At 32.3% G+C, this 144,179-nt stretch overlaps 1 protein-coding gene, 1 long non-coding RNA gene and 1 pseudogene across 2 annotated transcripts; all 3 read right to left on the reverse strand.

Annotated features, from left to right (window-relative positions):
* Positions 1-31,666: 31,666 nt before the first annotated feature.
* Positions 31,667-36,067, reverse strand: LOC127712021 (ankyrin repeat domain-containing protein 17-like; annotated as a pseudogene).
* An 18,227-nt stretch (positions 36,068-54,294) lies between these two features.
* On the reverse strand, positions 54,295-110,196 carry LOC127712328 (uncharacterized). The gene is made up of 4 exons (XR_007987040.1): positions 110,106-110,196; positions 105,026-105,061; positions 58,581-58,628; positions 54,295-55,467 (listed from the first exon to the last, which is right to left on the reverse strand). It is a non-coding gene; the product is annotated as an uncharacterized LOC127712328 (long non-coding RNA).
* Positions 110,197-116,376: 6,180 nt separating this feature from the next.
* Positions 116,377-123,774, reverse strand: LOC127712022 (uncharacterized). Its single transcript, XM_052218179.1, has 4 exons — positions 123,424-123,774; positions 122,480-122,876; positions 121,730-121,864; positions 116,377-117,098 (listed from the first exon to the last, which is right to left on the reverse strand). The coding sequence occupies exons 2-4, from the start codon at positions 122,772-122,774 to the stop codon at positions 116,377-116,379; spliced, it is 1,152 nt and encodes a 383-aa protein (XP_052074139.1). The 5' UTR covers positions 122,775-122,876; positions 123,424-123,774.
* Positions 123,775-144,179: the final 20,405 nt, after the last annotated feature.

Consider the following 144,179-nt stretch of genomic DNA (forward strand, 5'->3'; position numbering starts at 1 on the left):
TCAGGTTTTCACAAGATAGTTACTTTCTTCCACTTCATTTGGTTCTAGTGGTCAGTCGTCTCAATGGTTATTATACTACATTTCCGGTCGTATTTTCGTTTGATGCGTTTGCGTTTCTGATTTTGTAATTTGATAAAGGACTTTCCGTTTTGAATTTCCTTTGAGTTCGGTATTTTTGTTATTTTACTTTTTAACACAATTCATCAAATGTTGCCACAGAGTATTTATGAGATATAAGTACTAGTACTATATATACCACATGACCAATTTGAAATATCATACTTATTATACTTATAGTTCAATTTGAGTTGAAATCAAAAGTAAGAATTGTTAACCAAAACGTATTTTTTTTTCAAAAAAATATAATTTTTCAAATTAATATTCATTCCAACCTATACTTTTAGGTTTTGTTTGGCATTAATTTTACAAAAGTGTTTCTCAATCTGTTCGAATTACATAAGAAAAGTGGGTTTTTTTTAAAAAAAATATAATTAGCATATCTACATTATATGCATACCAATTGTGCAAATTTGCATTGGCCTATCAATATTTTTGGAGTTTTCGCATTGACAACTAATGTAAATGGACAGATGGACGTCAAAATGAAAAATTGTAGAGCCTTAAAATACATTTTGCGCACACCAATTTGTTCAGAGGGATCAGCCTCAAACACATCTGTGGGCATGGTCATTAGTCAATCAGATTCAATATCTCCGATTAAAAATGTTATATTTGACACATTTTTAGAATAATGTAAATACAAATGTATTATTCTCTATTCGATTTACAATACTCTCAGCGGGGTTTAATTAATGATCAAAAACGTTACACAGATAGATTAACGTTTTTCGAGATCAGTTTTGAGGACGTAAAGTAAGATAAAAATAGATAAGTTCGATTTTCTGAAAACTAATAGATGTTTAAACAAACACGATTGAAATCAAAACGGGGACAATGATTCGCAACCTAACTAAACAGATAAATCATAATGTAATAATGAACGGCAAGAGAGAAAATATGAGAAGGGAAAAGAAAAACAAACATTTCAAAATAGCAATGATGAACATAAATACGAATAAACTCATTGATGAAAGTCGCACGGTGACCTACAGTTGTTAACCTCTATGTCAGTGTGGTCTCTGGTTAAGAGTTGGCTCATTGGCAATTATACCACATTTTCTTATTTTTATATGAACAAACCTTGAGTGAGACTTATCATAGAAAAGTCAATATGCACGAATATTAACCCCCTTACCCTTCACCTAAAAAAGGAACACATGGTCGCAATCATACATTTTCATATTAGACCTATAATTGAAAAATTGTACACTTGTAAGATGTCTTACAATTAAACAATTCTCAAATCGACAAAAAATATCTAGAAATGTCTCTAAATATTGTCTTCATTTTTCGGATTTTTTTGTCGTAACTACAATCCCGTCACCTTTTCACGAATGTGACCTACCGAATGACCAAATTAGACTTATTACCGGGTTTTGCTAACATGAGTTACACGACGGGTGCCACATGTGGAGCAGGATCGGCTTACCTTTCCGGAGCACCTATGACCCCCCCCCCCCCCCCCCCAGTTTTTGATGGGGTTCGTGTTGCTCAGTCTTTAGTTTTTTATGTTATGTTTTGTGTACTTTTGTTTGTCTATTTGTTTGTCGGTCTTTTTCGTTTTTAGCCATTGCGATGTCAGTTTATTTTCGACTTATGAGTTTGAATGTCCATCTGGTTTTTTTCGCCTCTTTCTTGTCAGAAATAAACAATATTAAGCGATTTTTTCAAGAAGATTTATTTCTCTAACTCAATACTGTTAATCTCTTTTTTAATGTTTTTAATGATTTTCTCACTATCCCTACATTAATTTTCTGCAAACGTTAAAACAAATTCAGCTTAAAATTGATGGACTGTTATTGACAACTGTGTGTCAAATCTGACTTTCAATTGTGTTTGCTACGCTCGATAGCTCTCTTTGAGATTTTAGTTAAAATGTTTTATGTCATCTTTTGTCACCTTACTTACTTAGTTTTGACTGGGATATTCTGTTTACTGTTATTTAAGTTTTTATAAAACAAGGTAGCTTCGGAATGAATAAAGAGGTTACATGTTTTGTTCTTTCTTTCGTTTGTAACAAAAAGAACAATTAGAATAATTAACTTACCATTTCTGGAGTTCTGTACTTTTTGTAAAATTTTAAGGTCCCATTAAATCAGTTATCATATGACATAGAAGGATATGAACTTCATGTGTTTAATTTTATAAATGTAAAGGGCGTAAAATGGCGTTCAATCTTATAACAGGGGATATATCGAGGATTTATATGTTACTGCGTTAAGTATGCAACATTGTACGATACACATCCTTCTTTATCACTAGAATTTAAAGGACAATTTAATTTGACATGAATGCAACAATAATTTTTCCAAATAATTCATCTCTTTCAGTTTTTTTTTTTAAAGTAGTATATACCCTTAAGGAGACCCTGATAAAGTTGAAGTGTATGATCCAGTTTATAATTAACAAATATTTTAAATGTTAAATCATTCATTCGTGAATGTAATGTAAAGAATTCTGTACGATTTGATATTGTAGACTATTCAAAAATATTGAATAGGGTAAATACAAGTTACCAAGTGACGTACTTTGTTGGTATTTAAAAATCTTTCTATAGCAATCTTTTGTTATACATGAATTTTTCTATCGGTGAATTCCCTAACCTATCAATTATTTTATATCTATTTTTTAAACTGTTCGTCTTGAATTACCTACCAGCTGCATGTATGCAAGTAACACACTTTAATTACCTCATTTACTGTTTACTGCGTAATGTGTGAAGCTTAGTCATATCTTAACCAATTGTAAACATAACAATTTAACGTTAAACAAATATTACAATTTTACGTGAATTGAATTTAGGTGTTTTCTACATTTATGCATTAAATAAACGTCATTTATGAGTGGAGTCAGCCACGAATATAAAAGACGACTATAACCGATAACAAGAAATAAATAAATATTTATTTTATTTTGTTCTTGCTCTTTAAATGGCAATTAGTTTTGATTAACAGGAAAAGTGTCATTATGTCAATTTTCCAGATGAACTATCACTTTCAGAAGATGTTTAATAGTAATAATGGATATGGAACGAACTTTTCATTGCGTTTATTTTTCAGTCGTCAAATTGACACCTTATCATTGCGTTTTGTAGCAAAATCAATGATATTTTTTCTTGTCTTTTTTGTCAAAACCTGGATTGTTTGGCTGATAAAAGATTACACTTCTATATGAATAGAATTACATTATATGCATGTTTCATACACATCCGTATTTTGAATGGGTGAAAGCAATCGATAGGCGTTTCAATATGAAATTTAATTTTTCAATTAAATTCATCATTTAAGACTGCACGCGCTTCGCATCATAATGTTCAATAATGCAATGAGAAAAAAAAAAATTTGTATTTCTCGCAATTTCATTGATGTCGAATATTATGCAATTATAAGAAGAAAATGCTTCTTTTTGTAACGTAATAGGGTTGTAATTAGTTATCAAATGTACCAGGCTTCTAATTTAATACGCTAGACGCGCGTTTCGTCTACATAAGACTCATCAGTGACGCTCAGATCAAAATAGTTATAAAGCCAAACAAGTACAAAGTTGAAGAGCATTGATGACCAAAATTCCAAAAAGTTGTGCCAAATACGGCTAAGGTAATCTATGCCTGGGATAAGAAAATCCTTTAGTTTTTTGAATAATTCATACTTTTGCAAACAGTAAATTTATAAAAATGACCATATAAATGACATTCATGTCAACACCAAAGTTCTGACTACTGGGCTGGTGATACCCTCGGGGACGAAACGTCCACCAGCAGTGGCATCGACCCAGTGGTGTAAATAGTTATCAAAGGTACCAGGCTTATAATTCAATACGCCAGACGCGCGTTTCGTCTACATAAGACTCTTCAGTGACGCTCAGATCAAAATAGTTATAAAGCCAAACAAGTACAAAGTTGAAGAACATGGAGGACCCAAAATTCCAAAAAGTTGTGCCAAATACGGCTAAGGTTATCTTTGCCTTGGATAAGAAAATCCTTAGTATTTCCAATAATTCATACTTTTGCAAACAATAAATTTATAAAAATGACCATATAAAATGTAAAAGCGTTAGACATTCTGCGCCTCATACAAATTGTGCTTCGGTCAACAGTTTTACACCACAATTTAATGACAAAAAAGAACCATTCAATTTTTAAATATTAGTATGAATGACATCTATTAAACAAAAGAATACGTCATTTTTTCTTGATTTTCATATTTTAATCATTCACAAATGTATATACCCTTATTGTTCATGCATTTCCATCCGTAACGTGAACAGCTCATCGTTTCATGTCAGGTGACAATTATAAATGACAGGTGAACGTAGGGGCCATCCTTGAATCAAATGGTCATAATCATGGTAATATCAAGTACAAAATGTATACTGCCCTCTAAATGTCATTTAGGAGTTAAGTGTGTTAAAGTAGATGAAACATTAATATTGACGTACACCCAACGATATTTCCTTTCGAGTGTGTTAAAGTATGATGACTTTTTAACCAACGGAAGTTTGAATATATTCTGCTTTTTTTTTTATCTCATTATTTTACATTTAGTTGACATCATAAACGTTATTAATTTAATTCAAATCTTTAATAAATTCAAAATATGATGGAGCAATGTGTTGAAAAAAAAAAATTTCTATTTTAAAAAAGGTTTACTTTTATTCTCTACAAACAGGTAATAACTTATTAAAAAATAACATAATAATGAAGAAAAAACACCTTTAGGTAGTTGTGCTTTGGCGACACTTTATCGATTATATTGCGGACCTAACCTATTGACGCCATATACAATTAATTTCAAATTAAGGCAAAATATTTAATCTCTCAACACAACAAATTTATACGTTGGTTATTTATTTCCGTTTACATGGTTAAGTATTAGCTACCATTGAGACCAATGGTCCGAATTTAATATGTTTTTGCTAAGCAAATCTTATTGCAATTTTCTATTGACTTTTCATCCATTGTTTTAATTTTGATGACCAAATGACCCAAAGATAGCACAAATTTGTTATTTGACCAAGAATTTTTTCCTCAAAAATAAAACAAGTTAGCTCAGTTTCCCTCAATCTTGTGGACTTTATTGTTTACCTTAATTTTCGACCACATATTTCATCTGAATACATGTCAATTCTCAAAATAGGTCACATTCTAAATTTTCTTAGTTTTCTGTTTCAAAACAACTCCTTTCATTTTCGCTAATAAACTGAAGTGTTTTGCTGTAGATTTATTTCAATCATATGAAGTTTGAGTAAGATGTTTCATCCCAAATAAAATATCAGTTTTTAATGCATCTCTTTTTTAGTCTTTGAACACAAAGTCAGACGAAACAACTTTTGGTAGACTTTAAGCTATCTAGAGACAGATATTCCAGAGTTTAAAACTTCCTGTTGGATATAGTGGTTACTCTTGGCATTTTGTGTTAATTCGTTAGTGTGTGTGATATGTAATATTTTATTCTGATATGTGAGTATTCGTATTCGTAGCAACATTGCTCATTACAGTAGGTGCAATACTTTATTGTGGTTGTATTCTTTCCTTCTAGATAGCACAATTTCATTCATACCATTTTACCATTCCAATACTGTCACTTTATCAACGAGTATCGACGTCGAGACACATAGCACAATTAGTTACCTCTTACGGAGTATTCAATTGATAGTGGGATGGCTTTTAAGTTCATTAAGTATGGTAATGACTCACTGTACAGTGGTAATTATGGAAGTTATTTCATGTTTAGTTTAAAATGGGACCCTATGTGAAATACATACAAATGTTTTTTTTTTAGACAAACACTAAATGGAATGAATTAAAAGATGGCATGAATGTTCCTTATTAGGTGCTGACCAAGTGTTGTAACTTTGTAGCTAAACATTCATCCAAGATGGCCGCCAGCAGGGGGACTTCGTTTAACATAGGACCCGATGGACAATACATACAAATGTGTCTTCTTTTACAGAACCACTGGATGGAATGAAATCAAACATGGCATGAATGTTCCTTATGAGGTGCTAACCAATTGTTGTTACTTTGAAGCCGATCCATCCTCCAAGATGGCCACCAGAGAGGGACTTAGTTTAACTTAGGACCCAATAGAAAATACATATAGAGAACCACTAAATGGAATGAAATAAAACATGGCATGAAAGTTTCTTATGAGATGCTGACCAAGTGTTGTAACTTTGTAGGTGATCCATCATCCAAGATGGCCGCAAGTGGGGGACTTTGTTTAACATAGGACCCTAGGGACAATACATACAAATGTCTGCTTTTAGAGAACCACTAAATGGAACCAATTTAAACATGGCATGAATGTTCCTTACGAGATGCTGACCAAGTGTTGTTACTTTAAAGCCGATCCATCATCCAAGATGTCCGCCAGGGAGGGACTTAGTTTAACATAGGACACTATGGGAAATACATACAAATGTCTTCTTTTACAGAATCACTGGATGGAATGAAATCAAACATGGCATGAATGTTCCTTATGAGGTGCTAACCAAGTGTTGTTATTTTGAAGCCGATCCATCATCCAAGATGGCCACCAGAGAGGGACTTAGTTTAACTTAGGACCCAATAGAAAATACATATAGAGAACCACTAAATGGAATGAAATAAAACATGGCATAAAAGTTTCTTATGAGATGCTGACCAAGTGTTTTAACTTTGTAGGTGATCCATCATCCAAGATGGCCGCAAGTGGGGGACTTTGTTTAACATAGGACAGTAGGGACAATACATACAAATGTCTGCTTTTAGAGAACAACAAAATGGAACCAATTTAAACATGGCATGAATGTTCCTTACGAGATGCTGACCAAGTGTTGTTACTTTAAAGCCGATCCATCATCCAAGATGTCCGCCAGAGAGGGACTTAGTTTAACATAGGACACTATGGGAAATACATACAAATGTCTTCTTTTAGAGAACCACTAAATGGAATGAAATCAAACATGGCATGAATGTTCCTTATGGGGTGCTGACCAAGTGTTGTAACTTTGTAGGCGATCAATCATTCAAGATGGCCGCCAGCTTGAGACTTAGTTTAACACAGGACCTTATGGGAAATACATACAAATGTTTTCTTTTAGAGAACCACGGAATGGAATGAAACCAAACATGGCATGAATGTTCCTAATGAGATGCTGGCCATGTGTTGTTACTTTGTAGCCATTCAATTATCCAAGATGGCTGCTAGCGGGGAACTTAGTTTAACAAAGGACCCTATGTGAAACACATTTTCATACAAAAGTCTTCTTCTGAAGAACCACTAAGTGGAATGAAACCACAATATTAAATTTATTAGATTTCAACCGCTCGGAACTATCCAGAAACAACTAGGGCAATCGCATAAACAATTTGAAGATTCCCGTAAAATTATCGAACTGTCTTGGATTAAACGACTTCAAACAGCTTATCCCCTTGGTCTAAATGACAATATACTATGACAAGGGAACATATCTACAACTTCTCCTATTGATATCATGGATATTATGGATAAAAAACAACGAAATAATAGGTCTCATGGCAAACTTGTCAATCGAAATCAACGAATTAAACATCGTATAAATTATACACTTGGTAATCTCCTATCTATATTTAAAAACAATGGTAGGTATCAATTATTATGTAAACTGGGTCAAATACAAATTAGTAAATTACATGATATTTTGAAGGAGTGTGACACCATCTCTTTCTTCAGCCCGCTGTATGAATATTCGCGTATAATTACAGCTTTTTGCCACCATAGGCTGTTCCCGCGTATCGACAAACCTGAAGATCATAAACGTCATTGTCTAAAAATTAAATATATTAGCAGAGGTATTGCTTTTATCAACTTATCTAGTACATTTAATGACTCTACCGTTCAAAACTTCATACCTCCCTATTTTGATAGCACATAACCGCCTATTATTTCATACACATACAAAAAACCCAGCAAAAGTTTAATTTTTAATTATACGCCGGTAAGATCAGACGTCAATGTAGAAAATAATACTCCTTTAACTTGAAATTGTGAATCGTCGAAGTTTAGATATGTTCCCTATGGCCATGTTATTACGGGGGACCTCAACATCGTCCAGGACAGAGGGGTTAAAAACTTTTTGAAAAAAGGACCAAAATATCGTCCTCCATCTAAAATAGATTGGAAACAGTGTCGTCAGGTCACCAAAGATGCTTTTTTCTCGTTTTGTAAAAGTTGGTGTAAACGGGAAAAATCTGATAAAAAATCTCTTGATTCTTATCTTAATAAATGTATGAATGTGGTAGTTAATAGAATATCACATTTTGAAAATAATTTAGAAGTAAATAATAGAGTACATAATACGCCTATTTCCAGAATAAGAAATAAACTTCAAGAACTTTCAAAGCGGTTTGTGTTTGTACCGGCCGATAAAGCAACCAACAATGTGGTGGTGGTATGCCGTAAATACTACAAGGACGTTCTTAAGAATGAAATTTTAAATTCATCTACATTCAAGTCCATGCGCCCCACAGAGAGTCATATAGTTAACAAACATATCATAACCACATCACAGCTTAAGGCTTCTTCTGAACATTTGAAGGTCCCTACAATGTATTGGTTACCTAAACTACAAAAAAAAAAAAACAGTAAAATATCGTTTCATCTCGGCCTCTAGTAAGTGTTCTACAACTAATATTTCAGTGCTTTTAACAAGTTCCTTAAATACTACCTAAGAGCTTATCATAAACTATCGTAATAAAATATATGAAAATAGTTGAATTAACTATTTTTGAATTGACGAAATTACTGCAGAAGGATCACTTACTAGTGTAGTTCATAAAGTGATAACCATTAGACTTGTAACTGTGTTTGTATAATTTTCCAGGGCGTCAGAAAAGACCAAGGTACAATGGTATTTTAGCCATTTGCGCGTAACGTTAAAATTGTTTTCATTAACGTTCTAGTAACTTTGGATGTTTTAGATAAATTACGTGCTTTTGATGGTTCTTTTGATTCTGTTGACGGTTTTGACTTTTCTACTCTTTACACTACACTTCCACACAATCTTATCAAACAAAAATTTGACTATTTAATTAAATGGTCGTTTGGTAAATCTGAATGCAAATATATTTGTTGCAACTCATTTAAAGACTTCTTCTCCAATGAGAAAGGTAAATATGCTAGATATACTTACTGGAGGTGTAATGAGATGATTGATGCTGTTAATTTTCTCCTTGATAATATTTATGTACGTTTCGGCAGCAAAGTTTATCGACAGGTTGTAGGTATTCCTATGGGCACTAATTGCGCCCCTTTAATAGCAGACTTGTTTTTGTACTGTTATGAATCACAGTTTATGACCAAACTCAGTAAAGATCCGTCTAAATTGCATTTAATTGATAAATTCAACAACACTTACCGTTATCTTGATGATATTTTTTCGTTAGATAATCAAGAATTTTCTCAATATACTGCCGAAATTTACCCAAAGGAACTTACTTCAAATAAATCAAATTCAACGGTAACAACTGTCCTTTCCTAGATTTAGATATTTCGGTTTTACACGGGAAACTCCACACTAAAATTTACGACAAAAGGGACGATTTTTCGTTCCCTATTGTTAATTTTCCCTTTTTGGATAGCGATGTTCTTTTGGCACCATCTTACGGTGTTTATATTTCACAACTCGTTCGCTATTCTCGTGTCTGTTGTGACGTTTTTGATTTTAACGAACGTAATCTATGTATTACTGTTAAATTATTAAGCCAGGGATTTCGTTACCACAAATTACTTAAAACCTTTACTAAATTCTTCCACAGATATAAAGATTTGGTTTTGAAGTTTGGTTGTACCTGTAGAAAACTTATTTCAAACGGGATTGCACATCCTCTTTTTTACGGCAATATTGTTTACCGTGCCCGGAAATTTAGAAACGATCCTGGTAAACTTATCGATCCTTTAAATAAACTTATTCTAAAAGGTTATACATTCAACGCTGTCATTAGATCATTAAATATTGTTTTTATTGGTACTAATATTGATTTTGTTATTATTAAATTAAAAGCAGACTAATATTATTGTTATATACATATACACATTCATGGATCTACAATCTGACGATACCTGTATCTTGTCATTGCATAAGGTCATGTTTTTCTCTGACTGTTTATGACGTCTTTACACTAAATCCATTGGATGTTGGATGTGTACGGATTGATAATTTAGTCTTAGATGCATGATTTGTTTTATTAGATGTTAGTGGATTGAACTAGCTGTCAGTAACTGCGAGTACTCTCAGATCTGTACTTAGTGTCTTTTTGTTGTTTGGATGTACAAGTACCCGGCCACGTCCACTTGTATTTGTAGTATTTGTATTTTTGTCCATCTGATGAGGTAAGCCTCTTTCAACTGATTTTTATAGTTCGTTCTTATGTTGTACTGTTACACCACTGTCCCAGGTTAGGGGGAGGGTTGGGATCCCGCTAACATGTTTAACCCCTCCACATTCTGTATGTATGTGCCTGTCCCAAGTCAGGAGCCTGTAATTCAGTGGTTGTCGTTTGTTTATGTGTTACATATTTGTTTTTCGTACATTTTTTGTACATAAATTAGGCCGTTAGTTTTCTCGTTTGAATTGTTTTACATTGTTATTTCAGGGCCTTATATAGCTGACTGTGCGGTATGGGCTATGCTCATTGTTGAAGGCCGTACGGTGACCTATAGTTGGTAATTTCTGTGTCATTTGGTCTCTTGTGGAAAGTTGTCTCATTGGCAATCATACCACATCTTCTTTTTTATATGGCATGAATGTTCCTTATGATGTGCTGACCAAGTGTTGTTACTTTGTAGCAAATCCATCAACTAAGATGGCTGCCAACGGAGGAAATATTGTATTAATAACACATAACTGAGAGGGGGATAAAGCAGATTGTTACCCCGAGAAAACATTGTCAACCGAGGGGTTACAATCTGTTCTATCCCCTTCTCAGTTATGTGTTATTTAATTTATTATACTGAATGTTCTACTAATTAATTTCAAATTCAAAGTAATAAACAATGACATCTTGAACATTACAAACATCCGTATCTAATAAAGCGCACAATTACTCAAGGGTAATAGAGTATTTACCATGGAATATAGTAAATTATTTACCTCGTATTAACCAATCACAATCTGGCATTTTGACATAAAATATAATCAATACAAATGTCCTCTTCTAGAAAACCGCTTAATGAATTGAAACCAAACATGGTTAAAATGTTTCTTTTGAGGTGCTGACCAAGAGTTGTTACTTTGTAGCTGATTTGGCATTATACTTATAAAGTCTTTTCCTACAATTTCAATGAATTTATTGGTAATTTCTGTAAACTTTGCAAAAGTCTTGTGCTTTTGATTAAATTACGGGGCCAATATTAAACCAAATTTGGCCTCAATCATTATTAGGACATCTGTTATGATTTTAATCTATTTTTACACGATTTCCAAAACCAAAGTAGAATCAGGTGAGCAACACATGGTTTTGGGAGCCTTTAGTTTTGTTTTAAAAGCTTCAAGACGGGTATAAACAAACTAAGTGTACATGAACTGCTTAACAGTTCGATAAACCTGAGTCCATCTCGAACTCATCCCTTGTTTTGTTTTTATTAATAGCTTCAAGACGTGTGTAAGTAAAATAAGCATACACGAACTGCTTATCATTTCGATAAAACTTAGTCCATCTCAAACTCATATCTTGTTTTGTTTTAAAAGCTTCACGACGGGTGTAACCAAACTAAATGTACATGAACTGCTTAACAGTTTGATAAACCTGAGTTCATCTCGAACTCATCTTTTGTTTTGTTTTAAAAGCTTCACGACGGGTGTACCCAAACTATAAAGTTTACATGAGCTGCTTAGAATTCCAATAAACCTGAGTCAATCCCTAACTCACCTCTTGTTTTGTTTTAAAATGTTTCGGATTGTGATATGTAGCTGTATATAGACTGTTTTGTAAACAGATGTTTATGATTTTTTTTCGTATGGTCATTGTTTTCTCATCTTGATTCGAATAATGGAACAATTCGGCAACAGTTTAAATAGGGGGGATACAAACAATACTGACGTTGATAGATGCATTTCAGTCTAAACAAATGGCATACATTATACGCATTTGCATGTTATGCATGAAACGAGAACAACTTAGTACAATGCTTTCCATATGAGATCTATTGATTGGCTTGAGCATCTTTGTAAAAACTGTATTGTCGAAATGCGCATCAACTTTGACATGGATAGTGTGCATCATCATATGTGTCCATGGATACTGAAGATGCAATCAAAGATAAAATTAAAGATATTTTATTGGTTTAAAATTCAAAATTACAGAATTGTAACATTATTTGACTAAAAACATTTAGCGAAACATAACATACAAAAACATATCTATCAACAGTTATAAACAATGTTTATATAAATAATATTTCCCCTCCATTAGTATTGCTAGTATCAAAAAGAAATATTGTAACTTTGATATATATATATATACATATAAGTGAAATTGTATCTCTGCTTTACTCAATAAAGACATTCTAGATTTGTACATGTCACTAATACATTTTACAATAACTACAGTTATATCATTTTCACCAAAAGCATACACATATTTAATTTATGCTACATTAGTCTAAAGAGGTAACTAGATCACTAATGTAAGAAAATAAAAATTCTCTACATGTATTTAGTTTTGTACATTTTATAGTGACATGAAATTCGCCTTCTTCTCATTACAATTGCAAATTACAATTTACAATGTGGGATAGGTCAACATTCAGCTAGAGTAGAACCTTCAGTTTTTGATTAGTTCAATATACTAAATTTGAAAAAAAGGGAAAAAACCTCGAATACTTTGAAATTGGAACATCTCTGCTGTCAAGGTTATCCTTTTTCATTTTCGGTCATCTTGATGAAAAGATAAACGTAATATCTGTCGAGGAGGTCGCGCTTGAAAAAAAAGAATCTTGACAGCGCAAGAATTCAATGGACTGGACAAATTAGTGCAGAATTTTTACTTTTAATGTCCGTCAGTGATTTTGATTTAATACAAAAAGACAATTTTCTTTGACACAAAAAGGCAAACACACATAAAAATAAACATATAAAATCAAGTTTGTTTTTTTCATAACAACATTAAACTGGAAAACATTATAAATAATAGCAAAAATATAGTAAATTGAAATAGAAAATTAATGACTGCAACTGCATGAACGCATGCGTTTACTAAACATTTTTTTTTTCAATAAATTCCTTTCTACTTAAGTTTACAAATATACTTTAAATTTAAGGCAAATTCTACTACAAGTTTGTCAGAAATTACTGAATTACTTAGATCTGAAAATTAATTACCATTAAAGTAAATTTAAAATACAATATATTTCAAGTTTAGCAGAATTTATCATTGTGTTTATTGAATGTTTTACAGTTGGAATTTAATAACGAATAACGCAAATCTTAAATATCTTCTACTTCTAATTTAAGAGAATTTATTCTGTTATGTTTATTTACAATTAAAGTCTAGTTAGATCATATTTAACCCCATCTTTAATGAGATCTATTTTTTTATAATATACATATAGTTAGGAGTAGTTTAAAAATTAGTTTCAGATAATACTTAATTTCATATAAAACCGGTTTCTAATTACGTTTGAAAAAATGTATATATTTGAGAAAGTATAATATTTCTACCCAAATTCAAAAAAAATATAGCATTAATTTTGTACTCCAGTTATTCTAATCTTTTTTTTCATTGTTCACTGAATTATCCGATTACGAGGAAAGTTACTATGACATGACTTTTTGTATGATGTTTAATAGATCTTTGAGTAGTATGATCTGAGACTACAGTGTTGAACAGTATATTAGTCTCAGGTTTGATTTATCGGCTAATGAATCGTTTATTAAAGAAAACAATTTTTTTTGGTAAGATTTCAAGAAGTTGATCATAAGTCTTTACTCCCTTATCCATCCTTATATAACTTCTTTTACATTCAAATTCCTATTTTCCTCGTACATAATTTAACACTCTCGAGGGTTATCAAGAAATTAGGCTTTTAGTTTTCTCAATTGAATTGTTTCATAGTTTTCAGGTCGGGGCCTTTTGTAGCCATCTATACGATATTGGTTTTTCTCATTGTTGAAGGCCGTACCGTTGCCTTTAATTGCTTAAATCCACTTCATTTGAACGTTGGTGGATAGTTGTTCATCGCCAAATATACCACATCTCCTTATTTTTATATACATCAAATATGCTGTATTATGCTATTAAACTGTTTAATCAGGTATTAATCATTCGTACATTCGTTATTATTTGTATTGTTTATATTCATTTGCATTATCTATATAGTTAGGGTTTTTACTTTTTGCAATAAAGTTATTATATATTGTAAATATTAAGCATACATCTACAACTAGACATTATACTGAGTTTGCGCATTATGGATCCTAAATTGTATCTTTATGTTCATACAGTTTACCTCCCTTTGATTGCAAGGGATGTGTTCAGGGGAAACTAGCTGCGCTGCATTTACAGCAACTTTTTAGTTGGTTATTCTTAAATATTAACTATTACCTAATTGGTTTATTTCCCGTTTCCATCTTTCTGTTTACGAGCACAACAACGCCAGCACATACAAGATTTTGTTATATGATCAAGGTTAAAAAAATTAAAAAGATGTATAATACCTAAAAAATGTTAAGGGAAAAGGCTATTTTCTAAACAAATTATATATTTATTTATTTATGTAAATAATACAATTGGAACAGTCTGGCCAATCCTTGTTATCAGAAGCAGAAGAAAATTGAAAATATGAAGCAAAAACTACGAGATGAAGAAATGCGTTCTTTTTTATTTTCGATATCATATTTTATTTATGTCGTATCTGCTAATACATTTACTGTAATTTCAAACAGATTTCCTTATGCAAGTTCGTGTGACAATCTTTCCATGATCTCGATACACATATGACCATGATTCTAGGGAAATCTCAGTGTAATGGTTATGTTGACATGATGATATGTTAAAAATAATATTGCCTTCTATAGATTTTTATTATCTCACAATTAAAAATAAAAAACCGATTTGTACAAGAATTAGGATGAGACCTAAATCAACCAGAGAACAACATACATGGGTTCACCGCATGACCGTCACTAATGAGCAAAACTCATACATTGTATATAAATAAGTAAATAAATAAATAAATAAATAATCTTTATTTCAAGACGATAATTCCATTAATTAAAACTAATCTTCCTGAGAGTCCTCAAAAAAATATTTATAAAGTTTTAATAATGACAATATTATAATGATATATACACAATATACCTTTGATGACTATTAACTCCACTGGGTTGATGCCAATGTTGGTGGACGTTTCTTCCCCGAGGGAATCACCAGCCCAGTAGTCAGCACTTCGGTGTTGACATGAATAACAATTATATGGTCATTTTTATAAATTTCCTGTTTACAAAAGTATGAATTTTTCGAAATACTAAGGATGTTCTTATCCCAGGCATAGATTACCTTAGCCGTATTTGGCACAACCTTTTGGAATTTTGGGTCCTCAATGCTCTTCAACTTTGTACTTGTTTGGCTTTATAACTATTTTGATCTGAGCGTCACTGATGAGTCTTATGTAGATGAAACGCGCGTCTGGCGTATTAAATTATAAGCCTGGTACCTTTGATAACTATTGCAAATAGATATTAAAGAGAAAGCATATTATTAATTTGCACAGTTTATGAAAAATTTGTAACATTTTGTTTTAAAAGATACAAGTGTATTACTCATCTTTATTTCTTGTGGTAAACTGTTCCATATCTGAGAACCAGAATATGTAAATGTTTTCTTCAAAAACTTAGTTTTTGGCTTCGGAAGAATTAATAGTTTTTCATCAGCTGAACGTAAATTATAATTTTGATTATCAGTAAAATGAAAGTTTTCTTGTAAATAGTTAGGAACCATATCCTTCAATGATTTAAATACAAGTATTGCCTTTTGATATTGAATTCGTTTTTCCACATTTAACCAGTTTAAACTATTAAACAATAAACTGGAGGATGTCATTATGTCAGCTTCTACTATAACCCTAGCAGATTTCTTTAATAACTTATTAAGTTTATTTATTCCACTTTCATAACAACTACCCCATATGCTGCAACAATAATCAAACAATGGCAGAATATAAGCATTGCAATAAATAGTACTGTAATAATATATCGTATAGTAAGCCATCAATTAAAAGCAATTAAAACAATATAAAACAATTAAAAATTAAGCGAAATCAAAACTGTACGGCCAGTATATGCGTAAACAATAAACAAAGAGCAGACAAGAAAGAAAAACCGACGACAACTACTGATTAACGGGCTCTTGACTTTGGACAGGAACATATAAAATGAGGCGCTTTAAATATGTCTGTTAGCGCAAAACAATCCGCTTAACTAACTTGGACGGTGGTGTAACAATCGCCGATATCGGATTTAGGACAATGACTGCTCAAAACTTCACTGATATAAAACATACATGTGCTTGTTTCTGATTGTTCTTACTATGAATAATATCTTAATCAATTTTTATGATGATTAATGATTGCAATCATACTTGTAACATAAAACGTGTTTACGTTAGAATATTTGGACTGTCCATAAAAAGTAGATATGTTAGATAGAAGTTTCTTCTTACAACATGCCTCACTCCGACCACTCACAGAATTTTTCCAGAAGAGTTCTGAAGCGCGAAAAAGCGTTTAACTCTATTTAGAAGAAGAATCAGATTAATTTCACCTTCTGACTTCATCATGCTTTACGTGGTTGCATATTTACACATTTCGCACGGTATTTCCGGGCATCGCCTAGACATGCGTAATAAACACAAAAGCAGGCTAGGTTCATCCTAGTCTTACCTATCCGTATATGCAAACTATACTACTGAAATGTTAACCGCTTCGACAGGATACCCTATTGGGTTTTTAAATATTTAGAACTAAATCTTATAGTCTATCTGCATTATTGTACTTAAATCTTTGTAGCATGCTCTCTGCAAATGTGAAAGGTCGTGTATTCAATCCCCGACAGTATCAAACAAAAGACTTGAAAATAGTGTGGCAGTCGAATCACAAAGCATGGTACATACTTGTATTGTGTATACTGATCAGAATATGAATTTACTGTATATTTGACACTGGAATTTAAAAAGCCGTCGATCCTTCCTGAACGTATAAAAGATGTTAATCTAAAAACAAATATATATAGACTGCTTACTTCTTTTATAAAGCCTAGAAAAAAAAATCAAGAAAAAAAAATCGCCCCCCCCCTTAAATTTTACAGTAGATGACTGAAGAACAACATATCAGATTGATGTGGTCTTACTGTTGCTGTTTAATCTTTTTCAAGCTTCAATCTTTGACACGGGCATCGTACCCATCTTTACGCACCTAGTTTAGATTGTTATCAAAACGAAGATTACGTGGGAAATTAAAAAAGTATAGTCCTTTAAAAAACTTTTAAAACCTTGATCCGTTGGGATTTCCTTGCTTAAATCAACAAAAAAGTTAAAGTGTTGTCGAATATGCTAGATGTGTATCTATTTTACCCATCAACGAATCTTTGAATCCTGCATGACTGTGCATGTTTGTGTCATGTAAGATTAAGTGTGTGTGAAATGTGTTTCAGGAATAACTATTGACTTGAGCATGCGAAGCATCCGCTTCTATTTGAATATCATATGAGAAAGGCGAGCTGTAAATGTTATTGTAATATCGTTTTTTGTTTGGTAAATGAAAACTAGACAAGCTTGCACAAATATTTGAAAATTTAAGTAGTCAGTTTATAACAATTTTAACCGATGACGAAAACACAATTCCCCTCCCAATAAGTTACATTTTGACGTTTAGCACTTCTCCGTATATTCTCTACAGACAGGTTGTCAAATACCACAGAATTTAATAATCTGGCTAAAATTAGTTCAAGATGTTATTGTATGAAAAATTTCTAACCTTCAAACCTAAAATCTATTTTTTTTATTTAATGTCACACGGACACAAAGGTAGAAACCGAGAACTTTTTTTAGAGTACCAATATCATGAACAATTAAGATTGACATAGAAATTACACAAACTTCTTTAAAATCAAGTCACAAAGGTTAAGTCAAAGGACTTTATTTGGACAGGTAACTTCAATACGAATAATGCGACATTGACACTTTGACATTGAGATCAAAATTAAAGGTAATATACATTTTGTACGAGTAATGATGACAAGCCCCACATTATCGTATGTACATAGGTCTTCTTCAAAAGAAAAGAGTTTTTTTACAAGAGTACTTCCACACAGGAAGAATGGCACACATAATATGCCAACAACGCATTCTATTTGAAAAAGAGAAGTTCTATTTTATTCTCTCTTTTCAATGTTTTCTATTTGTGTGAACAAAATATTCCAACAAACATTTAACTGCCATGATTGTAACACATATATTTGATGATGGTATCAAATATCACTACATAACAAAACTTGGAGAACAATCTCAAGAAATGAACACGTTTTACTTCACATGTACAAGAAACGTAAAAATTATTTGTTAACAAGTATTGGGGAAATTTCCCCATAAAGTTGATAACCAATCAGATATCAATGATTTGGGAAATTTCCCCAAAAAGATGATGACCAACAAGAAATCAATAGAATGGGGAAATTTCCCTAAAAAGATGTTACCGAAAATGAAATCAATAGAATGATGAAATCTCTCCAAAATGATGAAACTAAAAAAAATCGATAGAATGGGGAAATTTCCCCAAAACGACGATAACCAACAAGAAATCAATAAAATGGGGAAATCTCCTCAAAAAGATGACAACAAACAAGAAGTCAATAGAATAGGGAAATTTCCCCAAAATGATGATGACTAAAACGAAATCACTAAAATGGGGAAATTTCCCCACAAAGTTGATATCCAAAAAGAAATAAAAAAAACTGGGGAAATTTCCCCAAAAAGATGATAACAAAAACGAAATCACTAAAATTTGATAACAAAAAATAAATCAGTAGACTGGGGAAATTCCTAAAAAAGATGGCAATGATAACGAAATCAATAGACATGATAGAATGGGGAAATTTCCCAACACAGTTATAACCAAAAATAAATATTTAGACTGGGGACATTTCTTCACAAAGATTATAACCAAATAGTTATCTGTAGACTGGGGAATTATTCCCACAGAGATGATAACCAAAATAAGTTCACAGGAAAATACTCATGCATTGCACAATGATTGCACATTCCGTTGTATACAATTGCGAGAAATATGTCGTCTAACAGAAACATTTTCAGCTGCAGATAACACAATTGAAAGGAATCATTGGCTGGAGAAATATTCACACCGATGAATTAAACAACAAACATCACAGATAGAGATGATACAGTATACGAAATGGACTAATTTCCTCACAAACTCTTGTTTAACTATAATCATGTATATTGGGGCCTTTTATAGCCGACTATACAGTATGGTTTTTCTCATGTTGATGGCGGTAAGGTTGCCTATAATTGCTGAAAACTACTTTGAATGATCTTTGAGGAATAGTTGTCTCATTGACAATCATACCCGATCCCCTTATTCATGTATAGCTATAAATTAACTCATATGTTTTAATCTGTCGGGGCCTCGGTGGCCGAGTGCTCTAAGTAGTCCAACTACTGTATCACTAGCCAGTCAACGCTGAGATTGGGAATTCGAATTCCGCTCGTGCAAGATGCACTCGACTTTAATCTTAATTGACTAGGCCCATGATTGTCAGTTTTCCTATCGAAGGTTCGTTGTTTTCTTCGGGCAATCCGGCTTCCTCCATCAATAAAAACTGACCGCCACGAAATAGCACAATAATGTTGAAAGTGGCGTTAAACATTTTGTTATTATAAAACACCCATGCAACCACGCATCCCATATTGCATGATAGGACCCGACACTACTTTAGTGTTTCGGCAGTTAAGCTTGGGATGATTATTTTAAGATGCATTATTTCAATATAATCAAATTATTCATGTATATATTGATATATTTATATTTTAATTCTTCTTCAATAGATCTAGTTATTATGACAGATCTGCCATCATCAGGGGTCAAACTGTCAATACTATGTTGAAGTTTTTAACTTTGATCTACTAAGCATATCTCCAACACTTTTATGTTTGCTATATGCAATTATTGGTGCTGTATTGAATAATTGTGCACAATCCTCGTCAAACTGTAATAAATGCCAGTGTTTCATGATACGTTTCTTTATCTTACGTAGATATGGGTTATATTTAGTTATTAAAACTAACGGAATATTTTGTTTTTCTTTTGATTTGGTTTGTTGTAATAATTCAGTACGGTCAATTGATAAAACATCAGTAATACTATCATCTATTTCGACGTTATCATAACCCCTATCTAATAATCTTACTTTGAAATTAGTTAGATTGTTTATTAATTTGTTATGGTCACTTGTGTTTCTAATTTGCCGTATTGCTTCACCTTTAATAAATTCTCGGAATACATGCTGTGAGTGACAGCTATTTCTGTGCAGAAAGATATGAGAATTAGTTTCTTTAAAACGTATTTCCAGGTCAAGAATGCCATGTGTTGTAAATTTTTGACCTTTAATTGCATAAACATCTAAGAACGACATTTTATCGTTTGAGATTTCATAGGTGAACTTTAATAAAGGGTTATAATTATTTGCTAGACGATACAAATCTTTTATTTCATCTGATGTTCCATCATATATTATAAATCCATCGTCTCTATATCTGCCGTGATAGAATATTTTGTCTTTCTGTTGAAATGCAGAAATAATTTGATTCATTATTTCGAGCATAAGTATGTCACAGGTTTCCGGTGAAGGAACTGCACCAATTGCCGTACCTATTATTTGTTTATAAATTTTTCCATCAAATTCAAATACATTGTTTTCTAAAATGAGTCTTAATAAATGTATTAATACATTGACTGGCGGAGCATTGACTTTGAAGTATGATTTGTCAAAACTGTCATAAGTTGAATGTCTGAAAGTACCTAACAGCCACGTTTGCCTATTCTCCAGGACCCAACGCATCATGTTTCTGCAGTACAGAATAGGACAAACTCTACAATATTCCGTGGCTCATATGAAGGGTGGGTGCTTCATCAGGGGTCCTGACCCAATCCTTCATATTGTACTAAGCACCAGCATGTATACAAACATGGAGTTCAATGAACTCATTCAATCTGTTGGACGGGCTTATAGCAGTGCAGTAAAAGAAGATTATCCGATAAAATTACCTAGCTGTGAAACAATTAAGTCGTTAGTAGCCACAGTGTTGAAAAACAATTATCTTGAATTTAATGACCGATACTTTGAACAGAAAATAGGGGCTAGTATGGGAAGTAAATGCAGCCCAGAAATTTGTGATATTAGAGCATTCGTTTGATTTTAATGTAAACAGAAGATTTCCGACGGTCAACACCGAGTCCAATGAAGTAAAATTTCGAATACGACAGTGACAAGATTAGGATGTGGGGTGGGGGTAATGGGGGGGGGGGGAAGGACCGTCCCCCTTATTGAATTACATATTTGATAAATGTATTGACTTTTTAGAAGTATCAGTCCAAACGTTGGCTAACTAGCCCCCCCCCCCCCCCCCCCCTTTTTCAAAGTGGTTTATCATTTTCAGACAAAATGGGTGACGGATCAGTGAGATGTCGGAATATATGGGCAATCGCACCTCACTCCAATCTATAGAAAGAGAAAATTCTTAACAGAAGGTCTTCAAGTAATCAGTTCTATCTGTTATGGTTTTTCTATGTATGTACATGTATATTTTCTCTTTTAGTATCATAAAAGGGAAGATGCAAATGTGGTTCAATGGAATCTTTTGTGTAATCATTACAGCTATGTTTGTTTACCAATCACAGTTTCTATTATATAGACAGATGTGGCATATAAAATTTGGTATACATTGGCCGTATGTATTAAAGCAGAGTTCAAGATTAAGATAAAGCAAAAGTTAAAGGATATGAAATTTTACAAAGGTACGGCAAATTTCCCCTGTATTTGTTGCACTAACGTGTCCAAATTTTTAAATTGCAAAAATCCTAAATATTTATTGGATAAAGCACATTATGATATATAATAATATAACAAGGCGCAATCCAAGTGTACAACATATACAACATGATAGATAATTATATAAAACATTTTACTACAAGTGAAAATTAAGTAATAATATGCTTTAACCACAAGTCTATTTTATTGGAAGGTAAAATATAATCAATAATCTTCAGCAATGTACTTAATGATAGCCTAACGAATGGACACCAACAATATTTTTCAAATTCAAACTCTGAACCTTTTCAAATGCAGTGTCTAGGTATCTATTAAAATCTGAGATCCAAATTTCCAAAAGTTTCCAAAATTGAACAGTCTATATATATATATATATATATATATATATATATATATATATATATATATATATATATATTAAAGGTCGTTACTTAAGTGTATCAATTATTATTCAATAAGGAGTTTAAAACTCTCCTACAATTTAAATTGCTAAGGGGTAATCACTAAAAATTTTCAAATATCTGTCAAAAATACAGTCTTATGCTATCTGAAGGCATTTTAATAGTTTAAAGCTCACCTACATGTACGATTTAAATTGCTTAGGGATATCCAACAGATCATTTTTTTAATAAATACTAAAAATTTGCAAATATCTGTCAAAATTGCAGTCTTGTGCTACCTTAAGGAATTTTAATAATACATGTATTAGAAGGTCACATGTCCGAAAATACTTGATATCTTTCAATTCTTATATTAACATATTTCAGTCATCACGAAATCAAATAGATGCGAACAGAAAGAGAAAAAATACATCTTCATGTCGGATGTCAGCATACCGTCTTCAACAACAACAAGCGGTTCGTAGGAGAACGTTTTTGATAAAAAAAAAAGTAAAGAAAAGTGCTTCTTGAAACAACAGTATTGTCGTAATGGGCAAAACTATCTAAAAATAACACGAACAATGCACATTTCATTGGCAAAGTAAAATATAAAATTTTTTTTGATTTGAAACCTAGCATCACGGAAAATAAATGTAAAAAATTATTTTTTTATAGAATCTTCATTTTTAGATGGACAATCTTGTTGCTTTTTTAAATATGAAAGTGATACCGAGAAAATAAGCAGTGTATTATTTGCACATAGTAGTAAAAAAAAGAAGACAAAATGGTAATTCTTCGAAATAGTAAGAAACTCGGTATATTTTAAATTTCAATGTTTTAAATATTTCTTTTGTGCGTAATTATACAATATAAACAAGAAAAAGCTAGATAGCAGTAAATTTTATCTGGTATCCTAATGTAAGCAATCATACAATGCATGTATACAACAGTTGGTTTTACATTTAAAATCCTTGTTTTAGTGGTGAAGCTCTTCATTGTGTATTTTTTACATTGATGTCCATGCAAGCATAATCAAATATATATTTTGAAATTAATTGCACTGATAAAACATATAGACATGTAACTGGGATCTTATATGTGAATCTTTTTTTTTCTTCAATTGATTATAAACAATAAGCAATGAAAGGGAAACAACTCTTGTTAAAATAAGAATATTTTTCGTATCTTTAAAAATTGAAGAAATTTTATATGTTTAATATGAAGGGAAAAAAATGACATAAAGGTACGGGTCCGGGATTTTCTCGCTGCATTGAAGACCGAATGGTGGCCTTCGGCTGTTGTCTGCTCTTTGGTCGGGTTGTTGTCTCTTTGACATATTCCCCATTTCCATTCTCAATTTTATGTTCAAATTGCAGAGATAGATAAACAAAATTTTACTTAAATTCAAACCTTATTACAAAAATAATATAAACGAATGTATTAGAATTATTACAAGCTATGTTAGTTGAAAAGAGATTAGATGGATTTTTTGAATAAAAAATGATAAAGAGAGAAAAATGAGCAATTACAAAAAACAAAAAAACAAAGAAAAGAATAAACAACAAATCGAGACTTTTTTCACTATGGAATAACGGGCGGTATAATGAACAAAACAAATAACTTTGGCACAGCAGCAGGATATTTAGATGGTTTTATTTTTAGCTTAAAGGTTTACACGTTTATAACTATTAATATTCTTATGAATAATAAGTATTAAGATCTTGATTTTTTTATTTTAATAAGAAGGGGGTTGTATATAATTGTTAAACCCTCCAAATTACGTTGGATTTCATTATTCAGCTCGAATCTTTGTATTCAAAGTGAAATAACTCTTTCTATTAAAACAGTTGTTAGTTGTAATTAGGTAAGACAATCAAAACAACCACAACAAAAAGGATTCTGGAAATATGTCACTGCTTATTATATTTAAATGCTCAGTCCTTTTACATCATGAAGTTGATCAAATTAAATGTTACGTGTTATGTATGTTTTTGTTCATTAAAAAACAGCTTTAGCAAAAACAAACGAAAAATGCACAAAATTAGAGTTTTATAATTTGTTATGTATGTAGATGGTTTTTTTTTAATAATTATTGAATGGAATGTTAGTACTTTAATTTGTCATGTATTTGTAAATTGAAAATAATGAATAAATTTAGCTAAGACTCTAGATAATCATGATAATTGTTTTTTTATTCAGGATTTCGCCATAGTTAAGCTAGATCTCCATTACGGGCAGCTTTTTTTTTATGAATTTCCAGTTGCTCCCCTCACTGTAATATCTTATATTTTGAGGCAATCATGAGTGTTTATTTCGAATTATGGGTTGTTTTAAAAAAGAAGATGTGGTATGATTGCCAATGAGACAACTCTCCACAAGAGACCAAATGACAAAAAAATTAACAACTATAGGTCACCGTACGGCCTTCAACAATGAGAAAAGCCTATACCGCACAGTCAGCTATAAAAGGCCCCGGAATGACAATGTAAACAATTCAATCGAGAAAACTAACGGCCTAATTTATGTACAAAAAATGAACGAAAAACAAATATGTAACACATAAACAAACGACAACCACTGAATTACAGGCTCCTGACTTGGGACAGGCACATACGTACAGAATGTGGAGGGGTTAAACATGTTAGCGGGATCCCCCCCCCCCCCCTAACCCGGGACAGTGGTGTAACAGTACAACATAAGAACGAACTATAAAAATCAGTTGAAAGAGGCTTAACCTATCAGATGGATAAAAATACAAATACTACAAATACAAGTGGACGTGGCCGAGTACTTGTACATCCAAACAACAAAAAGACACTAAATAGATATAAGAAGATGTGGTATGAGTGCCAATGAGACAACTCTCCATCTTAGTCAAAATTTATAAAAGTAAACCATTATAGGTCACAGTACGGTCTTCAACACGGAGCATTGGCTCACACCGAACAGTAAGCTATAAAGGGCCCCAAAAATTACTAATGTAAAACCATTCAAACGGGAAAACCAACGGTCTTATCTATATAAAAACACTTATGAACCACATCAACAAACGACAACTACTGAACATCAGATTCCTGACTTAGGACAGGTGCAAACAAATGCAGCGGGTTTAAACGTTTTAATGGTACCAAACCTTCACCCTTTTTCTGAAACAATAGTGTAACATCACAACATAGAAAGACACACTTTAAAATATCAACTGAAATAGCTTAACTCAATCAAAGGACATATTAACACCAGTGAACATACACTGAACAAATAAATTTGACCTATGATACTAAGTACAGATATGATACTAAGTACAGATCTGAGAGTACTCTCAGTTACTGACAGCTAGTTCAAAGCCACTAACAACTAATAAAAATCATGCATCTTAGACTAAATTATCAATCCGTACACATCCAACATCCAATGGATTTAGTGTAAAGACGTCATAAACAGCCAGAGAAAAACATGACCTTGTGCAATGCCAAGATACAGGTATCAACAGATTGTAGATCCATGAATGTGTATATGTATCTAACAATAATATTTAGTTTGCTTTTAATTTACTGATAACAAAATCAATATTAGTACCAATAAAAACAATATTTAATGACCTAATTACAGTGTTGAATTGGTAACTTTTTAGAATAAGTTTATTTAAAGGATCGATAAGTTTACCAGGATCGTTTGTAAATTTTCGGGCACGGTAAACAATATTGCCGTTAAAATGAGGATATGCAATCCCGTTTGAAATAAGTTTTCTACTGGTACAACCAAACTTCAAAACATATCTGTGGAAGAATTTAGTAAAGGTTTTAAGTAATTTGTGGTAACGAAATCCCTGGCTTAATAATTTACCAGTAATACATAGGGTACGTTCGTTAAAATAAAAAACGTCACAACAGATCTAGACACGGGCATAGCGAACGAGTTGTTAAATATCAACACTGTAAGATGGTGCCAAAGGAACATCACCATCCAAAAAGGGAAAATTAACAATAGGGAACGAAAAATCGTCCCTTTTGTCGTAAATTTTAGTGTGGAGTTTCCCGTGTAAAACCGAAATATCTAAATCTAGGAAAGGACAGTTGTTACCGTTTAAATTTGATTTATTTAAAGTAAGTTCCTTTGGGTAAATTTCAGTAGTATATTGAGAAAATTCTTGATTATTTAACGAAAAAATATCATCAAGATAACGGTAAGTGTTGTTGAATTTATCAATTAAATGCAATTTAGACGGATCTTTACTGAGTTTGGTCATAAACTGTGATTCATAACAGTACAAAAACAAGTCTGCTATTAAAAAGGCGCAATTAGTGCCCATAGGAACACCTACAACCTGTCGATAAACTTTGCTGCCGAAACGTACATAAATATTATCAAGGAGAAAATTAACAGCTTCAATCATCTCATCACACCTCCAGTAAGTATATCTAGCATATTTACCTTTCTCATTAGAGAAGAAGGCTTTAAATGAGTTGCAGCAAATATATTTGCATTTAGATTTACCAAACGACCATTTAATTAAATAGTCAATTTTTTGTTTGATAAGATTGTGTGGAAGTGTAGTGTAAAGAGTAGAAAAGTCAAAACTGTCAACAGAATCAAAAAGACCATCAAAAGCACGTAATTTATCTAAAACATCCAAAGAATTTTTTACTCTCCAAAAATAGTTAATTCCACTATTTTCATATATTTCATTACAATAGTTTATGATAAGCTATTTGATAGTAGTTAAGGAACTTGTTAAAAGCACTAAAAGATTAGCTGTAGAACACTTACTAGAGGCCGAGATGAAACGATATTTTACTGTTTTTTTGTGTAGTTTAGGTAACCAATACATAGTAGGGACCTTCAAATGTTCAGAAGAAGCCTTAAGCTGTAATGTTGTTATGATATGTTTGTTAACTATATGACTCTCTGTGGGGCGCATGGACTTGAATGTAGATGAATTTGAAATTTCATTCTTAAGAACGTCCGTGTAGTATTTACGGCATACCACCACCACATTGTTGGCTGCTTTGTCGGCCGGTACAAACACAAACCGCTTTGAAAGTTCTTGAAGTTTATTTCTTATTCTGGAAATAGGCGTATTATGTACTCTATTATTTACTTCTGATTTATTTTCAAAATGTGATATTCTATTATCTACCACATTCATACATTTATCTAAATAAGAATCAAGAGATTTCTCATCAGATCTTTTCCGTTTACACCAATTTTTACAAAACGAGGAAAGAGCATCTTTGGTGACCTGATGACACTGTTTCCAATCTGTTTTAGATGGAGGACGATATTTTGGTCCTTTTTTCAAAAAGTTTTTAACCTCTCTGTCCTGGACGATATTGAGGTCCCCCGTAATAACATGGCCATAGAGAACATATCTAAACTTCGACGATTCACAGTTTCAAGTTAAAGGAGTATTATTTTCTACATTGACGTCTGATGTTACTGGCGTAAAATTAAAAATTAAACTTCTGCTGGGTTTTTTGTATGTTTATGAAATAATAGGTGGTTCTGTGTTATCAAAATAGGGAGGTATGAAGTTTCGAACGGTAGAGTCATTAAATATTCTAGCTAAGTTGATAAAATCAATACCTCTGCTAATATATTTAATTTTTAGAAAATGACGTTTATGATCTTCAGGTTTGTCGATACGCGGGAACAGCCCAAAGTGGCAAAAAGCTGTAATTATACGCAAATATTAATACAGTGGGCTAAAGTAAGAGATGGTGTCACACTCCTTGAAAATATCATGTAATTTTCTTATTGGTATTTGACATAATAATTGATGCCTACCAGTTTTTTTAAATGTAGATGGGAGATTACCAAGTGTATAATTTATACGATGTTTAATTCGTTGATTTCGATTGATACGTTTGCCATGAGACCTATTATTTAGGGCAACTTAGGGTGTACAATTATGGCTTTGTTTGTTATACTGAAGTATTTTTGTATAAACACATATATCCTGCATTATAATAGGGTTCGATTGTAAGAGCTGTTACTGGTCATATGTGGATGAAAACTGCAAACATATACTATTTTCTGTGGTGAATTTGCAGGTCAATTGGCATATATTTGGTGCAACAAACACGGAGATTACAAAAGATTTTCGATAGTAAATGGAGTCAAAAGGAGTTTAAATTTGAAGTAAATCAAGTTATTTCACACATTAAATCTTTAAACTTGAAGTTGAATTTGATTTTAATTTGCATTGAATGAAAGTTTTTTTTTGTATTAAATTTGTAACTCGAGGTTAAATCAGATTTAAAACCACAGTAAACAGCTTACTGTTTGGAATGTTATTGACTTTAATTGGTAGTAAATCATGTTTTACAGATTTTCTCTACATTTAATTTGATGTATGTATATTAAATTTGAAAAATACTGGACAGTAAATCAGGTGTCGATTCATGAATTTACTGCGTCCAGTAAACTATTTGTAAACTACTATTAAACATTGCGTTTACTTGAACTATAATCTACCAGAAAAATAATAAACTCTGAAATTACGACTGATTTTCAAGTAGTTTATTGATACCTTAAATTAATACTTTCATGCAGTGTGCGAGCGGAGTTATCAAGTTCCGTTTTAAAATTGCAGTTTTATTATGTTAATCATTATTATCTGCTCTACAGAACTTTTATCAGGAATAACTATAAGGATGTTTAAGAAGTTCATTACACTACCAATATAAGTTATAAATGTGTACTTATATGGACAGGAATATTTATATGAAGATATTTTTTTAACAACATGAACATATGGAATTGCATGATTTTATAGATTAGAGGCCAATGAAAATGTAAGCTAAAATAATGAAAGATGGTTATTCCAAAATTATATTCTCTTGAAGACAATGAAAGCATATGAATTCAAATACACATTTTAAAATAGGTGGCCATGAATGACATAATTACAATAATATAGTATATTCGGGAAATCCAATCTTTTATAAAATGTTACAATACGAATTTCTTTCGACAGGGTAGACATTAAAGTAGACGTATGTATATATAATTTAAGATATATTCTAGCCGTGTGTTATTTTGGCCGATTAAACTCAACATGTAGACGTCAATGTTCCTATTTTTCCCCGCACTGTACCTCTTTTCAATAGAATTAGGTAGAACTTATAGTTAGCTTCATGTTTTTAATAAGTCATTTCAGCAGAAGAGATACCATATAAACACTGCTACTTGTGTAAGATAAGACTGTGCTTGTATAAGCTTGAACGAGTTATGTATACAACAGGAAAAAAGTATAACAAAAATGTCGAACTCCAAAACAAATTAAAAAAGGGGAATTCTAAAATCTGACAAAACCAAACGTTATCAATCAACAGAACAAGTGATAAACTGAGTCCATAATAAAAATGTTGACAAAGCATTATACGCAATAACACAACATTCTTAGAATAATACAGGTTGCTTGTAAAGCCAGTTTTTTTATCTGGATAAAAAGTAAATCATCATAATAAAGGTTTTAATAAGAAAAAGAAGTATTGTGTTTTGATACATTATATAAACCCCATCATTTTTTAAAAGCAAATAAATAGCAATTTTGTTGCAGGTCTTCATATCAAGTCACAGTAATTAAGGCTTACAAATTTGCCATATTTGATAAATATTTGGTTACAAATTAAAAAGATATAATTGTACGAAATGATACGAATAGTAAATACATATCATAAAGAATCAAAAACATATACTAATACTTGTATATTCAAAATAACAAGCAATCTATTAACATTTCATTCAGTATGGCTATTGCTGTGAGTATATAACATATATCGAAGTTTTGGACACTACTAATAAATATTAATTGTATTAAAACTTCATAAACGCACGTGAATACACGCAAATATTACACGAAAAATACCCAATCAACACAACTAAAACCACAACAAAAATCCTCAGGAAAATTAAATCTTAATATCATTTTCTTTTTCTTTCAAGATATCTATATATAATACACTCAAACAGTGTGTGTTTGTTTTACTCAGAAAAGAAATGACAGTAAATATGCATACATATAGGTTATCTATTATTTCTATTATTATTATGTATTGAAACTATCTTCACCATACACTAGCAATTATAAACGGTTTTTAAGTTATACCAACATTTTTTAACTACTTTAAAAGATATCAATGTGTTACGCATATTTTCAAAAGTGAAAAGAAAACAACACAAGTTAAATATGTCAGTATCATCACAAGCACTATTTAGGTTGCATTTCTGTAAATATCGACAATGCAATTTCCCATAAGAACTCCTTTTACGGCTAAAACCGTACCACTTTTACTCTTAAGTTTTGAAAACAATTATATCCTAGAATGGAAAGTTCATATGACCTACAACTTTTTCAAAGGTCACAATATGGGGCTGTACGGCATATTTTCTACGTTTATATGCCCCGAACTAATATGAGTTTAAACTCAAACTAAAATTCTGCACTACCCTACTTTGACTTAAGGTTTACCACAGATTACAATTTGACCGCTATGCATATGTATATTTACTGGTAACATTTTCAATTTATGTCTCTACGAGATACGGTAAAAAATACTCTAGTAGAACAATATGACATGGGAAAAATCACAAAGATAACACGGCATTGTCTGATTAGTATAATGAACATACCATATCATATAAACAAAATGATACTTGTAAAAGAGGAAAAGTGTTTCTCAAATATAAACATTGAATAACACTATTTATTCTAAAATGATAGAGTTAAAAAGGTACCTGTTCTAGTAATGGTACACAAATATGAACAAGACATCTTTAAACAGTCAGGAGGAAGCAATCGAAAATGTTTATCATTCTTTATCCTTACTTGTAGAAAACATGATACATGATTTCATATTAATTTTTCATCTTTCTGATGTCAGCAGCTCTCAGGGATGTATATATATATATATTTCAAATCATGTCTTATATGAGCTCCTTTATTTATATATGTTAACTGTGTTATTCTTTTAAATCTAACTTAACGAAAAGTGTCAAAAAAATGATAACTAATCTCGTCAACACTCTATCATTTTTCTTAAAGTCAATTTACTATCATATCATTCCGTAGTAAACGAGTAATGTCAAGGTGTCTGTTCTATACCATCTGCATAATTTACCTTTTTGTCTTTGTCTAAAAGTAACTTTAAAATTTTCTTATTTTCTCCACTACCAGATGCTATCAGAGGTGTCTGTTTCATAACATCGACCTGGATAACCTCATTTTCTTTGTCTTTTAGTAACTGTACTATATTCTCATTTCCTCCACTACGTGTAGCTGTTAGAGGAGTCTGTTTCATACCATCAATATTATTAACCTCACTTCCTTTGTCTATAAGTAATTGTACTATCTTATCATGTCCTTCAGTACAGGCAGCTGTCAGAGGTATCAGCCCTATATAAATCGACCTTATTAACCGCACTTCCTTTGTCTATAAGTCATTGTACAATCTTCTCATTCCCTTCACTACAGGCAGTTGTCAGAGGTATCTGCCCCATACCATCATCCTGGTTAACATCACTCCCTTTATTTATAAGTAATTGTACTATCTTCTCATTACCTTTCCTACAAGCAATTGTCAGAGGTGTCATTCCAATACCATCAACTGGTTAATCTCAATTCCTTTGTCTATAAGTAACTGTACAATCGTTTCATTTCCTCTCTAACAAGCAGCTGTCAGAGGTGTTTGCCTTATACCACTAACCTGGTTAACCTCACTTCCTTTGTCTATAAGTAAATTTACTATCTTCTCATTTCCTTGCCTACAAGCAGCTGCCAAAGGTGTCTGTCCCATACCATCAACCTGGTTAACATCATTTATTTTATCTATAAGTAACTGAACTATCTTTTCGTTTTCTCTTCTGCAAGCAATTGTCAGAGGTGTCTGTTCCATACCATCAAACTGATTAACCTAACTTTCTTTGTTTATAAGTAACTGTACTATCTTCTCAATTCCTCCCCTACAAGCAGCTGTCGGAGGTATTTGCCTTTTACCATCAACTTGGTTAACCTTACTTCCTTTGTCTACAAGTAGCTGTACCATTTTTCATTTCCTCCACTACAAGCAGCTATCAGAGGTGTTTTCGCCTCGCCATCAACTTGGTTAATATCACATCCTTTGTCTATAAGTAAGTGTATTATGTTCTCATTTCGATTACTACAAGCAATTGTCAGAGGTGTTTATTCTGTACCAACAACCTGGTTAACCTCACTTCCGTTATCTATAAGTAACTTTACTATCTTCTAATTTCTTTCCACTACAAGAAGTTGTAAGAGATGTTTTCGACATGCCATCTACCTGGTTAACATCACATTCTTTGTCTATAAGTAATTGTACTATCTTCTCATTTCCCCCACTACACACAATTGGCATAGGTGTTTGCGCATGTCCATCAACCTGGTTAACTCTCATAAAAACAAAACGTCGAATCTCAAGTAATTTGTTTATAAGTAAATCTAATTTATTCTTATTTTCGCAACTACAAACAGCTGTCAAAGGTGTCTGCCCCATGCCATCAACCAGGTTAACATCACATCCATTGTCTATAAGTAATTGAACTATCTTCTCATTTCCTCCCTAACAAGCAATTGTCAGCAGTGTTTGCGCACGTCCATCCCCTGGTTAACCTCACTTCCTTTTTCTATAAGTAACTGTATTATCTTCTCATATCCTTCCTCACAGGCAGCAGTCAGAGGTGTTTGCCTTTTACCATCAACCTGGTTAACCTCAATTCCTTTGTTTTTTAGTAACTGTACTATCTTTTCATTTCCTCTAGTACAAGCAGCTGTCAAAGGTGTCATTCCTATACCATCAACCTGGTTAATCTCACTTCCTTTGCCTATAAGTAACTGTACTTTGTTTTCATTTCCGACCATACAAGTAATTGTCAGAGGTGTTATTTCCATATCACAAACCTGATTAACCTCACATCCTTTGTCTATAAGTACCTGTACTATCTTCTAATTTCCTCTAATACAAGCAGATGTAAGAGGTGTCCGTTTCACACAATCAACCTGGTTCACATCACTTCCTTTGTCTATAAGTAACTGTACTATCTTTTCATTTCCTCCCGTACATGCAGCCGTCAGAGGTGTCCGTTTCACACTATCAACCTGGTTCACATCACTTCCTTTTTCTATAAGTAACTTTACTATCTTCTCATTTCCTCCCTCACAGGCAGCAATCAGAGGTGTATATATCGAATCACAATTCTTAATTTCAACACTTTTTGAAATAAAGTATTGACATATATCATAATATCCCCACCAACATGATTGTATGAAAGGTCCTTCTGTCAAATAATAATCATCATCATCATCATCATCATCATCATCATCATCATCATCATCATCATCATCATCATCATCATCATCATCATCATCATCATCATCATCATCATCATCATCATCTTCATCATCATCATCATCACCATCGTCATTATCATCATCCTCATCATCATCATCATCATCATCTGAATCATCTGAATCAACATCTGAACAATGTTTAAATTCCTTTGATTTGTTGGAATCTGCATGTGAGAGGTTTTTTCTCTTATACATTTGTGGAATAAGTAACTTGTCTTCTATTGACTTTAAAATGATGAGGAAAGAAGTTCTATACTCTTCATACTTCATTTGTGCATTATGGAAACATTCTGTCATCTTTCTAAGTTGTAAATCACTTTTAATTCTCGCAAAACATTCCTTTCCATACTTCTCTGATATCATTATAGTAAATTTTGTATGTTGTTCATTGACAGATTTTAGCTGTGTCCGCTGATTGAAAACTCGAATGTCTGAATAATGCAATATACTTCTGACCATTGTATCCTTGTTACCGAAATAACAGCATATAAAATCAAACATTTCGTCATGTATCACTCTATACTCGTTTTTTGTTTTCCTTACGTAAGTTCCAATCATGCTGTCCAAAAGTGTTTTGATTCTACTTCTAGGTGTACCTCTATTGATTTCGCAGGTTTCAAAAATGTTTTTCAAGACCAATTTGTTTTTCGTATTTTTGTCATTATATGTATCAAAAAACGATTCCTTCATGATGCCATTATAAATAACAAATAAAAAAAGTGAACAATATTTGTATGGATCAATTGCTTTTAACTTGTCCCATTCCTTTTGGTATGTTTCAAACGGACATTCTAAAAAATCAGTCAGATTGAAAGTTTTGTTTTTTGAATAAAGATAACACATCAGAGGTGTGAAATCTACATTTTGATCTTTTAACACCTGAATATAAGTTTCAGATAGATAGCGTTTTCATATTGTTAATTTGTCTTCCCTTTTATATTCTACAGACAAATTACAGATATTGCATTCGAAAACAGTGCATGAATCTTTGAATTGTTGGTCATTGTAAATATCTAATCGACACGTTACTGCTATTTTTGTCTTCCCCTTTTTCAGAATTCTTTGTATTGTGTCTTCATTTTTCTTTCAATATTCAATATCAGACAAAATAACCGTGAATCGTCCACAAATGTCATCCAGAACAAACATCTGTCTTTTGTTCTGTTGATGATGTTTCAGTATATCACAAATACTAGTACACGGAATTATATTATAATCAAACTTCTTCTGTAGTTTAAAAGCAACATAATGCAACAACATGCTCTTTCCAATTCCAGGTTCACCTACTATTAAGACACAATGTTGTGATTCAAGGACGTTTGAAATAACGTTAAGCACAGGCGTATCAACAAAACCAACGTCTTGTTTTTTCCAAAATTCAATCTCGCCTTTCTGATAATCTATGAAAGAAATAACAAACTTGAATTTTTACTAATATATATATAAAATAAATCCGGATCGCGTTTATAAACAGGATTTTCATACTAAACTTTTTTTCATTTACAACTTAAACCATCGAAATTGATACCGGGGATTTACTTTTTTTATTCCCGTCTCAAAATATGCTCTGTTTTCATACTAGTAGTGACGGTCTTATCATAATGTGTTGTATCATAATACAAAATGTATCATAAATGCACTGCTTTGATATCGGTACAATAGTGTTAACCGTCTATGTGTTTTCAACAACAGAGGGCAAATCAGAAAAAAAGTCTGAATAAGATCCTACAATTCATAAGAAGAGGGGCGAAAGATACAAGAGTGACATTCAAACTCATAGATCGAAAACAAACCGCCTACGCCATGGCTAAAAAAGAAAAAGACAAACAGACAAATTATAGTACACAAGACACAACATAGAAAACCAAAGACTAAGCAACTCGAACCCCATCAAAAACTGGGTTTGATCCCAGGTGCTTCAGAAGGGTAAGCATATCCTGCTCCAAAATGACAAAACAGACGGTATAACCTTATCATTACTTTATTGGATATGAATTCATGTATAATAAATGATTCAAGCTTTACTTTGCGCTCTCTGTAATGTTTTATTTCAACATTGCTTTCTGATCAACTGGAAAATTTCAAATGTTTAGTCAGAGTTACCCCGTTCATTACTCATTGTATCGTTTTTAATGTATTTAACCTTTTTTTATTTTGTAAGATTAATTTGACAGCTAAACAGTGACTGCAATCTGATCATGATTTTACTGAATTAGATTAATTGCCGGTTGATGACTTTGTAATTGTTCACGTTACGTAGTTTGTTCAAAGTTGAGGCAATTGTTTTGAACATAGAATGTGATATCATATGTTTTACTGCTACTTCAATTTCCAGTTCTAGTTAATTATATGTCCCAGAGAATAAAGTCCATCCAATAGTCATTACTTCCATAATGATTTCATTGAAATAATACTTTTTTATTTAAATTTCAAGATCATAAATTTATATTATTCAGATCATGAAGAGGCTATAACTCCTTTAGGTAAAGTTGGCAAAAAATAGTTTCATATCTCCTTTTGCAATTATGCGATTAAACGTTATGCATAAAGTTTATTGTTTTCTGTTTGGTAATAAATTAATAATAAGATCTATTTTGTTACATCTTGTGATCCGTTTTTTTGGCAATCGCCAATGGCAGTCAGCAGGGTTTAAGGACATCAGTTGTTCGACCTGTTAGTCAAATGCATTTTCTTAAAATATACTTTTTCACTCATTTAGTCTTTTGGAAAATGTTGTCTGTGCTGTATTTCGACCCCTCTACCAAGAAATTTGTTTTGGATGCACACGTATAAAAACTGCGGTTTATATCTAACGCAATCATAGGTTTGAACGCTGTTTTCAATTTAGACTTGTTTATATATATTTTTGTTTGGGCTTGTATTATATTTGCCTTCGGGTTTATATGATCCGTTCATCCTATTTTGACTCTTTCAAAATTCAAGAGTCTATCCTAAATTGAGGTAAATTATATGGCCTTCCAAATACCGTTTCGATTCCTTACATCACTGAAGAGACATTAATTGTCGAAATCCGGATATGGTGTACAAATTTTTGCACCTGATGTTTGCGGTATACCATCTTTTCCGCAAGTTTATTGTTTTCTATTTGGTAATAAATTAATAATAAGATCTAATTTGTTACATCTTGTGATCCGTTTATTTGGCAATCGCCAATGGCAGTCAGCAGGGTTTAAGGACATCAGTTGTTCGACCTGTTAGTCAAATGCGTTTTGTCAAAATATACTTTTTCACTCATTTGGTCTTTTGGAAAATGTTGTTTGTGCTGTATTTAGACCCCTCTACCAAGAAATTTGTTTTGCATGCACACGTATAAAAATTGCGGTTTTTATCCAACGCAATCATAGGTTTGAACGTTGTTTTCAATTTAGACTTGTTTATATATATTTTCGTTTAGGCTTGTATTATATTTGCCTTCGGGTTTATATGATCCGTTCATCCTATTTTGACTCTTTCAAAATTCAAGAGTCTATCCTAAATTGATGTAAATTATATGGCCTTCCAAATACCGTTTCGATTCCTAACATCACTGAAGAGACATTAATTGTCGAAATCCGGATATGGTGTACAAATTTTTGCACCTGATATTTGCGGTATACCATCCTTTCCGCAAGTTTACTGTTTTCTGTTTGGTAATAAATTAATAATAAGATCTATTTTGTTACATCTTGTGATCCGTTTTTTTGGCAATCGCCAATGGCAGTCAGCAGGGTTTAAGGACATCAGTTGTTCGACCTGTTAGTCAAATGCATTTTGTTAAAATATACTTTTTCACTCATTTGGTCTTTTGGAAAATGTTGTCTGTGCTGTATTTAGACCCCTCTACCAAGAACTTTTTTTTGCATGCACACGTATAAAAACTGCGGTTTATATCCAACGCAATCATAGGTTTGAATGCTGTTTTCAATTTAGACTTGTTTATATATATTTTCGTTTGGGCTTGTATTATATTTGCCTTCGGGTTTATATGATCCGTTCATCCTATTTTGACTCTTTCAAAATTCAAGAGTCTATCCTAAATTGAGGTAAATTATATGGCCTTCCAAATACCGTTTCGATTCCTAACATCACTGAAGAAACATTAATTGTCGAAATCCGCATATGGTGTACAAATATTTGCACCTGATGTTTGCGGTATACCATCTTTTCCGCAAGTTTATTGTTTTCTGTTTGGTAATAAATTAATAATAAGATCTATTTTGTTACATCTTGTGATCCGTTTATTTGGCAATCGCCAATGGCAGTCAGCAGGGTTTAAGGACATCAGTTGTTCGACCTGTTAGTCAAATGCATTTTGTTAAAATATACTTTTTCACTCATTTGATCTTTTGGAAAATGTTGTCTGTGCTGTATTTAGACCCCTCTACCAAGAAATTTGTTTTGGATGCACACGTATAAAAATTGCGGTTTTTATCCAACGCAATCATAGGTTTGAACGTGTTTTCAATTTAGACTTCTTTATATATATTTTCGTTTGGTCTTGTATTATATTTGCCTTCGGGTTTATATGATCCGTTCATCCTATTTTGACTCTTTCAAAATTCAAGAGTCTATCCTAAATTGAGGTAAATTATATGGCCTTCCAAATACCGTTTCGATTCCTAACATCACTGAAGAGACATTAATTATCGAAATCCGGATATGGTGTACAAATGTTTGCACCTTATGTTTGCGGTATACCATCTTTTCCGCAAGTTTATTGTTTTCTGTTTGGTAATAAATTAATTATAAGATCTCTTTTGTTACATCTTGTGATCCGTTTATTTGGCAATCGCCAATGGCAGTCAGCAGGGTTGAAGGACATCAGTTATTCGACCTGTTAGTCAAATGCGTTTTGTTAAAATATACTTTTTCACTCATTTGGTCTTTTGAAAAATGTTGTTTGTGCTGTATTTAGACCCCTCTACCAAGAAATTGGTTTTGCATGCACACGTATAAAAATTGCGGTTTTTATCCAACGCAATCATAGGTTTGAACGTTGTTTTCAATTTAGACTTCTTTATATATATTTTCGTTTGGGCTTGTATTATATTTGCCTTCGGGTTTATATGATCCGTTCATCCTATTTTGACTCTTTCAAAATTCAAGAGTCTATCCTAAATTGAGTTAAATTATATGGCCTTCCAAATACCGTTTCGATTCCTAACATCACTGAAGAGACATTAATTGTCGAAATCCGGATATGGTGTACAAATTTTTGCACCTGATGTTTGCGGTATACCATCTTTTCCGCAAGTTTATTGTTTTCTGTTTGGTAATAAATTAATAATAAGATCTATTTTGTTACATCTTGTGATCCGTTTTTTTGGCAATCGCCAATGGCAGTCAGCAGGGTTTAAGGACATCAGTTGTTCGACCTGTTAGTCAAATGCATTTTGTTAAAAAATACTTTTTCACTCATTTGGTCTTTTGGAAAATGTTGTCTGTGCTGTATTTAGACCCCTCTACCAAGAAATTTGTTTTCCATGCACACGTATAAAAACTGCGGTTTATTTCCAACGCAATCATAGGTCTGAACGTTGTTTTCAATTTAGACTTGTTTATATATATTTTCGTTTGGGCTTGTATTATATTTGCCTTCGGGTTTATATGATCCGTTCATCCTATTTTGACTCTTTCAAAATTCAAGAGTCTATCCTAAATTGAGGTAAATTATATGGCCTTCCAAATACCGTTTCGATTCCTAACATCACTGAAGAGACATTAATTGTCGAAATCCGCATATGGTGTACAAATTTTTGCACCTGATGTTTGCGGTATACCATCTTTTCCGCAAGTTCATTGTTTTCTGTTTAGTAATAAATTGATAATAAGATCTATTTTGTTACATCTTGTGATCCGTTTATTTGGCAATCGCCAATGGCAGTCAGCAGGGTTTAAGGACATCAGTTGTTCGACCTGTTAGTCAAATGCATTTTGTTAAAATATACTTTTTCACTCATTTGGTCTTTTGGAAAATGTTGTCTGTGCTGTATTTAGACCCCTCTACTAAGAAATTTGTTATTGCATGCACACGTATAAAAACTGCGGTTTATTTCCAACGCAATCATAGATTTGAACGTTGTTTTCAATTTAGACTTGTTTATATATATTTTTGTTTGGGCTTGTATTATATTTGCGTTCGGGTTTATATCATCCGTTCATCCTATTTTGACTTTTTCAAAATTCAACAGTCTATCCTAAATTGAGGTAAATTATATGGCCTTCCAAATACTGTTTCGATTCCTAACATCACTGAAAAGACATTAATTGTCGAAATCCGCATATGGTGTACAAATTTTTGCACCTGATGTTTGCGGTATACCATCTTTTCCGCAAGTTTATTGTTTTCTGTTTGGTAATAATTTAATAATAAGATCTATTTTGTTACATCTTGTGATCCGTTTTTTTGGCAATCGCCAATGGCAGTCAGCAGGGCTTAAGGACATCAGTTGTTCGACCTGTTAGTCAAATGCGTTTTGTTAAAATATACTTTTTCACTCATTTAGTCATTTGGAAAATGTCGTTTGTGCTGTATTTAGACCCCTCTACCAAGAAATTTGTTTTCCATGCGCACGTATAAAAATTGCGGTTTTTATCCAACGCAATCATAGGTTTGAACGTTGTTTTCAATTTAGACTTGTTTATATATATTTTCGTTTGGGCTTGTATTATATTTGCCTTCGGGTTTATATGATCCGTTCATCCTATTTTGACTCTTTCAAAATTCAAGAGTCTATCCTAAATTGAGGTAAATTATATGGCCTTCCAAATACAGTTTCGATTCCTAACATCACTGAAGAGACATTAATTGTCGAAATCGGGATATGGTGTAAACTTTTGCACCTGATGTTTGCGGTATACCATCTTTTCCGCAAGTTTATTGTTTTCTGTTTGGTAATAAATTAATAATAAGATCTATTTTGTTACATCTTGTGATCCGTTTTTTTGGCAATCGCCAATGGCAGTCAGCAGGGTTTAAGGACATCAGTTGTTCGACCTGTTAGTCAAATGCATTTTGTTAAAAATACTTTTTCACTCATTTGGTCTTTTGGAAAATGTTGTCTGTGCTGTATTTAGACCCCTCTACCAAGAAATTTGTTTTGGATGCACACGTATAAAAACTGCGGTTTATATCTAACGCAATCATAGGTTTGAACGCTGTTTTCAATTTAGACTTGTTTATATATATTTTTGTTTGGGCTTGTATTATATTTGCCTTCGGGTTTATATGATCCGTTCATCCTATTTTGACTCTTTCAAAATTCAAGAGTCTATCCTAAATTGAGGTAAATTATATGGCCTTCCAAATACCGTTTCGATTCCTTACATCACTGAAGAGACATTAATTGTCGAAATCCGCATATGGTGTACAAATTTTTGCACCTGATGTTTGCGGTATACCATCTTTTCCGCAAGTTTATTGTATTCTGTTTCGTAATAAATTAATAATAAGATCTATTTTGTTACATCTTGTGATCCGTTTATTTGGCAATCGCCAATGGCAGTCAGCAGGGTTTAAGGACATCAGTTGTTCGACCTGTTAGTCAAATGCATTTTGTTAAAATATACCTTTTCACTCATTTGGTCTTTTGGAAAATGTTGTCTGTGCTGTATTTAGACCCCTCTACCAAGAAATTTGTTTTGCATGCACACGTATAAAAACTGCGGTTTATTTCCAACGCAATCATAGGTTTGAACGTTGTTTTCAATTTAGACTTGTTTATATATATTTTTGTTTGGGCTTGTATTATATTTGCCTTCGGGTTTATATCATCCGTTCATCCTATTTTGACTTTTTCAAAATTCAAAAGTCTATCCTAAATTGAGGTAATATTTAGAGCCTTCCAAATACCGTTTCGATTCCTAACATCGCTGAAGAGACATTAATTGTCGAAATCCGGATATGGTGTACAAATTTTTGCACCTGATGTTTCCGGTATACCATCTTTTCCGCAAGTTTATTGTTTTCTGTTTGGTAATAAATTAATAATAAGATCTATTTTGTAACATCTTGTGATCCGTTTATTTGGCAATCGCCAATGGCAGTCAGCAGGGTTTAAGGACATCAGTTGTTCGACCTGTTAGTCAAATGCGTTTTGTTAAAATATACTTTTTCACTCATTTGGTCAGTTTGAAAATGTTGTTTGTGCTGTATTTAGACCCCTCTACCAAGAAATTTGTTTTGCATGCACGCGTATAAAAATTGCGGTTTTTATCCAACGCAATTATAGGTTTGAACGTTGTTTTCAATTTAGACTTGTTTATATATATTTTCGTTTATGCTTGTATTATATTTGCCTTCGGGTTTATATGATCCGTTCATCCTATTTTGACTCTTTCAAAGTTCAACAGTCTATCCTAAATTGAGGTAAATTATATGGCCTTCCAAATACTGTTTCGATTCCTAACATCACTCAAGAGACATTAATTGTCGAAATCCGGATATGGTGTACAAATTTTTGCACCTGATGTTTGCGGTATACCATCTTTTCCGCAAGATTATTGTTTTCTGTTTGGTAATAAATTAATAAGATCTATTTTGTTACATCTTGTGATCCGTTTATTTGGCAATCGTCAATGGCAGTCAGCAGGGTTTAGGGACATCAGTTGTTCGACCTGTTAGTCAAATGCGTTTTGTTAAAATATACTTTTTCACTCATTTGGTCTTTTGAAAAACGTTGTTTGTGCTGTATTTAGACCCCTCTACCAAGAAATTGGTTTTGCATGCACACGTATAAAAATTGCGGTTTTTATCCAACGCAATCATAGGTTTGAACGTTGTTTTCAATTTAGACTTCTTTATATATATTTTCGTTTGGGCTTGTATTATATTTGCCTTCGGGTTTATATGATCCGTTCATCCTATTTTGACTCTTTCAAAATTCAAGAGTCTATCCTAAATTGAGGTAAATTATATGGCCTTCCAAATACCGTTTCGATTCCTAACATCACTGAAGAGACATTAATTGTCGAAATCCGGATATGGTGTACAAATTTTTGCACCTGATGTTTGCGGTATACCATCTTTTCCGCAAGTTTATTGTTTTCTGTTTGGTAATAAATTAATAATAAGATCTATTTTGTTACATCTTGTGATCCGTTTTTTTGGCAATCGCCAATGGCAGTCAGCAGGGTTTAAGGACATCAGTTGTTCGACCTGTTAGTCAAATGCATTTTGTTAAAAAATACTTTTTCACTCATTTGGTCTTTTGGAAAATGTTGTCTGTGCTGTATTTAGACCCCTCTACCAAGAAATTTGTTTTCCATGCACACGTATAAAAACTGCGGTTTATTTCCAACGCAATCATAGGTCTGAACGTTGTTTTCAATTTAGACTTGTTTATATATATTTTCGTTTGGGCTTGTATTATATTTGCCTTCGGGTTTATATGATCCGTTCATCCTATTTTGACTCTTTCAAAATTCAAGAGTCTATCCTAAATTGAGGTAAATTATATGGCCTTCCAAATACCGTTTCGATTCCTAACATCACTGAAGAGACATTAATTGTCGAAATCCGCATATGGTGTACAAATTTTTGCACCTGATGTTTGCGGTATACTATCTTTTCCGCAAGTTCATTGTTTTCTGTTTAGTAATAAATTGATAATAAGATCTATTTTGTTACATCTTGTGATCCGTTTATTTGGCAATCGCCAATGGCAGTCAGCAGGGTTTAAGGACATCAGTTGTTCGACCTGTTAGTCAAATGCATTTTGTTAAAATATACTTTTTCACTCATTTGGTCTTTTGGAAAATGTTGTCTGTGCTGTATTTAGACCCCTCTACTAAGAAATTTGTTATTGCATGCACACGTATAAAAACTGCGGTTTATTTCCAACGCAATCATAGATTTGAACGTTGTTTTCAATTTAGACTTGTTTATATATATTTTTGTTTGGGCTTGTATTATATTTGCCTTCGGGTTTATATCATCCGTTCATCCTATTTTGACTTTTTCAAAATTCAACAGTCTATCCTAAATTGAGGTAAATTATATGGCCTTCCAAATACTGTTTCGATTCCTAACATCACTGAAAAGACATTAATTGTCGAAATCCGCATATGGTGTACAAATTTTTGCACCTGATGTTTGCGGTATACCATCTTTTCCGCAAGTTTATTGTTTTCTGTTTGGTAATAAATTAATAATAAGATCTATTTTGTTACATCTTGTGATCCGTTTTTTTGGCAATCGCCAATGGCAGTCAGCAGGGCTTAAGGACATCAGTTGTTCGACCTGTTAGTCAAATGCGTTTTGTTAAAATATACTTTTTCACTCATTTAGTCATTTGGAAAATGTCGTTTGTGCTGTATTTAGACCCCTCTACCAAGAAATTTGTTTTCCATGCGCACGTATAAAAATTGCGGTTTTTATCCAACGCAATCATAGGTTTGAACGTTGTTTTCAATTTAGACTTGTTTATATATATTTTCGTTTGGGCTTGTATTATATTTGCCTTCGGGTTTATATGATCCGTTCATCCTATTTTGACTCTTTCAAAATTCAAGAGTCTATCCTAAATTGAGGTAAATTATATGGCCTTCCAAATACAGTTTCGATTCCTAACATCACTGAAGAGACATTAATTGTCGAAATCGGGATATGGTGTACAAACTTTTGCACCTGATGTTTGCGGTATACCATCTTTTCCGCAAGTTTATTGTTTTCTGTTTGGTAATAAATTAATAATAAGATCTATTTTGTTACATCTTGTGATCCGTTTTTTTGGCAATCGCCAATGGCAGTCAGCAGGGTTTAAGGACATCAGTTGTTCGACCTGTTAGTCAAATGCATTTTGTTAAAATATACTTTTTCACTCATTTGGTCTTTTGGAAAATGTTGTCTGTGCTGTATTTAGACCCCTCTACCAAGAAATTTGTTTTGGATGCACACGTATAAAAACTGCGGTTTATATCTAACGCAATCATAGGTTTGAACGCTGTTTTCAATTTAGACTTGTTTATATATATTTTTGTTTGGGCTTGTATTATATTTGCCTTCGGGTTTATATGATCCGTTCATCCTATTTTGACTCTTTCAAAATTCAAGAGTCTATCCTAAATTGAGGTAAATTATATGGCCTTCCAAATACCGTTTCGATTCCTTACATCACTGAAGAGACATTAATTGTCGAAATCCGCATATGGTGTACAAATTTTTGCACCTGATGTTTGCGGTATACCATCTTTTCCGCAAGTTTATTGTATTCTGTTTGGTAATAAATTAATAATAAGATCTATTTTGTTACATCTTGTGATCCGTTTATTTGGCAATCGCCAATGGCAGTCAGCAAGGTTTAAGGACATCAGTTGTTCGACCTGTTAGTCAAATGCATTTTGTTAAAATATACCTTTTCACTCATTTGGTCTTTTGGAAAATGTTGTCTGTGCTGTATTTAGACCCCTCTACCAAGAAATTTGTTTTGCATGCACACGTATAAAAACTGCGGTTTATTTCCAACGCAATCATAGGTTTGAACGTTGTTTTCAATTTAGACTTGTTTATATATATTTTTGTTTGGGCTTGTATTATATTTGCCTTCGGGTTTATATCATCCGTTCATCCTATTTTGACTTTTTCAAAATTCAAAAGTCTATCCTAAATTGAGGTAATATTTAGAGCCTTCCAAATACCGTTTCGATTCCTAACATCGCTGAAGAGACATTAATTGTCGAAATCCGGATATGGTGTACAAATTTTTGCACCTGATGTTTCCGGTATACCATCTTTTCCGCAAGTTTATTGTTTTCTGTTTGGTAATAAATTAATAATAAGATCTATTTTGTAACATCTTGTGATCCGTTTATTAGGCAATCGCCAATGGCAGTCAGCAGGGTTTAAGGACATCAGTTGTTCGACCTGTTAGTCAAATGCGTTTTGTTAAAATATACTTTTTCACTCATTTGGTCAGTTTGAAAATGTTGTTTGTGCTGTATTTAGACCCCTCTACCAAGAAATTTGTTTTGCATGCACGCGTATAAAAATTGCGGTTTTTATCCAACGCAATTATAGGTTTGAACGTTGTTTTCAATTTAGACTTGTTTATATATATTTTCGTTTATGCTTGTATTATATTTGCCTTCGGGTTTATATGATCCGTTCATCCTATTTTGACTCTTTCAAAATTCAACAGTCTATCCTAAATTGAGGTAAATTATATGGCCTTCCAAATACTATTTCGATTCCTAACATCACTCAAGAGACATTAATTGTCGAAATCCGGATATGGTGTACAAATTTTTGCACCTGATGTTTGCGGTATACCATCTTTTCCGCAAGATTATTGTTTTCTGTTTGGTAATAAATTAATAAGATCTATTTTGTTACATCTTGTGATCCGTTTATTTGGCAATCGTCAATGGCAGTCAGCAGGGTTTAGGGACATCAGTTGTTCGACCTGTTAGTCAAATGCGTTTTGTTAAAATATACTTTTTCACTCATTTGGTCTTTTGGAAAATGTTGTTTGTGCTGTATTTAGACCACTCTACCAAGAAATGTATTCCATGCACACGTATAAAAACTGCGGTTTATATCTAACGCATTCATAGGTTTGAACGCTGTTTTCAATTTAGACTTGTTTATATATATTTTCGTTTGGGCTTGTATTTTATTTGCCTTCGGGTTTATATGATCCGTTCATCCTATTTTGACTCTTTCAAAATTCAAGAGTCTATCCTAAATTGAGGTAAATTATATGGCCTTCCAAATACCGTTTCGATTCCTAACATCACTGAAGAGACATTAATTGTCGAAATCCGGATATGGTGTACAAATTTTTGCACCTGATGTTTGCGGTATACCATCTTTTCCGCAAGTTTATTGTTTTCTGTTTGGTATTAAATTAATAATAAGATCTATTTTGTTACATCTTGTGATCCGTTTATTTGGCAATCGCCAATGGCAGTCAGCAGGGTTTAAGGACATCAGTTGTTCGACCTGTTAGTCAAATGCGTTTTGTTAAAATATACTTTTTCACTCATTTGGTCTTTTGGAAAATGTTGTCTGTGCTATATTTAGACCCCTCTACCAAGAAATGTGTTTTGCATGCACACGTATAAAAACTGCGGTTTATATCTAACGCAATCATAGGTTTGAACGCTGTTTTCAATTTAGACTTGTTTATATATTTTTTCGTTTGGGCTTGTATTTTATTTGACTTCGGGTTTATATGATCCGTTCATCCTATTTTGACTCTTTCAAAATTCAAGAGTCTATCCTAAATTGAGGTAAATTATATGGCCTTCCAAATACCGTTTCGATTCCTAACATCACTGAAGAGACATAAATTGTCGTAATCCGGATATGGTGTACAAATTTTTGCACCTGATGTTTGCGGTATACCATCTTTTCCGCAAGTTTATTGTTTTCTGTTTGGTAATAAATTAATAATAAGATCTATTTTGTTACATCTTCTGATCCGTTTATTTGGCAATCGCCAATGGCAGTCAGCAGGGTTTAAGGACATCAGTTGTTCGACCTGTTAGTCAAATGCGTTTTGTTAAAATATACTTTTTCACTCATTTGGTCTTTTTGAAAATGCTGTTTGTTCTGTATTTAGACCCCTCTACCAAGAAATTTGTTTTCCATGCACACGTATAAAAATTGCGGTTTTTATCCAACGCAATCATAGGTTTGAACGTTGTTTTCAATTTAGACTTGTTTATATATATTTTCGTTTGAGCTTGTATTATATTTGCCTTCGGGTTTATATGATTCGTTCATCCTATTTTGACTCTTTCAAAATTCAAGAGTCTATCCTAAATTGAGGTAAATTATATGGCCTTCCAAATACAGTTTCGATTCCTAACATCACTGAAGAGACATTAATTGTCGAAATCCGGATATGGTGTACAAATTTTTGCACCTGATGTTTGCGGTATACCATCTTTTCCGCAAGTTTATTGTTTTCTGTTTGGTATTAAATTAATAATAAGATCTATTTTGTTACATCTTGTGATCCGTTTATTTGGCAATCGCCAATGGCAGTCAGCAGGGTTTAAGGACATCAGTTGTTCGACCTGTTAGTCAAATGCGTTTTGTTAAAAATATACTTTTTCACTCATTTGGTCTTTTGGAAAATGTTGTCTGTGCTGTATTTAGACCCCTCTACCAAGAAATGTGTTTTGCATGCACACGTATAAAAATTGCGGTTTTTATCCAACGCAATCATAGGTTTGAACGTTCTTTTCAATTTAGACTTGTTTATATATATTTTCGTTTGGGCTTGTATTATATTTGCGTTCGGGTTAATATGATCCGTTCATCCTGTTTTGACTCTTTCAAAATTCAAGAGTCTATCCTAAATTGAGGTAAATTTTATGGCCTTCCAAATAACGTTTCGATTCCTAACATCACTGAAGAGACATTAATTGTCGAAATCCGGATATGGTGTACAAATATTTGCACCTGATGTTTGCGGTATACCATCTTTTCCGCAAGTTTATTGTTTTCTGTTTGGTATTAAATTAATAATAAGATCTATTTTGTTACATCTTGTGATCCGTTTGTTTGGCAATCGCCGATGGCAGTCAGCAGGGTTTAAAGACAGTTGTTCGACCTGTTAGTCAAATGCGTTTTGTTAAAATATACTTTTTCACTCATTTGGTCTTTTTGAAAATGTTGTTTGTGCTGTATTTAGACCCCTCTACCAAGAAATTTGTTTTCCATGCACACGTATAAAAATTGCGGTTTTCATCCAACGCAATCATAGGTTTGAACGTTGTTTTCAATTTAGACTTGTTTATATATATTTTTGTTTGGGCTTGTATTATATTTGCCTTCGGGTTTATATGATCCGTTCATCCTATTTTGACTCTTTCAAAATTCAAGAGTCTATCTTAAATTGAGGTGAATTATATGGCCTTCCAAATACCGTTTCGATTCCTAACATCACTGCAGAGACATTAATTGTCGAAATCCGGATATGGTGTACAAATTTTTGCACCTGATGTTTGCGGTATACCATCTTTTCCGCAAGTTTATTGTTTTCTGTTTGGTAATAAATTAATAATAAGATCTATTTTGTTACAACTTGTGATCCGTTTTTTTGGCAATCGCCAATGGCAGTCAGCAGGGTTTAAGGACATCAGTTGTTCGACCTGTTAGTCAAATGCATTTTGTTAAAATATACTTTTTCACTCATTTGGTCATTTTGAAAATGTTGTCTGTGCTGTATTTAGACCCCTCTACCAAGAAATTTGTTTTCCATGCACACGTATAAAAATTGCGGTTTTTATCCAACGCAATCATAGGTTTGAACGTTGTTTTCAATTTAGACTTGTTTATATATATTTTTGTTTGGGCTTGTATTATATTTGCCTTCGGGTTCATATGATTCGTTCATCCTATTTTGACTCTTTCAAAATTCAAGAGTCTATCCTAAATTGAGGTAAATTAAATGGCCTTCCAAATACCGTTTCGATTCCTAACATCACTGAAGAGACATTAATTGTCGAAATCAGGTTATGGTGTACAAAATTTTGCTTCTGATGTTTGCGGTATACCATCTTTTCCGCAAGTTTATTGTTTTCTGTTTGGTAATAAATTAATAATAAGATCTATTTTGTTACATCTTGTGATCCGTTTATTTAGCAATCGCCAATGGCAGTCAGCAGGGTTTAAGGACATCAGTTGTTCGATCTGTTAGTCAAATGCGTTTTGTTAAAATATACTTTTTCACTCATTTGGTCTTTTAGAAAATGTTGTTTGTGCTGTATTTAGACCCTTCTACCAAGAAATTTGTTTTGCATGCACACGTATAAAAATTGCGGTTTTTATCCAACGCAATCATAGGTTTGAAGGTTGTTTTCAATTTAGACTTGTTTATATATATATATATATATAAACAAGTCTAAATTGATATATAATTAAGTCTAAATTGAAAACAACGTTCAAACCTATGATTGCGTTGGATAAAAATCGCAATTTTTATACGTTTTCAATTGAGACTTGTTGATATATATATATATATATAAACAAGTCTAAATATTGAAAACAACGTTCAAACCTATGATTGCGTTGGATAAAAATCACAATATTTATACGTGTGCATACAAAACAAATTTCTTGTTAGAGGGGTCTAAATACAGCACAAACAACATTTTCCAAAAGACGAAAAAAGTGGAATTTTCGGTCCTCAATGCTCTTCAACTTTTTACTTGTTTGGCTTAATAGCGATTTTGATCTGAGCGTCACTGATGAGTCTTATGTAGACGAAACGCGCGTCCGGCGTATTAAATTATAACCCTGGTACCTTTGATAACTATAAACAAAACGCATTTGACTAACAGGTCGAACAGCAAGTGTTCTTAAAACCCTGCTGACTGCCATTGGCGATTGATTGCCAAATAAACGGATCACCGATGTAATAAATGGATCTTAATTATAAATTTAATACTAAACAGAAAACAATAAACTTACGGAAAAGATGATATACCGCAAACAAAAGGTATATATATAGCATTTAACGGGATCAAATATACAATGTACAGTACAGATAAAAAACCTTTTCATTCAATCCATATGGGACTTAAATGCCTTTCATTAAAGCTGAACTTCATTTTGTTATAAGAAAAAAACCAATAAAAAAATTTGGGACGATAGATGTGTCCAGTCAAGAACCTGTTATTTTAATATACTTGTTAATTGATGTCTATCATATTTTTTTAGTTTATTGGTTTTTGTTTTTTTTTAGGGGGGGTGTGTTTCAGTTTATCAAGTAGGGGTCTTTGAAAGCCTGCTACATTTAACATCTTATTGTCTTTTTTAATTGTTAAAATCCGTAGGTTGACATAGTTTATAATTTGAAATTTGTATCTAAGGGCATACGATACAATACTAGTTGTAGAGGCAAATAATAACTTATCCAAGTTTTACGCTTTGTTTCCGTGATGTTGCTAATAATATAACTCAAACTTCCGGGAAACACACAGATGTCATAAAATCAGATGTTTATATTTGAAAGCATTTTCAAAGGAAAGCAAAGATGTTGTTTATGATGTTTGTGAAAGCACACTGTTAGACTAAAAGCGTGATTTAAATAAACAACTTGTTTCTATTTTGTCACTAGAAAATAATTTATTTTAAAAATCCAAAGAGATCTTTTCTGTATTCTATGCCCTTAATCTTTAAATTAATGTATTGTTTATGCGAAAAATTTGAATTAAAATCTAAATAAGAAATGACAGTAATCTTGCTTCAAAAAAAATGTTTTCCTCCTGAATGGTTGTGGACATTCCAAAGAACCAGTGCTACTCCCAAAATGTAAACCTGCATATTGAACTAATCCTATGTGGCTTTTCTTATAGCTCCTGTTAAAAAATAAAAGATAATTACATTTTGTGTATGCATATAATTTTAAGCAACAGTTTATATTAACATGCTTGTAACTTAAGTCTTAAATAGTCCTTTAATATTCATTAAGGGAAATTCTAATTTACTGTATTGCAAATAAATCCTTGCATGTGTACGCTGATTTTACTATAAAATTAAATTCTCCATTATACCACGTATACAGCCAAAAAAAAAGTTTGTTTTTTTTAAATCAGTGTTGTTTTTATTAAATTTAATTAATTTTAAAAATGTTCTGCTAAGGCGGCCACAAATTATGGGCAGTGCCATGATTAAAAATCACTTCAGATTCCAACTAAATTAAGAGACTGTTCTATAGGAAAACTACAATATGATATTTGACTGAAACAACTCAGGCTGAACAGTCACAAAACCAACTTCACCATGAATTTGATGCCATTTACATGTAGGATGGACACATTGGTCCCTATTCTCATGCACTAGGTTCTGTGTCTATTTGTAATAGACTATTTTCATATATAACTGACTTTTGACTCGTGAGTGTATAATTTTTAGACAGGTTACTTACTCTGCTGAAGGACATTCTTGTACTTGGTTAAGTTAATGTAAGAGAAACTATTTGAAATAAAAACAAGCTTACAATCGGTGCAATTTGGGAGAAAAAAAAACTGGTTTATTCATTTTGTCATAGACATGATAGAAAACACAAAAGTTATTTATCTGGTGCTTAGTGTTAATGTTACCTTTTTTTGGTGCCTAGGAGTAGTCTATTGAGTCATGCCTTTTGGAACAGTTGTTGTTGTTTTATGTCCGTCATATTACGAAATGTAGTTTTTCATAATGTGTACTGTTATAAATTTATACAGCTAGTTTTTATTTTGTTACAATTGTGTTGGAGAACACATTTTGTTTGTCAAGGAGTTTTAAAAATGGACTATACGGTATGGGTTTTCTCATTGTTGAAGGCCGTACGGTGACCTATAATTTCTAATATCCAAGTCATTTGAATTCTGGTGGATAGCTGTCTCATTGACATTGGCAATCAAACGCAAGCCACATCTCCTTATTTTTATATCAATGGACACATTCATTATTGGTGTACGTAGATGCTAGAACAGTGGCGGATTTAGGGGGCCAAACTCCCTAATGGAGCTACATATAAGATAAATGCATAGACTATTTACAAGTATCACTCCAAACGCTGGCCTGCCATCCAGGGGCCCCTCTTTTTCAAAATCCTGGATCTGCACCTGTCGAAACAGATGTATTGGTTCCGATTATGATTGAAACAAAACAAGAATTAACAAGTTTCATCTTAGGAGTTTAATCATTCTTACCAAGTGAGTAACAAACAATTTTCTTCGCTCTCTTTGTTGATATTCTTTGTCTGTTTCAAATTTTAAATTTCAAATTGCATTTCCGCAAACTGGTTCCCGATATTCACATGTGATAAAACAAAACAGTCGACTTCTGCACCAATTCCGGAAAAGGTCGGATTTCCGTAATGCATAACGATACGAAAATGGAATAATAGAGGGCAGAATATTTCATCGACAGTTTTCATTTCTTAATTTCTAAAATATACACGAACGAATTGAATAAACATTAAAGAAAAGTAATTGTTTATAAATACATTATCTCTTAATTTAAAGTTGACTTTTTTAATTTTGATATTAGAAGAAATAAAATAGGCTGACTTCTTGATTAAAGTATTGATAAGATTTAGTGTTATTTAACTTATACTGGAAAAAAAACTAACTAGCTAATTCCATAAAACGTTGTCTGTGGGATTTTGAACAAAGTTTAAATAAAATGTTATTTTTATATCCGTAAAATGTTAAATAAAATATCAGTAACCATATTAAATAAAGTGTATGTCAAAATATTTTATAGAAAACATTTAGCCAATATCTTTCAGATTTTAAATGTAAAACATTTTAGTTTAACGTTATAAAACATTTTATGTAAAAAGCAAAACTATATTTTCTGCAAAACAGTTTTAGCAGAATGTTTTTGTGATGTTTGGAAAATGTTTACTTTAAATGTTTTAACAATATAAAATACCAATTGAAGAAAATTTTATTTTTTTATATTATAGAAATGTGTACGGGATATTTCAGAACAATGTTTGAGAACGTGAATTAAAGATATTAGCAAATAATATTTTTTGGATGTTGTAAAAACATTTTACTTACATGTTAGAATAAAAACATTTCAAAAACAATAAAATTAACATTTTTTTTGTTGTTCAAATGATATTATTTTCGGAAAGACGTCCATATGACATTTAAAAAATGTTTTTAAAATGTTATGTCTTTGCTGGGTACGCAATGTATACCACTACTAATTTTGACATTTTAATGTATATAACCAACATCAGTTACACGTGTTTAAGAAAGTCGTACATTGATAGTATTCTAATTATTCCAAATTTTGTGTTCATTTATACAAATGTTAATTATACTGATGTGGGATTAATGTATAATGGGATTTAATATAACATGTGTTTTTACATCTCAGATGTAAATGTATAAGAGATCGCAATACTATTAATAAAAATGGAGGTAGTTTTCAAACAGGAAAATAAGTTGGCGAAAAATAAAATTTAAAGTGGCAAAAAATATTGTTTTGGCGAAAAGGGTGTCGAAAAAGTAAATGAATCTTGACACTGTCTATGTTATAAAATGTAACTAAGTTAGACTTAAAGTATTTCAATTATTAATAGATCTTCTTTGAAGTATTTTACATATTAGTAAATTGACTCATCAAAATTATTTTTGGCATTTCAAATTTTAAAATATCACCAGTTATTATTAATAGTAACAATGTGTAATCGTATTTGGATTTTTACATTGAATAAGTTTAGTTACAGAACCTTTTATATAATATTTAAAGTCTGAAATGTGGTCTACTCATACAATGTAAATGTATTATATTCACTTTCACAAATAAGCATGAAAAAAGAAACAATGGATGAAAAATTGCAAAACTATAACAAGAAGTAAATAAATGTTTAAAAAAACAAGTACAAAAACATGGCAGAATTTATTGAAAGGTGAACGAATTTAGTTGACAATGCACCTTAAGATAGTTATTAAATATACAACAATTTTGACCTATTTGATATCAAAGAGCATAATAATAGATGAGAAATAAGTTTTCTAGCCATCTTATCACATGAGTAAAATACTTGTTTCATATGTCATATTTACAATTTGTCAAATGAAAAATATCTCTACATAACTTATTTTCTGGAACAAACAAGAAATGGTAGACATCTATATTTCTAAATTTACTGTTTATGAAAATTTGAATTATTCGAAACACATAAGGTTTTTCACCTTCTCCAGGCATAGATTGTCTGAGATCTTTTTGTCACAACCTTTCGGAATTTTCGATTTTATAGCTCTTCAACTTTCTATTTTATTTTTCCTTCCAACGGGTTTACTCCTGACTTACCAAATGAGAGACTTAGTATCTTAGTTTCTATATAAACTTAAATATATTATAAAAACGCCAAAAAAAAAAATAAACAAATTCTTTTTTTTTTTTGTGTGATAAAGACATATTGTTTTTCCTTCAGCATGACTGTTCAGTGTTTCTCATCTATTTAAATTTTTTGCAATCATAATAGAAATCTTCAGATCGCGTAGAAACCTCCTCTATTTTGTTTATGAAATTGTTGACCTCTTTATCATGTTTCGTATTATCAATGGCAAACACTCTGTCATGTAAATTGTTCAAAAATTCCTTACTTTCCCAAGGAAGTTGACTTTTATATGTATCAAAATTACTTTGGTTTTTCTCTAGGATATCTCGACCCGTAAAAACAGCTATCACATATTTGATCATTTCCTTTTGCCTCTTACAGAAATAATTAATCATCATCTCGTCTGCATAAGAGAAACCTAGTATTGAGAAAACGAATAAAAAAACGTTAGGCCCAGGAGTAACCAATTTAGCGCCTTTGCCAATTATCTTCATAATGCTTTCGACGTGCGAATCGTTTTGCATGTTAACAAATCCCGGTGTATCAACGATGGCCAGTGTTTTGTTGTTTACAGTCGTTTCTTCTCTCCGAATATCTCTTGTTACTCTTCCCCCACTTAATCCAGCTGGGAATTTAATTCCACGCAAAATAGCATTGCCTGTGGAACTTTTTCCACTTCTTCTTGTTCCGACGAGGACCATTCGAAGTACACCTCCTGAAATTTGTTTTACAAGAATTGTAAACGCAAGAACTTTTTCAAATAAAACTACTCTAAAATCAATGTTTAATATCGAATCTAGGAGTGGCGTAAAACAGACGTAGATACTTTAAATTTACAATACATGTTAGAGTACATGCGTTCTCATTAAATTACCTTTCCTCTTGTAATTGAGTAAAACTAGTTGACCTGTCTTCTTTTTACACAAGTAAACCTCATTAAATACTTAAAGGCAGTTTCAAAGAATGATTCAAACTTTGCTTCATAAAAACAATACCAAGATAGATACAAATATTTTGTTTTCGGATGGAAAACTCATTTTTTTAATAATAATGTCTATAAATCAAATTATATAAACAAATCTTTAAAACTGACTATATGAAGATCCCCATTTGTTTTTATTGACATCATATTTGTTACGTTGGATAACATGTTTTAACAAACATTTAAAGAAGAAAACACCAAATGTACTCTTTTTCATGCTGGTTAAATACTTTATTCATAAATGAAATAAAACTAGCATTATCCTTTAAATTCACGTTCCGCAATTAAGATGTTGTCCCCTCACTGAATAATTCAAAGTTTGGGGACTATGTGGAAAGCATCTATCCCATTACACTTAAAATAAAAGATACCATAAATACAGTTAAGTCTGCCTCATATATTCGATAGCATTTTATTTTGGACAATAAGGGTCGGTTAAGCACAAATTATACTTCCTCATTGTTCGCCTTACAATTATATGTATCGCCATGCTAGCAGTGCGTAATTTGGATTACATATCTGCGTTTCCTATCATGATGTTCCTGTTTGATAAATGCTGCTTACAAGGAATATATAGAATTAAGGGTTCCAAGAACACCGGGGTCATGGAAAAGGACAGATATGCTTCAAATGTCGTAACCATAATCCATTCCTCATTCCCTTGATTATGACAGAATTGCAAGAGATTTGTCAGCAAATTGAATTTTGATGAGCAACATGACGAACGCATTTTGTGCATCAGGATATGCTTACCTTCTGCGCATATTAAATAACCCTCGGTTTGGAGAGGGTTTGTGTTGCTTAGTCTTTTAGTTTTATATGCAGTGTTGTGTAGATTGCAGTTTGTATATTCCTCGTTTCTTGTGTGTATTTGATTGCGTTGTTGGTTTCTCTTCTAATTTTAAATGTTCCATTACAATTTGGTATCTACTGCCTAAGTTGTGTGTATGATGTAGTCGGTATCTTCAAATGATTGTGTGTCTGATATCTTTCAACCTTATCTACATTGGTATGCAAGTGGTAGATCCACAAAAAGCTCTTATAACAAAAACGAATTATATTTAATGTAATAAATAACAAGCTTCCTATTTGTGAACTTTACATTTCTATGTAGCAACATTCCAGCAGCGCCCGCATACGAAATATATATCTCCCAGTTGATACGATATTCCAGAGCTTGTTTTTGCTGTCATGATTTCCTTGATAGAGCGTTGCTGCTTACAAGGAAGATATTAAACCAAAAGTTCCAAGCGGTCAAGTTGAAATCATCCCTTCGTAAATTTTATGGACGAGTTGGTCGACCGTTATGGAATATACGTTTCACAGGTGATAGTGGATATGTTCAAAATGTCGTAACTACAATCCGTCCCATTTTCCCCAAATGTGACCTACCGATTAAGGCTAATTACCGGCTTTGTACTAACTCGAACAACATGAAGTGTGCCACATGTGGAGCAGGATCTGCTTACGCTTCTGCAGCACCTGCAATTATCCCCAGATTTTGGTGGGGTTCGTGATGTTCATTCTTTAGTTTTCTATGTTGTGTTTTGTGTAATTTTGTCTGTATGTCTTTTTCAGCAATGGTATTGTGAGTTTGTTTTCGACTTATTAGTTTGAATGTCCATTTGGTATCTTTTGCCTCTTTTTTACAAACAAATGGTGTAAAATGCATAGAATGATTGAAATCATTTATGACAGAAAGAAAGCAGAAAGTAAATGGTGTTAAGTATAATTTCAATCAGTTACTTGTAGAGCATCTCAATATTGTATTATTATTCATTTTTTATTCTTATATAACGTTAATGATATGAGAGTAAGTATTAGTTCTGATTATAAACTATCATTGTGTGCTAATGAAAGCACAATTTAATATTCGCATGTAGGAAAACCTGGTGGTAGTATCTGTGAAACTTGGAAAGGAACTTCGGTCTTGCAGTCAATGATTAATTGGTGTCATTTGGCAATACTCATTGTATTTTGTTTGTTTCAAAACGCAAACTTGCAAAACGTGACAATTTTCATGTCCGCTTCTATAACCAATCGCATTGTTTTAAACAAAGCATCACCAAGAATCGTAACAAATCTACCTAAAGGTATTCACATCATACAAATTATAGTGCAGATTATGACATAATGAATTTGTACTGTCAGATAAGATTGGTAAGTCATAAATGTCTGATCGGGACCTCTTTGTCAAAAAACTTATAAGGTAAAATTGCATATAAGCGAGTTCTAATTTGTTTTAAGTCCCAACAAATTGAAAAATTGCATATTCTAAAACTTCTTTTTTCAAACGCGAAGGGTACCCATCCCTGAATTGAAGGTTAAAAATGTTTTGTTTCTGAAATCACAACGTTGTTTTCCTTAAAAAAAAAAGTATAATAACATATATACATAAGTTTCATGTTTTATGTGCTCCATGCTTTGAATTGATTTGAATCGATAACTTGAAGAACACTGATTCGTCTTGTTTAAATTTAAGTACTAGAATTTTCAAAACATGCACTCCATTTGTGTGTTTTATTAATGGGATTAGATTTGAGAAATCGTTTCGAATTCTTATTGTTTAGATAATGCTTTCTTATCTTTAAATCATCCACTTTTATATTTCATCCCTGTGTATAATAGGCGAAAGTTCTGCTTTCATATCGTTAAATTTCATCTACACCCACAACCTTGTTGAAATACCAACTATATAGTAACTTTATAAACGATGTTTGACAGAAAGGATAAGGGTTTCCAACAAATGCAACGTGGTGTACAGTTTTACAGGCTTTTAACTCCAAAAGTGATTAATAAAGAACAATGGGTTAAAAAAAACATTTTGAGTTATTTAACAATGTTACCTTTTTGGTACTTTCTATTCCATTCTTTAGACTCTCTAAGCAGATCATCTACAAAAAAAAGAAACATAAACCAATTAAGGAAGTCTAGAATTAAAATATGAACAAGACCAAAATGTTAAATAAATAGCTTTTAAAATTTGATGTCTAATAGGTTAGTTTGATAGTTATTAACAATTTTAAAGAATTTGATCAGGAAACAGTCGTGTAAAAAAGGTAAAAAATTTGAAAAGCAATGGTTTGCGAACTATGAAGAGGTTTTTCCTTTTCTTATTGTGTAATATTCACCCAAAAAGAAATAAAGTGTATTGAATATGTTTAAAAAAAAACATAAACTCCCACAAACACAAGAACACATTATCTTGGACATGACCTTGACCTTTGGGCTTATGACCTCTATAAAGGTCATTAGAACACGATCTCATGGCAAAACACCCTATAGGTCTAGGACCTTTAAATTAGTTTAACATGTTTAAGAGTTATACTTAAAAAATGTATTTTAACAAACAACCGATTCGGATTATTCCCCTCAAGGAAAACTCTCCGGACGAAATATAATAAAGTTACAACTTAATGACACAAACATTTTCCACTTTTCAGGCGTCTCGTAATGGTTTCTGAGATTATCCCATAACAAGTTATATGATCAAAGGTCAAAATTGACAATAAAACTTGTACCTTGATTCATTTGCAAGTCATTCTTAAAATGTATGGTTTATATGTACTTTTTATCGAAATAAACAGATAATTTGTAACTTCCAGTTTACAAAAAGTCCTAGTCCCTTCTGGATTCAGATAATAAGTTACTTCACACTCGTTCCAAAAATATCAATTCTAAGTACTTTTACATGAATTTAAACTTGTAATATGGCTACATCCGGTAAACGCAAGGTTATTTCCAGTTGATCTTTTTCAAGGTCATATGTGTAACATATGGAAAAGACACTTTGGTTTTATCATGGACCAGTTAGAATTTGTGGCAAAGTTAATAATCTAGAACGTCAAATTTACCGCTGATCTTGACCGCAAAGGCCATGAATCTTCAATACAAAACAGGTCTTTTTTGTATGTTTTTTTAGTTATATCATCTTAGAGTTTATTCTAAACTTACAGGATAGAAAATTCCTATAAGTTGTCGCCGTACCATGTTCACCTTAATATATTGCAGACAAGACATGTCGTAACCAAATCGAAATACAATTTTTCGATATCTTTTACGAGTTGCATTAGTAGCGAAAACAATCAAATATTAAACTGTCGAACAGGACCTTACAGTAAGATCAATTCCTTCTATAAAAGGAAAGACCTTTATAATAATAACAATAATAATGTATAATCAATTGTTTACAAAATTTCACTTTAGGTTTCAAATGATACGTTTCTTCACTCTGCTTAAAAGAGATATAATGTTAGGGTCTTTAATAGGAAATTTACTCAAGAAATCGCTACTTCCGATTCACCAAAAATAACTTCCAGTTGGACTATTTTGGAAATAATTCTCTCATGCCATGCTCTATGCTCATTTTAACATGGGTAGGCATAATATTTGTCAATATCTTTAAAATGTTGACAAATATAATGCATACTCATGTCAAAATGAGCATCAGATTTCTTTTAAACTGAGTTTTACTGTGCGTATTGATGTGTGTTTCTTTCTTCTACATTGGCTAGAGGTATAGGGGGAAGGTTGAGATCTCACAAAACATGTTTAACCCCGCCGCATGTTTGCGCCTGTCCCAAGTTAGGAGCCTCTGGCCTTTGTTAGTCTTGTATGTTTTTTTAATTTAAGTTTATTTATATGTTTTGGAGTTTAGTATGACGTCCATTTTCACTGAACTAGTACATATTTATTTAGGGGACAGCTGAGGCCCACCTCCAGGTGCGGGATTTTCTCGCTGCGTTGAAGACCCATTGGTGGCCTTCGGCTGTTATCTGCTTTTTGGTCGGGTTGTTGTCTCTTTGACATATTCCCTATTTCCATTCTCAATTTTATAGAGCAGGACATGATAGAATTATTTCGATTCTAATAGAAAAAATTAGAACTTTTGTACTTCGAAGCGGATCTATAATACACGTTCAAAAGGTATCCATTTTGATTTGATGAAGCCAAAACGTTATAGAAAATAAACCGTTTCACGATAAAACAAGTGAACAAATACATGTAAACTTGCTTTTAGAATCATTTTATTGAATTTCATAGCAAACAACACCAAAACAAATGTCCATTTTGATTCCCGGCGTTGTTCAAAACACAGCTGACGGTTGCAATTTCAATTGTGACGTCAATCACGTGCAGACCATGTTTTATTGGAATTAGAACATGGCTTTGTTTCCAAAGCGATAGAAGAACGTCATATTAGAATCAAGGTTATATTGCTGCTCCCTATTGCAAAAGACCTTTTGACTCTTTATTGTACCAATATGATGATAAAGCAAAGGTGCATTTTTGCGCCTGTCCCAAGATAGGAGCCTCTGGCCTTTGTTTGTCTTGTATGTTTTTTTTAATTTTAGTTTATTTATATGTTTTGGAGTTAAGTATGACGTCCATTTTCACTGAACTAGTACATATTTATTTGGGGGCCAGCTGAGGCCCACCTCCGGGTGCGGGATTTTCTCGCTGCGTTGAAGACCATTTGGTGGCCTTCGGCTGTTATCTGCTTTTTGGTCGGGTTGTTGTCTCTTTGACATATTCCCCATTTCCATTCTCAATTTTATAGAGCAGGGCATGATAGAATTATTTCGATTCTAATAGAAAAAATTAGAACTTTTGTACTTCGAAGCGGATCTATAATACACGTTCAAAAGGTATCCATTTTGATTTGATGAAGCCAAAACGTTATAGAAAATAAACCGTTTCACGATAAAACAAGTGAACAAATACATGTAAACTTGCTTTTAGAATCATTTTATTTAATTTCATAGAGAACAACACCAAAACAAATGTCCATTTTGATTCCCGACGTTGTTCAAAACACAGCTGACAGTTGCAATTTCAATTGTGACGTCAATCACGTGCAGACCATGTTTTATTGGAATTAGAACATGGCTTTGTTTCCAAAGCGATAGAAGAACGTCATATTAGAATCAAGGTTATATTGCTGCTCCCTATTGCAAAAGACCTTTTGACTCTATAATGTACCAATATGATGATAAAGCAAAGGTGCATTTTTGCGCCTGTCCCAAGTTAGGAGCCTCTGGCCTTTGTTAGTCTTGTATGTTTTTTTAATTTTAGTTTATTTATATGTTTTGGAGTTTAGTATGACGTCCATTTTCACTGAACTAGTACATATTTATTTAGGGGACAGCTGAGGCCCACCTCCGGGTGCGGGTTTATGTCGCTGCGTTGAAGACCCATTGGTGGCCTTCGGCTGTTATCTGCTTTTTGGTCGGGTTGTTGTCTCTTTGACATATTCCCCATTTCCATTCTCAATTTTATAGAGCAGGGCATGATAGAATTATTTCGATTCTAATAAAAAAAATTAGAACTTTTGAAATTCGAAGCGGATCTATAATACACGTTCAAAAGGCATCCATTTTGATTTGATGAAGCCAAATCGTTATAGAAAATAAACCGTTTCACGATAAAACAAGTGAACAAATACATGTAAACTTGCTTTTAGAATCATTTTATTTAATTTCATAGCGAACAACACCAAAACAAATGTCCATTTTGATTCCCGACGTTGTTCAAAACACAGCTGACGGTTGCAATTTCAATTGTGACGTCAATCATGTGCAGACCATATTTTATTGGAATTAGAACATGGCTTTGTTTCCAAAGCGATAGAAGAACGTCATATTAGAATCAAGGTTATATTGCTGCACCCTATTGCAAAAGACCTTTTGACTCTATTATGTACCAATATGATGATAAAGCAAAGGTCAAAATCTAGAACGTCAAATTGAATATCACCTTGAGCTGAATTAAATGTCATTAAGCAAAGACCTTAAATCAATAATCTCTCGTTATTATGGTTAATGATTTATATCACCATACTGCTAATTCTACATATAAGAGGGGAGAAAACTCTCATGTATGTCAACGTTCGCTTTCAACCAAAATGTATGTGATATGACAAGTCACATCTAACATTGTTGTAAAAATAGTTTATCCATATCTTATACAGTTTCTAAGAAGACATAGCCAGAAATTAGTAGTACTTTTGCTAATTAATATTCATAATATGTAAATGAGAATTGTACAACGTGATAATAGTTTGAACTGGACTGGCTTGATATCCTTAAAATCTTTAAAACACGGATATTATAAGTTGCCCATCACAGAGTCCTTGTTTATAATCACTCTGATATTTGCTGCCAGATATTTCCGTAAAGTTTTCAGGCGGTCAAAATCAAAACAATGAACGCGAATTTAGTGAATTTTTCGTGTTTTCGTGAGTTTATTCTTCTTGAAATAGGGGCATTTTAACTTTACGTGGGAACCTAGAGTTCAACGACTACACATACAAGGTTTGGACTTGCTTATTTTTTGGACATTCAAGTTGCAAGTTTCATCCCCGCAACCTGTTTTTGTAATGACCTTGTTAGCCAATTTTCAACACGAAGTTTGCAAATTTGACGTTTCAGCCATTTTAGCCTTTATTTTATACTGCAATGTTAAGGGCATACGATACAGTTTTGATCCCATATTGAAATTTTGATGAAAATATGCATATAGGCTATTTTTTACCTGATTAAATCAAATATGTAATAAAAAATATACCATCATGTGCTACTTTTTGAGTAAATTGAGGTTGAAATTTCAGATATTTCCTCAAAATTAGGATTTGTGGACGTATTTTTCCTTTCGACAGAAATACATAACTTTTTTGTTTTAAAAGATAAACACAAGCTGTTTTTTGTTAAATTATTTGTAATTTCTTTTTTATATAAATGTTCTATAAATTTGTACATTTTATTTTTACAATTAACTCATATTTATCAAATGTTCATGAATGTAGAAAAATAACGTCATTTTTTGCTGTATATTTATCAAATTTAAAAAAATTGCACTATTGACTTATTCATGAAAATTGGTATACATAATCTTCATACGTAATCAAACCAAATGTCACTTTTAAAAAGAGGGGTCCATGAACTCGTTCTAGTTAAATCAGTTTGAATGATAAAAATCAGTTGAAAACTGCATCTTTTCCCGATAAGTCACAGTTTGACGTCGCGAAAATAACAATTTACGTTAGCAACGTCTTTACCTCCCCTGTAACTGTATCCTTAAAAGCCTCTCGCTTCGATTTTTAAAATAGCTCAGGAACCTTGATTTTTGCAACGACAGTCATTATGTTTTGTTTAAATGGTGTATATTGTTGTGTATATTTATTTTCTGTCCCCGCACCCTGTCTATCACTTAAATTAAAGTTAAAACAGACATTTTTTTTCAGAACCAAGATGATGATTTCATAAATGAGTATAATATTCAAATAAGTAAAGTGGCGTTGATTTCTGGATATGAAGCAATAATAAGACAAGATCAAATTTAAGAACATGACGTTGACCCTTAATTACAAAGTTCGTTAACCTTTCAGATGTTCAAAATTTAGCGATAATCCAAATACGGATGAAATGCAAACCTTAAACACACAATGAAGCAACCGACGTACTTTAGTTCCAGATTGAAAACTGTATGTGGACAGAAATGTACCAGTATGCCTAATACTACCAAATGACTACCTATCTGGTCATTCATGGAGGTTTTTCAGTTACCTATATTTATCTACTACAATTGGTTTCTAGTGATGTTGTATTATTTGCATTCTACCACTTCTTGTTTTTGTATTGTTTAATCAGGTGTGCGGAGCTTATACTTCTTTGTTTGTTTTCATATAGAACTGAAAACATATGACGGCATTAAATATTTTGATCTTCACTCAAAAATGCAATCAATATTTTCATGAATTGAACCCCTATTATTAAGATTGTAAATTCAATTTTATCACGGTAGGTATTGTGTCTGGCTGAGATCGAGTTTCTGCGAAAAAAATCGGTCTACTTTTTTCGAGTGTAGATCAGGTTTTTTGGAGTGATATTACATCTAATCAGATCGGTTTACTGCTATTTCACGAATGTAATAGTTGTATTCGTGACTGTTCATCTCGTTCTGAATGTTAAACATGTTTTGAGCACAAACGACGCACAATTTACGTGTACTTCACTCATAAATCAGTGTTTTATATTGTCTGTTTTTTTTTGAAAGCAACATCTAAAACGTCAGGGTTTTTCAACAAATAGTCCGGGATTTTTTAAGCCAAATATGAATAAGAAGGAAGACAATATTTGGCTTAAAACTGACTTTTCTAGTTTGAAACTGTTATTAAGCGAAGGATAATATACAACTATGGCCTTAATGGAAAGTTAATATCCAAAAATATTACATATGATGTAGCATTCTCCTGTTTTCATTGGATATTACGAACACGTGTTTGAAAGGTTATTTTATGTATCCGAAGCCTTGTTTCTATTTTTAAGTATATTAACGCAATGTTTCTATTTATATGTAAATTGACGGTCAATATGAAAAATATTGCTAAATTTAGATTAATGACGTCATGACGTCACACATTACAACCATGGAGGAAGCACCGCAGCAGATGAAAAGAAAATTTGCAATTTTATCACAAGAATTTTTATGTTAAACGCAGACGCTAAGAATATAAGAAAGCTAACGCAACAAGCTATGAAGTTGTTCAAAGAATATTGATATTTTCAATAACATGTTTAAATTCTTGCAAAATACAATTTAAAAATACACAGAAAGAACATTGAACGCCATTTTCCTAATACTTTTACATTATTTACATATGTAATATTGAAATTAAGGACTTTCACTCAGTCAATACGTTATATATGGACCTGTTAGATTATATTAACACTCGGACTTCGTCCTCGGTCAATATAATCTGAACATGTCCATATATAACGTATTGACCACCTCAACTTCCATAATTGATAACTATTAAATCGAGGAAAGGTAGGACCGAGTGAAAATAACCTTTTCGAGATTAAATGATTTTGGATAATTACTTTTCATGAAGGCCATAATTGTATTATTATACTGAACTGAATACAAAGATATAATTTTCCTTGAATGAACATAACAATTTGAGATAAAAGTTCCTCTCGACTGTAACTAGAACAAAATCAAGATTTCTCATAGATCTCATAGATCTATACGTATTGCATTCTCAATCAAGATTATCAACGCAACTTTTGTAGCTTGTTTAGTGCTTTTTGAGTCTTTGTGTCTCAAAATGTTTTCAATGTCCAGATCCGAAAATGAGCAAAATCTTGAGGCGGCCGCCATATTTTCCAGATGTAAACAAGCGATATGACGTATCTAGCTTGATATTATTTAGACGTGCAAGTGTGCGCCAAAAACATCGAGACAACTCCGCCTGCACTGTGTCCAGCGCTCTACACCACTCGACCACCTAGACTGAACTTAAAAATTCAGCTTTCGGTGGCCTAGTGTTACCTTTCCTCGTAGAATCTAGAGTTGTAGCAATCATACAACATCTTTTTAATCTTATAATGTTTAATTAGGTTATCGGAGCCTATAGTTCTTTTGTACGTTGTTCATACAAAATCGAAAACATATAATGGTATGAGGTATTATGACCACCAGGCAATGAAAGAATTAGTGTTTGAATGAACCCAGTACTATGAAGATTGTAGATGAAAAGGTGAATACATTTAATTTGGTTTAAAAGATTAAGACTCAAATTTCGATTGTTGCAAATTATCATTTCGATACAGATATGACACTAAACAACAATGTTTCAATATAATTTTGTTTTATGTTTTTCCAGGTTGATGATAGGTAGGAAATGTATAAATTGACCGAGTCAAGTGCAATTAACTGAGACATGAGACATAAAAAATGACGTCATACTCTTAATCTAAGATATACGATACCTTAAATATGAGAGAGAGAGAGAGAGAGAGAGAGAGAGAGAGAGAGAGCTTTACTATTGTTTGATAAACTTTTCAAATTTTAGTTTTTTGGATTTTTGTCAAAGTTTTAAAATATCAACATTCAAAATTTGGGAAATTTTATGACATTTTGAAAAATTTCACCAAATAATTGAAATTTTAAGATTCTAAATTTCATTTTAAAATTTGATAGTTTAGATATTAAATAAAATTCAAAAAAAAACTATGCTTAACGTGCAGTTTTGATGATTTCGCTTTTTTCTTTTTTTTTTCTTTTCATTTTTGATTTAGATATTAAAAATAGAAAACGGGCGATAAGAAAACCTACGTATCATTATCGTGTTTAGGGTACCTGTACCTGTAATTGCGAAACGGAATAAAAACGAACAAAACGAAACGAAATGAAATGCACAGTGAATTTTACATAAATGTGAATGTATAGAATAAAACAAGAGGCAGACGGTTTTAAGCAGTGAAACATTAAATAAAGAAAATAAATAGTTCTCAAAAGCGGGGAATCAATTTTAGAATAGAAACACGGCTCTGATTGTAATCATTCTTAGCTAGGAATAAACAGCACGAAACATATTTAATCATTCTCAATTGCAAAAAAAATTTAAAAAAAAATTAAAGAAGAGGTTGTATTTCATTAAACAAATTGGATATCACATGAGATAACAGTATCCCGACATTTTTTAAGGTTTTACAACTATTTGGTTTTCAAAATTAACCAAATGATAACAGCTAATTTCGAATTTTTTTGATCGAAATGGACAAAAGGAATTATAGGCTGGATAGTTAACTCCTTTTTGTCGAGCCTGCGACTTTTGTCGCAAAAGCGAGACATAGCGATCCTACATTCCATCGTCGGCGTCGTCGTCGTCGTCGGTGGCGGTGGCGGCGGTGTCCACAAATATTCACTCTGTGGTTAAAGTTTTTGAAATTTTAATAACTTTCTTAAACTATCCTGGATTTGTACCAAACTTGGACAGAAGCTTGTTTATGATCATAAGATAGTATCCAAAAGTAAACTTTGTAAAACATAAATCCTGTTTATCCATATTTTACTTATAAATGGACATAGTTTTTCTGCCAGTTAACATTACATTCACTCTGTGGTTAAAGTTTTTAAAATTTAATAACTTTCTTAAAATATCCTGGATTTGTACCAAACTTGGACAGAAGCTTGTTTATGATCAAAAGCTTGTATCTAGAAGGAAATTTTGTAAAAATATATTTCCTGTTTTTCCATATATTACTTATAAATGGACTTAGTTTTTCTGCCAATTAACATTACATTCACTCTGTGGTTAAAGTTTTTAAAATTTTAATAACTTTCTTAAACTATCCTGGATTTGTACCAAACTTGGACAGAAGCTTGTTTATGATCATAAGATAGTATTCAGAAGTAAATTTTGTAAAACAAAATCCTGTTTTTCCGTATTTTACTTATAAATGGACTTAGTTTTTCTGCCAGTTAACATTACATTCACTCTGTGGTTAAAGTTTTTATAATTTTAATAACTTTCTTAAACTATCCTGGATTTGTACCAAACTTGGACAGAAGCTTGTTTATGATCAAAAGCTAGTATCTAGAAGGACATTTTGTAAAAATATATTTCATGTTTTTCCGTATATTACTTATAAATGGACTTAGTTTTTCTTCCAGTTAACATTACATACAGTCTGTAGTTAAAGTTTCTAAAACATTTATTAGATTCATAAACCGTTCTGGATTTTTACCAAACTTGGACAGAAGCTTCTTACAATCAAAAGATAGTATATATAAGAAATTTTTTAATAATTTTTCCCCACTTTTGTTGAGCCTGTGACTAGCAGAAAACGTAGGCGAGACACAGGGTTCCGCGGAACCCTTACGAATTTTTAACTATATTGTGTTTATTCTACAATTTTGCCCAAACGTCACTTGCTTGATAAAGCGTCCATCATTTAGGAGTACTGACATGAGTATTGACATCATGTATAACAAACCTTTCTAAAATTGTTTATCTCTAAGGGTGTATCGGGAATATAAATATTGCTACTAAGGTCTTGTTCCAAACGGCAGTAAAACCCTTGCCAAAGTGGGACGTCAGTATGGCTGTGCAGGATGTACAAGTTTGCAGTCATGTCTGGTCAGAATGGGGCGTGTAAGGAGAATGCAGCGCTCGCTACACGTTACGAACCCTTGCAACAACTCTTTAAGGGGTCTGTTAGTGGCCTGTTGTCTCTGCCTATCCAATATTACCATTGGACGTTTAGCAACCAACAATCAATCATCTGAAATTGTGTATATACAAATGGACAAATTTTAAAGACACTAAACTCCCTCTGGCAAAGTTGACCCTAGATGGATTTTGCTAATTTTCAGGTCCCTTTTGATTTTTTTTAGCTCTTCAACTGTTTCGGTTCTTATACAACATTGGCTTTCCAAATATTCAGCTTAGAGCGTTCTGGAGAAGTAAATCAAGATAAGTGCTTCGGAGGCATGACATTTATAAAGTGTTGTTATCATTTTCTATCGGATATTCAATTCAATTCAAAAGTTATTGTTAATGGGAAATTGTACTTAAGATGGATTAAGGGTGTGTTTTTTGTTTTTTTTTTTTGGGGGGGGGGGGGCGGATGGGGGGAGGGAATTTTTAAAACTCAGGGGTTCGCAACTGTTATATCTATCAATCATAAAATATTATTGACTGCAAAAACAAAGGTAGCATGAAATGAATTTGAAAGGATTGTGAGTGTCTGTTCTCGGTTTTAAAGACCCAGTGAATTCTGATATATCGAAAAATACTAAAAGGTTATTGTAAAATGTTTTCAGTACAAAAAATTAGCATTGTGTTAGCATAAAATATATTAGAATAAAAGGTGCAACAAGCTAGACATCTGCAAGCCCTCCCCAAGAGATAAAATAAAACGCATACACAAACATAATGACAACACAAAAACATATTTCAAAACTACCTCACAACTGAATCATTAAAATAATTAACATACACACATTAATGCGAATGCCGACAGCTACTCATTGATAGATGGGCGTTTAACGTAGAGCGGCAACTATTATATAAATATGCAGGCTGAAAACAATGTTTATGTTCTATGTTTATATAGTATGAATTTACAAGGCCAACACGCCGAGTTGGATGTTTAAGGTCTACCTTTTAACATTATTGCAATTATTTATAGCTTTAAACCAGTTCGAAACCATTCTACATTTAACGCGAATTTGAAAAGGGAATCTTCCCAATTCTGCATAAACAATAAAATTGGGTGTAGTATTTAGAAAAGTCTTTTGCAAAATTTCAAATGCACCTGTTCAGCAATTTTCAAATTCTCAAATTCCCAAACCTCAGAACCATTGGATCTATCATTGTCTATCAAAGAATCAAATAATTTTAGTTGCAAATCTATTAGAATGTTTTTGTACTACCAATTCGATAAAAAAAAATGCATCAATATTTACGCTTGGTCAGTACGTTTCTTTTTGGTATCTTAAAAAGAACCGTTTTTCTAAAGATAACACCTTAATTAAAAAATTAAAAATTTCACAACCTCAGGTACTTTGTCTTGTAATAAAAATTCAAATATTACTTTTCCTCTTGCTAAATATCATAACCTTTGTTTTATTTAAATTTATTTCTAATTTCCACATTTCACCATATAACTGATGCATACCTTCTTCTGCTTCAGATACAATTACAGTATCGTCTGTGTATAACATAACAATTAATTCAAAAATATGTGCAATTCAATTTGAAACTGAAAACAAAAAAGGAGATAAATTCTCCCCCTGTCTAACACCTGCTAAACAGGAAAAAATTCCGACTAACATACGTTATAGAAAAGATTTAATACCTTGGTACACATTAAAAATAATTATATTACTCAATTTAAGCAGAGTTCTCGAGCAGTGGTGGTCCGAAGGTTTTTAAAACACCCAAAATTTTGCAAGGACCGACACAGTTTTGGTATATTTCACTAGCAAGGACCAGCTGACTTTCTCCAAGGACCATCAGGAAAAAAAAGATTTCGAGAAGTTATTCGGCTTACTGCGAGTTGCTCAGTTTCCATTGTCACTCCTAAATGAGGGGCGCTTTATCAAGCAAATTTGATTTCAGATTATTTGTTTCGCTTAACGTCTTCTTACTATCAGCATCCATGTCGGCAGACGGAATTATTGAACGGACATTTTGAACGATCATCTATAAACCTTTTATCAACTGTTTCGGTTCTTATAAATCCTTGGCTTTCAAATATACGGCTTTGAGCGTTCCTGATGAAGGTAAATCATGAAAAGCAGCACTTCGAACGAATGCTATTTAAACGTGATCACAAAAATCATAATGGTAAACTATTTTGGTTTCTTTTCGTTTATTATTTTAGCATAATTTAGGTCGTCGGGTTTATCATGTTGTGTATGGATAGTATCCGGTTGAGATCGTGTTTTTGGGTCAATCAGTCCACTTTTCGAGAGAAGATTAGGTTTTATTGAGTGATATTAAATGCGATCAGATCGATTTACTGCTATATGGCAAAAATGATAGTTGTATTCATGACTTTTCATTTTAATCTGAATACTATGCATATTTTAATGCACAAACTACGCACAATTTTCTTGAATATTACTTAAAATATAGTGTTTTACATTGTCGGGGTTCTTTGATAGCAACATTTAAAACGTCGAGGATTTTTAACAAATAATCCGGGGTTCTGAAGAAAATAGGAATAAGAAAGACGGCATTCTTGGTATTAAAAACTTTTTTTTTTCTAGTTTATAAAAGAGGGACGAAAGATACCAGAGAGACAGACAAACTCACAGATCGGAAACAAACTGACAACGCCATGGCCAAAAATAAAAAGACAAACAGACAAATAATAGTACAGAAGACACAACATAGAAAACTAAAGACTAAGCAACACGAACCCCACCAAAAACTGGGGGTGATCTCATGTGCTCCGGAAGGGTAAGCAGATCCTGCTCCACATGTGGCACCCGTCGTGTTGCTTATGTTATTACAAATCCGGTAAATAGTCTAATTCGGTAGGTCACATTCGTGAAAAGGGAAGGGTATTGTAGTTACGACATGAGGAACATATCCGATATCATCTGTGAAACGGTTATTCCATAACGGTCAACCAACTCGTGATGGCGTCCGTAAAATTTACGAAGGGATGATTTCAACTTCACCATTTGGAACTCTTAGTTTAATAGCTTCCTTGTGAGCAGCAATCCTCTATCAAGGAAATCATGATAGAAAATACAAGCCCGGGAATATCGTATCAATTGGGAGATATATACTCCGTATGCAGGCGCTGCTGGAATGTTGCTACATAGAAATGGAAAGTTCACAATTTGGAAGCTGAAATCATCTCTTTTGTCGTAAATTTTTGTTTTCAACCGACCCTCATTGTCAATTTCTAGATGTAAGTCAAGATATGAGGCAGACTTAACTGTATCTGTAGTATCCTTTATCTCTAGTTCGATGGGATAGATTCGTTCAATATAGTCACCAAATTTTGTATTATTTAGTGAGAGAACATCATCTATATAGCGGAACGTAAAGTTAAAGGATATTGCTAACTTCTTATCTTTCTTCCTAAGAAGTTCCTGTATGAAGTCAGCTCATAATAATAAAAAAACAAGTCGGCAAGAAGAGGAGCACAATTGGTTCCCATTGGTATTCCGACAGTCTGTTGAAAAACACGTCCTCCAAACGTAACAAATATGTTGTCAATCAAGAAATCAAGCATCTTGATAATATCAGTTTCAGAGAATTTTTTGTTTGAATCAGAGTGATTCTTTACAAAGTAGGATTTATCCCTCCACCAGACAAGATACTTGTATCTACGTTCGCCATTCTTTTTAATGAAACAAAGTAATACCAACTCTTCCAATTTGTCTTTTAGTTTGGAATGGGGAATACTTGTGTAAAGTGTAGAAAAGTCAAACGTTTTAATACTATTGCAAGATGAGAGAGTCTTAGATTGTATGTACTCTAAAAGATCTTTGGAATTTTTTAGTATCCACATCTGATTCACGCCACCTCTAGAATAGGCAGTTTCACAATAACTTTGGAGCCCGGCTTTGATTGCTGATAGAATAGATATTGATAATTTAGAAAGAGGTTTCGTAGAGCACTTGGAAGACCCAGCAATATACCGTTGTTTGTAAGGACACTTATGTAGTTTCGGTATCCAATACAGTGATGGAAGATCCAGTTCTTCATCTTTGGTTGAAATTCCAAAGGAACATAGAACAGACCTATGATTATCCAGGATTTCCTCTTTGGTAAATGTCGTGAGGGTATATGTTGAGTTTCAAATGAATTGTCAATACCTAATTCATTTATCAAGCAGTTTATGTAATGATATTTACACACAAAAACGATGTTGTTTGTGGCTTTATCTGCGGGGACAACAACATATTTGTCATGGAGGTAGGACAAGTGTTTTGCAACATTTGGGTCTTTAAAAATTGACATAGCGTGGGTATTGATAGACCCATTTAGTTTCTTAATTCAGATTTGTATAAACGACCTCACAGCCTTAATCCATTCAGAAAGTATCTACGTCTTCTTTCTCGCGTTTAGCCCATTGCCTGGCATAATCCTCGACTGAATCCATCAGTATTTTGAAGTTGTATTTCCAATTGATGGATTTAGGCTCACGATATTTCGGACCTTTGGATAAAACATTTCGCAGGGAAGTGTTATTGACAATGTTGAGGTCTCCGGTAATAACGTGGCCAGCCGGATTATATGTGAATTGGGAACTAGCACAGGTGCAATCAGGAGGTTTAGACCTGTAGTGAAGAACAATTTTGTATATTCCCAATAAGTCACAAAACATATTACAATGTGAATAAAATTAAACCATTTTCGACTTAAGCTAATTTTCTTTACTGAAAACATTTCGCAGTAACCTTGCAGTATTACGATATATAAGAACTCACTGGGTTCTTTTTAAAGCAGTTTTTAGAACCGAATACAGGGACTCATAATCTTTTCAATTTCATTCCGTGCTACCTTTGTTTTTGGTGTCAAAAATATGTTATGATTGATTTATATGACAGTGGCGAATCCATGAGATTTGAAAGTATGGGTGCGAAAACTAAGGAATAGCAGTGAAAAATCAAATATTCTACTAAGAGTGCACCACAACCCCCTCCTCCCTCCCCCCGCCCCCAACCGCCAAAAAATTGCAATAACAAAAACAAAAAAACCAAAAAGCACACTTAATCCAGCCATATACTATTTCCCATTGACAAATACATTTGAATTGAATAGAATATAATAGAAAATAAAAACGACACTTTATAGATTTCATGCGTACGAAGCACTTTTCTGAAATAACCTACATCCGGAATGCTCAAAGCTGAATATTTGAAAGCCAATGATGTATAAGTCCCGAAACAGTTGAGGAGCTAAAAGAGTAAATGGGACATAAAAAGTAGCAAAATCCATCTACGGTCAATTTTGCCTGAGCAGTTTAAAACTTTGTTTCTTTATTTGTAAACGCACACTTTTAGATATTTGATTATTGGTTGCTTAACCTCCAGTGGTAAATATTTCATGTTTAGAACGACAACACATCAACAATCAGCACTATAGGTAGGTCCTATAATAGACGCCGTTCGGGATGAAAGTCGGAAAATTTAGACTGCCACTGAAAAATAAGAATATTTTTGATAGGGACAGAAATTTTGCCTTGCAACAGGCTACCAACGGACCCCTCAAAGAGTTGTTGCAAGGATATTTTAAAACGTACAAAGAGCGTTGCACTATCTCTACACACCCCATCTTAACCGGACGTAACTGAATACTTGTACATACCGCACAGCCAAAAGAACGCCCCACGTTGACATAGGTTCAACTGCCGGTCGGAACAGGACCTCAGTAATTTATGAACTGTTATAAATCATTTCAGTACTCTTAAATGGTGGGTGCTTTATCAAGCAAGTTACGTTTGGGCAAAAATGTAAAACAAACACAATAGTGAAAAAGGAATCAACTATCCAACCTAGAATTCTTTTTGTCCATTTCGGCCAATAAATTCGAAATTCGATGTTATCTTTTGATTAATTGTGAAAACTAAATCGTTCTGAATGAATTATCTGAATCGCTTAGCTTTTGTCAGAGATTTTATTGTATGAATAAATCAACCTGTTTAATGCAGCTCTAATTAGGTTTATACAATATGTTTATTTCAATAGATGTAAACCCTTAAAAATTTCAGGATACTGACATTTCATGTGATGTCCGATTTCTTTAAAGAAATATAACCTCTTCAGTAAGTTATTTTTTTGCAATTAAAAATGAATAAATTCGTTTCGTGCTTTCAAGAAGTTCCTTCTTAAGAATTATTATGATCAAAGAATTTCTTATTTTAAAATTTATTCACTTCTTTTGAAAAACATTTATTTTTCTATTCAATGTTTCTCCGCTTAGATCCGTCTGTCGCTTGTTTTATTTTTTACATTGACTTTTAAGTAAAATTAAATATTCAATTCATTTGGTTTTGTCATATTTGTTTTTTTTTTTTTTATTTTTTCGATTCGTTTTATTTCGTTTCGTTTTGGCAATTTTTTGGTTGATTTTGTTTTGTATCGTTCCGTTTTTATTCCGTTTTGCACTTTACAGGTACCTCTTACGCGAAAATGATACATATGTTCTCTTTTCGTCCATTTATTATTTTTAATTTCTTAAACAAAAATTTAAAAAAATTAAAACTTTCAAAAAGCGAAAGAATCATAACTGCACGTTAAGTTAGTATTTTCAAAAATTGATTAAACATCTCAATTATCAAATTTGAAAGGAATTTTAGAATTTTAGAATTTTGAAATTTTTATCATTTGTTAAAAAAGTTCAAAATTTTTATGTTAAAAACTTTCAAAAAGATTGAATTTTGATATTTCAAAACTTTGATCAAAGTTCCCATATCCCTGTAAATGAAGTACGTATAGTATGACTTTGTAGAAGCGTAAAGTATTAACTGAGAGATTTAAACACAATACGATGGATCATCTGCTACTATTGAAAAATGGAAGTTAACAATAGGAAAATTGAAAACATCACGTTTGTCATATATTCTAGTTTAGAGTCGTAAATCTATGTCAATTTCGTGAATATCACGAAATAAAGCAGACATTCTGCAGTATCCTTAATCTCATGTTAATAGGACATATGAGATGCAAGCACTTATCAAACTGTGGGTGGTTGGATGTTGATAATAGTGATTAATTCTCAATGTGATTGAGTTCATCTGCTGATAAAACAGTGTCAATATAACATTTGAATTTGATAAAAGATATTGTCCCAGCTGTATGCGAGTTTTATCCTCGATATATGTATGACAACATAGAGCATACAACATAACTGGTACTCATAATTGGTAATACTGGTCATATGGCAGAGTTCTAGCTATTCATATGATTTTTACCACATGACTTTGGTCCTTTTGATTAAATAACTCCTCTTAAATTGAAGTTTGAAAATATGAATTATATCGAATTATCGGATAATCCAGTCTTTTTAATTCTTAGATCTAACGTGTCTTTGAAACTTCCTTTGGCGGATATTTATAAGTATTTTGTGTAAATCAAAGATAAAATGGTAAAAGTTTTACTATTTACGAAATGGGAAGGGTGAAATCATCGTTTTTAAAACAATTTGGTCGAAAACTTAAGAAAGCAGATAAGATAAAAGTTATTCAACCTTAAATTGCAACCTGAAAGGTGTTTTCCTACATGCGGAACAAATCATGATCAATCTCTTCTTTTATCCTTATTTCTATTTTTAATCTTGCTTTTTTACAATTTTTCGTTATTTTAAAAAGCAATTATACTACGGTTACGTATCAATTTTTCAAACTTGAAAGGCCAAACATTTTCAAAAGAGACAATGTTCATTTGAACACGAAAAGGAGGCAACAACATATATAATTCATCTATATGCGAAAAAAATTTTAAGTTAGGAATTGGCTTATTTGCATTTTTATTTATAACCCTCTTATAATGGCTGTCGTCATGATAAGGTAATATGGCTGGTATGCAAATTAGTAAAGTACCCCGCTATATGTATAAAACCAAATAACAGTGTACCGTTAATCTATACTATTAAACGAGAAGACCTCATTTTGTGTGTCGCTTCTCTTCCTTCCACAATAAATAAATCACCATGCCTCTGTGTCCTATAGGTACCTTCGCATAATCGCATTTGTCATCTATTCTTATGATTATTCAGTTTGGGTTATTTTGGGAGAAAAACGAAAATAAAGACGTCTGGATATTGTTTCCGTCATCAGACTGACTTTTAAGTCATAGACAAGACTTCCGGTTTTAAACTTACAAATAATTTTAATAAGTCCCTGGGGACAGGAAAATCATTATCGCGTTTATCTGCATGTATACTATGATTATACTACTACAATATATAGAGACTCTGTATATATTATAGCAGTGATCGCCGTGGAGAAGAAACTTGGAGTTGATAGTTAATAGCACATACACTTTATTTATAATATACATATGTTCATAGGACTTCATAGTATACAGAAACGCGAAAATAATGGAATTCAACAGGAAAAAAAAAAAAAAAAAAAACGGACTTTGGAAAAAAGAGAGAGGGCTTAAAAATATTGTCCTGTCTCCAAGTACCTATGACTTGTGATACCTTTTCTGAAATTCTCCAGACATAACAGTGGCGGATCCAGAAATTTTCATAAGGATTCCCTATATAATCAACAAATTTTCCCACAAAGAGGGGGGGGGGGGGGGTCGAAGCCCCCTGAAAATGAAAAACCCTCTAAATCCGCCTCCTCATGTAATCATTTACTTACAAAAATTCATCCTACAACAGTTTGCATACTTTCAACCAAGCTTTAAATGCCCGCGAATTCGCGGGTGTGTTCTAGTAATAATTAAAAGAAATAACAAAAACACAAACAATAATTAATTTTGTCAATATTAATGGAATGACCCGTTTAAAAAATGTACGTGTCACCTCCTCCTTATTTGTTATTAATTAAAGTTATCAGAAAAGCAATTGAATGAAAGTAAGCAAAATGATTGTGGTTATCGAAACAGTGAAGTGTGACACTTGCGTTCCGTTTGCGTATCTTCAATATATATCGGGTTGTCTCTCCTTTACCATGGTTGTTTTTCACTGTATAATTTTCTAAAACATGTGCTGTCTAACCCTCACATTGAAAATATGGAAATATCTCCTGGTGACTTCCATTTTCTATGTCATTTTATGAATAGAGATGCGGTACATGTGGTACGGGATATAGCCAAAGCCATCATTAACTCCCCCCCCCCCCCTCCCCCCCCCCCCCCCAGTATTCAATTCATACTAGAGTAATAATGGATGTCATGATAATGTTGCAAATTATCATATATATAAGAGGGTGGGAATGCCCTTTACCGTCAGGCGTCAAACGGTCATGTTCGGCTACCGTTATCGTCAAATTGGTTAAAATTTTACCGTGATTCGTCAAAATATCCTTATCGTGATTCGTCAGAGGTCTCAAATAATTATCGTTACCGTTATTGTTGGAAAAAAAATAGCGTGATGCGTCAAAATCAGTCAACTTTTTATCGTCTGAAAGAAAGTGTACATTTTATCGTCATGCACCAAAAATTACCGCTAACGTCATTTGGCAAGATATTTTACCGTTATTCGTCATGAAGGTAACCCATTACGACCCTCATATAAAAGTAGCATATTCAAAGTTTAAAAACTGTTAAAAAAATTCAATAATTATATTTATAGTGCAGATTATGTTTATATATATGCATTAAAATGCTTGGATTTCTTCATACTACATAAATTACCATAACAATATGGATCGGGTTCGAAAGTTGGCTTTATGGCTTGTTTAATGTTTTGGACGAAATGTTTTCTTTTATTCAGAATGTTTTGCCAGAAATCCCATTGTAGCATTTGAATGGTTGGGTTTATGAGTACTGTCTATAATCACTGGGGTTTCAGAAATACGAGAATACGAGTTATAATGTGGGTACGCTTACATATTATCTTATCAAACAAATGTTTAATATTTAATTAAATGGTCTTTTGAAGAAAAAAAAAGAATTGCAAACTAAGTTATAAAAAGACTTCCGTATTTCAAAAGGTAAATATGCTAGATATACTTACTAGAAGTGTGATAAGATGATCAAAGTCGTACATATCTCCTAGACCTAGACAACATCTAGGTACGTTTCGGCAATAAAGCTTATCGCTATTCCAATGGACACCAAGTGTGCCCCTTTGACAGCAGACTTGGTCCTGTATTGTTATGAATGACAGTGTATTGGAAATTCAGTTAAGAAGATCTAAACCAAATTCAATTTAGTAATTGATTGATAAATTCAATAACACTTTGATGATAATTATTCTTTAAATAACCAAGAATTTTCTTAATATGTAGCCAAGGTTTACACATTGCGACTTCTTTAAATGTATCTTATGTAAACAGTTATTAATATCTTTTTCTTGATGTAGATATTCCAATTTCACATGGGAAACTTTATATAAAATTTACGACAAAAGGGGCAAATTTTCAATTTCTATGTCAATACTTCTTTTTTCGGCGGTGATGTTCCTTTCACCCGTCATACGGTGTTTATATATCCAAACTCTTCCCTATGCCCGTGGCTGTAGAAACTTTTTTGATTTACCATTAATGTACTAAATTCTTTTATAGAAACAAAGATTTGGGTTTGAAGTTTGGTTTTACCTGTATAAAAGTTCATATAAAAATTTGGTAAAAAAAGACCCAAATTTGAGTTTAAATTATTGCAATACAAGACAAAAAGAAAAAAAAAAATCCTTTTTAGCATATATATTGTTTTAATGTGGAAAAAGGTTAATAATGGATAAAAGAAGAATAGATGGACAACACGAGGTTCGTATAAGGGTCTATGAACAAATAAACGATGACGTCATACACTTACATGTAATGTGTGACACGTTATCGTAAATCTGAGACACGATAGTATATCTATAACGCGATACGCTGGATTTGAGATATGGACATAAATAGGGAGTGATACCTTTATTCCGATACGATATGCCCTTACTCAAGGACTTTTGACAGTGTTCAATGCACCATGACAACCATAAGTCACGGAAAATGTGGAGGAACATTAAATCTCGTAAATCGATTAGTTACTTCAGACACTTGTCAAAAACAAGAAGATCAAAGAAGCCAGATCATTTAATTTTACATTCAGATATATTGATGATGTTCTTTCCATTAACAATCTAAACTTTTCTGATTGTGTTCCATTAATATGTCCTCCAGAAACAGAAATTAAAGAAACCACAGACACGGCTTCCTCGGCCTCATTTTTAGACTTATACCTCGAATTTGACATAAGCGGTCATCTCAGTACCAGAATCCATGACAAAAGAGGCGATTTTAATATTGAAATTATCAATTTCCCCCAGCTTAGTAGCAATATACCAACTTCATTTGAATATGGGATATACATTTCCCAACTCAGTCGGTATTCAGGTCTTTGCAGCATCTAATCAGATTTTATAAAACGTCACGAGTGTCTTAGCAGAAAGTTAATGAACCAGGGTTATGTCAAAGAACGTCTAGTCTGTTTACTAAAAAAGTTCATCGGAAGGTACCAAGACCTTGTTGATAAATATTCCGTATCAACTTCACAAATAGTACATGATGGTCCTGAAGTATAGATGCTAGATACTGACGTGGTTTATCATCTTAATTACGTGTTATAGTGTTTTTTTATTTGTTTTTGTAAATTATAAACCTTTACTGTTTAGTCCATTTTTGGCAATATCCTTTTGGCGTGGTTCGGAACTTATACAACCCGCCAATGTGTTATTGTGCTACGGTCATTTTTTGTATTCTTGTCTTTCATTTTTGCTTATGTGCTTTGTCTTTATGCCATTTTATTTTTCTTTGTTGACATATTTGGATTTTTTAATAGTGAGTAAGATGATGACTGATGTACCCCTATTTTTGACATTTTTACCTATTATGTCTGTTTGCTCTGTTCACATGTTATTGTCAATATAATGAAATTTTATGTGATTGTCATAAAAGTGCGAGGTTTTACTAGCTATGCACCAAGTATATCTATTATTTTCTGGATAAGGAAATGCCTGAACCAAGTCAGTAATATGACAGATGGTTTCCATTCGTTTGATGTGTTTGAGCTCAATTCAATTGGATGGATGCACAGTTGCAGGCATCCTCTTACAGAAGCGGTCCATATTTTTTGAAGTAGCAGTAGGCGCTAATGATCTCGTCTTAAAAAAGTTACACAGACTATCCTTCTTCAAATGACCACAACTACCAACGTATCTTACCACAGACCAACCAGCCATGAATAATCCATGTCCGATTCCCGTAATCAATATATATATACGTGTTTCATTGTTTCAATTGTCGCCATTGTAAAGAGTCATTCGACAATAAACGTGAGTTGTATGTTTGGTCACAGGATGAAGCAGTATCAATTAATTAGATTTGATTCACAGTTGCAGGCATACTCTTACAGAATCGGTCCAAAAGTTTCGAAGTAGCAGGAGGCGCTAATGATCTCGCCTAAAATATGTGTACCAGGCTATCCTTTTTCAACAATTAAAAAAAATCACCGAAAAGGCCCGTACATTCCTGTATATGACAAACAGCGGACAATTGACGTCTATATTAATCATTTCATGCTCGCTGCTGATGATTATATCGTGTTTCATCAAAAAATTTTCAGAAGAAAAAGCGTTACTGATTTTCCCTATGAATACGATTCCATATATATTGCACTTGCGTTTATATCATGAGGGAATGATCTCCACCAATACCTTAACCAAATTAAACGAACTTCAATCGTTGTGAATATCTGATGCAGCATAGACCCACCACCAAATGGCAGTAGTTTTCAAACGTCTTATGTGACACCAGAAATTATACATTTAGGAAAGGAGAAGCAACATTTAACTCCTGTTATATTAAACACAAGAAAAGCGTACATGCTCTATCGAACAATAAGGCCAGTTCAAATCTCTCCGAGGACACTTGTGTGCTTTCAAGTGATTTTTGTTATATGGAGGCAATTTCATCACCAACCTTGAAAACAGTGCGAAACATTATTTTCAACAATGGAATTCCTACTGGCTTTTAAATGATAAGTTTTGAGCGTTCCTGGTGACGGTTAATTCAGAAAGTACTTCGGAAGCACGATATTTATTTAGAATAATGAAAACAACACTTAATAGATTTCATAAGTCCGGCGCGCTTTTCTGCATTTACCTTCATTAGGAACGCTCCAAGTTGAATATTTGATCGACAAGGATGTATCAAAAGTAACAGTTGAACAGCTACATTTGTATATGACAAAAAAAGGACATAAACAGTCAAATCCTTCAAAGGTCAACTTTGCCTGAGGGAGTGAAAACCTTATAAGTTTCTTAATTATTTACAAATTATAAACGGAAATATAAGAAAGGTTTATTATAACTCATGACAATACCGAAGTACTGACTACTGAACTGATGATATCTAAGGAGACTTATAGTCCACCAGCAACGGTATCGACCCAGTGTTTTTACAAATGAATTTTTCACTCTATAAATTTCAAGCGTTTGAACCGTTTTTTTTTTAATTATTTATCTTCATCAGTAACGATTAAAGCCGAATATTTGAAAGCCAGGTATGTATACGAAACAGTTGAAGACCTAGTAATCAAAAAGGGCATAAAACCAATGGCCAAATCCAACTCAAATCAACTTTGCCCGATGGAATTGAAACCTTAGTTTCTAAATGAACTTATAAATGTATACAAGGACAACTTTGATAAAGGTTTATTTTTTTTATTTCATTACCAGGAGCGCTTGAATGAAAGCATTCACGAATCAAAGCTGTTTCCCAGATTTACAATTACGCTATATACAGGAACTTGAATCCAGTATTCAAAAAATTATCTCCTTGTTATTATGTATTATTCAGAAAAAGATGACATGTCCGTTTGCATTAACAAGTCCATCTTTGTTTCAATGCGACGATGTATTCAAACATGTACGAACACCACTTTTCCTTCATTATAGGTTTTAAGTGTTACGCTAAAAAGTTAAATGTGTCAACGTACGTATATCCAGATGTAATTGTCAATCTTTTTCGAAAATTTTAGAAATGCAAAAGCCTCCCCCGCCTTTCCCAAAATGCAATATTTCATTTTTGCTGGAGGGGATGATCAATTTAACAATGGCGGGTTCAGGAATATTGAAGACGATGAACCATGAGTATTAATCGAGACGTCGAAAACAATCAACCAAGAGTTGATGATACAAAAATTGATAATGTCAATATAATATTGAAAATTCAACTGAATTTTCAAAATTACCGATTAAAAGCCAAATGACGCAAATTCCAGTATTAGGACTTTTCAATTCGAAGACAAAAGATAAAAATCTGTAGTAATGAATATTTCCATGATCCTATAGTATAGTCCAGCGGATATAGGAATAATTGATCACTTTATGGTAAAAGCATGAAACTTGGCATAGTAAAAGACTAAGGGGGTAAAAAACAAAATTCAGATATGGTACAACGACAAAAAAAATCCAATATGGCGGCCAAATTAAAGATGGCCGACATAAGGTACTGGGAATACAACATCCTACACTTGATGAAGTCTACAAATATGCAACAGTTCAGTAGATATCACAAATTTAAGGAAATACATTTAAGATATGCCAATAATTATTATTTCAATTTTATAAATACACGATTAATCAAAATGGAACCCAAATTCCAAATGGCACCGTCAAAAAAAGAGTTTGACGGTATTGATACATAAACTATCAATGTGGTATATAAAGTTTACAAATTTGTCACAAAATGGTCATGGGATATAGACATAGGCCAACAATTTATTAATTATTCCGGGGGACATAGATTATATTTTCATAATGGCGGCAAAATACAAAATGACGCCGACAAAAATGTCATAACTTAACAGTTTATTTGTTATAATGTGTAAAAACAAACACAGAAATTATGAAACATTTATTTGGATACAAATGCAAAGCAACCTTTTAATTTTTTTTAAGAGGTGTTAAAAACTATGAAATAAAAATGGCCGATCCACTTCAAAATGGCGTTTGTGATTAAGTGTAAATTTACACAGTTATAGTTAATGTTTACATGACTTAAAAAAATCTTTCAATTTACTACCAATGAAAAATATGTATGAAACCCTACAAAAATACAAAACAACTATCTCTTTTTTTTTAAAAGGGAGCAAAAATGAAAAGGGCGCCTCAAAAGTAACTTTCTGGCATAACATCTTTATAGAACATATTCAAGTTTGATATTGATAATTAAGATTAGATCCAACTGCAGGATTATCAAAATTTAGCACAGTCTGAATCAGTTTCTCTATAACAATCCGGTAAGCAGTTATGTAATGCTTATATTTCAATGCTGCTTTCAAGCATTCACATGCCCCTCAACATCATTTCTACAGTGGATGAATTCTTGACATGACCAGAATACTATCAAGTTTTTGCCAAACAAATAAATCTGGTGAAGGCATACCAGGATTTGTGACTAAAACATTTTCCCACAATAACACTTCCTTAGTAAGCTACACGTTTCGTATGTTGTAGTAGTGTAGGAGGAATACTGTCAATTGTTCTTGTTTTCTGTGTGAATTAATGTTTTCTTAATTCACTGAAATAAAATAAGTGGACCGATCATACAGAAGCACAACATACCGTTCTATAACTTTTATCACTTTTAATATTTCCACTTCATATGATTTTCAACAATCACAAATGTTCCTGACAATTCCTCATAAACGGACCACGATTTCAAAGCTGATTTCTTATCCTTCCTAAAAATAGCTGGAAATGTGTCCCAACCGTTGAAGGAATGGAACAGTTGTAAGACTTTTGATTCCAATGGGCCTATGGCTACAACGATCTCATTTTCTATGCCAACTTTGATTACTTCATGAGCGAGAACGTACTTGTCAAACACAATGTCACTTCTTTGTCCGTCTTTTCCAATATTCAGATAAACAGTTTAAACACACGTTGGAGGCGACAAATTATTTAGACATTTTGACAAAATGTCAGCTTTTGTTCCTACATGGAAGTTACCATTTTGACTAAGCGATGTTTCCATCTTTTGATTGACAAGCAATAAACAGTCTTGAAAATAAAGAACAATTACTTTTCATATACAGTAGTTTGTGATCTATCGTAGAAGTTTTTTTTGCAGGAGGTGTTCGAAAAAGTGATATCTTGTTTCTTTCCTTTTTTCAAAGACAGACGTTGTTCTATCTACAAGGCGTGAGCCTCAAGTATATAACTTACACATATCAATACTGACCTTTCAAATTGCAGGGTTACATGCCAGAATTAAAAATAAGGAGATTCTTTTGATCTTTCCAAACTCTTCTTTTCGAATTCTATGATTACCTCATCATCATTCAAAGAATCTGTGTACTGGCAGTAAGCGCTGGACATTAAGCGGTACAGTGTACATGCTGTAGCTTGGATTGCTCAACGTGTTTTTGTAACATAAGACGTTTTAGGAATGAATCTGCTGAACCGGGTAGTTTATCTAGGTATTTACTAAACACTATTTAATCCATTATCGTCAGTCCAACTACCAAGGGCTTTGAACGCAGCCATTTCTATGTGTAAACCGTCGAACATCATTACAAAGTTTTCCTCATCATACATACGAGGCTATTTCCTTTGTATTAGTTTTATTACTATGAAAAGTGGTTGGTCAAACGCAAAAACCTTGATTTAGCTTTCTTACAGCACTACGAAAAAGTTCAATGAATGTCGTATCATTGCAACAGATTAACCTGCCTGTGAAACAGAGGTAGATATGGCAGAGATTGCTGGTTATTTATTCCCATCTGGTAAAGATGAAGCATGATAGGTGGACCATTAAATGTTGGCCCAACGACGAGGAGGAGTTTTAACGACCTTGGCTACTCATAGGGTCTTGCACGGTCGGTTTGGCCAACTTCAGCCTTAAATATTGAATTTTCAACTACATACGTGAGCCATGTAACTTCCCCTTTTAATGTAAATGGCAATGAAGACATAGCAATTGATAGTTCTCCTTCCATTAATTGGATATCTAGTTCGCAGATCTCAATATAGCTGGTGGAAAAAGCTTCTCTTGAATTTTTATAGATGGCTTCATATTAAAAAAAATCATCAGCATTTTTACTAACCCTGTAAAAAAATTCATGCTTCTTCTATAAAGTGGTCAATTATACCAATATATTGGACTTAACCACTTGATTGTTGTCGGCCATTCAAAATTTGGATTTTTTAGCAGGCTTCATATTCAAAAATGTTCATTAGCATCATCATTAAAATTGTGCAAAGTTTCATGCTTTTACTACAAAATTGTCAATTATACCAATATATTGATTGAACCGTTTGTTGCTAATTACGAGATGTAGAAATACACAGCTAGGTAATAACGGAATATGGTTGTTAGAACTGGTGTTTCGTGTAGTTAGAGTACCACGCTTTAAAGAACCATTTATTAAACAACTCTTTCATTGGACATTATTATCCTTGATGGCTTAAGCCGGGGTCACAAATTCACGATTTTCACTGTCGTCCTTGATAGGACCATTCCCGATTAAAATTTGTCAAATTTGGACTCAATCGGCAAAAAAACAGCATTGAAAAATTTCTCCAGATCATGCCCGTTCCACAGGACACCGTCCAGAAAACACAGAACATTGTTACGATTATGGTCCAATACAGCAGAATCTGTCACGACAAAGTCACAATTGTATTCCGACTAGACAAAAAAAGTTTCTCCGAATGTGACGAGACGCACCTCACTGTCGGGGTGCTTGACCGACCTCTCCGGACCATTCCCGATCCTCAGGAATCTGTTACGAACGTATACGACTGCGTTCAGACAATGATAGGACATTCTAGATCATTGAGGATAGTAATCCGACTTTTTCACTTTTCGTGTCTTAGCGCTGTCTGATCTCAAACGGGAGCCATAATCGGAACTGTGTGAACGCCACATTAAGTACAATTTATATCAATAAAACTAAGCAGCATTTTATATTACAATGTTGATATGCGCATATCTGTCCATATATTTATGTATGTTTGAAATAGCTTCTTTCCTCTGTAGATGAAAGATGCATTAAAATTTAATTTGACGTATATTTCAGTAAGTTCTCTACCTAACTGCGTCTGTCTAGTGTATTTTCTTCAACTACTTTTATCTAGGTATACACTATAACATGGACAGGAAAATAACATGAAATTCAAATAAAAAATATCATGATAATTTGTTTCAAAATGAGCTTATATCAGAAAAACAATTGAAGGCCCAGTGGTCCATAGTGTCCAAACACCAGAAGTTCCAAGTTCAACATAGATGTTTAAAAGCTTTAAAATCTTCTTCTTTAGAACCAGCAAATGTGAAGATGTCATATTTTGCTTGACACTAAAAGAACATGAAGATTCAAATTTGTTGAAATACAGGTACCGCATTCCCCGAATTCAGATCACCGGCATTCCAAAGTTTGACATACATTTCAACAGGGACAAGGCAAAACAAACATATGTTTATTCAAATTTCAAGCTCTAGTTTCAGATTTCAGAAAAAACGTCTCTCGAAACGTTGTCCAAACGATGCGCCTGTACCCTCTACAAATAGCCATACCCCGTGACAACTCCATTGTTTTTCTCTGGAAGCCCTGGAATAGGCCAACCCCCTCTTTATGTCTGAATTGTTCCAATTTCGAACCCTAGTTTCAGATTTCGGAACATGGTGCCTCTTGATCTCCTCAAGACCTAGTCATTCGCCGTGACCCCCCCCCCCCCCCCCTTTCCGTTATTTCCCCAAGAAGAAAAAATAAACTCTGGTTTTCATTAATCCTGAATAAGTATACTATGGAGCGCAATAATCCATAATCATCTCTATTACTAAAAGTTTCATTTCGGCAAATTTGTTTGTTAGTTCAAATAAACAATGACATCAAGGGTCCCATTTTTTGTCAGGTCAGGACTGCTTTTATGTTCTAAATTGAAATGGACGAATTGGTGGTCTGCCACCTTCAACCAATCCGATGACAAGTGCAGATTTACTGTGACACTTAATGTCATCCTGAAAAGAGATGAGGCTTGTTTTATAATCCCATTTTGCAATTTCTGCCTTTTAAATATTTTTTCGAATGGCAGTTGCTGTGTGTTAGTTTTTTGTTTTCGGTTTTCAATTTCTGGACGGAATGTCTGCCGTAAATTGGAATTTCTGGACGGAATTTATGCCTTTGAAAATGTTTTTTTCGAACGGCCTTTGCTATTTGTGTAAATTTCAATTTCTTGACGGCCCGTTGCTGTCTTTAAGAATTTTTCGGTTTTCAAATATATCGCCTAATTATTCGCTGGCTTATTGGAAAACTGTAGACTGTAGTATTCATTCTTCCATAGGCGACAATATCATTATTTTCTAAATTTACAACTTTTTATAATAAAAACCTGGACAAAACAGTTATGTGTGATATTATTACTTTATCATTCTGTTTTAAAAATTTAATTCAAATGGTACTGTAGACTGATCAGTTTGGGTGTAAATAACTCTGAGTAGGGTTCTATATGGTTTTATTATAGACAATCTCAAATAAATACCCGTGTATATAATGCAGGGGTTGAGCAGTGCTCCTCTATAATGTAACTGTACGTCTAAATGAATTTAAATATAAAGAATGGTTTCCAGAATAGGAATACATATATTAAATCTCTGAAAAGAATGTGAAAGAATGTCTCAATATCAAAAGAGTTCACGCAGAAACCAATGGGACTAAAGAAATAGAAAACCCAGGATGTTAAAACCAAAGTGAATAGAAAATACTGCCATACTGTATACTCTGTCAGAGTCAGTCAATAAGTCAATGCATGAACAAAAAGTAAAATCACAAAAAAACTGAACTCCGGGGAAAATTCAAAAAGGAAAGTCCCTAATCAAATGGCAAAATCAAAAGCTCAAACACATCAAACGAATGGATAACAACTGTCATATTCCTGACTTGGTACAGGCATTTTCTTATGTAGAAAATTGTGGATTGAACCTGGTTTTATAGCTAGCTAAACCTCTCACTTGTATGACAGTCGCATCAAATTCCATTATATTGACAACGATGCGTGAACAAAACAAACAGACACAATAGGTAAAAATGTCAAAAATAGGGGTACAGCAGTCAACATTGTGTTATCATCTTAATCACTATAAAAACAAACAAATGTAAGAAAGAAGCACAAAAAGCATACATCAAATTAAACATCCTCATTTTGCTTTTTTATTATACGATTTTATTTATCTATGTAAAATCCACCCATAATGGATTGAAATATTTTAAGTACTGGCGTAGAATCGCGCGTTTGACGTCACACAGGTAGATATAAAATAATTTTGTCGTTCAAATTATGACGGGATACATAAGTACAGAGTCACGTCAAATGGATATAACAAAAAACAGACTTAACAGTAAAAGTAATATTAATAAAGACACTTAAAAGAATACTATAACACGTTATTAAGATGATAAACAACATCAGTACGCAGAATCTATACTTCAAGACCATCGTGTATTATTTGTGAAGTCGATACGGAATATTTATCAACAAGGTCTTGGTACCTTCCGATGAACTTTTTTTTAGAAAAAGGACGAGACGTTCTTTGACATACTCCTGGTTCATCAACTTACTGCTCAGACACTGGTGACCTTTTACAAAGTCTGAGTAGGAGCTGCAAGCTTTTGAATACCGAAAAGTTGGGAAATGTATATCCCATATGCAGGTTAAGTTGGTATATTGCTACTAAGGTGGGGTAAATTGATAATTTCAAAATTAAAATCGTCTCGTTTGTCATAGATTCTTGTACTGAGATGACTGTGTATGTCAAATTCGGGGTATAAGTCTAAAAATGAGGCAGAGAAAGCCGTGTCTGTTGTTACTTTAATTTCTAGTTCTGGGGGATATATTAATGGAACCCAATCAGAAAAGTTCGGATTGTTAATGGAAAGAACATCATCAATATATCTGAAAGTGAAATTAAATAACCTGGCTTCTTTGATCTTCTTGTTTTTGACAAGTGTCTGAAGGAATTCCGATTCATATGAAAATAAGAAGAGGTCGGCAAGGAGAGGCAATATATACCTGTTGTTCAGTGGTTGTCGTTTGTTGATGTAGTTGAAACGAGTTTCTCGTTTCTCGTTTTTTATATAGATTAAACCGTTGGTTTTCATGTTTGAATTGTTTTACACCAGTCATTTTCAGGCCCTTTATAGCTTGCTGTTCGGTGTGAGTAAAGGCTTCGTGTCGAAGGCCGTACTTTGAACTAAAATGGTTTACTTATTACAAATTGTGACTTGGATGGAGAGTTGTCTCATTGGCACTTATACCACATCTTCTTACATCTAAATACTATTTATTAAAATAAATAATCAATTCAAGCTGTACTACAAAAGCATGACTATCTTTGAACAAAGCTTGTTTATGGCATCAATGCCCACCGTCACAATTAAAGCTAATAGATGTATTCCATATTTCTCTGAGGTACATACACATTGGACTTTGTGATTTGTTTTGTACATTTTTTTTTCTTCATATTCACACTCAGATGATATGGTACAATATTTACTTTATGAGTCAATAAGTGCATATGGACTAAACTTTGTCAGATACGCTCAACAATATAAGCATATTGTTGTAAATACATGCAGAACAGATTCATTTCTATTTTTTTATTAGTAAAACATTTGTTTATCATATTACATAGATAGAAACCTATGTACAAATTACTAGATTATTAACTTGATAAAAGCTCAGAATCTTAATATTGTATTTATTTTGTAGGGTATTCATTAAGTTATTGTTTATTATCCTGATTTTTGTCCTGAAATAACGAAAACGAATCCTTCTCAAAAGAATTATTGTGTTTTATTAGCCTAGAAAGAGTTTGGTATTTTTGTTATTTTACTTTTTTCCATACCACTCCAAGCAAAATCAATAAAAAAGTTGACGATCCAACTCACGAGTCTAAGATCTCCGATCGAATCACTAAACTATTTAAGTAAATTATTAATTTGGTGTGAGAATAAATTCTAGTATATGAGGTTCTGGATGCGGTTAACAGAATACGCAAACATACCCTCGAAATTAATTTAAAAAATTGAGATTCATAAGAGTACAAAAATATAAAAGAATGGAAATTATGGGCGAAAATAATTAAAAATAAATGTTTGAACCCCCATACATGACCAGTAACGTCTAAAATTGAAACATCGTTGTGTGTTGACATTTACCCCTGCATGTAGTACTGTAATTACACAGAGTTTCATTGACTTTGATACTAATCAGAATAAATTGTACATCATTCAACATGCGCAGAAAATATTTTTTTTATGTTCTTCTCAAGTTTTATACTCGCTATTTCAAATTTATAGTTTTTCATTAGCAGGGAGTTTTAAATATTAAAAGGAGTGACAATCAATAATTCCATATACATATATATAGTATAATTTATATCTGTTAATTCATGAAGTGCACATAAAAAAATTAACTAAATACTATTTTCATGAATCAAAATATTTGCTGCGTGAACTGACAAGAATGTGATTTTTTTTCTTTCCTTAGATAGACAGCTTTAACACTGAAAATGCTTCTGTTTTGCTCAGATATTGCCATAAACAGAAGAAACTAAAGGCAGTTTCCAATTTTAATAGATTATGTCTTAGGAAATACTTATTTAGTTATGTGTGATATAAGTACCTTATTCTTCTGTTTTGGAAGAGAGGCGAGAGATATCAAAGTGATATTCAACCGCATAAGTCGAAAATAAATGATAACACCATGGCTAAAAAAGAAAAAGACAATCAGACAAACAACAGTACACAAAACACAACATAGAAAACTAAAGACCGAACAACACTAACCCAGCTAGAAACTGGGTGTGATCTCAGGTGCCCAGGGAGGATAAGCAGATCCCGCTCCATATATGGCACCCGTCGTGTTGCGTAAAATTTACGAAGGTACGATTTCAACTTCACCACTTGGAAGTCTAGGTTTATTAGCTTCCTTGTAAACAGCAACCCTCTATCTAGGAAATAATGATAGAAAATACAAGCCCTGGAATTTCGTATCAACTGGGAGATATGTTATCCGTATGCAGGCACTGCTGGAATGTTGCTACCTAGAAATGGAAAGTTTACAATAGGGAAGTTGAAATCATCTCTTGTGTGGTAAATTTTTGTTTTCAACCGACCCGGGCCCTCATTGTCAATTTCTAGGTGTAAGTCAAGATGTGAGGCAGACTTAACTATATGTTGTGTTTTGTGTACTGTTGTTTGTCTGTTTGTTTGTTGGTCTTTTTCTTTATTAGCTTTGGTGTTGTCAGTTTATTTTCAATTTATGAGTTTGAATGTCCCTTTGGTATCCTTCGCCTCTCTTGTAGAACATATTACATCGCACAATAAAAAAAAGCTATATGTGTATTTATATTTTACAAATTCATACAAATAACAAATAAATGAACAGAAATACTACCTTTGTCCCGGGTCCTATACCTTCTGAAATATAACACTTTATACAAATAGTTTACATTGCCGCCGCCGGATGATAATAACTATGTCTCGCACACTGCGACGAAAAGGCGATACGAAAATTATGCCATATGCTTTAAAGGGGCACTAGCTACGAGATATATAGAACAATAAAATATGATTTTTTGTTCAATTATTAATGAAAGTGAAATAGATAAATAATAATTCGGGTTAAGCAGCCAGTTTGGTTCAATTTTGACAAAATAGGCTAAGTAACATCGCTGAATAATTATTCACTTGCAAGTTAATAATTGACCTCTTTGGATCCGTATTCATGTGACATACAATTTTAACCTAAAGATGGGTTACACATAAACTAGGCGTGTGCAGCTATTAAAATCAAAGAATGTCAACATTGAAAGTGAAACAAGTTAGGGTAAATCATTTAATTGACTGATTCGATCCACGAAACTCTTTCTTATACAGGTAGAAACGACGATTAACATATTGTTTAAACCTATGATATGAAATCAAACAGACCTACAAAAATCCAATTGCACGTGTTCGCTTTTTATTTATATATTTGTATCTATATTCATGTTTATATCGGGTAATATGATCGTCGGCAGTCTATGGAGGTCACCTCAATGAATATTCAGATCGCGTCTAGACTAAAATACACAGGAAATTTTGATACATATTATCGAGTCCATACATCGTAAATATTTTATTCCTTATAATTTGGATATACGTTTTAAAATGGAAACGGTGAATGTGTCAAAGAGACAACAACCCGACATTAGAGCAGAAAACAGCCCAAGGCCACCAATTGGTCTTCAACACAGCGAGAACATACAAGACTAAAAAAGACCAGAGGTTCCTGACTTGGGACAGACGCAAACATACGGCGGGGTTAAACATGTTTTGTGAGATATCAACCCTCCCCCTGTACCTCTAGATTAAACTAACACAGAGCAATACATTTAGTATGTCATAAATCGAAAATATGAAAAATTTAGTCATAACGGTGAACAAGAGTTTGATAGCTATTTCCCTTTGAGGCAATGAGATTACTTATTTAGTAAATATCAAATGTTTCATAAGAATCCGTTTAATATATTGATTAGAAGAAAAAAATTGAGATGCATTCATTGATAGTTAAGTATCTCAAAATTTGGATGCTTTAAATATTTTTGCACTGTACAATTATATAACTGTTTTCTGAAAAGTAAAATAACAAAAGTACCGAACTGCAAGGAAATTCAAAACGGAAAGTCCCGTATCAAATGTCAAAATCAAATGCTCAAACACATCAAACGAATCTAATAAATGATATCTGTCACAAATACATTAAAATTCACATTCGTATGATAACTTTTATGTTAATCATAATCATCTATGTGTGTTTCCTCTGTAACTTCAGATTTCTGGTAGTATGAGCGACAAGCCGATTTGACTTTATCATCTATAGCTCGAAATAAATTTATCACTTCTTGGTCATTTTTTGTATTATCAAAGCAAAAAACTCGACCCTTCAGTCCATGCAAAAATTTGCTTAAAATTTTTGGAAGTTCACTCATGAATTTTTCAAACGTGTTTTTTTCTTTTTCAAGAATATCTCTGCCAGTAAATACTACATAGATATATTCAAGCATGTCTTTCCTCTCATCAGTTATCCAGTCGATTATATCAAATTCGGTTTTAGAGAATCCTATCACCGATGCTACCAGTATGATGGCATGAGGACCAGGATGCACAAGATCTATTGCATCGGAAAATTGTTCTTTTATTATTTCAGTATGATTTGCATCTGCAAAGTTGAAAAATCCTGGGGTATCAACGACGACGACTTTTTTGTTGTTTGATGTTACTGCATCTCTTTGAGCCACCTTTGTTTTGCCATACCCACTAACTTTAGTTTCAAATTTTGCGGATCTTAAAATGCAATTTGCTGTGGAACTTTTACCACTTTTTATTGTTCCAAAAACAATAATACGGACCTCTTCTGAAATAAAATATGGAAAACCTCTATGTCACGTGAGAATATATGACATTAAATATAGTTAGAAATCTGGTTTCTCGCACCAACATCAAATATCCGTTACTTCTTACAAACTAATATCTCATTTAAAAAGCATAATCATAAGAAATATTCATGAACAATTAATGACCTAATTAACTACTCTAACAGATAATTATTTAGCAGGGTTTAAGAACATCCGTTGTTCGACCTGCTAGTCAAATGCGTTTTTTTAAAATATACTTTTTCACTTTTTTGGTCTTTTGGAAAATGTTGTTTGTGCTGTATTTAGACCCCTCTACCAAGAAATTTGTTTTGCATGCATAAAAGTTGCGGTTTTTATCCAACGCAATCAAAGGTTTGAACGTTGTATTCAATTTAGACTTGTTTAAATATACATATATATATATATATATATATATATATTTATTTTTTTTTTGGGGGGGGGGGGGGGGGGAGGGGAGGGGGGTCTACAGAAATCGATTTAAGGAATGAAATCGAATTGTGGAGGTCCTGAAATGAATATTCAAGGATAGGATATCCTGAACTTAAATGTAGTAGTCCTGGAATATTTAATTAAGATTAGGATTGAAATAAAGCCATTTTGATCGATGAATTGTGTTGTCCATCCTGAATTCGAATCATGCAGGTCCCGAAATAATTAAGGATATCCTGAAATAGAATAATGGAGATCCTAAAATATTTCAAGAGTTCCTCAATGATTTATGAATATCCTGAATTCGAATTATGGAAGTCTTGAAATATACCAGGAGCTCCTTAAATACTATAATTTTAACTTAATCCGAGCCTCAAATATTCTGTCAAATAAAAGTCCTTCTTTTTTATTGTGAGGGATGTATAAATTCCCTGCCACGTACTGTCTGGTTTTTATTTATAAGATGTTTTTTGTTGCTTTGTATCTATATGATGAGTTAAACCCTTTTCAACTGATTTTTATAGTTTGTTTTTATGTTGTACTGTTACACCACTGTCGCTTTCAAACATCTTTAACCCCGCCACATTCCTTATGTGCTTGTCCTAAGTCAGGAGCCTGTATTTCAGTGGTTGTCGTTGGTTCATGTCGTCTGTAATATTTGTTTTTTTGTAAATTGTTTTGTTATAAATTAGGCCGTTAGTTTTCTCAAACTAATTGTTTCATATTTTCATGTCGGGAATTTTTATAGCCGACTAAATGGTATGAGTTTTTCTCATTGCTGACAACTGCTGAATTACAGGCTCCTAACTTAGGACAGGTAAAAAAGAATGTGGCGGGTTAAACATGTTTGTGAGCGGTCAACATTCCCCTAACCGTGGACAGTGGTGTTACAGTAACGGGCAAAACAGAAAGTACCGATGATGAGTTTTCGAATTATATATAATAAAGCCGTGTGTACGGTGGGTGCATTACACATTTAATTTTATGGTTAATGTCATTCCACGGCTATTATTAAATTTCCTTTTATCAACAATAGTCATTATATCAATAGAGAAAATAGAGGAATACGCTGTTAATAGATGATAATCCAAGACAGTTCGGAAATTTGTGACGGGAATGCTCAAATTGTTTATGGGATTTTCCTTGTTGTTTCTGGACGGTTTCAAGTGGTTGGATTTTTATAAATTCAATATTCTGTTTGAGCTTTTCTAAATGTTGGTAAATCAAACTTTTGGATTTCATAGGTCTGCGGAACTAGTATAGCTGTTCTTGTGTTTGTATGAACAGTTCACGTCCTGTTTGTTTTTCATATTGAATACCACGTTTCGGTTTAGTTCATGTTACAAGATATACATGTATTAGGCTTTGGGTTTTTAAAATAATGTCATAGGGAAAGGAAGAAAAAAGCTCTTCTTTTTACAGTAGAGTATTATCTGCAGATTATCTCGAGCAGGTTTGTCATTTTATGGCATTGCACGGTAATATATGTGGATATCCATGTGCATTTTTGTTGAATAATCTAGCTGCGGAGGCATTTCCTCATATAACGCAACTGTGAAAAATGCTAAATTTTGAAAGAGAATTTCGATTTGCAGCAGTTGAATTTAGTATGGTAAGGGCGGTATTATATGTGTAGGCCCAAAATTGTGTTATACAAATAGGTAAAAGCAAAGAGATTTTGGTGAAAAAATTACAAAATTTCTTCCTTTCATTATAAACATATCGTTTTATTTTCCCAACTTCACGTGAATTTCTCGCTGTTACTGAATCATTTAGAAATGTTAATTCTTAGCATAACCCCTTATGAAAGTATATGCCAAAGAGAATCTGACCTTTAAAATAATTTGTTAATAGATACCAACCTATACCTTGATTTATCATATATGAGCACTTTGTAAATAGTAAACATACACATGCATTGACGAGAGATCATCTTTTTTAGATAAAGCTAAACATTTTCAAATGAAATCCTGAACATCTGTGTTCAAATATTTTTTTTTCCTTCGTGACTTCTATATGGAAATTCAAACGGGGTGCACCACACGAGCCCCCTTAACTCCAAAAACAAAATATTCTAAAAAATGTATTCGCTTCGCTCAGCCCAAATATAATGACCTAACTATCATTGACCTAAAATGAGAGTTTGAACATGTTCATTTTATTCAAGCATATGACAAAGAAGCAAACATGTGCTGAAATTAAAGAAGGTGTTGTGGGGCAAACGTCTCAAAAACCTATAACAGGCATATCAGGAAACGGTTCCTTAACGGTAAAAATCAAATGACTGCATACAGAAAATACTTCACCTTCAACACTAGACCGTAAAACATAAAAATAATGCGATTCCTATGAGCATGTTATTAGAATCTCTAGATCGTCCAAGACCGACAGACAAAACATGTTCAAATAAAATGACGGAACAGCTAAAATGTGTTTGAGGAATAAAGTAAATAAAACACGGAAATTCTTAAAGAATAAAATTATATATTTTCCTACATGCAATGAGTATGCTCGACAAAGATTACAATAGTAAGTAATCATTTAAACCATTAATATGACTTCATGACGTCAGCTTATTAATTAATCGTTGGTTTCTTTTTTTGAACCAAATGATTCCCAAATGAGAAAAATTTCTATCAGAGACCAAATGAAATAAACGTAAGCAACTTTATGTCATATGTCATATATGAATGTATTTTACGGAAAGTTATGAAATTACGGAATTAACTATAATTACTGGATTGTAAAACACACTCTTTGCATGTTTTAGATGATCTTTGTGCTTTTAATGTTTCTGGTCATAACATTCAATTTCTGATAAAACAAAAAATAAACATCACTCTACACTACACGTTCATTCAACTTTATAAATCAGAGGTTAATACCTATGAGAGATCATTTGAAAACCCAGTAAAAATCACAATGCTGCAGCTACAATGAAACCTTCTGTTATGAACATATCGCTTTATTTATGAAGTTAGGTATGCTAAAACATAATTATTGGAGTACTATGGTCAACAATTGTTCCGTTTAATATATTTTTCCCCTCCAATTCTTATGAACGATAGAATATATATGGGCCAACTCAATAAGGTTTTGTCTAAATTCCATTTTATTAAATGTTATTCACCTTGATACGATATTTGCGTATTTTACTACAAAAATTTAATCACGGAAACTGACTATTTCGCATTGTCCTTGTGGTTGCTATAAAGGAACGACCAACCAACTGTTTAAATCATAGAAAATATACGTCCAACTTTTCTTCAGGTGTTTTTCACGAAAGTTCAGCGAAATACTCTTCTTAGGGGTTTATTTTTTGAGTGGTGTCAGGAAATAACACTACTTGAATGATTTGAGAAATTAATATGCTGGCCTGGTTAGATACTTGAAATTAATAATCTGGCCTCAGAAATATTTTGCTCTACAATCATTGAAAAGACGCAAAATATGATATTATGTACAAAATCGAAATAAAGTTTTCAGGTGGTAAAACCGTGCGAATTAAATAAGCATTATCTACCACAGAGTGAACATTCATATTCTGTCCGGAACATTTCAATTTTTCTTCCTCCTAGAAAATCATATAGCCGTCCCCATTCTGTTGTGAAGTCGTTGCAGATATATTTGTAGAAAAGGTCAGTTGAAATCCATGTTACGCAATATGAGCCCCTCTCCCTATAATCATATCTAAATATATTTTGAATCAAACGCAAACTCAATAAGAGTATTTGTTTTAAACACAAAACCATTGTTCCGATTTCGAAATGTGTAGATATTTGACCCTATACTTTTGGCACATGTAATCCAATAGAAAATATTTGAAATAGCAACACAATGAAAGGTACTTTATTATACCATGGAAAGAGCTAAAGAGCTATATTTGACTAAAATTGAAACAGTGGTTCATATTTGTCATAAAAATTCTAATACCAGTAAGTACGAAATGCAAACACAACCGACCTTGTTATTGGAAAAATTCAAACAGATGTGTAAGGCTAATTTGATAAACTCAATAGAAAGTAACTTCTAATTTTAAACTTATATATGTATCGCGTATGAAACAATTGAACTTTATGAAAAAAGCCTCTTTATCCAATGCACAGTTTTATTGTGATTGACATCTAGAAAAGAGTTTTGGTCAAGTCGGTGCTTGAACTTGCAGTGAGTTTTTGCTATATGAAATACCTCAATGTGACTTTAAGATGAAACACAGCAACACAAACGATGTTCCTTTGTCTTTTGTTATTTTCATGTACACGTTGTGATTTTGTGTCATGGATTGATACACAATACTGTTTCTGTCCATTATGTACACCATACTAGTCTATTGTCATTCTAAATATCAACCTATACTATTGACCTGTTATCTGCAGAAGCTAAACGTATGACTTTAACACGAAAACTTGATAGATGATCCATGAGCATGCCGTCACGGTAATAAGACACCTGTCAGACCAACCTCAAAATCAATTTATATAGTAAATCTTTCATAATAGTTTCTGAGATACTGACCTTGTGACGAATGTTTGACCACATCTCACAGATAAGTTTACCATGATTGCAATTATTAAATATATTTTACCCTTTACTCATGATAACAAATAGTATTCACTTTAGAACATACTCAGCCCTTCTCGTCCAATGAAAAGTCAGTTTTTTCCCTTCTAATTTTCATAGTACATGGCTTTCCATGCACTATAAAATGCTATACATGAATGACTTTTCATCGTAGTTTAATTATGAAAGTGAACACTTAATAACTTCACTAACGAAGTGTACAATCCCCTGAGGCATTTTCCTTGGGAAAAAACATGTAGCCTACTGATTAAAGGTGAAAGAGAAAAGAATTATAAGTCTAGGTTAGTCTATGAAAAGGTATATACTATGAAATTTAGAGCGAGGGGCTCGTCCCGAGCTCTTAATTTCATAGTATATACCTTTTCATAGACTATCCAATTTAGCACATATTTACAACTCGAGTAATCTTTTAATTGCTCCATTGATACTTTATTTTGGCTGATTACTTGTTTAGGTGTTGTAAAACGGAGCTCATTAACGAAGTTTTGTAAATCAATGTAAATTATGTGATTTTCAAAGGCACTTGACTCCAGAATGAAAAGATTGAAGCTGCTAATGTAAGTATGTTTATTGATATAAAGTGGTGTTTTAACATCATGTACTTCTTTACATGGTAAGATGACAAAACAAAATGACCAAAAAGCAGGCAATAATTAAATTGCAGTGGAAGCTTTACATGTCTTGAAAACATTTTTCAATTTCACAGTAAAACTAAAGCTGTAATAAATTTGAAACATATAGATAGACGTATGCAGTGGTGGATCCAGGGGTTTGGGGTTGGAAAACCCCCTTTTTTGGACGATCAATGCTTTTAAATGGGACATTTGGTTGGAACCCCTCCCCCTTTTATCCTGGGTTGGAACCCCTTTTAAAAATGGATCCGCCCCTGGTATGTCCCCATAGATAGTCTAGCAGATAGTCATTAAAAAGCTTCCAATAGATCAAAGATACAAGGGTTTATGTTGTTTTTTTTTTATTCCAAAGTAAAAACTAAACGATTTATCAGAACATGTAGGTGGAACATTCTCTTCAGACATTATCACGGTTTTTCAATTCATGACATCGTCCTGAACATGCATGAAATATTTGCCACTGGACATTAAGCAACCAATAATCAAGCAATCAATCAATTCATGACGAAATAGATTAAGTTGCCTTAATTTCCCTTCACAAGGTTTCATAGTACACACTTAATACACAAGTAATTGCATGGATGATAAATTATCACAATTTTAAGATGGCGTTGTACTCTAATCAAGGTATAAAAAACCATACTTGTTACTCTTTATTTAAATGAAAGAAACTTACAATCGTCAAAAACATTTTTTAGATCCAAAGATTTTAATAGCAGGATATTTAAAAATCAATGTGAAAACTGATTACAAACTATCTAAGTCCAGGTTAGTCTATGGAAAGGTATATACTATGAAATTTAGAGCGAGGGGCTTGCCCCGAGCTCTAAATTTCATAGTATATACCTTTTCATAGACTATCCAATTTAGCACATATTTACAACTCGAGTAATCTTTTAATTGGTCTATAATTGATAGTTTATTTTGGCTGACTACTTGTATTACAGGTGTATGTAAAACGGAGCTCATTATCGAATTTTATGTTTTGTAAATCTACTCACTAGTATCATTGTAAAATATGTGATTTCAAAAGGCCCTAGTGACTCCAGAATGAAAAGATGATAGCTGCTGGTGTAAGTATGTATATTGATATAAAGCGGTGTTTTACTATACATGTACATGTTTTGAAAACACTTTTCAATTTCACAGAAAAACTAAAGTTATAATAAATTAAGATTATTTGAAACATATAGATAGTTTGTCCTCATAGATAGTCTAGCCGATAGCATTAAACAGAAACTACCAATAGACCAGAGATTATAGGTTTTGTGTTTTTTATGTTTTTTATTTTCAAAGTAAAAACTAAAAGATTAATCAGAATATGTATATATATATATATATATATATATATATATATAGGTGGCACATTCTCTTCAGACATTATCACGGTTTTTCAATTCAAGACATGCATGAAATATTTGCCACTGGACATTAAGCAACCAGTAATCAATCAATCAATTCATGACGAAATAGATCAAGTTCCCCAAGAAAGTTAATAAAATCACCAAATTTCCTTAATTTCCCTTCACAATAATTCATAGTACAAACTTTTTTTTGTGTACAAAGTAGTTGCATTGATGATAAATATTTATAATTTTAAGATAGCCCTGTACTCTAATCAAGGTATAAAGAACCATATTTGTTACTCTTTATTTAAATGAAAAAAACTTGCAATTGTCAAAAACATTTTTTAAATCCAAAGATTTTAATAGCAGGATATGTAAAAATCAACGTGAAAACTAATTACAAACTATTTAATTTAATTTGGAACATTTTATTTCAAAATAGCCAGAGGCAATTTTTGTTTTCATATCTTGATTACGATACAATGAAATCTTACCCTTGTGGTCATTCATGCGTAGTTACTTAGTACACGGAAAAAGTATGTACTATGAAAATTAGAAGGTAAATTCAAGCAATATGATTGGACGAGAAGTTATAAGTATGTGCTAATTTAATTTGGAACACAGCATTTTATTTCAAAATAGCCAGTGGCAATTTTTGTTTTATTATCTTGATTACGATACAATGAAATCTTACTCTTGTGGTCATTCATGCGTAGTTACTTAGTACACGGAAAAAGTATGTACTATGAAAATTGAAAGTCAAATTCAAGTAAATTGATTGGACGAGAAGTTGTAAGTATGTGCTAAAAACATTTAGAACATACTCACCCATTCTCGTCCAAAGGAAAATCAGTATTTTCCCTTCTATTTTTCATAGTACATGGCTTTCCATGCACTATAAAAATTAATGCTATACATGAATGACTTTTTATTGTAGATTAATCATGAAAGTGAACTCTTTAAAACTGCTCTAACGAGGTGTACAATCCCCCAAGGCAATTTCCAAAGGAAAAGAGAAAAAAAATCATGAGAACTGTTATTTGTCTAATTATTATAAATGAAATCAGGAGAATAGAACTATAAAAACATTTTAAGTTGAGATATTAACATTGTAAATGTTATTTAATTGTGTGTATATAGACCCCCCCCCCCCTCCCCCCCCCCCCCCCCAAAAAAAATAGAAATGAAAAGGGGGCAAAGGTGTGGGTAAAATACATGTAGTATTTCATCTAATTTAATTTAAACGAGACCTTAAAATCAATGTTTTAAGAATCAATGGCTGTTGATAAAAAAGAAAGTTTTTTTTAAAAAAACTCAACATATTTATCAATAAAAAAAATAAGCACCTGATGTTGAAACGATTGGTAATCAAAATTGATTGATGAAGTTTTTTCAGTATAAAAAATTATACAATTTAAGAAAAGAATAATTATATAACATTGTGTGCTTTTGAAATGAAGGAATTCTAAATATATAAGATTTAACTGTACCTGAAGCAGAAGACATCTCCATTTTTGAATAATTTATCCTTTTTTGTTATCACAAAACTATCTCATTGCTCTTTCATTCCAATAATTGAAATGACCATTTAAATTATTTACATCCCTTTTACTAACCATGTTAACATTTAAAGTGAGCTAATATCAAAATTTAATTATTACAATGAAAGGCTAATTTTGTTATGTCACTCGAAGGTGTGAATATGTTCTGTAATATAGATACAATGAATAAGCGTTGATTCTTGAAAAAGAAACCATGAGCCCGGAGGGCGAATGGTTTGTTTTTCATGAATCAATGCTTATTCATTGTATCTATAACTCATTGATCTTAACCATGCTAACCTCGCGGCTACCAACTTATACTATACGATTGCCTATTATGTATATATAAAGGTGCAAGCCCTGTGTGTCCGTTGTACCGATGTATATCATATGTTCATTGATATATATAAAATAGACATTTAAATTGTAACCAATTGATAGCCGAGAGGTTTCGTCGATATGTTGATATTTATCAATAAAAAAAATAAGCATCTGATGTTGAAACGATTGGTAATCAAAATTGATTGATGAAGTTTTTTCAGTATAAAAAATTATACAATTTAAGAAAAGAATAATTATATAACATTGTGTGCTTTTGAAATGAAGGAATTCTAAATATATAAGATTTAACTGTACCTGAAGCAGAAGACATCTCCATTTTTGAATAATTTATCCTTTTTTGTTATCACAAAACTATCTCATTGCTCTTTCATTCCAATAATTGAAATGACCATTTAAATTATTTACATCCCTTTTACTAACCATGTTAACATTTAAAGTGAGCTAATATCAAAATTTAATTATTACAATGAAAGGCTAATTTTGTTATGTCACTCGAAGGTGTGAATATGTTCTGTAATATAGATACAATGAATAAGCGTTGATTCTTGAAAAAGAAACCATGAGCCCGGAGGGCGAATGGTTTGTTTTTCATGAATCAATGCTTATTCATTGTATCTATAACTTAAACTATTGTGTTAATGTCTTTACAAAATTAGAGCCTTTTCTTAATTAGAAGGTATTGTAAGTGAGTTTAAATAACCATGGTATCATGTTCAACGATGCATTACTAAATATAAGATCACAACTAATTGGTAAGAAAAATACAAATATAACACAACACGTCTGCCTTTAAATTATCAGGCATCTGAATATTATCTGTGTTTACAAGGTAAGACATATTCGAACTTATTTCTGACAAAATTGAGAATGGAAATGGGGAATGTGTCAAAGAGACAACAACCTGACCAAAGAGCATATATAAAGTATATATAATAAGTATGCTACCGAAATTTCTAGCAAGAAGCCTAATTCTAGGCACATCACGATTTACTCGCATAGGAACTTGCGAATAAACATTTGTAAAATTATGTAGTAGAACAGATGAAATCTTACTATATTTATAAAACAAAAATGGACAAATTGAATGTAATCATTTTCGTTTCAAATATGTGAAATAGCCAATAATAATTTAAAAAAAAACCGGTAAAACTCGCTATTATTACAAAAATATCCACAATTACATACAAAATAAGAAAAAAACAGAAAAACTAAAGAATAGGGACAACAAAGAGAATACAGGGATTCGAACCTAAACCGACAAGTCCCTACCTTTAACTTAACTCTTTAACTCTTTAACTCATTGATCTTAACCATGCTAACCTCGCGGCTACCAACTTATACTATACGATTGCCTATTATGTATATATAAAGGTGCAAGCCCTGTGTGTCCGTTGTACCGATGTATATCATATGTTCATTGATATATATAAAATAGACATTTAAATTGTAACCAATTGATAGCCGAGAGGTTTCGTCGATATGTTGATGTCAGTCACTCATAACAGATTTCAAGGACGGGTTCGATTCCCAGTGAAGGCATATAAAAATTACAAAAATTAAAGGTAAGTTTTTAAATTAATTCTATTAGTGAACAGAAATCAGTAAATTAGCTAATTCAAACTTAATGAAATTAGACACACAAAGGAAACAATTGAATATAATTTGGTGAATCCATTTCACGACAGATTTAGAAAGCGTTGATTCTAGAAAAAGAATCCTCGATAAATGAATAGGCTGACGTCACGACAATGGTTTAACAATTGGTCAGACAATACTTGGTCATGTTTTATGAACATTTATGTATATATATGCATTATCTTGTTCTTTTTTAGCAATGTTAAGCTGTCTTTTATACACCTCGTTGAAAGCGAGAAAAACAAAATACGACTGGCAAACGACAGGTGCAAAGTAATGAACAAACACGCACCCTTGCCAATAGTGGACATACATGCAGGTCACAGTAAACGTTTACAATTCTCTAGTCCTTAAAAAGAATAAAATACATGTATATACTTTACCATTTGCCGACGCCATGTGTTCAGTTTTAGTAAGTTCTGAAAGTAAACAGATATTTTACATCATGGTACATTGATAGGACTTTGATATGTATGCATTTCTACTTCTGGACAACTATATGCCTAAAATAATTTTTTTTTTTATTTCTTTTTTGACAACAAAAATATATACTGTATTCTTCAGATTGCCTGCAACAATTATACTTTTCTGTCCAAGCGCCTGTGAAATGCTGTACGAGTGTCCTAGAAAATACTCAGAATATAATTAAACTAGATGTGCCGGAACGACAGGAATGGCCCCACTCGCAAAAAAAGTTTAAAGCCATTTTTATGACTCGAAATAAGAGAATGAAAGTCTGTATAGCTGTTATTTTCACGAACATTTCAAAGTCCAAAGCCCGTAATTTCGGCAAAAATCAGCGGAGCGACACCAAACGTAGACTCGATCTGTAACTGATCATAGTTGACTCACATACTAAAAATCAGCTCAATATGTGAAAGCGTTCAGGACACATCGTAAGGTGGTCCACGGAACCCTGTGTCTCGCCTGCGATTGTTGTTGTCGGTGTAAAAGGGTAATGTTGACTTAAAAAGTGAGTCCATTTATCAGCAAAATACAGATTTTTTTACAAACTTTTTCTTTAGATGCTATGTCATGGTCGTGATGATTAGCTTCTGTCCAAGTTACATAACAATCCATGAAGTTTTACAACTATATCATGTCAAAAAATTTAACTCAGAACGTCTGTAAATGTTAACTGTGAAAAACTAAGTCCATCTATCAGAAAAAAAAATGAAATAAAAAAAAATATATTTTCAAAAGTTTGCTTTAGACATTTTAGTTTCATAAAATTCTATGAAGGTTTGACAAAGTAATTGATGTGTAACAAACCTTAACTCTAGACTGTGACTTCTTGTTAACTGTAAAAAATTAAGTTATTGATGTCTAAAAAACTTTTTTTACCACAGACTGAACCTAAATGTTGACGCCGCTGACGCCGACGCTGATGACCGAATCTAGGATCGTTATGTCTCGCCATTGCGACATAAATGTCGCAAGCTCGACAAAAAAGTCCGTATGAATTGATAAATAAAATATGCTTATAACAAATGGAATTTAAAAAAATCATACTATATTTTAGTATGTTAATTTGCGGTACATGATATGTCTTTTTCCTTTCATTTCTTGATCAAAATCACATTAACTCCCTGGTTCGCAGAGCAAAAAGAAAATTGGTCGCATGAGTCATTAAACTTTTGAACGAGTTTGGATAACTCACAATTTTTAGCTTATGATTAGAAATACTGTTACCAGTATATCTGATGTAAAACTAATAATAACATATTTTAATTGTGTCAGAATACAAAATTGTGGATCGTGAGTTCAATATTTGTCATATATAAACAAGAACATCAGGTGTGATTGCCAATGAGACAACTCCCTACTAGAGACAAAATAGCAAGCTATAAACGGCCCAAACTGACAAATGTAAAACAATTCAAAAGAGAAAACGGAGGCCTGATTTATGAACAAAACAATAAACGAAAAACAAATATGATATATCACAACAAACGACAACCACTGAATTACAGACTCCTGACTTGGGACAGGCACATATATAATTGTCTTAATCAAATAGATCTCAGCAACTTTTAAAGCAAATTTTGATTAGTGGTGGTTTTTTTTTCTTACACATTGGTGTCAAAATAAAGAAGTAGGGATAATTATTCATGAATCAATTTCAAATAAAAAGTATTTTTGAAATATACAATTACGCAACTCCGTGTGCATATTTGAGAATGTATTTCTAATCGTATACCCAATTCAAAATGCTTAAGAATAAATTACTCAAATCTGCATTTTGAAACATTTTGACTTTTTGTGCGTACAAAATTATAAATTCTTCTACATTAAATCCGTGCACTGTACATAAAGTCAAATAGTAAATAATCATGTCACTTTCACATCTCAGCTTATTAATAAGGTCTTCTCTGAAAATTTGAAGGTTCCTACTTGGTATTGGCTACCTAAACAAACATCAACGTTATACTCTTTTACATCAACTATCGTTTCATTTCGGCTTCTAGTAAGTCTTCTACAACTAATATGTCTGTGCTGTTAACTAGTTTCCTTACTTCTATCAAAGAACCTCAAATTAATTTTTGTAGTAAAGCATATGAAAAAAAAGGAATATTTTATTTTTGGAGAGTTAAAAACTCTTTGGACCTTTGGAAATATTACCGTAACGTACTATTAATGGTATGCTCAATTCGGTTGATTGTTTCGACTTCTCGACTCTGCACACTACATTTCCACACAATCTTACCAAAACAAAAGTGCTCTTGTCTAATTCAAAGGTTCTTTGAAAAATCTAATTGTAGATTTATTTGCTAAAACTCCTATAAAGCCTCTTCCGTATTAAAAAAGGGAAATATGCTTATCTATTATACTTTCTAGAACTGTGATAATATGCTTAATGCTTTAGATATTCTCCTTGACAATTAACATCTATGAACTTAACAAAATAAATGTATCGATAGGTTGTTGGCGAACCTAATGGCACCAATTGCACCCCATTGATAGCAGACTTGTTCCTTGATGATAATTTTTGCTTCAAATAATCAAGAATTTTTCAATTGTACCGATGAAAGTGTCCACGGGAACTTACTTTATATCAATCTAATACAGCAATAATTGTCCTTTTCTAGATTTTGATATTTTAGTTTCACACGGGGAAGTGTATATTAGAGATTACTCTAAAGAGACGATTTTTCGTTCCTTTTAATCAATGTTTGAAGGGGTGTTCCTTTGGCCCCTTCTTATGGTATATATGCTTCACATCTTGTTCGCTATGCCCGTGTCTGCAGTCGCATTTTTTATTTCAATAAACGTAATTTATGTATAACTGGTAAATTATTAAGTCGGGGATTTCATTACCATAAAATTAATTAAAACTTTAAATACATTGTTTCTTAGATACAAAAATTTGGTTAGAAAGTGTGGCTGCATGTATCTGTAGAATTTCGTTTTAAAACATGACAATATGGTTTAAAGAGCCATATAATTTAGATACGATCCATGTAAAATCATTTATCTTTTTGGATAAACTTATGAACCATGATAGGGCGGGCCATATTATCTCCAATCTATACAAATGTATACCAACTATCATTGACCTTATATTAGTGATTTATCTTAAACTGATCTACTCACAAACTTTAACATGTAAACAATGCAAAATTTTCAGTCAAAAGACCATGATGGAGGAGGAGAAGCTAAATAATCGCCATGGAAATGAAATGTGCCAATGCTAGTACATCTATGTACTAAATATCATTGACCTATATATCACTATACTTCGCTTAAACTGACCTAATCACAAACTGATACATGTAAACTTAGGAAGAAGTTTCAACGTCAATAGTCCATGCATAACTGAGGGGGAGGAGCCAAAAAATCTCCATTAAAATGAGATGTGCCAATGCTAATACAACTGCATACATTATACCATTGACCTACCACTAGTGGTTCCCCGTGTAATGACTTCACCAAAAACTTTTACATGTAAACTATGCAAAATATTGAAGTTCCATAGACCATGACTGTTGGGAGCACTCAAATAATCTCCATTGAAATGAGATGTGCCAATGTTAACACAACTGCGTACCAAATACTATTGACATATCATTAGTGGTTCCCCTCAAACTGACCTAATCACAAACTAATACATGTTAAATTGGGAAAAGTTTCAAAGTCAATAAACCATGACTAAGGGGTCGGGCTCAAATAATCTCCATGAAAATGAGATGTGCCAATGCTAACACAACTACATGCATTATACCATTGACATACCGCTAGTAGTTTCCCATATTGAGCTGACCTCATCACAAACTTGAACACGTAAACTATGCAAAATATTCAAAGTCAAAAGACCATGACTAAAGGAGGAGTCAAATAATCTCCATGGCAACGAGATGTGCTAATGCTAACACAACTGCATACCAAATATCATTGACAAACGACAAGTGGCTCCACATAAATTGACCTAATCACAAACTAATACATGTAAAAACAATAATAACTTTTGATCAGTACAATAAGGAAAAATGAAAAACATTATGTTCAGAATGATAATATTAGACTGTCTTTTGGTCATAGCGTTTGTCAAAGTATTGTAAAATTCCTTGAAGTTTGTCAAAGTAAATTGATTTTTAACCAGAAAATATCTAACCACAATCATAAACTCTAAACATAAATTATAACGCAAACGACACCGCGACAACGGAATGTATGATCGCTATGTCTCGCTTCCGTGATGACTTTCGACAAAGGCTCGACAAAAATTACCTTTTACGCTTATAAACAGCTAGTTCTCAATTTTGTTTAAAGGGGAAGAGGGAGCACAGCTTGTGGATGTTTAATGACTATCCTCCTTGACACATTTGGAATTCGGCATGTTGTATTAACTTTATTTTCTGAAATGGGTAGACTGTTATTACTTTGTTTGTGGGTATAAACAGGAAATGCAGAAAAATATACTAAAATACGCAATACCGTTGTCAGTGTGTCATGAAATAGAACTGAGACTACTGTTATAGTAGTCTCAGAATAGAAGTGCCAAATGGAAGGAATATTCTGTAATATTATTTCCACAGAAACGAATGTAACAGTAATTGTTCCTTGCGGAATAAAGGGTATAGAATAAGTGTTCCAAGAGGAAAATATATTATGGCTTTGTTAATAACTTTAGTTTGGCGGAACACATATACTTTGACACTAATGATCACTAATGCCATACAAACATTTGTGAGTTAATGTGTTTTTGGTCACGTTTGGAATATCTTTCAGTATTTTGATTATTCTATAATTTTTGAATTCAATTATTGATCATTATTGCTTTAAAATAAGTTCTCATCCACCTCCCTTATTCTTTAATGGGTTCTCCTTAAAGATTTATGTTTTACCTTTATAGTCATCTACTGTTATAATTATATTAAATTATGTAAAATTTTGTATGAGTCTAGTCAGTGATGTAAACTTTCAAATATTTCGAAAGGAAATATATAAACATTAGGTACTCACCTTTGGAAGTTGTTATATCAGCCGCCTATGGAAGTCTGAGTGCCGAATATCGCGTACAAAGGTTTGCAAGTAATACAATGCTGACACCAGATTTAAATTGTTCAATTTATACGATAATAAAGATACAATATACAACTATTAAAATTCGAGGATCGATTGCCAAACCGTGATCATTCTTTATTGACATAGACAATGTAGATTGTCAGATAATAAGAAATGGGATGATATACTTTGTTGTGATAGCTCGACGTGTGATAAAACAAAATGTCGTAAAGTTCTTTTTTTTGTATTCATATTGAACATTTCTTTGTTGTCAAATAGTCAAAATGATAATGAATATGCAAACTTATATAGTTACATAGATCTAGCGTATTGTGTTGTGCAAATTTGAACAACTGATTTATCATACCGCAATGATGATCTGTTTTGACATATCAAATGTCGCTACGAAGGTTAAAGCATGCATGTAATACAAAATCAAGGTTTTAAACGTCAGTCTTTTTTAAAATTTCTTTTTAGAGTTCACTTTAAAATAAATTAAAGGAGTTACCCGACCCACGTCCTACGTCTGTCGTCCATTACATTTTACAAAATTCTCTTCCTCTTACACTATTTTGCCAATTAGAATCAAACTTGACCAGAATCATCTTTGATGTATTCAGCCTAAAACATTTGTCTCATGATCCAGCTTGCCAACAAACATTGCCTGTCAATGCTTAATATAGATCCTATCATTACGACACAAGTATTGTCTATAATCTTGTAAACCGTTATAGATTGCAGAAAATCTGACAGGGTTGAATTATTTTAAATAAACAGATCCATATACTGTCCTTTGTGACCAAAATAAGACTCTTTTTTAAATTACGATTTTACCAATTGTTGATACGATATTCCAGAGCTTGCATTTTCTATCAGGATTTCCTCGATAAATTTTGGCTGCCTACAAAGATGCTATTAAACCAAGACTGTCAAGGAGTGAAGTTGAAATTATACATTCGAACATTTTACGGACGCCGTAACGAGTTGATTGTACGTTATTCTATATCTGTTTGATATGTTCCAATTGTCGTTAACACTATCCCATTCTCTTTCATTGAATATGACTTACTCAATAAAACTTATCACCGGGTTTGTACTTTAATGAGAAACACGACGGGTACCACATGTGGGGCAGGATCTGCTTACTTTGCCGGAGCACCTGAGATAACCCCCTGTTTTTTGGTGGGGTTCTTGTTGCTGAGTCTTTCGTTTTCTATGTTGTGTTTTGTATACTGTTGTTTATCTTTTGATTGTTTTTCTTTTTTTTTTGCCAAGACATTGTCAGTTTGTTTTCGACTTATGAGTTTGAATATTCCTTTGGTATCTTTCGCGCCTCTTCAATCTTGACAACTGTATTATATATAGAGAATAAGTAAATGGTTAAATAGAACAAGATTTTTTAAAAAAAAGTTAATCAAATAGCAGAAATTGTCAGTCGATTCATGTTGCAGTTAATGGCAAAGTTTTACTAACGTTACTTTAAACATTTTTTATTTCAAAGAATTTGATGGACATGACATATACATATAAATGCAGTAATATATAAATACAAAGGGATTCGGAAACAAGGTTTCCCTTATATATTAATCCGTCTCCCTGTCAAAAGAAAAAGGTAAATAACTGCTTGATAAATATTTTTTTTTTCGTCAGATCTTTCTTTTCTTTATGTATGTACCAGAGGCGTTGTGTGTGTTTCCAGGCTAGGACTTTGTCAAGAATGCTTCACCCAAATCGCGATCCCAACAATAAAAGAAGACGCTATAGGACAAATCGCTTTGAAACTACTAACAATTATTGAACTTGTTTAAACACGAGTAAATTTTCTTCTTGAATGAGAATAATGCTCCCAAACAGAAGTGTTTTATATTGTATTGGAACGGAATTGTTTCTATCGTACGTTTTCGAACAATGGAGTAATTATTACTCTCAAGCAGAAAATGCTTACTGCTCCCGATTCTGTCGCAAGTACAGTTTTTACTTTCTACAAGATTTTTCTTAAATAAATGCTCATTTAGACTACTGCAATCCATCCGAAGTCTGGCATGAAGTATCTGTCCCTTCCTTTCTCCACAAAAATAATAATTTGGTATTAGACTTAAGTTTTGATTTAGGTAACTTTTAAGTTTAAATTTAGAAGGACTTAATCTGATATCTTCCGGAATAGCATTCCAAGATCGAATAACTGATGGAAGGAAATATTTTTGATAAAATGCTGTTCTACAGTTTATATCCTGCGTGTCATTGGTTCGTCTTGTGTCATAGTTATGAATATTAAACAATTTGTTTTTGGATGATAGCTTGGTACCACCAGTAACTATCATAGCCGCTTCAACTTGCATGTTTTCTAGTTTATCACTTAGATAGTCTGGAATATTGTCCCAAATAATATCTTCATATTCAAATAAAGGTCTAATAAAGCTTATATATATAGTTTGTAAATGCTTTCTTTTCAATTTGAATTGTAATGCACAAAATAAGTTCAATCTGGGTGTTATCTTTTCAATTATCTTATTGACATGAGAATGCCACGAACCATCCTCATGAATATGTGAACGTGGAATAGTTCGTTTTGGTTTGTTTGTTGGTATATGGCTATAATAGCTGGAATGAAAAACCAATTCTTTGTAAAATAATAGATCTTTATTAATTGCTGGTCAATGTTCAAGTGCTTACATGATAACAATACATAATAAGTTCATACATATATAATTGAAATAAACAATAATCATTTAAATTGAATGCAGAATAACATAACGATGGAACATATATATTCGCATTATAAAACAATTAAGATAAAATGGGGGAGCTAACTAGCTCAATTAAATTAATGTGCTGATGCCAAATAATGTCAACATGAGTGAGACAAGGGCCTCTTTTTGAATTTTGATAAGTGTTGCCATGGTAACCAAATAATTTACTTTAAAACTAAGTTAAATTAATGAAGTGTAAACAGAACATAATTACTTTAAACATAAGAGTATAAAAACATTATACTTATATACAACAATGGAATCTGAACAATAAAAATGTATATGGCTACAAGGAGAGAATTGCGCTTTATTTTCATTTCTAGTTCTGACTTTAAAACAACCATTTATACATGATTCGAATGCATACTTAAACTGTCTTAATTACTAAATCAATATATACAACTCTGGTTGTTACCTTTTAGTCTTCATGGTGAATAAAATGTACATTCTTAATAATTTTGCATTTGACGCAGTGTTTATTTTATTCTTAAAAGTGGAGATAACTCTCTTAAATACAGCTTAATACCGCTCTGTTTTTCAACATAGAAAATGGAATGAAACGTACCATAACTACTTGCGCTTTATGATCAGATTCAAATTAACTACTAAATAACTCAATAAAATTACAGACGCTAAATAATATTTACACGATAAAGCAAATGACTAAAATAAGTAAGTCTTTTTCTTTCAAATACTTAAACATTATGAAATATCAAAATATGTGACAAAGTCGCGTTATTTAAACATTGCAATTATCTAATTATTAAAAAGAAGGATAAAAATGCTAAATTCAATAATAGGAAACATAAAGACTTTGTCTCTAAAACATGACTATTTACATTAGAAAATTCTGTAATTGTAAAAATACTTTTAACTTCAAATAAGCTGTTACGACTGCAACTATACCCTTTTTAGTTTATAATATCTTAACATCTAGAGAATTATCATTTAAAATATCAATGCATAAAACATGAAAATATTCATTTAAAAATATCAACTTATAAAACTTAAAGTTACACTCACCTGGAATGAAAAACCAATTCTTTGTAAAATAATAGATCTTTATTAATTGCTGGTCAATGTTCAAGTGACCACAATTTCATAAAATACAAATTTTGTTTCATTCCCAAGTGAGGCCCAATTAGGTAAAATAATTATATACACAAAGGAAAATATCTCATAAACCCTGTCACTGGCCCCATGTCACCTAAGAGCTAAAATCTATGATAGCGTGGTCTTAATCCAGACATGCTAATCCAACATATAGTCAAAGGTTACATAATATCGCTAATAGATAATATAATAAACTCTAATTTATAGCTTTTGTAAATCTTTTGTAGAAAAATGACAATTTATAGCTATTTTAATTCTTTGTCTAATTCTGGTATTTTATATAATCTCTTTAAAAATTAACTTATAAATTCGGGTGACATGACGACAGTGAAATTCTTTTTATTTATAAAATAAATTAAAACTCATTTCTATTAAAACTATAGTAAAAAATCTATAAGAAAAAGTGATGGTGCATTTTTCCCTATCACAAATATCCCCGTCATTAAAGATTCTTTGTCCTCAAAGAACATAAGAAATAAAGTAAAAAAATCCAAATATCTAAAAGTTTCCCTCTGGGATCAAGTCAACATACACTTCTGAAATACTTATTTGCAACAAGTCACATGAATACAATAGGATATTGTGCCCTTTTTCAGCATACATGCATACAATTCAAATATTAATGTTTTATGTCACACAATGTAAAATTTGAATAAAGAGGTATATCTGTGAAAGAATTGTATCGTACCAGTGTTCATATTGAGGCAATTCACATTACTATGGCAATCAATAAACAATCTTGAAAAAATTGTTGTGTACAACTAAAATGTATGATGTAAATGGTGATTTAAAAATGTTTCTCAACATTTTTGCTTTAATTGGATTGACTGTAAACGTGTCAGGTACCTTGATTTGTTGTTTTGTGTGAACATTTACTATGCTTAAGCCTGACATTTCAACATGTAGTTTTGTATAAAAAGTACCAGATATTCTCATGTTTGTTATGTTATTTGGTGTTGCAATATCCCAATCTGATGGACATAATGGTAAATTGACAACTGGTATTGTCAAGCATGTTAAACCATTGCTGATTTCAAGTATGATTTTAGTGTGATGTCTTGTGCATACTTGTTTATATAAATAATGCAATACTCCAACAAATGAGATAATTGTGATTGCTGACAACACTATTGATGGCCACTGATTTAACTGTGGTGATAATAATGAATCAAAATTTTGAGTTGTTGATTGCATGTAATGAAATGTTGGTGGTGTTTGTGGTGTCACAAATGCAGCTGATGATGGAGCTTTTTGTAACAGTATAAGTGCTGTTGTCAATGCACGAACTTTGTTAAATAGTACAATGCAAGCAATCGTCAAAAGTATTGATAACACAAGAGATATTAGCGAGATCATCTCATTTGTGTTTGGCTAAGAATCTTCGATATCAATTTCACCATCAAGTAATGGTTCTGACAATGAGGTAAATATTTTTCTGTCTGCTTTTGCTATTCTTTTCAGGCTTAAGTGTATATTATTGTCTTGTGCAATGACTGAGTTAAATGTATGGTTATAAAAATGAAGGTTGGGAAGTGTAATGTCTGCTGGGTCTGTAAAAGTTGTGTCACCTAATATCGAATTATAAGTTTCTGATGAGAAAAAGTGTTGAATAAGTGCTAAATTTACTGGATGTACTATAGTCATTGTATTTGTATTGTTATCGCACAATCCTATTTTTGCAGGTATAAATAACGAATCTGTTTTTACAGAACAAAGACATGGAACATGTATAATACAAAAGGAACATCCTTTTTCAATTTTATGACCTGATGGACAGTCAAAAGCAAGTGTTTTGGTTTTGTATACAAGTAAACTTGTGTCAGTTATTTCTATGACTGCTGGCTGTATGATATTTGTAAGGAATCGGAAATTGCAATCTGAATGTACGCTTTCTTTGTCATTGAACAGTAGTGCAAAGGAACAACTTGGTGAAACAGATGAAAGTAAAGGAAAAGTTTGTGTGCAGTACAGTGTATCTATTCCTGAACATGTTTTTACAAATTCATCTGATAATTCTGCATACTGTCTGTTATCAGATGTGATTACTAAGTACTGTGGGAGATCTAATAATTGAGTTGTGTGATTGCTGGTTGTATTTATAGGTACAGGGTATGAGTTTATTTTGTATAGAGTGAGTGGATTCACAAATGTAGTAATTGGAAATTTGATGCTAATGAATAAATTTTTGTGATGTCTAGTATATAAAATGTTAGCTTGTGAATAATAATATGATGGGTTCACATTATTTAAGTAAAAACCTTTGAATTTGTCATTTAAGATAGATTGAATATGCTGAATTGTACGTTTGAGATTTTGTGGTGAAATTAAAAATGGTGATAATTTGCCTTTAACTAACTCATGTACAGCTATTCTTCTAGATACTTATTAATTTCAGCTGTTTCATTCATTTGTTTGAGTAAAAATTTTGACAATTTGATGCTTAGTTTCTCAAATTGTGAGATGAATTTTGCAGTTTCTTTAGTGATATTTTGAATACCTTCATAATTGTTTTTTATACCAACTATGATATTATCAAATCTCTTATTTGTTTTTGACATATATGATGATAACAATTTATCGTGATGTGTAATATCTTTTGCAAATTCATTATTTCTTCTGATTAAAATGTTTACATGTTTTGCTAATCTATTTACATCCTCAGTAGTTGCTGTGCCAAATAAAGATTTGGAAATTGAACCAATAAAGTCAAATAGTCCACGCTTTAGTCTAGATTCTGTATTGGATTTGTCTTCAATATCAATATGTGGAATAAGTTTATGAATAACCTCGACTGTGTGATTCACATTTGATGATACTTGAGTTCTAATTGCAGTAAGTTGTGATAAGACTTGGTTTAAAATGTAACAATGTTGATGTGTAATATCACATTGTTCAAAGTGACCATCAGTTTGTTTGCTAGGAAGGGGAATCTTGAAAGTGTGAAGCCAATTTTCACGACCCGAAAGTAAATTTGGTTGTCTCTCAAACACTACTCCATAATTGATACGCTGTATCTGGTGCACCTTGTCAGCTGACACACATATCATTATCCACAACCATATAAAAATCCTGGCAAGACTTATAACTCCTATAGAAAACAAAGAAAAAGGAAATTGATAGAATGTGAAATGTTTGTTGGGTAAGAGGTTGCATGCCTCTTTTAGCACTAAGTAACATGAGCATAAGCTCATAATTCTTAACAAACATTACACAGAAAGCAAAGAAAGAATTTTATAGTAAGAGTGTTCAGTTATGCCAACATCCTCATACAACGTTTCACAGATAGATAGGTGACCAACGTATGAAGTTTTAGATATATATGTAAAATTGTAAAAACCACTACCGTAAAAGTTATATATATATATGTAATAATCTATCTCATGAAAGTCAATTGTAAGAAAAATTTTCAAAATTGCTATACAAAACATGGATTCCTTTGTGGGCGTTTGCGTCTTCTCCCCTGTTGTGTTTTTGTAGCATGGAAATTATTGATAATGTCATCACTTAAATCTTTGGCAAGTTGCCATGTAAGTCCTCTGTAACCTTTCCACTTTATTAAATATTGTTTTTGACCGTCAATTGTCCTTGACCTAATAATTCTTTCTATTGGGTACTCCTGGTCATCATTTTGATCCTTTGGATCTAAATCATTGTCATCATTTTGATCTTTTGGATCTACCTCATTGTCATCGTCATCATCAATAGGTGCTTGTTGTGCCTCCTGTTGAGGTTGTACTTGTGGCTGAACTGGCATTGGTAAATCTGGACGAGGCACATCCGTGGGAGGTGCGTTTAAATTTTGTCTGTGATCAGGTGGGTGGTATAGTTTTAGCCTGTTTGCATTGATCATACTTTTGAGTAATTTATGGTCGCTACATCTGCGCAATTTGTATGTGTAATTCGAACCTTTGTCAACAATGTAGAATGGTCCATCTTGTTTCTTGTAAAGTTTGGAAGAATATCCAACTGGTACTTTTGGAGTAAATACTAAAACTTGGTCGTTTACTTCAAACTTTGGCAATTCTGTACGTTTGTCATAATTTGTTTTCTGCTTTTGTTGAGCATGGTTTAAGTTTTCTGTAGCTATTGCCTTAGCTATTTTCAAGTTGTCCAATATATTATCAATATGTGTTTTCAGGTTTTTGTTAAGATCTTCCCTTGGGATAAGGTTGACATCAAAAGGAAGGTTCATGTCTTTGCCAAAAACAAGATAGAATGGAGAGTACTCTGAAGAAGCAGATGGAGTCATGCGAAAAGCCATTAGAATACCAGGCAGTAGTTCTGGCCAGTTTGATTGTTGTTCATTAATGACAGTTCTAATGCATTGTATGATGGTTTTGTTGGTACGCTCAGCAATTGAATTTGTTTGAGGATGATAAGAGCTTGTGAAGGAATGTTTGACATTAAAAATGTGGTTAACTGCTACAACAAGCTTGCTCATGAATCCTTGACCACGATCTGTACAGATGGAAACTGGGCTTCCAAATCTTGTAAATATCTCCTTGTGTAATACAGAGGCAATTTCTGCTGCACTTTCTGACTTAACTGGAAAACATTCTACCCATTTACTGAAGGAATCTACTATGATTAAGATGAAGCGATGTCCTTCGCTTGTCTCTCTCTTAAAAGGACCAATAAAGTCCATGTGCCATCGAGCAAATGTATCTGTAATTGGCATTGGTGTCATTGGAACTCTTTTGGAATGTGGTGGATATTTTGCTTTTTGACATGGTTCGCAACCTTTAATGTATTCTGTAACTACTTGGTACATGCGTGGAAAATAGTACTTTTCTTGAATAGACTGGTATGTCCGATCAAAACCAAAGTGTCCGTGATCATGGTATGCCTTCATTAGATCATTTCTAAGTGTACGTGGCAATGCAAGTTGTTTAATGAACCTTTTGATTTTTCTTAAACCTTTTTGTCTTGGTTGGTACTGATGATACAGGACATCATCTTGCATGATATATTGGCTTGCCTCTAGGACAACCTTTTGTGCTATTTTCTTGTCATCTGGTAGTGTGTTGTTTTTAACATATTCATATATGAGACTAAAATCTGGACATTCACTCTGAAGTTTGCCTATTTCTATGGGTATGATATCAGATGTTGTTAATTCTGCAACTAAAGGTGATGTGCTTTGAGGCTGATCAGAATAGACAAAAGTAACTTCAAGAAAAGGATTTTCAGATTGGTCAATAGCATGAATTGAAGGTATGACATCTTCAGGTTCAGAAATATCAGATTCTTTTGTGACTGGATATTCACGTCTAGAAAGACAATCAGCAACAACATTTGTTTTACCTTGTCTGTATAAAATTTCCATGTCATAACCTTGTAACAAAACTGACCATCTGGCCAAGCGACCAGTAGATTGTTTGATGCTGTTCAGAAATTTTAGAGCATTGTGATCTGTATACACTTTAAAATGTTTGTATGCTAGGTAAACATGATATGTTTTGACACCTTCCAATATAGCTAGACATTCATGCTCACTAGCTGACCATTTCCTCTCTGCTTCCGTTAAACTTCGACCACCATAAGCTATAACTTTTTCTTGGCCTTCAGAATCTAATTGAGCAAGAAAATAACCAATAGCTGTGCCGCTGGCATCAGTGGTAAGAATAAAGTCTGTCGACATGTCAGGATAAGCAAGAATAGGAGATGAAACCAGAGTCTTTTTGAGTTTATCAAAAGCAACTTGACAATCCTCTGTCCATTCAAAAGGTACATTGTCCTTAGTCAGATTATGCAATGGACCTGCAATGTGGCTATACCCTTGAACAAATTTTCTGTAATAGTTACAGAGACCTAAGAAACTTCTGACCTGTTTTTCAGTTTTAGGCACAGGAAAAGATTCTACAGTTTCAATTTTAGATTTGCCAACTTCAACACCTTTCTTAGAAACTTTATGGCCTAGATAAATGACTTCTTTTCGTGCAAACTGACATTTGCTTGGTTTAAGTGTGAGATTTGCAGCTTTCAATCTGTCAAAAACAAGCTGAAGATGTTTTAAATGTTCTTCAAATGTTCTGCTAAAGACAAGTATGTCATCTACATAGACTAGAGCAATCTGGTAATTGAGACGATGAAGAACCTGAGTCAAAAGATGTTGAAAAGAAGATGGTGCTGCTGATAAACCAAAAGGAAGCCTTTTCCACTGATAAACTCCACTAGGAGTGACAAAAGCAGATTTATGAGCCGTGGCTGGGTCTAACTGACATTGCCAATATCCGGACAAAAGATCTAAAGTTGTGAATATCTGCGCTTGTGAGCGCCCTAAGGAGTCAAGAACATCCTCAATGCGAGGCAAAGGAAAAAACTTGGGACGTGACACCTTATTAAGGGAGCGAAAATCACAACAGAACCTCAGTTCCCCAGATTTCTTTTTGCACATGACTACAGGTGCAGCCCATTCACTGGTGGACCCTTCTATGATACCGTGTTCAAGCATTTTGTCAATTTGTTTGTTCATTTCTTCTAGAACTGGTGGAGATTGTCTGTAAAATCTTTTTCGTATTGGTGGCGCATCACCAGTGTCAATTGTATGTTTGTATAGATTTGTATTTCCTAGTTCACTAAGATCTTTGGCAAAAACTTGTCTATTTTTAGAAAGAAATGCTTGGAGAATAGGTTTTTGAGTTTCAGACAGATCTGAGTCACTGAAATCAAAGTCACACTGATCATCAGATTTAGAATTCTGAGTGTTCTTATCAACTTGAGTGTCTGTTAAAGAAATGATAGATTTAGAGTCAACTGCAGAAACTGAAGCAACAACAAAGTTAGCTGGCAAATGAATAGTTTTTTCTGTAGGATTCATCACTCTCATGAAAGAATTGCCAGTGTCATCTAGTTGAACAATGGACTTTGCCCCAGCTAATGATTGACTTGGTAATGTGTGCAAGGGTTCTAAAAGAACAGTTTGGTTTCTTAAATTGGACACTTTGACTGGAATGTCAACTTGATGTAACCCTTTGATGTGAATGTGTCTCTTTGTTCGAGCTAAACCATTGTTTAACTCTACAGAATGGACAAGTTTTTCATCAGTGTCTGGTTCTGGGATAAACAGAGTGTTAGAGGGACAATCAATGATTGCTCCATTTTCAGTTAGAAAATCGAATCCTAAAATCATACTCTGTTGCATTTTGGAAAAGACATGAAAACGATAGACAAAAGAAATATTTCCTATAGTAAAAGGCAAAAGGATAAGTCCTAAAATGGGATGGTGTTCACCCCCAACACCTACAGCATCTTGAACTCTTGTTCGCTGAATTTGTTTAAGATCAAAGTTTAAAGATTTGAGTAAATTTACTGAGCAGCAGCTAATAGCTGCTCCTGTGTCAACCAAACTTTTTACGTTGTTACCTTTTATTGTAACGTGAACTGTATTGCCATTTAATTTTGACAACTGTGCAATTTCTGGTAATTTTAAATTTTCATTTTTATGTGTTTCTTTTCTGTTTTTGAAATTTCTGTTTTGGTGTTGTCTCTCTTGCCTTTGTTTTGTGTGTCAATAACCTACCCTATAATTAGATTGTTGTCTTGGTTGCCAGTTTTGTGAATTAGATTGTTGTCTTGGTTGCCAGTTTTGTGAATTTGCCTTTCGCTCATCAAATTCTTTCTTATCACATACCTCTTTAAAATGACCAAACTTGTGACAATAAAAACATTCACCATTGTATGCTGGGCATTTTCTCCTATCAAATACATGTGACTTACCACAAAACTTGCATTTGGTCAGTGACTGCTGCCTTGATCCTCTATAGTTTTGACTGTAATTTGGCTTGTTTTGATCATGATGAGGTACACCCACTGCCATCACTTGTTCTTTAAAAACTGATCTTATACCCTCTACTAAAGAAGAACATAAATCATTAATTGAATGTACATTGTTTACACTTTCTACATTTAATTTTTGAACATTTTGTGTAGTTATGTTTGTATTGTTCGTGTTAACGTCACTAGCTTTACATTCTGCTACACTAGTTGCAAGGTAGATTGCTTCTCTCAATTCATTTATTGTTTTGGGATCTTTCCCTACCACAAACGGTTTGATATCTGGGTTAAGCCCATTTTTGCATAAACCCACGATTGTCTGCTCACTAATGTTCTGTGCACCACTTGCTAGGTTTTGTACTCTAGTTAAGTACTGTATCCCGGTCTCATGCGGATGTTGTTTAAGGCGGTACAACTCATTATTTGTGTTATGGTGTTTAAATCTGTCCAGAAAAGCAGCTTTCAAATTTGTCAGATCATCACGTGTTTCTGTAGGTAAGGAATGATACCATGTTGAGGCTTGTCCCTCAACATGAAATGAAAATGCAGCTAAAGCTGCCTCATTCTGATAATTTTGTAGTTTAATGTAATTTTCAAACATTGTCCACCAAATGGCAGGAACCTGGCTTGTTTCATCATGAAAATGAGCTAAATTTATATGTGACATTACTCGTTTTGTATTATTTGTCAAACCTATTGGAATAATATGCACTATCTGTTGTTCAGCTTCTGGTTCTATTTCTATTTCTTCTTCTGCTTGTTCTGTGTCTTGCAAATTTATCTGGTTATTTGCTACTGGTTCCTGTTCAGTTATGTTGACAATCTCTGTTTGATCGTCACCTGGTTGTTGTTCGGTTATTTTTACCAGAATCTCCTCTAGATCTGTGGAGTATATGTCCTCAGCGGCTTGTGCTTTGGCCCTTGTATTATAATTGGACGGTGTTGCCCCTGTCGTTGACTTGGCACCAGCTGTATTCTTGTATGGCATGTAGACAGTAGAGCAAGGTAACAGGAAAGAGTCAGTCCTCTACCAATTTGTGAACGTGATGTAGTTCGTTTTGGTTTGTTTGTTGGTATATGGCTATAATAGCTGGAATGAAAAGCCAATTCTTTGTAAAATAATAGATCTTTGTTCAAGTGCTTACATGATAACAATACATAATAAGTTCATACATATATAATTGAAATAAACAATAATCATTTAAATTGAATGCAGAATAATATAACGATGGAACATATATATTCGCATTATAAAACAATTAAGATAAAATGGGGGAGCTAACTAGCTCAATTAAATTAATGTGCTGATGCCAAATAATGTCAACATGAGTGAGACAAGGGCCTCTTTTTGAATTTTGATAAGTGTTGCCATGGTAACCAAATAATTTACTTTAAAACTAAGTTAAATTAATGAAGTGTAAACAGAACATAATTACTTTAAACATAAGAGTATAAAAACATTATACTTATATACAACAATGGAATCTGAACAATAAAAATGTATATGGCTACAAGGAGAGAATTGCGCTTTATTTTCATTTCTAGTTCTGACTTTAAAACAACCATTTATACATGATTCGAATGCATACTTAAACTGTCTTAATTACTAAATCAATATATACAACTCTGGTTGTTACCTTTTAGTCTTCATGGTGAATAAAATGCACATTCTTAATAATTTTGCATTTGACGCAGTGTTTTTTTATTCTTAAAAGTGGAGATAACTCTGTTAAATACAGCTTAATACCGCTCTGTTTTTCAACATAGAAAATGGAATGAAACGTACCATAACTACTTGCGCTTTATGATCAGATTCAAATTAACTACTAAATAACTCAATAAAATTACAGACGCTAAATAATATTTACACGATAAAGCAAATGACTAAAATAAGTAAGTCTTTTTCTTTCAAATACTTAAACATTATGAAATATCAAAATATGTGACAAAGTCGCGTTATTTAAACATTGCAATTATCTAATTATTAAAAAGAAAGGATAAAAATGCTAAATTCAATAATAGGAAACATAAAGACTTTGTCTCTAAAACATGACTATTTACATTAGAAAATTCTGTAATTGTAAAAATACTTTTAACTTCAAATAAGCTGTTACGACTGCAACTATAGGTGTAATACCACCATTGATTTTCCCCTATTAGTCTTTGTTAAATTTGCACTTTTCAAAAAATTGTGCAGAATTTATCTTTGTTTCAAATAAAGAAATACTTGGCATGAGTAAAGTTTTATCCTGTCCAGTACTATAGAAAACATTTCACATAACATTTCATTGCATATAAGAAAATAACCATCACTGGAAGTTAACCAATCAAATTTTCCCCCTTTTTTAACCTGTGTACAAGCTTTAGTAACCATGTAACCTCAAGTTTCCAAAATATTCTATAGAAACCCCAAATAAAGAAATAATGGTGCTTTGAAATACCCAAGATATATGTTTATGACTCAGAAATGTTTTACTGCAATGAAATGTAGGATCAATTACCTACAACTGTCAAATTCAAGGGAATATTTTTTTTCGACCTATTTTCGTATGCAACCGGATGTGACGTACTATGATTTGGTGGTATTACACCTAAAGAAGACTTTTTTGTTGAATAAACTGAATGTGACTTTTTTCCTTTGTAATACTGGTTATTTCAAGCATTCCTGTCAAGTTTTGTCATAATCAGTTCAATAGTTTGAGAAAAATCTAGTATAATGTAAGACGACATCTACAGCGATTCGAGCAAAATTTCTTCGAAAAATTCAAACCAAGCCGCATCATGATAGAATATAGTGTGGACCAATAAATGATCAAATATTTATCTCATCTGCCTACAAACAGTTGAATATGATACAAAAGATGACTTTAGGATGATAAATACTACTAATGGACCTCTTATTCTTCCTTATAAAGTCTCTTTTGGTCCATTTATACCTCTCATTTCCTCAAAATTTCTACTTTTTAGGCCAATAAATAAAAATTTTGGGGTAACTTTCACTCATTTATGATAGGAATGTTATTATAAATGATTAATTGAAGTATTCAAGCTGCTTGAACTATCCGTATAAAAGTTTACTGTCTCCAAGGAGGTTTCAATAAGTCTTTGCGTAAAACTTAAATTTACGCCGCGTTCCAGAGAGGGACATAAAAAACTTCTCTTTTGGTGAATAATTTGTTGTTACTGCTTTAAAAATAATTTCATTTACTTAAAACTATATATTTATTAAAGTATTTCTTAGGAAAAATTTTCTAGTATAGCAGAATATAAGAAATAAGGAGAAAAAGCTCCCCAAGACTCTAAGTATGGCTTGTTCTGTCAACTAATATTCATGGTAAAGTCCTATTTCAAGGAAATTTTCTCATAAAATGTATTTTGGAGACTCAATCCACTCAGAATATTTCATTATTTGTAATATTTCACTTAAATAGCAAGAAATTTTAACACATGAGAGTACTCACAAGGTCAAAGGTGCATGTACAGCTTCCCATATTAGGTGTAATACCACCATTGATTTTCCCCTATTAGTCTTTGTTAAATTTGCACTTTTCAAAAAATTGTGCAGAATTTATCTTTGTTTCAAATAAAGAAATACTTGGCATGAGTAAAGTTTTATCCTGTCCAGTACTATAGAAAAAATTTCACATAACATTTCATTGCATATAAGAAAATAACCATCACTGGAAGTTAACCAATCAAATTTTCCCCCTTTTTTAACCTGTGTACAAGCTTTAGTAACCATGTAACCTCAAGTTTCCAAAATATTCTATAGAAACCCCAAATAAAGAAATAATGGTGCTTTGAAATACCCAAGTTATATGTTTATGACTCAGAAATGTTTTACTGCAATGAAATGTAGGATCAATTACCTACAACTGTCAAATTCAAGGGAATATTTTTTTTCGACCTATTTTCGTATGCAACCGGATGTGACGTACTATGATTTGGTGGTATTACACCTAAAGAAGACTTTTTTGTTGAATAAACTGAATGTGACTTTTTCCTTTGTAATACTGGTTATTTCAAGCATTCCTGTCAAGTTTTGTCATAATCAGTTCAATAGTTTGAGAAAAATCTAGTATAATGTAAGACGACATCTACAGCGATTCGAGCAAAATTTCTTCGAAAAATTCAAACCAAGCCGCATCATGATAGAATATAGTGTGGACCAATAAATGATCAAATATTTATCTCATCTGCCTACAAACAGTTGAATATGATACAAAAGATGACTTTAGGATGATAAATACTACTAATGGACCTCTTATTCTTCCTTATAAAGTCTCTTTTGGTCCATTTATACCTCTCATTTCCTCAAAATTTCTACTTTTTAGGCCAATAAATAAAAATTTTGGGGTAACTTTCACTCATTTATGATAGGAATGTTATTATAAATGATTAATTGAAGTATTCAAGCTGCTTGAACTATCCGTATAAAAGTTTACTGTCTCCAAGGAGGTTTCAATAAGTCCTTGCGTAAAACTTAAATTTACGCCGCGTTCCAGAGAGGGACATAAAAAACTTCTCTTTTGGTGAATAATTTGTTGTTACTGCTTTAAAAATAATTTCATTTACTTAAAACTATATATTTATTAAAGTATTTCTTAGGAAAAATTTTCTAGTATAGCAGAATATAAGAAATAAGGAGAAAAAGCTCCCCAAGACTCTAAGTATGGCTTGTTCTGTCAACTAATATTCATGGTAAAGTCCTATTTCAAGGAAATTTTCTCATAAAATGTATTTTGGAGACTCAATCCACTCAGAATATTTCATTATTTGTAATATTTCACTTAAATAGCAAGAAATTTTAACACATGAGAGTACTCACAAGGTCAAAGGTGCATGTACAGCTTCCCATATTAGGTGTAATACCACCATTGATTTTCCCCTATTAGTCTTTGTTAAATTTGCACTTTTCAAAAAATTGTGCAGAATTTATCTTTGTTTCAAATAAAGAAATACTTGGCATGAGTAAAGTTTTATCCTGTCCAGTACTATAGAAAAAATTTCACATAACATTTCATTGCATATAAGAAAATAACCATCACTGGAAGTTAACCAATCAAATTTTCCCCCTTTTTTAACCTGTGTACAAGCTTTAGTAACCATGTAACCTCAAGTTTCCAAAATATTCTATAGAAACCCCAAATAAAGAAATAATGGTGCTTTGAAATACCCAAGTTATATGTTTATGACTCAGAAATGTTTTACTGCAATGAAATGTAGGATCAATTACCTACAACTGTCAAATTCAAGGGAATATTTTTTTTCGACCTATTTTCGTATGCAACTGGATGTGACGTACTATGATTTGGTGGTATTACACCTAAAGAAGACTTTTTTGTTGAATAAACTGAATGTGACTTTTTTCCTTTGTAATACTGGTTATTTCAAGCATTCCTGTCAAGTTTTGTCATAATCAGTTCAATAGTTTGAGAAAAATCTAGTATAATGTAAGACGACATCTACAGCGATTCGAGCAAAATTTCTTCGAAAAATTCAAACCAAGCCGCATCATGATAGAATATAGTGTGGACCAATAAATGATCAAATATTTATCTCATCTGCCTACAAACAGTTGAATATGATACAAAAGATGACTTTAGGATGATAAATACTACTAATGGACCTCTTATTCTTCCTTATAAAGTCTCTTTTGGTCCATTTATACCTCTCATTTCCTCAAAATTTCTACTTTTTAGGCCAATAAATAAAAATTTTGGGGTAACTTTCACTCATTTATGATAGGAATGTTATTATAAATGATTAATTGAAGTATTCAAGCTGCTTGAACTATCCGTATAAAAGTTTACTGTCTCCAAGGAGGTTTCAATAAGTCCTTGCGTAAAACTTAAATTTACGCCGCGTTCCAGAGAGGGACATAAAAAACTTCTCTTTTGGTGAATAATTTGTTGTTACTGCTTTAAAAATAATTTCATTTACTTAAAACTATATATTTATTAAAGTATTTCTTAGGAAAAATTTTCCTGTATAGCAGAATATAAGAAATAAGGAGAAAAAGCTCCCCAAGACTCTAAGTATGGCTTGTTCTGTCAACTAATATTCATGGTAAAGTCCTATTTCAAGGAAATTTTCTCATAAAATGTATTTTGGAGACTCAATCCACTCAGAATATTTCATTATTTGTAATATTTCACTTAAATAGCAAGAAATTTTAACACATGAGAGTACTCACAAGGTCAAAGGTGCATGTACAGCTTCCCATATTAGGTGTAATACCACCATTGATTTTCCCCTATTAGTCTTTGTTAAATTTGCACTTTTCAAAAAATTGTGCAGAATTTATCTTTGTTTTAAATAAAGAAATACTTGGCATGAGTAAAGTTTTATCCTGTCCAGTACTATAGAAAAAATTTCACATAACATTTCATTGCATATAAGAAAATAACCATCACTGGAAGTTAACCAATCAAATTTTCCCCCTTTTTTAACCTGTGTACAAGCTTTAGTAACCATGTAACCTCAAGTTTCCAAAATATTCTATAGAAACCCCAAATAAAGAAATAATGGTGCTTTGAAATACCCAAGTTATATGTTTATGACTCAGAAATGTTTTACTGCAATGAAATGTAGGATCAATTACCTACAACTGTCAAATTCAAGGGAATATTTTTTTTCGACCTATTTTCGTATGCAACTGGATGTGACGTACTATGATTTGGTGGTATTACACCTAAAGAAGACTTTTTTGTTGAATAAACTGAATGTGACTTTTTTCCTTTGTAATACTGGTTATTTCAAGCATTCCTGTCAAGTTTTGTCATAATCAGTTCAATAGTTTGAGAAAAATCTAGTATAATGTAAGACGACATCTACAGCGATTCGAGCAAAATTTCTTCGAAAAATTCAAACCAAGCCGCATCATGATAGAATATAGTGTGGACCAATAAATGATCAAATATTTATCTCATCTGCCTACAAACAGTTGAATATGATACAAAAGATGACTTTAGGATGATAAATACTACTAATGGACCTCTTATTCTTCCTTATAAAGTCTCTTTTGGTCCATTTATACCTCTCATTTCCTCAAAATTTCTACTTTTTAGGCCAATAAATAAAAATTTTGGGGTAACTTTCACTCATTTATGATAGGAATGTTATTATAAATGATTAATTGAAGTATTCAAGCTGCTTGAACTATCCGTATAAAAGTTTACTGTCTCCAAGGAGGTTTCAATAAGTCCTTGCGTAAAACTTAAATTTACGCCGCGTTCCAGAGAGGGACATAAAAAACTTCTCTTTTGGTGAATAATTTGTTGTTACTGCTTTAAAAATAATTTCATTTACTTAAAACTATATATTTATTAAAGTATTTCTTAGGAAAAATTTTCTAGTATAGCAGAATATAAGAAATAAGGAGAAAAAGCTCCCCAAGACTCTAAGTATGGCTTGTTCTGTCAACTAATATTCATGGTAAAGTCCTATTTCAAGGAAATTTTCTCATAAAATGTATTTTGGAGACTCAATCCACTCAGAATATTTCATTATTTGTAATATTTCACTTAAATAGCAAGAAATTTTAACACATGAGAGTACTCACAAGGTCAAAGGTGCATGTACAGCTTCCCATATTAGGTGTAATACCACCATTGATTTTCCCCTATTAGTCTTTGTTAAATTTGCACTTTTCAAAAAATTGTGCAGAATTTATCTTTGTTTCAAATAAAGAAATACTTGGCATGAGTAAAGTTTTATCCTGTCCAGTACTATAGAAAAAATTTCACATAACATTTCATTGCATATAAGAAAATAACCATCACTGGAAGTTAACCAATCAAATTTTCCCCCTTTTTTAACCTGTGTACAAGCTTTAGTAACCATGTAACCTCAAGTTTCCAAAATATTCTATAGAAACCCCAAATAAAGAAATAATGGTGCTTTGAAATACCCAAGTTATATGTTTATGACTCAGAAATGTTTTACTGCAATGAAATGTAGGATCAATTACCTACAACTGTCAAATTCAAGGGAATATTTTTTTTCGACCTATTTTCGTATGCAACCGGATGTGACGTACTATGATTTGGTGGTATTACACCTAAAGAAGACTTTTTTGTTGAATAAACTGAATGTGACTTTTTTCCTTTGTAATACTGGTTATTTCAAGCATTCCTGTCAAGTTTTGTCATAATCAGTTCAATAGTTTGAGAAAAATCTAGTATAATGTAAGACGACATCTACAGCGATTCGAGCAAAATTTCTTCGAAAAATTCAAACCAAGCCGCATCATGATAGAATATAGTGTGGACCAATAAATGATCAAATATTTATCTCATCTGCCTACAAACAGTTGAATATGATACAAAAGATGACTTTAGGATGATAAATACTACTAATGGACCTCTTATTCTTCCTTATAAAGTCTCTTTTGGTCCATTTATACCTCTCATTTCCTCAAAATTTCTACTTTTTAGGCCAATAAATAAAAATTTTGGGGTAACTTTCACTCATTTATGATAGGAATGTTATTATAAATGATTAATTGAAGTATTCAAGCTGCTTGAACTATCCGTATAAAAGTTTACTGTCTCCAAGGAGGTTTCAATAAGTCCTTGCGTAAAACTTAAATTTACGCCGCGTTCCAGAGAGGGACATAAAAAACTTCTCTTTTGGTGAATAATTTGTTGTTACTGCTTTAAAAATAATTTCATTTACTTAAAACTATATATTTATTAAAGTATTTCTTAGGAAAAATTTTCTAGTATAGCAGAATATAAGAAATAAGGAGAAAAAGCTCCCCAAGACTCTAAGTATGGCTTGTTCTGTCAACTAATATTCATGGTAAAGTCCTATTTCAAGGAAATTTTCTCATAAAATGTATTTTGGAGACTCAATCCACTCAGAATATTTCATTATTTGTAATATTTCACTTAAATAGCAAGAAATTTTAACACATGAGAGTACTCACAAGGTCAAAGGTGCATGTACAGCTTCCCATATTAGGTGTAATACCACCATTGATTTTCCCCTATTAGTCTTTGTTAAATTTGCACTTTTCAAAAAATTGTGCAGAATTTATCTTTGTTTCAAATAAAGAAATACTTGGCATGAGTAAAGTTTAATCCTGTCCAGTACTATAGAAAAAATTTCACATAACATTTCATTGCATATAAGAAAATAACCATCACTGGAAGTTAACCAATCAAATTTTCCCCCTTTTTTAACCTGTGTACAAGCTTTAGTAACCATGTAACCTCAAGTTTCCAAAATATTCTATAGAAACCCCAAATAAAGAAATAATGGTGCTTTGAAATACCCAAGTTATATGTTTATGACTCAGAAATGTTTTACTGCAATGAAATGTAGGATCAATTACCTACAACTGTCAAATTCAAGGGAATATTTTTTTTCGACCTATTTTCGTATGCAACCGGATGTGACGTACTATGATTTGGTGGTATTACACCTAAAGAAGACTTTTTTGTTGAATAAACTGAATGTGACTTTTTTCCTTTGTAATACTGGTTATTTCAAGCATTCCTGTCAAGTTTTGTCATAATCAGTTCAATAGTTTGAGAAAAATCTAGTATAATGTAAGACGACATCTACAGCGATTCGAGCAAAATTTCTTCGAAAAATTCAAACCAAGCCGCATCATGATAGAATATAGTGTGGACCAATAAATGATCAAATATTTATCTCATCTGCCTACAAACAGTTGAATATGATACAAAAGATGACTTTAGGATGATAAATACTACTAATGGACCTCTTATTCTTCCTTATAAAGTCTCTTTTGGTCCATTTATACCTCTCATTTCCTCAAAATTTCTACTTTTTAGGCCAATAAATAAAAATTTTGGGGTAACTTTCACTCATTTATGATAGGAATGTTATTATAAATGATTAATTGAAGTATTCAAGCTGCTTGAACTATCCGTATAAAAGTTTACTGTCTCCAAGGAGGTTTCAATAAGTCCTTGCGTAAAACTTAAATTTACGCCGCGTTCCAGAGAGGGACATAAAAAACTTCTCTTTTGGTGAATAATTTGTTGTTACTGCTTTAAAAATAATTTCATTTACTTAAAACTATATATTTATTAAAGTATTTCTTAGGAAAAATTTTCTAGTATAGCAGAATATAAGAAATAAGGAGAAAAAGCTCCCCAAGACTCTAAGTATGGCTTGTTCTGTCAACTAATATTCATGGTAAAGTCCTATTTCAAGGAAATTTTCTCATAAAATGTATTTTGGAGACTCAATCCACTCAGAATATTTCATTATTTGTAATATTTCACTTAAATAGCAAGAAATTTTAACACATGAGAGTACTCACAAGGTCAAAGGTGCATGTACAGCTTCCCATATTAGGTGTAATACCACCATTGATTTTCCCCTATTAGTCTTTGTTAAATTTGCACTTTTCAAAAAATTGTGCAGAATTTATCTTTGTTTCAAATAAAGAAATACTTGGCATGAGTAAAGTTTTATCCTGTCCAGTACTATAGAAAAAATTTCACATAACATTTCATTGCATATAAGAAAATAACCATCACTGGAAGTTAACCAATCAAATTTTCCCCCTTTTTTAACCTGTGTACAAGCTTTAGTAACCATGTAACCTCAAGTTTCCAAAATATTCTATAGAAACCCCAAATAAAGAAATAATGGTGCTTTGAAATACCCAAGTTATATGTTTATGACTCAGAAATGTTTTACTGCAATGAAATGTAGGATCAATTACCTACAACTGTCAAATTCAAGGGAATATTTTTTTTCGACCTATTTTCGTATGCAACCGGATGTGACGTACTATGATTTGGTGGTATTACACCTAAAGAAGACTTTTTTGTTGAATAAACTGAATGTGACTTTTTTCCTTTGTAATACTGGTTATTTCAAGCATTCCTGTCAAGTTTTGTCATAATCAGTTCAATAGTTTGAGAAAAATCTAGTATAATGTAAGACGACATCTACAGCGATTCGAGCAAAATTTCTTCGAAAAATTCAAACCAAGCCGCATCATGATAGAATATAGTGTGGACCAATAAATGATCAAATATTTATCTCATCTGCCTACAAACAGTTGAATATGATACAAAAGATGACTTTAGGATGATAAATACTACTAATGGACCTCTTATTCTTCCTTATAAAGTCTCTTTTGGTCCATTTATACCTCTCATTTCCTCAAAATTTCTACTTGTTAGGCCAATAAATAAAAATTTTGGGGTAACTTTCACTCATTTATGATAGGAATGTTATTATAAATGATTAATTGAAGTATTCAAGCTGCTTGAACTATCCGTATAAAAGTTTACTGTCTCCAAGGAGGTTTCAATAAGTCCTTGCGTAAAACTTAAATTTACGCCGCGTTCCAGAGAGGGACATAAAAAACTTCTCTTTTGGTGAATAATTTGTTGTTACTGCTTTAAAAATAATTTCATTTACTTAAAACTATATATTTATTAAAGTATTTCTTAGGAAAAATTTTCTAGTATAGCAGAATATAAGAAATAAGGAGAAAAAGCTCCCCAAGACTCTAAGTATGGCTTGTTCTGTCAACTAATATTCATGGTAAAGTCCTATTTCAAGGAAATTTTCTCATAAAATGTATTTTGAAGACTCAATCCACTCAGAATATTTCATTATTTGTAATATTTCACTTAAATAGCAAGAAATTTTAACACATGAGAGTACTCACAAGGTCAAAGGTGCATGTACAGCTTCCCATATTAGGTGTAATACCACCATTGATTTTCCCCTATTAGTCTTTGTTAAATTTGCACTTTTCAAAAAATTGTGCAGAATTTATCTTTGTTTCAAATAAAGAAATACTTGGCATGAGTAAAGTTTTATCCTGTCCAGTACTATAGAAAAAATTTCACATAACATTTCATTGCATATAAGAAAATAACCATCACTGGAAGTTAACCAATCAAATTTTCCCCCTTTTTTAACCTGTGTACAAGCTTTAGTAACCATGTAACCTCAAGTTTCCAAAATATTCTATAGAAACCCCAAATAAAGAAATAATGGTGCTTTGAAATACCCAAGTTATATGTTTATGACTCAGAAATGTTTTACTGCAATGAAATGTAGGATCAATTACCTACAACTGTCAAATTCAAGGGAATATTTTTTTTCGACCTATTTTCGTATGCAACCGGATGTGACGTACTATGATTTGGTGGTATTACACCTAAAAAACTTTTTTGTTGAATAAACTGAATGTGACTTTTTTCCTTTGTAATACTGGTTATTTCAAGCATTCCTGTCAAGTTTTGTCATAATCAGTTCAATAGTTTGAGAAAAATCTAGTATAATGTAAGACGACATCTACAGCGATTCGAGCAAAATTTCTTCGAAAAATTCAAACCAAGCCGCATCATGATAGAATATAGTGTGGACCAATAAATGATCAAATATTTATCTCATCTGCCTACAAACAGTTGAATATGATACAAAAGATGACTTTAGGATGATAAATACTACTAATGGACCTCTTATTCTTCCTTATAAAGTCTCTTTTGGTCCATTTATACCTCTCATTTCCTCAAAATTTCTACTTTTTAGGCCAATAAATAAAAATTTTGGGGTAACTTTCACTCATTTATGATAGGAATGTTATTATAAATGATTAATTGAAGTATTCAAGCTGCTTGAACTATCCGTATAAAAGTTTACTGTCTCCAAGGAGGTTTCAATAAGTCCTTGCGTAAAACTTAAATTTACGCCGCGTTCCAGAGAGGGACATAAAAAACTTCTCTTTTGGTGAATAATTTGTTGTTACTGCTTTAAAAATAATTTCATTTACTTAAAACTATATATTTATTAAAGTATTTCTTAGGAAAAATTTTCTAGTATAGCAGAATATAAGAAATAAGGAGAAAAAGCTCCCCAAGACTCTAAGTATGGCTTGTTCTGTCAACTAATATTCATGGTAAAGTCCTATTTCAAGGAAATTTTCTCATAAAATGTATTTTGGAGACTCAATCCACTCAGAATATTTCATTATTTGTAATATTTCACTTAAATAGCAAGAAATTTTAACACATGAGAGTACTCACAAGGTCAAAGGTGCATGTACAGCTTCCCATATTAAAAGAAGACTTTTTTGTTGAATAAACTGAATGTGACTTTTTTCCTTTGTAATACTGGTTATTTCAAGCATTCCTGTCAAGTTTTGTCATAATCAGTTCAATAGTTTGAGAAAAATCTAGTATAATGTAAGAGGTGTAATACCACCATTGATTTTCCCCTATTAGTCTTTGTTAAATTTGCACTTTTCAAAAAATTGTGCAGAATTTATCTTTGTTTCAAATAAAGAAATACTTGGCATGAGTAAAGTTTTATCCTGTCCAGTACTATAGAAAAAATTTCACATAACATTTCATTGCATATAAGAAAATAACCATCACTGGAAGTTAACCAATCAAATTTTCCCCCTTTTTTAACCTGTGTACAAGCTTTAGTAACCATGTAACCTCAAGTTTCCAAAATATTCTATAGAAACCCCAAATAAAGAAATAATGGTGCTTTGAAATACCCAAGATATATGTTTATGACTCAGAAATGTTTTACTGCAATGAAATGTAGGATCAATTACCTACAACTGTCAAATTCAAGGGAATATTTTTTTTCAACCTATTTTCGTATGCAACCGGATGTGACGTACTATGATTTGGTGGTATTACACCTAAAGAAGACTTTTTTGTTGAATAAACTGAATGTGACTTTTTTCCTTTGTAATACTGGTTATTTCAAGCATTCCTGTCAAGTTTTGTCATAATCAGTTCAATAGTTTGAGAAAAATCTAGTATAATGTAAGACGACATCTACAGCGATTCGAGCAAAATTTCTTCGAAAAATTCAAACCAAGCCGCATCATGATAGAATATAGTGTGGACCAATAAATGATCAAATATTTATCTCATCTGCCTACAAACAGTTGAATATGATACAAAAGATGACTTTAGGATGATAAATACTACTAATGGACCTCTTATTCTTCCTTATAAAGTCTCTTTTGGTCCATTTATACCTCTCATTTCCTCAAAATTTCTACTTTTTAGGCCAATAAATAAAAATTTTGGGGTAACTTTCACTCATTTATGATAGGAATGTTATTATAAATGATTAATTGAAGTATTCAAGCTGCTTGAACTATCCGTATAAAAGTTTACTGTCTCCAAGGAGGTTTCAATAAGTCCTTGCGTAAAACTTAAATTTACGCCGCGTTCCAGAGAGGGACATAAAAAACTTCTCTTTTGGTGAATAATTTGTTGTTACTGCTTTAAAAATAATTTCATTTACTTAAAACTATATATTTATTAAAGTATTTCTTAGGAAAAATTTTCTAGTATAGCAGAATATAAGAAATAAGGAGAAAAAGCTCCCCAAGACTCTAAGTATGGCTTGTTCTGTCAACTAATATTCATGGTAAAGTCCTATTTCAAGGAAATTTTCTCATAAAATGTATTTTGGAGACTCAATCCACTCAGAATATTTCATTATTTGTAATATTTCACTTAAATAGCAAGAAATTTTAACACATGAGAGTACTCACAAGGTCAAAGGTGCATGTACAGCTTCCCATATTAGGTGTAATACCACCATTGATTTTCCCCTATTAGTCTTTGTTAAATTTGCACTTTTCAAAAAATTGTGCAGAATTTATCTTTGTTTCAAATAAAGAAATACTTGGCATGAGTAAAGTTTTATCCTGTCCAGTACTATAGAAAAAATTTCACATAACATTTCATTGCATATAAGAAAATAACCATCACTGGAAGTTAACCAATCAAATTTTCCCCCTTTTTTAACCTGTGTACAAGCTTTAGTAACCATGTAACCTCAAGTTTCCAAAATATTCTATAGAAACCCCAAATAAAGAAATAATGGTGCTTTGAAATACCCAAGATATATGTTTATGACTCAGAAATGTTTTACTGCAATGAAATGTAGGATCAATTACCTACAACTGTCAAATTCAAGGGAATATTTTTTTTCGACCTATTTTCGTATGCAACCGGATGTGACGTACTATGATTTGGTGGTATTACACCTAAAGAAGACTTTTTTGTTGAATAAACTGAATGTGACTTTTTTCCTTTGTAATACTGGTTATTTCAAGCATTCCTGTCAAGTTTTGTCATAATCAGTTCAATAGTTTGAGAAAAATCTAGTATAATGTAAGACGACATCTACAGCGATTCGAGCAAAATTTCTTCGAAAAATTCAAACCAAGCCGCATCATGATAGAATATAGTGTGGACCAATAAATGATCAAATATTTATCTCATCTGCCTACAAACAGTTGAATATGATACAAAAGATGACTTTAGGATGATAAATACTACTAATGGACCTCTTATTCTTCCTTATAAAGTCTCTTTTGGTCCATTTATACCTCTCATTTCCTCAAAATTTCTACTTTTTAGGCCAATAAATAAAAATTTTGGGGTAACTTTCACTCATTTATGATAGGAATGTTATTATAAATGATTAATTGAAGTATTCAAGCTGCTTGAACTATCCGTATAAAAGTTTACTGTCTCCAAGGAGGTTTCAATAAGTCCTTGCGTAAAACTTAAATTTACGCCGCGTTCCAGAGAGGGACATAAAAAACTTCTCTTTTGGTGAATAATTTGTTGTTACTGCTTTAAAAATAATTTCATTTACTTAAAACTATATATTTATTAAAGTATTTCTTAGGAAAAATTTTCTAGTATAGCAGAATATAAGAAATAAGGAGAAAAAGCTCCCCAAGACTCTAAGTATGGCTTGTTCTGTCAACTAATATTCATGGTAAAGTCCTATTTCAAGGAAATTTTCTCATAAAATGTATTTTGGAGACTCAATCCACTCAGAATATTTCATTATTTGTAATATTTCACTTAAATAGCAAGAAATTTTAACACATGAGAGTACTCACAAGGTCAAAGGTGCATGTACAGCTTCCCATATTAGGTGTAATACCACCATTGATTTTCCCCTATTAGTCTTTGTTAAATTTGCACTTTTCAAAAAATTGTGCAGAATTTATCTTTGTTTCAAATAAAGAAATACTTGGCATGAGTAAAGTTTTATCCTGTCCAGTACTATAGAAAAAATTTCACATAACATTTCATTGCATATAAGAAAATAACCATCACTGGAAGTTAACCAATCAAATTTTCCCCCTTTTTTAACCTGTGTACAAGCTTTAGTAACCATGTAACCTCAAGTTTCCAAAATATTCTATAGAAACCCCAAATAAAGAAATAATGGTGCTTTGAAATACCCAAGTTATATGTTTATGACTCAGAAATGTTTTACTGCAATGAAATGTAGGATCAATTACCTACAACTGTCAAATTCAAGGGAATATTTTTTTTCGACCTATTTTCGTATGCAACCGGATGTGACGTACTATGATTTGGTGGTATTACACCTAAAGAAGACTTTTTTGTTGAATAAACTGAATGTGACTTTTTTCCTTTGTAATACTGGTTATTTCAAGCATTCCTGTCAAGTTTTGTCATAATCAGTTCAATAGTTTGAGAAAAATCTAGTATAATGTAAGACGACATCTACAGCGATTCGAGCAAAATTTCTTCGAAAAATTCAAACCAAGCCGCATCATGATAGAATATAGTGTGGACCAATAAATGATCAAATATTTATCTCATCTGCCTACAAACAGTTGAATATGATACAAAAGATGACTTTAGGATGATAAATACTACTAATGGACCTCTTATTCTTCCTTATAAAGTCTCTTTTGGTCCATTTATACCTCTCATTTCCTCAAAATTTCTACTTTTTAGGCCAATAAATAAAAATTTTGGGGTAACTTTCACTCATTTATGATAGGAATGTTATTATAAATGATTAATTGAAGTATTCAAGCTGCTTGAACTATCCGTATAAAAGTTTACTGTCTCCAAGGAGGTTTCAATAAGTCCTTGCGTAAAACTTAAATTTACGCCGCGTTCCAGAGAGGGACATAAAAAACTTCTCTTTTGGTGAATAATTTGTTGTTACTGCTTTAAAAATAATTTCATTTACTTAAAACTATATATTTATTAAAGTATTTCTTAGGAAAAATTTTCTAGTATAGCAGAATATAAGAAATAAGGAGAAAAAGCTCCCCAAGACTCTAAGTATGGCTTGTTCTGTCAACTAATATTCATGGTAAAGTCCTATTTCAAGGAAATTTTCTCATAAAATGTATTTTGGAGACTCAATCCACTCAGAATATTTCATTATTTGTAATATTTCACTTAAATAGCAAGAAATTTTAACACATGAGAGTACTCACAAGGTCAAAGGTGCATGTACAGCTTCCCATATTAGGTGTAATACCACCATTGATTTTCCCCTATTAGTCTTTGTTAAATTTGCACTTTTCAAAAAATTGTGCAGAATTTATCTTTGTTTCAAATAAAGAAATACTTGGCATGAGTAAAGTTTTATCCTGTCCAGTACTATAGAAAAAATTTCACATAACATTTCATTGCATATAAGAAAATAACCATCACTGGAAGTTAACCATTCAAATTTTCCCCCTTTTTTAACCTGTGTACAAGCTTTAGTAACCATGTAACCTCAAGTTTCCAAAATATTCTATAGAAACCCCAAATAAAGAAATAATGGTGCTTTGAAATACCCAAGTTATATGTTTATGACTCAGAAATGTTTTACTGCAATGAAATGTAGGATCAATTACCTACAACTGTCAAATTCAAGGGAATATTTTTTTTCGACCTATTTTCGTATGCAACCGGATGTGACGTACTATGATTTGGTGGTATTACACCTAAAGAAGACTTTTTTGTTGAATAAACTGAATGTGACTTTTTTCCTTTGTAATACTGGTTATTTCAAGCATTCCTGTCAAGTTTTGTCATAATCAGTTCAATAGTTTGAGAAAAATCTAGTATAATGTAAGACGACATCTACAGCGATTCGAGCAAAATTTCTTCGAAAAATTCAAACCAAGCCGCATCATGATAGAATATAGTGTGGACCAATAAATGATCAAATATTTATCTCATCTGCCTACAAAAAGTTGAATATGATACAAAAGATGACTTTAGGATGATAAATACTACTAATGGACCTCTTATTCTTCCTTATAAAGTCTCTTTTGGTCCATTTATACCTCTCATTTCCTCAAAATTTCTACTTTTTAGGCCAATAAATAAAAATTTTGGGGTAACTTTCACTCATTTATGATAGGAATGTTATTATAAATGATTAATTGAAGTATTCAAGCTGCTTGAACTATCCGTATAAAAGTTTACTGTCTCCAAGGAGGTTTCAATAAGTCCTTGCGTAAAACTTAAATTTACGCCGCGTTCCAGAGAGGGACATAAAAAACTTCTCTTTTGGTGAATAATTTGTTGTTACTGCTTTAAAAATAATTTCATTTACTTAAAACTATATATTTATTAAAGTATTTCTTAGGAAAAATTTTCTAGTATAGCAGAATATAAGAAATAAGGAGAAAAAGCTCCCCAAGACTCTAAGTATGGCTTGTTCTGTCAACTAATATTCATGGTAAAGTCCTATTTCAAGGAAATTTTCTCATAAAATGTATTTTGGAGACTCAATCCACTCAGAATATTTCATTATTTGTAATATTTCACTTAAATAGCAAGAAATTTTAACACATGAGAGTACTCACAAGGTCAAAGGTGCATGTACAGCTTCCCATATTAGGTGTAATACCACCATTGATTTTCCCCTATTAGTCTTTGTTAAATTTGCACTTTTCAAAAAATTGTGCAGAATTTATCTTTGTTTCAAATAAAGAAATACTTGGCATGAGTAAAGTTTTATCCTGTCCAGTACTATAGAAAAAATTTCACATAACATTTCATTGCATATAAGAAAATAACCATCACTGGAAGTTAACCAATCAAATTTTCCCCCTTTTTTAACCTGTGTACAAGCTTTAGTAACCATGTAACCTCAAGTTTCCAAAATATTCTATAGAAACCCCAAATAAAGAAATAATGGTGCTTTGAAATACCCAAGATATATGTTTATGACTCAGAAATGTTTTACTGCAATGAAATGTAGGATCAATTACCTACAACTGTCAAATTCAAGGGAATATTTTTTTTCGACCTATTTTCGTATGCAACCGGATGTGACGTACTATGATTTGGTGGTATTACACCTAAAGAAGACTTTTTTGTTGAATAAACTGAATGTGACTTTTTTCCTTTGTAATACTGGTTATTTCAAGCATTCCTGTCAAGTTTTGTCATAATCAGTTCAATAGTTTGAGAAAAATCTAGTATAATGTAAGACGACATCTACAGCGATTCGAGCAAAATTTCTTCGAAAAATTCAAACCAAGCCGCATCATGATAGAATATAGTGTGGACCAATAAATGATCAAATATTTATCTCATCTGCCTACAAACAGTTGAATATGATACAAAAGATGACTTTAGGATGATAAATACTACTAATGGACCTCTTATTCTTCCTTATAAAGTCTCTTTTGGTCCATTTATACCTCTCATTTCCTCAAAATTTCTACTTTTTAGGCCAATAAATAAAAATTTTGGGGTAACTTTCACTCATTTATGATAGGAATGTTATTATAAATGATTAATTGAAGTATTCAAGCTGCTTGAACTATCCGTATAAAAGTTTACTGTCTCCAAGGAGGTTTCAATAAGTCCTTGCGTAAAACTTAAATTTACGCCGCGTTCCAGAGAGGGACATAAAAAACTTCTCTTTTGGTGAATAATTTGTTGTTACTGCTTTAAAAATAATTTCATTTACTTAAAACTATATATTTATTAAAGTATTTCTTAGGAAAAATTTTCTAGTATAGCAGAATATAAGAAATAAGGAGAAAAAGCTCCCCAAGACTCTAAGTATGGCTTGTTCTGTCAACTAATATTCATGGTAAAGTCCTATTTCAAGGAAATTTTCTCATAAAATGTATTTTGGAGACTCAATCCACTCAGAATATTTCATTATTTGTAATATTTCACTTAAATAGCAAGAAATTTTAACACATGAGAGTACTCACAAGGTCAAAGGTGCATGTACAGCTTCCCATATTAGGTGTAATACCACCATTGATTTTCCCCTATTAGTCTTTGTTAAATTTGCACTTTTCAAAAAATTGTGCAGAATTTATCTTTGTTTCAAATAAAGAAATACTTGGCATGAGTAAAGTTTTATCCTGTCCAGTACTATAGAAAAAATTTCACATAACATTTCATTGCATATAAGAAAATAACCATCACTGGAAGTTAACCAATCAAATTTTCCCCCTTTTTTAACCTGTGTACAAGCTTTAGTAACCATGTAACCTCAAGTTTCCAAAATATTCTATAGAAACCCCAAATAAAGAAATAATGGTGCTTTGAAATACCCAAGATATATGTTTATGACTCAGAAATGTTTTACTGCAATGAAATGTAGGATCAATTACCTACAACTGTCAAATTCAAGGGAATATTTTTTTTCGACCTATTTTCGTATGCAACCGGATGTGACGTACTATGATTTGGTGGTATTACACCTAAAGAAGACCTTTTTGTTGAATAAACTGAATGTGACTTTTTTCCTTTGTAATACTGGTTATTTCAAGCATTCCTGTCAAGTTTTGTCATAATCAGTTCAATAGTTTGAGAAAAATCTAGTATAATGTAAGACGACATCTACAGCGATTCGAGCAAAATTTCTTCGAAAAATTCAAACCAAGCCGCATCATGATAGAATATAGTGTGGACCAATAAATGATCAAATATTTATCTCATCTGCCTACAAACAGTTGAATATGATACAAAAGATGACTTTAGGATGATAAATACTACTAATGGACCTCTTATTCTTCCTTATAAAGTCTCTTTTGGTCCATTTATACCTCTCATTTCCTCAAAATTTCTACTTTTTAGGCCAATAAATAAAAATTTTGGGGTAACTTTCACTCATTTATGATAGGAATGTTATTATAAATGATTAATTGAAGTATTCAAGCTGCTTGAACTATCCGTATAAAAGTTTACTGTCTCCAAGGAGGTTTCAATAAGTCCTTGCGTAAAACTTAAATTTACGCCGCGTTCAAGAGAGGGACATAAAAAACTTCTCTTTTGGTGAATAATTTGTTGTTACTGCTTTAAAAATAATTTCATTTACTTAAAACTATATATTTATTAAAGTATTTCTTAGGAAAAATTTTCTAGTATAGCAGAATATAAGAAATAAGGAGAAAAAGCTCCCCAAGACTCTAAGTATGGCTTGTTCTGTCAACTAATATTCATGGTAAAGTCCTATTTCAAGGAAATTTTCTCATAAAATGTATTTTGGAGACTCAATCCACTCAGAATATTTCATTATTTGTAATATTTCACTTAAATAGCAAGAAATTTTAACACATGAGAGTACTCACAAGGTAAAAGGTGCATGTACAGCTTCCCATAAAGAAGACTTTTTTGTTGAATAAACTGAATGTGACTTTTTTCCTTTGTAATACTGGTTATTTCAAGCATTCCTGTCAAGTTTTGTCATAATCAGTTCAATAGTTTGAGAAAAATCTAGTATAATGTAAGACGACATCTACAGCGATTCGAGCAAAATTTCTTCGAAAAATTCAAACCAAGCCGCATCATGATAGAATATAGTGTGGACCAATAAATGATCAAATATTTATCTCATCTGCCTACAAACAGTTGAATATGATACAAAAGATGACTTTAGGATGATAAATACTACTAATGGACCTCTTATTCTTCCTTATAAAGTCTCTTTTGGTCCATTTATACCTCTCATTTCCTCAAAATTTCTACTTTTTAGGCCAATAAATAAAAATTTTGGGGTAACTTTCACTCATTTATGATAGGAATGTTATTATAAATGATTAATTGAAGTATTCAAGCTGCTTGAACTATCCGTATAAAAGTTTACTGTCTCCAAGGAGGTTTCAATAAGTCCTTGCGTAAAACTTAAATTTACGCCGCGTTCCAGAGAGGGACATAAAAAACTTCTCTTTTGGTGAATAATTTGTTGTTACTGCTTTAAAAATAATTTCATTTACTTAAAACTATATATTTATTAAAGTATTTCTTAGGAAAAATTTTCTAGCATAGCAGAATATAAGAAATAAGGAGAAAAAGCTCCCCAAGACTCTAAGTATGGCTTGTTCTGTCAACTAATATTCATGGTAAAGTCCTATTTCAAGGAAATTTTCTCATAAAATGTATTTTGGAGACTCAATCCACTCAGAATATTTCATTATTTGTAATATTTCACTTAAATAGCAAGAAATTTTAACACATGAGAGTACTCACAAGGTCAAAGGTGCATGTACAGCTTCCCATAAAGAAGACTTTTTTGTTGAATAAACTGAATGTGACTTTTTTCCTTTGTAATACTGGTTATTTCAAGCATTCCTGTCAAGTTTTGTCATAAT

This window comes from Mytilus californianus, unplaced genomic scaffold (genome assembly GCF_021869535.1).
Source record: "Mytilus californianus isolate M0D057914Y unplaced genomic scaffold, xbMytCali1.0.p SCAF_8, whole genome shotgun sequence".
NCBI classification, from domain to species: domain Eukaryota; kingdom Metazoa; phylum Mollusca; class Bivalvia; order Mytilida; family Mytilidae; genus Mytilus; species Mytilus californianus.

What these genes read in the sequence shown, in the direction of transcription:
- LOC127712022 (XM_052218179.1), bottom strand. Translation starts at nt 122,774, where the DNA reads ATGCCATACAAGAATACAGCTGGTGCCAAGTCAACGACAGGGGCAACA. An exon ending in AGTGCATATTATTCCAATAG is followed by an intron (nt 121,865 to 122,479) that starts GTTTGACAAATA and finishes GTTCTTCTTTAG; the next exon opens with TAGAGGGTATAAGATCAGTT. An exon ending in GACCAAATGCAAGTTTTGTG is followed by an intron (nt 117,099 to 121,729) that starts GTAAGTCACATG and finishes TGTTTTCTATAG; the next exon opens with GAGTTATAAGTCTTGCCAGG.